Below are 144,179 nucleotides of genomic sequence, written 5' to 3' on the forward strand. Positions count from 1 at the left end.
CTGATGGTTGAGGGGTAATAACTGCTCCTGAAGCTGGTGGTGTGGGGCCTGAGGCTCCTGTACCTCCTTCCTGATGGTTGAGGGGTAATAACTGCTCCTGAAGCTGGTGGTGTGGGGCCTGAGGCTCCTGTACCTCCTTCCTGATGGTTGTGGGGTAATAACTGCTCCTGAAGCTGGTGGTGTGGGGCCTGAGGCTCCTGTACCTCCTTCCTGATGGTTGTGGGGTAATAACTGCTCCTGAAGCTGCCGGTGTGGGGCCTGAGGCTCCTGTACCTCCTTCCTGATGGTTGAGGGGTAATAACTGCTCCTGTAGCTGGTGGTGTGGGGCCTGAGGCTCCTGTACCTCCTTCCTGATGGTTGAGGGGTAATAACTGCTCCTGAACCAGCTGGTGTGGGCCCTGAGGCTCCTGTACCTCCTTCCTCATGGTTGTGGGGTAATAACTGCTCCTGAAGCTGGTGGTGTGGGGCCTGAGGCTCCTGTACCTCCTTCCTGATGGTTGAGGGGTAATAACTGCTCCTGAAGCTGGTGGTGTGGGGCCTGAGGCTCCTGTACCTCCTTCCTGATGGTTGAGGGGTAATAACTGCTCCTGGAGCTGCTGGTTTGGGCCTGAGGCTCCTGTACCACCTTCCTGATGGTTGTGGGGTAATAACTGCTCCTGAAGCTGGTGGTGTGGGGCCTGAGGCTCCTGTACCACCTTCCTGATGGTTGAGGGGTAATAACTGCTCCTGAACCAGCTGGTGTGGGCCCTGAGGCTCCTGTACCTCCTTCCTGATGGTTGAGGGGTAATAACTGCTCCTGGAGCTGCTGGTGTGGGGCCTGAGGCTCCTGTACCACCTTCCTGATGGTTGTGGGGTAATAACTGCTCCTGAAGCTGGTGGTGTGGGGCCTGAGGCTCCTGTACCACCTTCCTGATGGTTGAGGGGTAATAACTGCTCCTGAACCAGCTGGTGTGGGCCCTGAGGCTCCTGTACCTCCTTCCTGATGGTTGAGGGGTAATAACTGCTCCTGAAGCTGGTGGTGTGGGGCCTGAGGCTCCTGTACCTCCTTCCTGATGGTTGAGGGGTAATAACTGCTCCTGGAGCTGCTGGTTTGGGCCTGAGGCTCCTGTACCACCTTCCTGATGGTTGTGGGGTAATAACTGCTCCTGAAGCTGGTGGTGTGGGGCCTGAGGCTCCTGTACCACCTTCCTGATGGTTGAGGGGTAATAACTGCTCCTGAACCAGCTGGTGTGGGCCCTGAGGCTCCTGTACCTCCTTCCTGATGGTTGAGGGGTAATAACTGCTCCTGGAGCTGCTGGTGTGGGGCCTGAGGCTCCTGTACCACCTTCCTGATGGTTGTGGGGTAATAACTGCTCCTGAAGCTGGTGGTGTGGGGCCTGAGGCTCCTGTACCACCTTCCTGATGGTTGAGGGGTAATAACTGCTCCTGAACCAGCTGGTGTGGGCCCTGAGGCTCCTGTACCTCCTTCCTGATGGTTGAGGGGTAATAACTGCTCCTGAAGCTGGTGGTGTGGGGCCTGAGGCTCCTGTACCTCCTTCCTGATGGTTGAGGGGTAATAACTGCTCCTGAAGCTGGTGGTGTGGGGCCTGAGGCTCCTGTACCTCCTTCCTGATGGTTGTGGGGTAATAACTGCTCCTGAAGCTGGTGGTGTGGGGCCTGAGGCTCCTGTACCACCTTCCTGATGGTTGAGGGGTAATAACTGCTCCTGGAGCTGGTGGTGTGGGGCCTGAGGCTCCTGTACCTCCTTCCTGATGGTTGAGGGGTAATAACTGCTCCTGAAGCTGGTGGTGTGGGGCCTGAGGCTCCTGTACCTCCTTCCTGATGGTTGAGGGGTAATAACTGCTCCTGAAGCTGGTGGTGTGGGGCCTGAGGCTCCTGTACCTCCTTCCTGATGGTTGAGGGGTAATAACTGCTCCTGAAGCTGGCGGTGTGGGGCCTGAGGCTCCTGTACCACCTTCCTGATGGTTGAGGGGTAATAACTGCTCCTGAACCAGCTGGTGTGTGCCCTGAGGCTCCTGTACCTCCTTCCTCATGGTTGTGGGGTAATAACTGCTCCTGAAGCTGGTGGTGTGGGGCCTGAGGCTCCTGTACCTCCTTCCTGATGGTTGAGGGGTAATAACTGCTCCTGAAGCTGGTGGTGTGGGGCCTGAGGCTCCTGTACCTCCTTCCTGATGGTTGAGGGGTAATAACTGCTCCTGGAGCTGCTGGTTTGGGCCTGAGGCTCCTGTACCTCCTTCCTGATGGTTGTGGGGTAATAACTGCTCCTGAAGCTGGTGGTGTGGGGCCTGAGGCTCCTGTACCACCTTCCTGATGGTTGAGGGGTAATAACTGCTCCTGAACCAGCTGGTGTGGGCCCTGAGGCTCCTGTACCTCCTTCCTGATGGCTATGGGGTAATAACTGCTCCTGAAGCTGGTGGTGTGGGGCCTGAGGCTCCTGTACCACCTTCCTGATGGTTGAGGGGTAATAACTGCTCCTGGAGCTGCTGGTGTGGGGCCTGAGGCTCCTGTACCTCCTTCCTGATGGTTGTGGGGTAATAACTGCTCCTGAAGCTGCCGGTGTGGGGCCTGAGGCTCCTGTACCTCCTTCCTGATGGTTGAGGGGTAATAACTGCTCCTGTAGCTGGTGGTGTGGGGCCTGAGGCTCCTGTACCTCCTTCCTGATGGTTGAGGGGTAATAACTGCTCCTGAACCAGCTGGTGTGGGCCCTGAGGCTCCTGTACCTCCTTCCTCATGGTTGTGGGGTAATAACTGCTCCTGAAGCTGGTGGTGTGGGGCCTGAGGCTCCTGTACCTCCTTCCTGATGGTTGAGGGGTAATAACTGCTCCTGAAGCTGGTGGTGTGGGGCCTGAGGCTCCTGTACCTCCTTCCTGATGGTTGAGGGGTAATAACTGCTCCTGGAGCTGCTGGTTTGGGCCTGAGGCTCCTGTACCTCCTTCCTGATGGTTGTGGGGTAATAACTGCTCCTGAAGCTGGTGGTGTGGGGCCTGAGGCTCCTGTACCACCTTCCTGATGGTTGAGGGGTAATAACTGCTCCTGAACCAGCTGGTGTGGGCCCTGAGGCTCCTGTACCTCCTTCCTGATGGCTATGGGGTAATAACTGCTCCTGGAGCTGGTGGTGTGGGGCCTGAGGCTCCTGTACCACCTTCCTGATGGTTGAGGGGTAATAACTGCTCCTGGAGCTGCTGGTGTGGGGCCTGAGGCTCCTGTACCACCTTCCTGATGGTTGTGGGGTAATAACTGCTCCTGAAGCTGGTGGTGTGGGGCCTGAGGCTCCTGTACCACCTTCCTGATGGTTGAGGGGTAATAACTGCTCCTGAACCAGCTGGTGTGGGCCCTGAGGCTCCTGTACCTCCTTCCTGATGGTTGAGGGGTAATAACTGCTCCTGAAGCTGGTGGTGTGGGGCCTGAGGCTCCTGTACCTCCTTCCTGATGGTTGAGGGGTAATAACTGCTCCTGAAGCTGGTGGTGTGGGGCCTGAGGCTCCTGTACCTCCTTCCTGATGGTTGTGGGGTAATAACTGCTCCTGAAGCTGGTGGTGTGGGGCCTGAGGCTCCTGTACCACCTTCCTGATGGTTGAGGGGTAATAACTGCTCCTGGAGCTGGTGGTGTGGGGCCTGAGGCTCCTGTACCTCCTTCCTGATGGTTGAGGGGTAATAACTGCTCCTGAAGCTGGTGGTGTGGGGCCTGAGGCTCCTGTACCTCCTTCCTGATGGTTGAGGGGTAATAACTGCTCCTGAAGCTGGTGGTGTGGGGCCTGAGGCTCCTGTACCTCCTTCCTGATGGTTGAGGGGTAATAACTGCTCCTGAAGCTGGCGGTGTGGGGCCTGAGGCTCCTGTACCACCTTCCTGATGGTTGAGGGGTAATAACTGCTCCTGGAGCTGCTGGTTTGGGCCTGAGGCTCCTGTACCTCCTTCCTGATGGTTGTGGGGTAATAACTGCTCCTGAAGCTGGTGGTGTGGGGCCTGAGGCTCCTGTACCACCTTCCTGATGGTTGAGGGGGTAATAACTGCTCCTGAACCAGCTGGTGTGGGCCCTGAGGCTCCTGTACCTCCTTCCTGATGGCTATGGGGTAATAACTGCTCCTGGAGCTGGTGGTGTGGGGCCTGAGGCTCCTGTACCACCTTCCTGATGGTTGAGGGGTAATAACTGCTCCTGGAGCTGCTGGTGTGGGGCCTGAGGCTCCTGTACCACCTTCCTGATGGTTGTGGGGTAATAACTGCTCCTGAAGCTGGTGGTGTGGGGCCTGAGGCTCCTGTACCACCTTCCTGATGGTTGAGGGGTAATAACTGCTCCTGAACCAGCTGGTGTGGGCCCTGAGGCTCCTGTACCTCCTTCCTGATGGTTGAGGGGTAATAACTGCTCCTGAAGCTGGTGGTGTGGGGCCTGAGGCTCCTGTACCTCCTTCCTGATGGTTGAGGGGTAATAACTGCTCCTGAAGCTGGTGGTGTGGGGCCTGAGGCTCCTGTACCTCCTTCCTGATGGTTGTGGGGTAATAACTGCTCCTGAAGCTGGTGGTGTGGGGCCTGAGGCTCCTGTACCACCTTCCTGATGGTTGAGGGGTAATAACTGCTCCTGGAGCTGGTGGTGTGGGGCCTGAGGCTCCTGTACCTCCTTCCTGATGGTTGAGGGGTAATAACTGCTCCTGAAGCTGGTGGTGTGGGGCCTGAGGCTCCTGTACCTCCTTCCTGATGGTTGAGGGGTAATAACTGCTCCTGAAGCTGGTGGTGTGGGGCCTGAGGCTCCTGTACCTCCTTCCTGATGGTTGAGGGGTAATAACTGCTCCTGAAGCTGGCGGTGTGGGGCCTGAGGCTCCTGTACCACCTTCCTGATGGTTGAGGGGTAATAACTGCTCCTGGAGCTGCTGGTTTGGGCCTGAGGCTCCTGTACCTCCTTCCTGATGGTTGAGGGGTAATAACTGCTCCTGAACCAGCTGGTGTGGGCCCTGAGGCTCCTGTACCTCCTTCCTCATGGTTGTGGGGTAATAACTGCTCCTGAAGCTGGTGGTGTGGGGCCTGAGGCTCCTGTACCTCCTTCCTGATGGTTGAGGGGTAATAACTGCTCCTGAAGCTGGTGGTGTGGGGCCTGAGGCTCCTGTACCTCCTTCCTGATGGTTGAGGGGTAATAACTGCTCCTGGAGCTGCTGGTTTGGGCCTGAGGCTCCTGTACCTCCTTCCTGATGGTTGTGGGGTAATAACTGCTCCTGAAGCTGGTGGTGTGGGGCCTGAGGCTCCTGTACCACCTTCCTGATGGTTGAGGGGTAATAACTGCTCCTGAACCAGCTGGTGTGGGCCCTGAGGCTCCTGTACCTCCTTCCTGATGGCTATGGGGTAATAACTGCTCCTGGAGCTGGTGGTGTGGGGCCTGAGGCTCCTGTACCACCTTCCTGATGGTTGAGGGGTAATAACTGCTCCTGGAGCTGCTGGTGTGGGGCCTGAGGCTCCTGTACCACCTTCCTGATGGTTGTGGGGTAATAACTGCTCCTGAAGCTGGTGGTGTGGGGCCTGAGGCTCCTGTACCACCTTCCTGATGGTTGAGGGGTAATAACTGCTCCTGAACCAGCTGGTGTGGGCCCTGAGGCTCCTGTACCTCCTTCCTGATGGTTGAGGGGTAATAACTGCTCCTGAAGCTGGTGGTGTGGGGCCTGAGGCTCCTGTACCACCTTCCTGATGGTTGAGGGGTAATAACTGCTCCTGAACCAGCTGGTGTGGGCCCTGAGGCTCCTGTACCTCCTTCCTGATGGTTGAGGGGTAATAACTGCTCCTGAAGCTGGTGGTGTGGGGCCTGAGGCTCCTGTACCTCCTTCCTGATGGTTGAGGGGTAATAACTGCTCCTGAAGCTGGTGGTGTGGGGCCTGAGGCTCCTGTACCTCCTTCCTGATGGTTGTGGGGTAATAACTGCTCCTGAAGCTGGTGGTGTGGGGCCTGAGGCTCCTGTACCTCCTTCCTGATGGTTGTGGGGTAATAACTGCTCCTGAAGCTGGTGGTGTGGGGCCTGAGGCTCCTGTACCACCTTCCTGATGGTTGAGGGGTAATAACTGCTCCTGGAGCTGGTGGTGTGGGGCCTGAGGCTCCTGTACCTCCTTCCTGATGGTTGTGGGGTAATAACTGCTCCTGAAGCTGGTGGTGTGGGGCCTGAGGCTCCTGTACCTCCTTCCTGATGGTTGTGGGGTAATAACTGCTCCTGAAGCTGGTGGTGTGGGGCCTGAGGCTCCTGTACCACCTTCCTGATGGTTGAGGGGTAATAACTGCTCCTGGAGCTGGTGGTGTGGGGCCTGAGGCTCCTGTACCTCCTTCCTGATGGTTGTGGGGTAATAACTGCTCCTGAAGCTGGTGGTGTGGGGCCTGAGGCTCCTGTACCACCTTCCTGATGGTTGAGGGGTAATAACTGCTCCTGAACCAGCTGGTGTGGGCCCTGAGGCTCCTGTACCTCCTTCCTGATGGCTATGGGGTAATAACTGCTCCTGGAGCTGGTGGTGTGGGGCCTGAGGCTCCTGTACCACCTTCCTGATGGTTGAGGGGTAATAACTGCTCCTGGAGCTGCTGGTGTGGGGCCTGAGGCTCCTGTACCACCTTCCTGATGGTTGTGGGGTAATAACTGCTCCTGAAGCTGGTGGTGTGGGGCCTGAGGCTCCTGTACCACCTTCCTGATGGTTGAGGGGTAATAACTGCTCCTGAACCAGCTGGTGTGGGCCCTGAGGCTCCTGTACCTCCTTCCTGATGGTTGAGGGTAATAACTGCTCCTGAAGCTGGTGGTGTGGGGCCTGAGGCTCCTGTACCACCTTCCTGATGGTTGAGGGGTAATAACTGCTCCTGAACCAGCTGGTGTGGGCCCTGAGGCTCCTGTACCTCCTTCCTGATGGTTGAGGGGTAATAACTGCTCCTGAAGCTGGTGGTGTGGGGCCTGAGGCTCCTGTACCTCCTTCCTGATGGTTGAGGGGTAATAACTGCTCCTGAAGCTGGTGGTGTGGGGCCTGAGGCTCCTGTACCTCCTTCCTGATGGTTGAGGGGTAATAACTGCTCCTGGAGCTGCTGGTTTGGGCCTGAGGCTCCTGTACCTCCTTCCTGATGGTTGTGGGGTAATAACTGCTCCTGAAGCTGGTGGTGTGGGGCCTGAGGCTCCTGTACCACCTTCCTGATGGTTGAGGGGTAATAACTGCTCCTGAAGCCTGCTGGTGTGGGCCTGAGGCTCCTGTACCTCCTTCCTGATGGCTTGTGGGGTAATAACTGCTCCTGAGCTGGTGGTGTGGGGCCTGAGGCTCCTGTACCACCTTCCTGATGGTTGAGGGTAATAACTGCTCCTGGAGCTGCTGGTGTGGGGCCTGAGGCTCCTGTACCTCCTTCCTGATGGTTGTGGGGTAATAACTGCTCCTGAAGCTGGTGGTGTGGGGCCTGAGGCTCCTGTACCTCCTTCCTGATGGTTGTGGGGTAATAACTGCTCCTGAACCAGCTGGTGTGGGCCCTGAGGCTCCTGTACCTCCTTCCTGATGGTTGAGGGGTAATAACTGCTCCTGAAGCTGGTGGTGTGGGGCCTGAGGCTCCTGTACCACCTTCCTGATGGTTGAGGGGTAATAACTGCTCCTGAACCAGCTGGTGTGGGGCCTGAGGCTCCTGTACCTCCTTCCTGATGGTTGAGGGGTAATAACTGCTCCTGAACCAGCTGGTGTGGGCCCTGAGGCTCCTGTACCTCCTTCCTGATGGCTATGGGGTAATAACTGCTCCTGAAGCTGGTGGTGTGGGGCCTGAGGCTCCTGTACCTCCTTCCTGATGGTTGAGGGGTAATAACTGCTCCTGGAGCTGCTGGTGTGGGCCTGAGGCTCCTGTACCTCCTTCCTGATGGTTGTGGGGTAATAACTGCTCCTGAAGCTGGTGGTGTGGGGCCTGAGGCTCCTGTACCTCCTTCCTGATGGTTGTGGGGTAATAACTGCTCCTGAAGCTGGTGGTGTGGGGCCTGAGGCTCCTGTACCTCCTTCCTGATGGTTGTGGGGTAATAACTGCTCCTGAAGCTGGTGGTGTGGGGCCTGAGGCTCCTGTACCACCTTCCTGATGGTTGAGGGGTAATAACTGCTCCTGGAGCTGGTGGTGTGGGGCCTGAGGCTCCTGTACCTCCTTCCTGATGGTTGTGGGGTAATAACTGCTCCTGAAGCTGGTGGTCGGGGGCCTGAGGCTCCTGTACCACCTTCCTGATGGTTGAGGGGTAATAACTGCTCCTGAACCAGCTGGTGTGTGCCCTGAGGCTCCTGTACCTCCTTCCTGGTGGTTGAGGGGTAATGACTGCTCCTGAAGCTGGTGGTGTGGGGCCTGAGGCTCCTGTACCACCTTCCTGATGGTTATGGGGTAATAACTGCTCCTGAAGCTGGTGGTGTGGGGGCCTGAGGCTCCTGTCCCTCCTTCCTGATCGTTGAGGGGTAATAACTGCTCCTGGAGCTGGTGGTGTGGGGCCTGAGGCTCCTGTACCTCCTTCCTGATGGTTGAGGGGTAATAACTGCTCCTGAAGCTGGTGGTGTGGGGCCTGAGGCTCCTGTCCCTCCTTCCTGATGGTTGAGGGGTAATTACTGCTCCTGAAGCTGGTGGTGTGGGGCCTGAGGCTCCTGTACCTCCTTCCTGATGGTTGAGGGGTAATAACTGCTCCTGAAGCTGGTGGTGTGGGGCCTGAGGCTCCTGTACCACCTTCCTGATGGTTGAGGGGTAATAACTGCTCCTGGAGCTGCCGGTGTGGGGCCTGAGGCTCCTGTACCTCCTTCCTGATGGTTGAGGGGTAATAACTGCTCCTGGAGCTGCTGGTGTGGGGCCTGAGGCTCCTGTACCTCCTTCCTGATGGTTGAGGGGTAATAACTGCTCCTGGAGCTGCTGGTGTGGGGCCTGAGGCTCCTGTCCCTCCTTCCTGATGGTTGTGGGGTAATAACTGCTCCTGAAGCTGGTGTTGTGGGGCCTGAGGCTCCTGTACCTCCTTCCTGATGGTTGTGGAGTAATAACTGCTCCTGAAGCTGGTGGTGTGGGGCCTGAGGCTCCTGTACCATCTTCCTGATGGTTGAGGGGTAATAACTGCTCCTGAACCAGCTGGTGTGGGCCCTGAGGCTCCTGTACCTCCTTCCTGATGGTTGAGTGGTAATAACTGCTCCTGAAGCTGGTGGTGTGGGGCCTGAGGCTCCTGTACCTCCTTCCTTATGGTTATGGGGGTAATAACTGCTCCTGAAGCTGGTGGTGTGGGGCCTGAGGCTCCTGTACCTCCTTCCTGATGGTTGTGGGGTAATAACTGCTCCTGAAGCTGCCGGTGTGGGGCCTGAGGCTCCTGTACCTCCTTCCTGATGGTTGAGGGGTAATAACTGCTCCTGTAGCTGGTGGTGTGGGGCCTGAGGCTCCTGTACCTCCTTCCTGATGGTTGAGGGGTAATAACTGCTCCTGAACCAGCTGGTGTGGGCCCTGAGGCTCCTGTACCTCCTTCCTCATGGTTGTGGGGTAATAACTGCTCCTGAAGCTGGTGGTGTGGGGCCTGAGGCTCCTGTACCTCCTTCCTGATGGTTGAGGGGTAATAACTGCTCCTGAAGCTGGTGGTGTGGGGCCTGAGGCTCCTGTACCTCCTTCCTGATGGTTGAGGGGTAATAACTGCTCCTGGAGCTGCTGGTTTGGGCCTGAGGCTCCTGTACCTCCTTCCTGATGGTTGTGGGGTAATAACTGCTCCTGAAGCTGGTGGTGTGGGGCCTGAGGCTCCTGTACCACCTTCCTGATGGTTGAGGGGTAATAACTGCTCCTGAACCAGCTGGTGTGGGCCCTGAGGCTCCTGTACCTCCTTCCTGATGGCTATGGGGTAATAACTGCTCCTGGAGCTGGTGGTGTGGGGCCTGAGGCTCCTGTACCACCTTCCTGATGGTTGAGGGGTAATAACTGCTCCTGGAGCTGCTGGTGTGGGGCCTGAGGCTCCTGTACCACCTTCCTGATGGTTGTGGGGTAATAACTGCTCCTGAAGCTGGTGGTGTGGGGCCTGAGGCTCCTGTACCACCTTCCTGATGGTTGAGGGGTAATAACTGCTCCTGAACCAGCTGGTGTGGGCCCTGAGGCTCCTGTACCTCCTTCCTGATGGTTGAGGGGTAATAACTGCTCCTGAAGCTGGTGGTGTGGGGCCTGAGGCTCCTGTACCTCCTTCCTGATGGTTGAGGGGTAATAACTGCTCCTGAAGCTGGTGGTGTGGGGCCTGAGGCTCCTGTACCTCCTTCCTGATGGTTGTGGGGTAATAACTGCTCCTGAAGCTGGTGGTGTGGGGCCTGAGGCTCCTGTACCACCTTCCTGATGGTTGAGGGGTAATAACTGCTCCTGGAGCTGGTGGTGTGGGGCCTGAGGCTCCTGTACCTCCTTCCTGATGGTTGAGGGGTAATAACTGCTCCTGAAGCTGGTGGTGTGGGGCCTGAGGCTCCTGTACCTCCTTCCTGATGGTTGAGGGGTAATAACTGCTCCTGAAGCTGGTGGTGTGGGGCCTGAGGCTCCTGTACCTCCTTCCTGATGGTTGAGGGGTAATAACTGCTCCTGAAGCTGGCGGTGTGGGGCCTGAGGCTCCTGTACCACCTTCCTGATGGTTGAGGGGTAATAACTGCTCCTGGAGCTGCTGGTTTGGGCCTGAGGCTCCTGTACCTCCTTCCTGATGGTTGAGGGGTAATAACTGCTCCTGAACCAGCTGGTGTGGGCCCTGAGGCTCCTGTACCTCCTTCCTCATGGTTGTGGGGTAATAACTGCTCCTGAAGCTGGTGGTGTGGGGCCTGAGGCTCCTGTACCTCCTTCCTGATGGTTGAGGGGTAATAACTGCTCCTGAAGCTGGTGGTGTGGGGCCTGAGGCTCCTGTACCTCCTTCCTGATGGTTGAGGGGTAATAACTGCTCCTGGAGCTGCTGGTTTGGGCCTGAGGCTCCTGTACCTCCTTCCTGATGGTTGTGGGGTAATAACTGCTCCTGAAGCTGGTGGTGTGGGGCCTGAGGCTCCTGTACCACCTTCCTGATGGTTGAGGGGTAATAACTGCTCCTGAACCAGCTGGTGTGGGCCCTGAGGCTCCTGTACCTCCTTCCTGATGGCTATGGGGTAATAACTGCTCCTGGAGCTGGTGGTGTGGGGCCTGAGGCTCCTGTACCACCTTCCTGATGGTTGAGGGGTAATAACTGCTCCTGGAGCTGCTGGTGTGGGGCCTGAGGCTCCTGTACCACCTTCCTGATGGTTGTGGGGTAATAACTGCTCCTGAAGCTGGTGGTGTGGGGCCTGAGGCTCCTGTACCACCTTCCTGATGGTTGAGGGGTAATAACTGCTCCTGAACCAGCTGGTGTGGGCCCTGAGGCTCCTGTACCTCCTTCCTGATGGTTGAGGGGTAATAACTGCTCCTGAAGCTGGTGGTGTGGGGCCTGAGGCTCCTGTACCTCCTTCCTGATGGTTGAGGGGTAATAACTGCTCCTGAAGCTGGTGGTGTGGGGCCTGAGGCTCCTGTACCTCCTTCCTGATGGTTGTGGGGTAATAACTGCTCCTGAAGCTGGTGGTGTGGGGCCTGAGGCTCCTGTACCACCTTCCTGATGGTTGAGGGGTAATAACTGCTCCTGGAGCTGGTGGTGTGGGGCCTGAGGCTCCTGTACCTCCTTCCTGATGGTTGAGGGGTAATAACTGCTCCTGAAGCTGGTGGTGTGGGGCCTGAGGCTCCTGTACCTCCTTCCTGATGGTTGAGGGGTAATAACTGCTCCTGAAGCTGGTGGTGTGGGGCCTGAGGCTCCTGTACCTCCTTCCTGATGGTTGAGGGGTAATAACTGCTCCTGAAGCTGGCGGTGTGGGGCCTGAGGCTCCTGTACCACCTTCCTGATGGTTGAGGGGTAATAACTGCTCCTGGAGCTGCCGGTGTGGGGCCTGAGGCTCCTGTACCTCCTTCCTGATGGTTGAGGGGTAATAACTGCTCCTGGAGCTGCCGGTGTGGGGCATGAGGCTCCTGTACCTCCTTCCTGATGGTTGAGGGGTAATAACTGCTCCTGGAGCTGCTGGTGTGGGGCCTGAGGCTCCTGTACCTCCTTCCTGATGGTTGTGGGGTAATAACTGCTCCTGAACCAGCTGGTGTGGGCCCTGAGGCTCCTGTACCACCTTCCTGATGGTCGAGGGGTAATAACTGCTCCTGAACCAGCTGGTGTGGGCCCTGAGGCTCCTGTACCTCCTTCCTGATGGTTGAGGGGTAATGACTGCTCCTGAAGCTGGTGGTGTGGGGCCTGAGGCTCCTGTACCTCCTTCCTGATGGTTATGGGGTAATAACTGCTCCTGAAGCTGGTGGTGTGGGGCCTGAGGCTCCTGTACCTCCTTCCTGATGGTTGTGGGGTAATAACTGCTCCTGAAGCTGGTGGTGTGGGGCCTGAGGCTCCTGTACCACCTTCCTGATGGTTGAGGGGTAATAACTGCTCCTGGAGCTGGTGGTGTGGGGCCTGAGGCTCCTGTACCTCCTTCCTGATGGTTGAGGGGTAATAACTGCTCCTGAAGCTGGTGGTGTGTGGCCTGAGGCTCCTGTACCTCCTTCCTGATGGTTGAGGGGTAATAACTGCTCCTGAAGCTGGTGGTGTGGGGCCTGAGGCTCCTGTACCTCCTTCCTGATGGTTGAGGGGTAATAACTGCTCCTGAAGCTTGTGGTGTGGGGCCTGAGGCTCCTGTACCACCTTCCTGATGGTTGAGGGGTAATAACTGCTCCTGGAGCTGCCGGTGTGGGGCCTGAGGCTCCTGTACCTCCTTCCTGATGGTTGAGGGGTAATAACTGCTCCTGGAGCTGGTGGTGTGGGGCCTGAGGCTCCTGTACCTCCTTCCTGATGGTTGAGGGGTAATAACTGCTCCTGGAGCTGGTGGTGTGGGGCCTGAGGCTCCTGTACCTCCTTCCTGATGGTTGAGGGGTAATAACTGCTCCTGAAGCTGGTGGTGTGGGGCCTGAGGCTCCTGTACCTCCTTCCTGATGGTTGAGGGGTAATAACTGCTCCTGAAGCTGGTGGTGTGGGGCCTGAGGCTCCTGTACCTCCTTCCTGATGGTTGAGGGGTAATAACTGCTCCTGAAGCTGGTGGTGTGATACCTGAGGCTCCTGTACCACCTTCCTGATGGTTGAGGGGTAATAACTGCTCCTGAACCAGCTGGTGTGGGCCCTGAGGCTCCTGTACCTCCTTCCTGATGGTTGAGGGGTAATAACTGCTCCTGAAGCTGGTGGTGTGGGGCCTGAGGCTCCTGTACCTCCTTCCTGATGGTTGAGGGGTAATAACTGCTCCTGAAGCTGGTGGTGTGGGGCCTGAGGCTCCTGTACCTCCTTCCTGATGGTTGAGGGGTAATAACTGCTCCTGGAGCTGCTGGTGTGGGGCCTGAGGCTCCTGTACCACCTTCCTGATGGTTGAGGGGTAATAACTGCTCCTGAAGCTGGTGGTGTGGGACCTGAGGCTCCTGTACCTCCTTCCTGATGGTTGAGGGGTAATAACTGCTCCTGAAGCTGGTGGTGTGGGACCTGAGGCTCCTGTACCTCCTTCCTGATGGTTGAGGGGTAATAACTGCTCCTGAAGCTGGTGGTGTGGGGCCTGAGGCTCCTGTACCTCCTTCCTGATGGTTGAGGGGTAATAACTGCTCCTGGAGCTGCTGGTGTGGGGCCTGAGGCTCCTGTACCACCTTCCTGATGGTTGTGGGGTAATAACTGCTCCTGAAGCTGGTGGTGTGGGGCCTGAGGCTCCTGTACCACCTTCCTGATGGTTGAGGGGTAATAACTGCTCCTGAACCAGCTGGTGTGGGCCCTGAGGCTCCTGTACCTCCTTCCTGATGGTTGAGGGGTAATAACTGCTCCTGAAGCTGGTGGTGTGGGGCCTGAGGCTCCTGTACCTCCTTCCTGATGGTTGAGGGGTAATAACTGCTCCTGAAGCTGGTGGTGTGGGGCCTGAGGCTCCTGTACCTCCTTCCTGATGGTTGTGGGGTAATAACCGCTCCTGAAGCTGGTGGTGTGGGGCCTGAGGCTCCTGTACCACCTTCCTGATGGTTGAGGGGTAATAACTGCTCCTGGAGCTGGTGGTGTGGGGCCTGAGGCTCCTGTACCTCCTTCCTGATGGTTGAGGGGTAATAACTGCTCCTGAAGCTGGTGGTGTGGGGCCTGAGGCTCCTGTACCTCCTTCCTGATGGTTGAGGGGTAATAACTGCTCCTGAAGCTGGTGGTGTGGGGCCTGAGGCTCCTGTACCTCCTTCCTGATGGTTGAGGGGTAATAACTGCTCCTGAAGCTGGTGGTGTGGGGCCTGAGGCTCCTGTACCACCTTCCTGATGGTTGAGGGGTAATAACTGCTCCTGGAGCTGCCGGTGTGGGGCCTGAGGCTCCTGTACCTCCTTCCTGATGGTTGAGGGGTAATAACTGCTCCTGGAGCTGCCGGTGTGGGGCATGAGGCTCCTGTACCTCCTTCCTGATGGTTGAGGGGTAATAACTGCTCCTGGAGCTGCTGGTGTGGGGCCTGAGGCTCCTGTACCTCCTTCCTGATGGTTGTGGGGTAATAACTGCTCCTGAAGCTGGTGGTGTGGGGCCTGAGGCTCCTGTACCACCTTCCTGATGGTTGAGGGGTAATAACTGCTCCTGAACCAGCTGGTGTGGGCCCTGAGGCTCCTGTACCTCCTTCCTGATGGTTGAGGGGTAATGACTGCTCCTGAAGCTGGTGGTGTGGGGCCTGAGGCTCCTGTACCTCCTTCCTGATGGTTATGGGGTAATAACTGCTCCTGAAGCTGGTGGTGTGGGGCCTGAGGCTCCTGTACCTCCTTCCTGATGGTTGAGGGGTAATAACTGCTCCTGAAGCTGGTGGTGTGGGGCCTGAGGCTCCTGTACCTCCTTCCTGATGGTTGTGGGGTAATAACTGCTCCTGAAGCTGGTGGTGTGGGGCCTGAGGCTCCTGTACCACCTTCCTGATGGTTGAGGGGTAATAACTGCTCCTGGAGCTGGTGGTGTGGGGCCTGAGGCTCCTGTACCTCCTTCCTGATGGTTGAGGGGTAATAACTGCTCCTGAAGCTGGTGGTGTGGGGCCTGAGGCTCCTGTACCTCCTTCCTGATGGTTGAGGGGTAATAACTGCTCCTGAAGCTGGTGGTGTGGGGCCTGAGGCTCCTGTACCTCCTTCCTGATGGTTGAGGGGTAATAACTGCTCCTGAAGCTGGTGGTGTGGGGCCTGAGGCTCCTGTACCTCCTTCCTGATGGTTGAGGGGTAATAACTGCTCCTGAAGCTGGTGGTGTGGGGCCTGAGGCTCCTGTACCTCCTTCCTGATGGTTGAGGGGTAATAACTGCTCCTGAAGCTGGTGGTGTGGGGCCTGAGGCTCCTGTACCTCCTTCCTGATGGTTGAGGGGTAATAACTGCTCCTGGAGCTGCTGGTGTGGGGCCTGAGGCTCCTGTACCACCTTCCTGATGGTTGAGGGGTAATAACTGCTCCTGAAGCTGGTGGTGTGGGACCTGAGGCTCCTGTACCTCCTTCCTGATGGTTGAGGGGTAATAACTGCTCCTGAAGCTGGTGGTGTGGGACCTGAGGCTCCTGTACCTCCTTCCTGATGGTTGAGGGGTAATAACTGCTCCTGAAGCTGGTGGTGTGGGGCCTGAGGCTCCTGTACCTCCTTCCTGATGGTTGAGGGGTAATAACTGCTCCTGGAGCTGCTGGTGTGGGGCCTGAGGCTCCTGTACCACCTTCCTGATGGTTGTGGGGTAATAACTTCTCCTGAAGCTGGTGGTGTGGGGCCTGAGGCTCCTGTACCACCTTCCTGATGGTTGAGGGGTAATAACTGCTCCTGAACCAGCTGGTGTGGGCCCTGAGGCTCCTGTACCTCCTTCCTGATGGTTGAGGGGTAATAACTGCTCCTGAAGCTGGTGGTGTGGGGCCTGAGGCTCCTGTACCTCCTTCCTGATGGTTGAGGGGTAATAACTGCTCCTGAAGCTGGTGGTGTGGGGCCTGAGGCTCCTGTACCTCCTTCCTGATGGTTGTGGGGTAATAACTGCTCCTGAAGCTGGTGGTGTGGGGCCTGAGGCTCCTGTACCACCTTCCTGATGGTTGAGGGGTAATAACTGCTCCTGGAGCTGGTGGTGTGGGGCCTGAGGCTCCTGTACCTCCTTCCTGATGGTTGAGGGGTAATAACTGCTCCTGAAGCTGGTGGTGTGGGGCCTGAGGCTCCTGTACCTCCTTCCTGATGGTTGAGGGGTAATAACTGCTCCTGAAGCTGGTGGTGTGGGGCCTGAGGCTCCTGTACCTCCTTCCTGATGGTTGAGGGGTAATAACTGCTCCTGAAGCTGGTGGTGTGGGGCCTGAGGCTCCTGTACCACCTTCCTGATGGTTGAGGGGTAATAACTGCTCCTGGAGCTGCCGGTGTGGGGCCTGAGGCTCCTGTACCTCCTTCCTGATGGTTGAGGGGTAATAACTGCTCCTGGAGCTGCCGGTGTGGGGCATGAGGCTCCTGTACCTCCTTCCTGATGGTTGAGGGGTAATAACTGCTCCTGGAGCTGCTGGTGTGGGGCCTGAGGCTCCTGTACCTCCTTCCTGATGGTTGTGGGGTAATAACTGCTCCTGAAGCTGGTGGTGTGGGGCCTGAGGCTCCTGTACCACCTTCCTGATGGTTGAGGGGTAATAACTGCTCCTGAACCAGCTGGTGTGGGCCCTGAGGCTCCTGTACCTCCTTCCTGATGGTTGAGGGGTAATGACTGCTCCTGAAGCTGGTGGTGTGGGGCCTGAGGCTCCTGTACCTCCTTCCTGATGGTTATGGGGTAATAACTGCTCCTGAAGCTGGTGGTGTGGGGCCTGAGGCTCCTGTACCTCCTTCCTGATGGTTGTGGGGTAATAACTGCTCCTGAAGCTGGTGGTGTGGGGCCTGAGGCTCCTGTACCACCTTCCTGATGGTTGAGGGGTAATAACTGCTCCTGGAGCTGGTGGTGTGGGGCCTGAGGCTCCTGTACCTCCTTCCTGATGGTTGAGGGGTAATAACTGCTCCTGAAGCTGGTGGTGTGTGGCCTGAGGCTCCTGTACCTCCTTCCTGATGGTTGAGGGGTAATAACTGCTCCTGAAGCTGGTGGTGTGGGGCCTGAGGCTCCTGTACCTCCTTCCTGATGGTTGAGGGGTAATAACTGCTCCTGAAGCTGGTGGTGTGGGGCCTGAGGCTCCTGTACCACCTTCCTGATGGTTGAGGGGTAATAACTGCTCCTGGAGCTGCCGGTGTGGGGCCTGAGGCTCCTGTACCTCCTTCCTGATGGTTGAGGGGTAATAACTGCTCCTGGAGCTGGTGGTGTGGGGCCTGAGGCTCCTGTACCTCCTTCCTGATGGTTGAGGGGTAATAACTGCTCCTGGAGCTGCTGGTGTGGGGCCTGAGTCTCCTGTCCCTCCTTCCTGATGGTTATGGTGTAATAACTGCTCCTGAAGCTGGTGGTGTGGGGCCTGAGGCTCCTGTACCTCTTTCCTGATGGTTGAGGGGTAATAACTGCTCCTGAAGCTGGTGGTGTGGGCCCTGAGGCTCCTGTACCACCTTCCTGATGGTTGAGGGGTAATAACTGCTCCTGAAGCTGGTGGTGTGGGGCCTGAGGCTCCTGTACCTCCTTCCTGATGGTTGTGGGGTAATAACTGCTCCTGGAGCTGCTGGTGTGGGGCCTGAGGCTCCTGTACCTCCTTCCTGATGGTTGTGGAGTAATAACTGCTCCTGAAGCTGGTGGTGTGGGGCCTGAGGCTCCTGTACCACCTTCCTGATGGTTGAGGGGTAATAACTGCTCCTGAAGCTGGTGATGTGGGGCCTGAGGCTCCTGTACCACCTTCCTGATGGTTGAGGGGTAATAACTGCTCCTGTAGCTGCCGGTGTGGGGCCTGAGGCTCCTGTACCTCCTTCCTGATGGTTGAGGGGTAATAACTGCTCCTGAAGCTGGTGGTGTGGGGCCTGAGGCTCCTGTACCACCTTCCTGATGGTTGAGGGGTAATAACTGCTCCTGAAGCTGGTGGTGTGGGACCTGAGGCTCCTGTACATCCTTCCTGATGGTTGAGGGGTAATAACTGCTCCTGAAGCTGGTGGTGTGGGGCCTGAGGCTCCTGTACCACCTTCCTGATGGTTGAGGGGTAATAACTGCTCCTGGAGCTGCTGGTGTGGGGCCTGAGGCTCCTGTACCTACTTCCTGATGCTTGTGGGGTAATAACTGCTCCTGAAGCTGGTGGTCGGGGGCCTGAGGCTCCTGTACCACCTTCCTGATGGTTGAGGGGTAATAACTGCTCCTGAACCAGCTGGTGTGGGCCCTGAGGCTCCTGTACCTCCTTCCTGATGGTTGAGGGGTAATGACTGCTCCTGAAGCTGGTGGTGTGAGGCCTGAGGCTCCTGTACCACCTTCCTGATGGTTATGGGGTAATAACTGCTCCTGAAGCTGGTGGTGTGGGGCCTGAGGCTCCTGTACCACCTTCCTGATGGTTGAGGGGTAATAACTGCTCCGGAAGCTGGTGGTGTGGGGCCTGAGGCTCCTGTACCTCCTTCCTGATGGTTGAGGGGTAATAACTGCTCCTGAAGCTGGTGGTGTGGGGCCTGAGGCTCCTGTACCTCCTTCCTGATGGTTGAGGGGTAATAACTGCTCCTGGAGCTGCTGGTGTGGGGCCTGAGGCTCCTGTACCTCCTTCCTGATGGTTGTGGGGTAATAACTGCTCCTGAAGCTGGTGGTGTGGGGCCTGAGGCTCCTGTACCACCTTCCTGATGGTTGAGGGGTAATAACTGCTCCTGAACCAGCAGGTGTGGGCCCTGAGGCTCCTGTACCTCCTTCCTGATGGTTGAGGGGTAATAACTGCTCCTGAAGCTGGTGGTGTGGGGCCTGAGGCTCCTGTACCTCCTTCCTGATGGTTGAGGGGTAATAACTGCTCCTGGAGCTGCTGGTGTGGGGCCTGAGGCTCCTGTACCTCCTTCCTGATGGTTGAGGGGTAATAACTGCTCCTGAAGCTGGTGGTGTGGTCCCTGAGGCTCCTGTACCACCTTCCTGATGGTTGAGGGGTAATAACTGCTCCTGAAGCTGGTGGTGTGGGGCCTGAGGCTCCTGTACCTCCTTCCTGATGGTTGAGGGGTAATAACTGCTCCTGGAGCTGCCGTTGTGGGGCCTGAGTCTCCTGTACTTCCTTCTTATGGGCAGCAGCGAGAAGAGGTCACGGTGGGGTACCCCGATGAAGGACGCCGCTTTCTTGACACGGCTCCTGGCAGATGTTCTCAATGGTGTGGAGGCCTAGCCGTATCCATGATGGTGGTCAGTATTATGCGGTGTGGCAAGAGCTGGCAGGTGAGGGGTGGATCCGGGTGGAGGGGGAAGTGACGAAGGGCTGACGGGAACCGAATGCGTTAGGAGAGGATGATGGGGGGGTAGAACCGGTGGAGGCGAGTGCGGATAACAGGCAGACAGAGAGGGAGAGTTAGTGATGATGGAACTGGCGGATCAGCGGGACAGAAAAGAATCTGCGGGAATATTGAGGGTGGGGAAGCAGTTATGAAAAGTTAGAGAATACGGTGAAGGGTGTCGGCCTGAAACGTCGACCATTTGTCCATTTCCATAGATGCTGCCCGACCTGCTGAGTTCCTGTGGCGTTTTGTGTGCGTTTATATGATGTTTCTGTTGGGTTAGGGATCGCTCGGGCCCAGCGTGGGGTGCTATACCACTGACGTTCCCGGGCAGACGAGGGAAGTGGCATTGAAATGGCCAGCTTAATAAAAAGATTAATAAATAAATAAAGAAGGGAATGGCCAGCCGCCAGGAGCTCCTGCAACAAACGGGAGTGGGAGACCAGCAGCTCGCTGTTTCCAAATTACAATCTTCCACTTCGCTTCTCTGGCTCGAGGCCCGACACGCTTTTATTGCACATTTTCACTTCTACAGCACGATAACAAACACAGAGGCAGTGACAGTGCCTAATAGAAAGCGTTTCATCCCTCTCCGGGTGGTTCCCAGTGGACACCACGCGTTCTTTCTCCGTGTTTACCTGGACACGGACACGTGCCTGGAACATTGCCAACCAGGCACAAGATGCTGCCGGAACTCGGCAGGTCAGGCAGCATCTACGGAGGGGAATGTTTTGGGACATGACCCTTCATCAGGACTGGAAAGGAGTGGGGGAGGGGGGTGGAAATGCCAGGATAAGGAGGGAGGGGAGGAGTAGGAGTACAAGCTGGCAGGTGAGACCAGGAGAGGGGGAAGCTGGGTGGGCAGGGGGAGGGTCGATGAAGTGAGAAGCTGGGAGGTTTGATAGGTGGGAGAGGTAAAGGGCTGGAGAAGGAGGGATCTGATTGCAGAGGAGAGTGGCCCATGGGGAGAAAGGGAAGGAAGAGGGACAACAGGGGAAAGTGATGGGCAAGTGAAGAGAAGAGGTAAGAACGGAACTAGAATGGAAAAAGAGGAAGGGGGTTAATTACTTGTCAGTACCTCCAGCTGATCTGTCTTTTTGTGTGTTTCCCCCCGAGCTGTCAGTCTGTGGTGTTGTATTGTCATGTGCTCCTGTCCCCTCTCCTGCTCTGCTCCGGCCCCTGTATTCTCATTATTACCTGTACTTTTTAATTAACAAAATATACTTTATTCAAAATAAAATTATTTACAATAAACCATTCGATGACTCTTAATCCTTTACAGACATTTCCACTACGTTTTATAGATTTCCACATGTTCAGCCACCCGTGTGGCACTATGTTGGTTCACCTGTAAACTCCCCGCCACTCAACCCTTCCCACTCCTGCGGGAGAAGGACCCTAGACTGTGGTCCTTCCCCCACCGGGCCCTTGCGGTGGCTGCACCGAGTTTGAGTGCGTCCCTCAGCACGTACTCCTGCAGCCGAGAACGTGCCAGTCTTGCTGCCGCTGTATTTCTGCCACCCATGTCCCATCGTGCTCCACCGATCATCCGCCTCTCTGTTTATCGCTCAGTGTATTCAGTCCTGTGTTTTCACGTTTGTTGCCAGATTGTGCCAGTGAATTTTCCTGAGCCGTTCCACCATTCATATCCGTGTTCTGTCCGTCTGAATATCAACTCTGCCTGTTTTCTGATCCTGGTTTTTGGATTTCTCTGGATGTTTTGATCTCTGCCTGAACTTCGACACTGACTGGGTTTGCACCTCGGGGTTTGTCACTCAATTAATATCACTGTGTGCACGGTACTGGGTCTGCGATTGGATCCCTGCTCCAGTGTCCTGATGTTACTGGAAACTGGAGAAATCTATGTTCATGCCATCAGGTTGGAGGCTACCGAGGACTATGAGGTGTTGCCCCTCCAACCTGAGTTTGACCTCAACCAAACTTCTCAACCTCGACCCACTGCGATGCTCCAGAACATGAGAGGTTCCGCAGATGCTGGAAATCCAGAGTAACAGACACCTGCACATAGACACCCCTACACACACACCTATCCCTATCTACCTGCAGGAAGAAGCTAGAAAGAGGAGGGGAAGGTGATAGGTGCGACCAAGTGAGGGGGAAGGTCTCACCCCACCCACCCGAATCCAGCACCCTGGATAGCTATCTTAGCCAGCTGCAGGAGCTGGTTTACTAGGGACCCCTCCCACCTTTACAGGAGGGTAGGGCTAAAGTGAAACCAGAAATTCTGGAGCAGCCACCCCCGCAGTTAGGGGCTGCAGTCCTGCACACTCCCTGGACTTGTGACACACGGTCTCTTCCAGCCCGTGGAAATGACAAGTGGCAGGGAGAGCCATGTTCCAACTGATGGCCTTGCTCCAGGACACCTTCCTGGCAACCACTCACCCCAGTCCCTAATATAGAAGGGGAGGACACTCCGTAGCATTGTGGGCTGAAGGGCCTGTTCTGTTAGCCCGATAATGAAGCCACCTCTGCGCTCTCTGTCATTTGGACCGGTGACAGGCAGTAAGTCAGCGGGAGACGCTCCCATGAAAAAATGGGTTAATGTGCTCCGAAATTCTGGAGCAGCAAGCAAGCTGCAGGAGGAACTCGACAGGTCAGGCAACATCTATGGAGGGGAATAAACGGGGGACGCTTTTGGGCCGAGATCCTTCAGCAGGACTGGAAAGGGAGGGGAAAGAAGCCAAAGTTTAAAAAGGTGAGAGGTGAGACCGGCTGAGGGAGAAGGGGAGGAGTATGGATGGGAGAGGGGTGTGAGTAAGAAGCTGAGAAAGGTGGCGAGCTGAAGGAGAAGAAAGCGAAGAGGAGAGGAGAGTGGGCCATGGAAGGAAGAGGGAGATGGGGGCAGCTGAGGAGAAGAGAAGGGCTGAGAGGGAAACCAGAACGGGGAAATGGAAAATGAGAGAAGGGAGAGGGGACAGAGATTACTGAAGTTAGTGTTCATGCTGTGAGATTGGAGGCCACGACAGAACAAGAGGTGTTGCTCCCCTAAGCGAGGTTTAGCGGGAGAGGAGGCCATGGACCAACATGTCGGAATGGGAATGGGAAGTAGATTTAAACTGGGTGGCCACTGGGAAATCCGCTCCAGAGGTGGTCAGTGAAGTGATCCCTCACAGGTCACTGGTCAGAGGGCCAGGCAGCGTCCGTGGAGGGAAGTCGACAGCTGACGGGCTGAAAGAGTAGGGGGAGGGGGGCTGGAGCAAACTTCTTTTAAATGTTGCAGCTGGGGTGGCACGGTTCGCACGGGAATTCACAGTGCCAGTGACCATCGATTTGGGTTCAGTTCCCGTTGGAGGGTTTACCTTCTCCCCGTGACCGCGTGGGTTTCCTTCCCCATTCCAGATATGTACGTGTTAGGGTTAGTAAGTCGTGGGCACACTGTGCTGGTGCCGGGGAAGTTCAAGGCCAGGTTGACTGTACAACCAAATGAAAGAAGGTTTCTCCGGACCACAGTGCACCCATAACACACAGCACATAAACCAAAATATTGCAGGGCTCACTCAGCACAGGGAAACAGAGTGTGCGGGCAGCCCCCGGCACATCCTCAGATTGTGTTGGCGCAAAAAAAATGTATTTCGCTGTAGGTTTCGATGTTCATGAAATAAATAAACTTACAGTCTGTTACACCTGTTTAGGGCAGCAATGAAGGTCCTCCATCTCTCCGTCCTTGGCCATTCAGATGTAGGGCTCTTCATTTCCGTTTGACCGTTCGGGATTGTTAGTCCTGAGCTGGACCCCGAACCTGGAGGACAGGTGGACCACTCGTAGTCTGGCCTCTACCCTCTGACCCTACACAGATGCTGCCTCTACCCATGGGTGACCCTACCAATAGCCAAAGCACAAAGTCCTGACTCCAGGCAACACAGCCCTCCAGGTCACTGAGGCAGGCAAGCCTCCAAACCCTCCGACAGTGTTGTGGTCCTCTTGGAAGGAAATAATCTTTAAATCCGCCGCTCCCGCTGGAGCCCTTTAGGGGGCGCCATAAGCACGTTTGTTCAGCACCGGGCGTAAACTGTAACGCAAAAGATGCGAAATGTTTAAAAATCCTGGTCTCCTTTGACACAGATAATTCCGTCCTGAGCAAACAGAGTCACGCGAACAAGTGGCAAGCAATAAGACGCTCAAAAAACTGCTCCTCCCTTGTTGAAAGCATCTCCTTTGAGTTGGAATGCAGACCAAACACTGAAGAAGGCAGACGATGAACTTAAAGCTGGGATGCTGGAAAGACCCAGCAGATCGGGCTGCGTCTGTGGAGAGTGAATGAGAATTCACGAATGAGATCAAAGACCCTGCATCGGCCAGCTACTTCACGGCCCCACTACAGAGGGCATCTTCAAGAGGGGGTGACTCTTAAAGGCGGCATCCATCACCCAGGACATGCCCTCTTCTCACTGCTACCATTAGGGAATTTGTACAGGAGCCTGAAGACACACACTCAACGATTCAGAACCAGCTTCTTTCCCTCCGCCATCGGATCCCTGAATGGAAAATGAACCCATGAACGCTACCTGTCTATCTTTTTTTGCTGCAACAAAACAACAAAATTCACGACGTATGTCCAGTGATACGAAACCTGATTCTGGTTCAGTAGGGTTTCAATAGGTACAGTTAATGTTAGAGAAATGTATATAATATACATCCTGAAATTCTTTTCCCTGCAACAGCCAGCTCTGCTCCATCATGGGTACAGCCTTCCCCCTTATCAGGGACATCTTCGAAAGGCAATGCCCCAGGAAGGCAGCATCCGTCACTAATGACTCTCAGACCCAGGACATGCCCCTTCTCATTGAAACATCGTGGCGGAGGGACAGGAGCCTGAAGGCACAACACAATGATTCAGGAACAGTTTCTTCCCCTCCACCATCAGACTTCTGAACGGTCCATGAACACTACCTCATCATTCTTATTTTAATACACTATTTTTGTAACTTATAGTAATTTTAAGTCTTTGCACTATACTACTGCAGCAAAAAAAAGACAAATTTCCCACCATCTAAGTCAGTGATGTTAATTCTAACCTCGGCCTCATCCTGTCAGCGGCATCCCCCTCGCCTTCTCTGCATCTTCATCCCCGGTTCTGACCGTGGGCCTCTGAGTTTCAACGTTAACCCTGGTCCTTCCTCTCCAGCAGCTGCCTGGCATGCCGCACATTTCCAGGCACCCCCGGTTCTGTCGGTCAAGTCGAAAGACCCGTCGATGTCCAGAGGGACTGGCCCCCGCCCACAGCTTTCTGTAGGTGGCTGCTCAGGTTGACCAACGGTGTATGGCGTGCTTGCCTTTCTTTGTGGAGGAATTGTGATCGGGGTCGGGATGCTTTATAAAGCTTTCGTTAGGTCACATGTGGAGTATTGTGTACAGTTCTGTTTGCCACATCATAGGAAGGATGTTGAGGGTGCAGGAGAGGGTTACCAAGATGCTGCCTGGATTAGAAGCCATCGAGTGTAATGAGAGTTTGGACAAATCTAGGCTGCATTCCCTGGATCTTTGGAGATGGAGAGGAGACGTGACTGAAGTTTATCAGATTATGAAAGACAGATAGGGGGTCGACCGTCAACACGCAGAGCACATAAATCTTTACAAGATTTGTAAAGATGTCTTTATTTTGTCACGTCTACATCAAAATATCGAAACAGTGAGATGTGTCATTTTGCATCAACAACCATCACAGGTTAAGGATGTGCTGGGGGCAGCCCGCAGGGGTTGCCATGTTTCCGGTGCCAACGTAGTGCACAACGCTTTACAATACAGGTGACCCGGGTTCAATTCCCACCGCTGCCTGTAAGGAGTTTGTATGTTCTCCCCGTGATCGCGTGGGTTTCCTCGAGGTTTCCTTTGGACGTATCTGTCAGTAAGTTAATTGGTCATTAGGCTAGGATTAAATCGGGTGTTTGCTGGCTGGACCCCAGAGGTGCCGGGGGCAGCCAGCCAGTGTCAATCTCCACAACTAACTAACCCCAACCCATACGTCTTTGGAATGTGGGAGGAATCCAGGGCTCCCGGAAGAACCCCATGTGGACACGGAGAAAACGTGCAGGTTCCTTACAGACAGCGGTGGGGTTGAACCCCGAATGGCCGACACTAACCGCTACACTATCAAAATAACATCGACCATTTCACAAAGTTGTGTTGCGTCAGGTTTATGAGTTTTTCAGTGTTCGTAACCTACCGGCCGGAAGCTCCCGTGGCTACGAACTACACCAACACACAGGGGCAGAAGAGGGCAGTTGCCCAGGTTTCTGCACCTGGACCGCTGGACCGTGGGGATGAAGTGGCTGAATTACTGATGCTCCTCAGTGATTGATTCAGTTAAGTACAGTGTGTTCAAGTCCCACCAAGGCAGCAAAACTGAAATTCACCCAGAATCAGAGTTGTTAGCACTGACGTGAAATTACAGATGTGTGGTGGAGAGTATATTGACTGGCTGCATCACAGCCTGGTATGGAAACACCAGTGCCCTTGAATGGAAAATCCCACAAAGAGTAGTGGATACAGCCCAGCCCATCAGGGGTAAAACTCTCCCCACCATTGGGCACATCTACACAGAGCACTGTCACAGGAAAGCTACATCCGTCATCAGGGACCCCCACCACCCAGACCATGCTCTCTTCTCACTGCTGCCATCAGGAAGGAGGTACAGGAGCCTCAGGACTCACACCACCAGGATCAGGAGTAGCTACTACCCCTCAACCATCAGGATCTTGAACCAAAGGGGAAAACTTCAAATAACTTCACTTGCTTCATCACTGAACTGTCCCCGCAACCAAAGGACCCACTTTCAAGGACTCTTCATCTCATGTTCTCAATATTCATTGTTTGTTTATTTATTATTATTTATTTGTTTATATTTGCACAGTTTGTTCTGGTTAGTCTTTCATGGATCTGTGATGGCGATTATTCTATAGATTTATTGAGTACGCCCACAGGAAAATGAATCTCAGGGTTTTGACAGTAAATTTACATGGAACTTTGAAGTTTGTTTTGCAGCAGCAATACAAAGCAAAATGACTCTAATCAATAAATATATCACAAGGACTTTGGTGTTGCCCCGTACGTTTCAAAGAGTTGGGTTTATCTACAACTGGCATCTCGAGGCCCTGGAGACATCAACAATGTCTCCACTTGATTTTCCAGGCGTGCTGGAAGGCTTGGTGGATCGTGTCCTCTCGCAGGGCAGCAGTGAGGTCGGCTGTGGGTGGGATGGAGTCTGGAGAGGGCAGAGTTTGTGAGGGAGTTGAGGGTAATGCTTGAGGGAAAGTAGGTGGGGTTTGAAGAATGTCTAGGTGAGGTCTGAGAGTGGTGTGGGCGGGATCTTGAACCAAGTTGTGAGTGGGGTTTTGAGCAGGGTGTGGGAGGAGGGGGTATTTGAGACAGGTGTGGGGGAGAGGGGGTATTTGAAACAGGCATGGGTGGGGCTTTCAACAGGGTGTGGGAGGAGGGGGTGTTTGAGGCAGGTGTGGGTGGGGGTTTGAACAGGTTGTGGGAGGGAGGGGTGATTGAGACAGGTGTGGGTGGAGGGGGTGTTTGGGAGTGGTGTGGATGGGGGTTTGAACAGGTTGTGGGAGGAGGGGGTGTTTGAGACAGGTGTGGGTGGGGTTTTGAGCTGGGTATGGTCAGGGTTTTGAACAGGGTGTGGGGGTGTTTGGGAGTGGTGTGGATGGGGTTTTGATACAGGTGTGGAAGGGAGGGGGTGTTTGAGACAGGTGTGGGTGGGGTTTTGAACAGGGTGTGGGGGTGTTTGGGAGTGGTGTGGATGGGGTTTTGATACAGGTGTGGAAAGGAGGGGGTGTTTGAGACAGGTGTGGGTGGGGTTTTGAGCTGGGTATGGTCAGGGTTTTGAACAGGGTGTGGGGGTGTTTGGGAGTGGTGTGGATGGGGTTTTGATACAGGTGTGGAAGGGAGGGGGTGTTTGAGACAGGTGTGGGTGGGGTTTTGAACAGGGTGTGGGGGTGTTTGGGAGTGGTGTGGATGGGGTTTTGATACAGGTGTGGAAGGGAGGGGGTGTTTGAGACAGGTGTGGGTGGGGTTTTGAACAGGGTGTGGGGGTGTTTGGGAGTGGTGTGGATGGGGTTTTGATACAGGTGTGGAAGGGAGGGGGTGTTTGAGACAGGTGTGGGTGGGGTTTTGAACAGGGTGTGGGGGTGTTTGGGAGTGGTGTGGATGGGGTTTTGATACAGGTGTGGAAGGGAGGGGGTGTTTGAGACAGGTGTGGGTGGGGTTTTGAACAGGGTGTGGGGGTGTTTGGGAGTGGTGTGGATGGGGTTTTGATACAGGTGTGGAAGGGAGGGGGTGTTTGAGACAGGTGTGGGTGGGGTTTTGAACAGGGTGTGGGGGTGTTTGGGAGTGGTGTGGATGGGGTTTTGATACAGGTGTGGAAGGGAGGGGGTGTTTGAGATAGGCGTGGGTGGGGTTTGGAACAGGGTGTTTGAGAGCCCTGTGGAGGGGGTGTTTAAGACAGGTGTAGGCGGGGTTTTAGCAGGTGCCTGCTGATTTGATCCAGTGGTGCGCGCAGTTTGAACCAGGTTTGGGCGGGGTTCCGCCAGCTTTGGTCCCCGGTAACTGGTTTAGTTGCGACAGTGTGGTCAGGTGCCGGGCAGCGAGAGAGAACTAACTGGTCTCTTGAACCGAATTGGAATCGACTCCCGCGATGGGTCCGGTTTGCCGTGTCTTTACCCTCTTGGTGTTGGGCAACTGTTGGGCAGGTGAGTGGTCCTGGATCACAACTCAAAGCGCTGGGAATGTGTTCCCGGGATGGGGGAGGGGGCGAGAGCCGGACCCGAACTGGAGGGGGAGGTGGAAAGGAAGATCCTAGCAGGGAGCGAGCGGGGGAGGGTAAGGGCAAAGAGGAGAGGTGGTGTAGAAACCCCGGAAAGGGGTGTGGAAGAGAAGGATAAGAGGGGGATTGAGGAGGGGAATTGGGGAGGGGGGGAAGGTTCTAGAAGTGGGTGAGTGGGGGAGGGGAATGAACGGAGGGGGAGGGAAAAGTCCCAGAGGGGGAGGGGTAAAGGTTCCAGCTGTGAGGGGGGGAGAGAGAGAGGAAAGGTCCCATAAGGGAGTGAACAGTCCGCAGGGGTTGGAGGGAATCTCAGAACGGGAATGAGAAGGGAGGGCGAGTTAGCAGGGAGTCGAGAGGAGGGGAAATAAGTTCCAGTAGGGATGAGAGGCGAGATGGGGAGAGGAGTGAGGGAAAAGGTCCCAGAAGGGGGATGGGAGGGGGGGGGAGCGGAGTAGAAGTCCCAGAGGCGGGAAGAGGGGAGAGGGAGGAATGGCCCCGGAGGAAGAGGGTCCCGCCTGAAGAACGGCCCAGTGCTGTCAAAGACAAACTTGTGAAAAGCTTTTTCATGTTAAGGTGGAGTTAGAGAAATTCGACGACAATACGGGGCGAAGGGAGGGAGAGAGAGAGAGCCGTGGACGATGCATGTGTTGGGATCCCAGCTAATGAGCTGTCTCGCCCTCGTCCCTTTAAATTAAACAGCTTGTCTTTTTTTTTAAAAAGTTTTGCAGAATTTCGTTATCCCTTCCGCGCGAGTCCGGCTCCGCTATTTCTATCGGGAATGAAGGTCGAGATTCCTCTCTGGTCCAGAGGCCAGTGTAGAAGGGGCGGGAGGTGGCAGGTGACCCGGGAACTAGTGTCGCCCTCCTCCCTCTGCCAGGGCTGGGCTCCTGGGCTTGGAGAAGTTCCTGACGGAGCGGGAGTTGGGAAATTTCATCACGGGTTTGAACACACCCTTGAGCCTTTCCTCCTGTTAGCCTGCTTGGTTGTCGAGCTGTGTGCGTTAAGGCCTCGGGAGACCGCATACGTTAATTGCTACCCTTTTATTTAACGCCCTGTTGGGGCTTGGGTTCCGACAGCAGCTCACTAGACCTCTGTCCTGGGCCAATCTTTCAAGCTGTCCCCAGGTCCCCATCTCGGCGCCAGCTGCCCTTCGCCTTGGGTTGACCGGCCATTTTGGTGTCCGCGGACTGGTTGCTTTTACCACAGCTTCTGGGTGAGGAGACTTCCTCTCCCAGAGGAGCTTCTTGTGCCGTTTCTGTAGCTCTTGAGTTTTTTATGGGATGGGGTTGCTAGTCCCATGCCCGCCCACACCCCTCCTGTCGCACCTGACCCTGGTGGAGATGCCATTGCATCATGACCATGTCCTCCTCTCTCAGCCGGGTGTGGGCCCCTCCCTGGTTTATATCCTTCCTCAGATGTGTCCGTGGGTTTGAGGTGTGTGTTGTAACTAACTGAAGGTGTACAGCAAGGGATTATTACTGGGGGAACTGCCCTGGGCCAAGCAGCATCTATGGAGGCAAAAGATGAGACTAAGGAAATTCATCATGTCTCTGTGATGACCATCAGCAACCTGTACAGATCTACCACAGAAAGCATTCCATCACACAGACCAGCCTTGCCCTCCACCGACTCCCTCTACCCTTCCCGCTGCCTCGGGAACGCAGCCAGCACAATCACTCCCTCCCACCTCGATCATTCTCTCTCCCCCCACCCCTCACAAGGCAGAAAATCCAGCATTTACCTCCGGGCTCTCCAGAATGCATTCTATCCCCCTGCTCTGCCTCCTGAGCGGACCCCTTGCACTCTGAATATCTGGGATACTCCGGTCAGTTCAAGACGCCTCATCAGAAGCTGTAGCGAGGGTGCAGAGGAGGCTTACCAGGGTGCTGCCTGGATTAGAGAGCAGGACAAGCTCTTTGTAGAAAAGGAGGATGCGAGGTGAATTGATAGACTATTGATTGCATGAGCAGCCAGTTACTTTTCCCAGGGAATGGCCAATACGAGGTACCGTGGTGTAGTGGTTAGCATGGCACTGTTAGAGCACAGGGCGTTCCGGAGCTCAATCCTGGTGCAATTCTGTAAGGAGTCTCTGTACGTCTTCCCCGTGGAATGCTGAGATTTTCCCCGGTGCTCCGGTTTCCTCCCACTGTCCGAAGGTGTACCGGGCGGGTTAACTGGTGGCTGTAAACTGTCCTGTAATGGGGTTGGGGTTGTCGGGGAGGCACGGCTTGAAGCGCTGGGGGTGGGGGGGCCCTACTCTGCACTGTATCACTAAATAAACAATTTTAAGGTGTTTGGAGGAAAGTATAGAGTGGGTTTTTTACAGAGAGGTGGTTGTGTGGAATACACTGCCAGGGATGGTGGTAGAGACAGATACGTTAGACACAGTTAAGACACTCTTAGATAGACAATGGAGGTCTACATGGGAGAGAAGGGTTAGATTGGTCTTAGAGCAGGTTAAAAGGTTGGCGTAGCACTGTGGCGGAAGGACCTGTAATATTGATCTCCCAATCTACCTCGTAGCCCTTGCACCTACTTGAATGACCTACCTGTCATTCTATATTCTAAATTCTGTGTGCCTTTTTTATTACCTTGATGTACTTGATTAACCTGTCTGGGTGGCAGGCAAGCAAAGCCTTTCACTGTTGGTCCAGATATAAGCCGGTATCGATGTTTTCAGACAGGACTGTACACGCTGTTTTTGGGGCACGTCCGATGTGGGGCATCGAAGGTGCTGGTGAACGTTTCTCTTTGAGTGCTGACTGGTGGATATGGGAAGTGGTCAATGTTTCCCGCAGCCTCGCCGCCCGTGGGCCGTGGAGCATCGCGGGCTGAGAGAGCTTTGAGTAGTTGGTCAGGCCGTTTCCCAGGACCCTGTGGGTTTCCTCCCACATTCCAAAGCCAGGGTAACTGGGTTGTAGGCCTGCTATGTTGCCATTGGAAGCATGGAACAACTTGTGGGCTGCCCGGATCTGTTCTCACTGATTTGATTTGACAGGTGTTACATTTCACTATATGTTTCAATGTACGTGATAATATAAATATAAACCCTTTCTATCCGTACAGGCCGCAGCGTAGCTGTTAGCGCAAGCTATTACAGCTCAGGGGTCAGAGTTCAACTCCTCGTTCCTTCCCGTGTGTGTAGATCTCCTCCATGTGCTCGGGTTTCCTCCCACAGTCCAAGGGTTGTTAATCGGTCATTGTTAAGTTTTCCTGTCTTCAGGCTGGGGTTAAATAGGAGGGTCACTGAGCAGTGCAGCTCGAACGCTGGTAGGACCTGTTCCACGCTCTCTCTGAGTATCATTGAGGCAGTAAAAGGGTCGGGGCAAAGCATTAACACAGATTAATTTGTTATGGTTACAGAGAAAATTGCAGAAAAGGTGCAAGGTAGATAGACATCTAGAGCTTTATCATCCGTTCAATAGGATAGGAAATGTCCTTGGAGTGGGAAGTCCTGCTGGGTCTGAACAGACCAGGTGAAGGATGTTCACACCGAGAGGAGCCTGCACCAGGGTTTGGGATTTAGCAGGAGATGGGAGCAGTGGGGGGCGGGGGGGGTGGGGGGAAACATTTCAGTGGCAAACTCTGGGCTCCTCTACCACAAAAGGCATTTCAGGCCAAATTATTGAAGGAATCACAGGTTCTAATGGTTTGAGGTGAAAAGGTGTGTGAAGAAGGTGGGGACAGGCAAGCAAACCTTATCACAAAGATCAGAGCATTCTTGAAATGCCAAATAGTCTACTTTACTTTAAAAGATATCTTTGAGAGAGTGGTCCCTTTAAAAGGGGCTGGGGTAGAGGTGGTAAGCACCCGCTACCTATAATGCTCCCAATGGCGTGTGTCACAAATGGCCTCTGGCAACAGAGTCCAGCTCCTGGCCTTCACGTGTGGTTTAGCTACCAAGCCCAGCGTAGTTGTTTCTATTGACAGGAGAAGTGGGTGAAGGCAGGTTATTGGCGCCTTAAGACTAGTCGCTTTGGACAGATGGGGCTCATCAGCTGTGGTTTGCAGCTCGTATAGAAGAATGAAAACTCTGATCTCAAACCTTCAATGCCTTGCAGCTGTACCCACTCATGGGAGTAAACCTGGGGGGGGGGGGGGGGGGGGAATCTGGAGATGGAGTCCGTAAGGCAGTCCTGTATTGATTGGCAACTCCTGCAATGCCACTCGTGCCAAGCTATCGGTCTCTGCTGTCCCTTTGGATTTACCAATCACATGGAGAGGGGGAGCCCGTTGCTCTCCAAACCGTACTGTCCTGGCTTGCGTATCACGTAGACGGCTAGGACGCAGCATCCATAGTTGACCCTGACCAGCGGAAGGCCTCGAGGAACATGAAGCAGTCAGTCGTATGCTCAGCTCCACAGCGTCTTTGTTGAAGGGGTCAGCACTGGAGGGGGCAATCCTCTCTAGACACTGGTCTACCCCCCCACCCCCTCTCGCCAATTCCTTGGGTCAACAACCAGCTCCTTTGTCCTGTGGACACTCAGGACTAGGTTGTTTTAGCACCAGGTTGTAGAACAGAACTGTGCAGGCCATTCGCCCCTCAATGTCGTGCTGACCTTTTAACTCACTCCAAGATCAATCAAACCTTTCCCTCCCACATAGCCCCTCCATTTTCTCTAATCCGGACAGTGTCCTGGTGCATTGGTATCACAGTGTGTTAATACAATTTAAACTTCCCACTAGGAAACTTCCATTTTCATTTTTCCAGCAGGATATTGGATTGTGGTATCAAAGCCACGAAGCCTTTCACCATCTAAACAAATGAGACATCATAAAGACACCATCAGGAAATAACTCCTCTGCTTTCTGGGGCTCGGACAAAATTAGAATGCCGGAAGTTCTATTGGGATTCTAGGAGAACAACTTCCTAGAAAGTCACATTAGACATTCAAAGACAAACACTGAGGGCCCTTTGTATTATACACTTTACCTACACGTCCACCCTTAAGCTGGAGCCCCGTTTTACTGAGCTGCAGGACGTGACACAGCAAAATAGTTTGTGAGAGGTCAAGTCCGGGTGTCTTGTACCACAAGGCCAATCTTCAAGCTGATGCCCTTACAAGTTAGACCATGCCTATAGATGCCTCAAAGTTGCTGTGCCAGTTGGTAGGATGATCGAGAAGGTGTATGATGTGTTGGCCTTCATTAGTTGGGATCGAGTTCAAAACCTGCGAGGTAAAGTTGCAGCTCAGTGAAGCCCTGGTTAGACCACACTTGCCGTATTGTGTTCAGTTCTGGTCGCCTCAGTATGGGAAGGGTGTGGAAGCTTTCGAGGGGATGCAGGGGAGATTTACCAGGGTGCCACCGAGGTTAGAGAGTGTGTATCGTAAGGAAAGGGTGAGTGAGCAAAGGCTTTTCTCCTTGGAGTGAAGGAGGATGAGAGGCAACTGAGTGAGGTCTACAATAAATGTCTAGTACAAGAGGGCATGATTTTACTTTGGTGGAAAGTATAGGGGGATGTCAGAGGCAGGAATGGTGCGTGCATGGAATGCACTGCTGGGGTGGGGTGTGATAAAATCCAGATACATTAGGGGCATCTAAAAGAGGGTGTTTAAGGGTTGATGTTTTGTTAGTTTTTTTGTGTAAGGAGGGTTTTTTTTGGTGGGGGGAAATTGATGTTCCTGTTCCATTTTGTGTTGGGGAAGGGGGGCTTTGGGGATTGATGATCGGGATACCATTCTTTTTGTGTGTTTGGTGTTTGTTCTGTGACTGTCTGGAGAAGACAGATTTCCGAGTTGCATATCTGGGTGGCACACAGATGAAAGAAAAAATGGAGGGCTTTGTGGGAGGGAAGGGTTAGGTTGATTGTGGAGGTCAGAACAACATTGTGGGCTAAAGGGCCTTTACTCTGTACTGTTCTATGAACCGACCATTAGCTGCACTCAGAGCCCATTTACTATTAATTATTTTCACTTGATTCAGATGTAGCAACACTTGCGGGCTGCTCCCAGCACGTCCTTGGGACAGGTTGGTTGTTAACGCAAATGATGAATTTCACTGTACGTTATTTCATCATTTGAGTTAACAACCAACGTGTCCCAAGGACGTGCTGGGGGCAGCCCGCAAGTGTTGCCACACGTTCCGGCGGCAATGCGTTCTGGACGTTGTGACCATGACAACAGCAACAAAATAACAGCACGGCCAGCCTCTGTCCTCCCTCCCATCCCACTGAGGTGGCTGCGCGGGAAACTGCTTGGTCTCCATATCGTGTTGCCCTGGCTTGCGTATTGACTGGTCGTAGATAGCTAGGATGGAAATCCACGGTCGACCCTGACCAACGGAGGCCTCGAATGACAGAACAGACTGAAGGGGTCAAAGCCGGTTGGAATTTGTAAAAGGAAGCACCAGAGGTAGGGGGTGTAATGTATGGTTCACCCAGACTGTTAGTCCTCTTGTTCGAGGAACCCAATCAGTTCCACTGGCATTATTTCTGGGGAAGTGGAGGGGGGAGGAGTTGTTCTATCGGGATGGGCTTCTCCTGAACTGTGCTGGGACCTGTCGATCGGGTGAAATAGGGTTGTAGATCGGACCCTTAAGCGTAGATCGGTCCTTGTAGGACCCTTAAGCATAACGGGAGGAGGGAAGGGTCCGGGAATTTTGACAGATCCAGAGGAAGTGAAAACACGGTGGCACAGGAGAGCGTGGGGGGAAAGTTGTTGAACAGACTGCAACAGAAAACATGAACGAATATCTGCAGCACAGGGAAAATCCAAGTTGGCAAAAGCTAGATGCAGTATATATAAAAAATGAAAGCACAATCGTCTTTAATTGAGCGCTTACTGCCTGTTGTACCTCTGGCGTTTAGCTCAGTGATGGAGACCCTCCACTTGTCTGTGTAGAAAGGTTCTTCATCGCTGTTTCCGTAAGTTTTGTTTGACCAGTCACAGTTGGTAACCCTGAACTGAACCCCGAGGACCAGCGGACCACCCATAGTCCTCTAACCTTTGACCTGTTGGGCATGGGCGACCCTACCAAGAGCCAAAGCACAAAGCCCTGACTCCAGCCAACATCGCTCTCTGTGCCACCAAAGCATGCAAGCCTCCAAACCCAACGGCAAGGTCTGGTCCTCTTGCAGGTTTAATTGAACGTGTGTAGCACGTTGCAGTAAGACAGATGAACTGGTAGTGAGAAATGACTATCAATTGATGGTTTTCACGGAGACACCCTATAATGCAGATCCCAGAATCTGGCATAGAAAATCTGAAGCAGCTCGGTGTGTCGGGCAGTATCAGTGAGAGAGATGGACACTTCAAAGTAAATTTTATTAGAATAAACGTGTCACCGCGTCCAACCCTGAGATCGGCATAGTCAGCAAATCTATATAATAGTAACTATAACAGGATCATTGAAAGATCTAGTAGAGCGTAGCAGAAGGCGAACTGCAAATGCAAATATAAACAGCAATATGTAACGAGAACATGAAATAACATGTTAGAGTCCTTAACGGAAGATCATTGGTTGAGGGAACATCTCAATGGATGGGCAAGTGAGTGTGGTTCAAGAGCCTGATGGCTCTGTCCTTAAATCCGGTGGTGAGAGTCCCGAGGCTCCTATACCTGCCACCTGCTTCTGAGGCTCCTGGGCTCGATGAGGAGAGAAGGCTGGCTTACAGGGATTCAGCAAGATGAGGTGAGCGGGGTGGGAGTAGCCATGGGGGGCTGGCAATTTTGTGGGGGGGGGGGTTCTGTTAGGAGAGGAAGGTGAAGCATGGGACCAAACATGGGAGGTGCGGAGGGCAGAGGGGACACTGGGAGGAGTGTGTGGGGTAAAGAAGCAGAAGGGTGAAGGAAGGGGGGTGGTTGAAGGAGGAACTGGGTGGATCAGGAGGAGAGAGACCAGGGACAGTTCAGTTGGAGAGTTCAACATTGTCTTTTTTTTTTAAACAGTATGGCATAGGCCCTTCTGACTCTTTGAGCCACGCTGCCTAGCAACCCCCTGATTTAGCCCTAGCCCTATCACAGGGCAATTTACAATGACCAATTAACCTACCAACTGGTACATCTTCAGACTGTGGGAGGACACAATGGGATCTTTGTGGATACAATAGGGTCTTTTAAGCAACTCTTGGATGGGTATGTGGGGCTGAGAAAAGTAGAGGGCTATACAGTAGGGCAATGCTAAGCAGTTTCTAGAGTAGGTTACATGGTCAGCACAACATCGTGGGCCGAAGGGCCTGTAATGTGCTGTAGATTTCTATGGTCTGTGTAAAACAGGCAGTGGTGTGAATTGAACCTGGGCTGCCTGTGCTGTGCTGACTGCTACGCTACTGTGTCGCGTCTTAGTTTGTGGAACATGATGTACTGCTCCTGGGACGTGTTTTGAAGATGTTCTTGCAAGTTGACTGGAGAAAATCCTCAATTTTCCAGGATATAAGATGCATGTGAAGAACAGGCCACAGGGTGAAAGGGGCAGGATGGTATGGGTATCAGTGGTCATAGTGACACAGCATGGATACAGGTCCGGTGGTCGGACTAGTCCATGCTGACCCAGCTTGTCCCAGTTTCCTGCATTCGGTCCATATCCCTCTCACCCCTCCATGTGCCTGTCCACGTGCTTCCTAAATGATACCAGTGCACCTGCCTCCACCTCTTCCTCTGGCAAAATGTCCTCATCTCCCTCTGTAGGGAGAGAATTGCCCCTTCAGTTACTTTTAATTTCTCCCCTTTCACCCTAAACCTAGTTTTGGACTCCTACTGGGGGCTAAAAACCGTCACCATCTACCTGGTCTATATCTCTCCTGGTCTTAAACACTTCCATGGTCACCCACTTGATGATCTGTGTTTCAAGGCATGAAGACCTAGCCTAAACCTCTCCCCATAACTCAGGCCCTCTGGTCCTCAAATCTCTTCTAGTGTGGAGATGTGGTATGCAGGCAGTGGTTAGTGATAGAATAATGGGTGAAGTCCTTTTCGCTGATCTGCCACCGTGATGGAGGGTCCGCGGACACAAGCCGTCAAATTAGCGCGGGTTACCAAAGTTCTTGGAAGAACTGGTTCCCAGGGACAGTGTACACAGGTTCGTGTGGAATTTATGGATGACAGCAACCGATCCATCATTTGGAATGTGAAAGGGCCAGTCCGTGAGGGAGATGTGCTGACGCTTTTGGAGTCTGAGCGTGAAGCAAGAAGATTACGATAACAAGTATACCATCTGCCAACAGAAGCTCCTCATCTAAAAAACTGCTACGGATAATTGGAAACAGTACTGAACTAAATGGAATAATAAATTGTATTGGTTAATCTTTTAATTAAAAAAAATAATGGGCAAAATGGCCTTGTTCTGCTCCTATGTCTTGTGGTGTTAAGTTTAGAGTGAAATTCTAAATAGTAAGGGAAAGATGAGGTGGGTGGGCATAACTTGGGTCTCAAATGTAGCATCTCAAGACTCGTAAGAGGACAATAGCACCGAAACAGGCCCTTTGGCCCATCTAGTCTGTGCCAGACTGTTGTTCTGCCTGGTCCCATCGATCCGCACCTGGACCATGGACGTGGCAGAGAATGCATGTAGTACAGCTAATCAGATAAGTAAACTAATCTCTTCTGCCTGCACAATGGCCACATCCTTCCATTTCCCTCACACTCATGTGTCTACCTAAACATCTCTTAAAAGACTGAAGTTTCTGCCTCTACCTCCACCCCAGGCAGCACATCCCAGGCACCCACCATTGTTTTTTTTAAAGAAACTTGCCCTTCACATCTCCTTGGAAATTACCTCTTACCTTAAATGTATGAGACATTTCAACCTTTGTAAAAAGCTACTCCCTGCCTCTCATAATCTTGTAAACCTCTGTCAGATCTCCTTTCAGGTTCTGGCGCCCCAGAGAAAACAGCCCAAGTTTCTCCAGTCTGTCTTGCCTTCTAATCCTGGTAAATCTCTTCTGCTCCCTCTCCAAAGATTCACCATTCTTCTTAAAAATAGACAGGGCAACCTGGACTGCATACTGTACTCCAGATGCATCCTAACTGGAGCTTTGTAAGGCTACACCAGGACTTCCTGACTTCTGAATTGTCTTGGAAGATTTTAGTGACATAGGGCAAACTAAATTACCAAGCTTATCATGAAGGAATTTGAGGAGTGTAACTCAGTTTTCTGCCGAGATCAGTGTGTTGTGAAAGAGATGACCAATCCAAGATAATACACCTGAAGAATAAGTGAGCTCTGCTCTAGCTGGAGGATGTAACCAGTGACGTGCGCTAGGGATCGGTTCCTGGCCCTCTATTGTTTACTGTTTATATTCTGACTGAAATGGAAGGTTTCCAAATGTGATGGTAGATGAAAGGGCGAGTAGCAATGAGGGAGGGAGCTGTGAATTCTGCAGCAGCGCTGGGTGCGACGAAACCTGCCAGCTTTCTCTTTAAGAAAACGTGGAGTTCGTGTTGGCAAATGCAAGGTCATGCACTTTAGTAAAGATGAGCCTAAAAGTGGGTTACCTGGGGTGGTATGGTAGTAGATATTCTAAATGATAAATTATATAAAATATAAGCTAAGTGCAAAGAGCAAAAAACTTGAGGAAGTGTTCATGGGAAGAAGCTCTTCCTGAAACGCTGAGTGCGTCTCTTCAGGCTCCTGTCTCCCCCCCTCCCTCCCCCCAGGGAGGAGAGGGTGTGTCCTTGAGGCATCTCCTCCTGAAGATATTCTTGATGGTGGGGAGGCGAGTGCCCATGATGGGGCTGGCTCCCTGCAGCTTTTTCCGATCCTGTGCAGTGGTGCCTCAGGACCTGATGGCAATTGTGCCAGTTAGAATGCTCTCCGTGGCAGTTTGTAGAAATTTGTGAGAGTCTTTGGTGACATACCAAATTTCCCCCCAAAAAAAGCCTCTAATGAAATATAGCTGCTGTCAAGATGCCTTCTTTGTAACTGCATCATTATGTTGGACCCAGGGTAGATGTTGATGCCCAGGAGTATGAAACTGCTCGCCCTTTTCGCTGCTGATCCCTCGACTTCCCCTTCTCAGTCAGTTCCTTGGTCTTGCTGACATTGAGCACAAAGTTCATCACTTACTTTGAGGTCCCTGTAATGGCCATGCGAGCTGATAGGGTGTTAAGCAGGTAGCCCCCATTCAGCTCAAGAGCCACAAGGTAACGTTGGACCGTGCCTGTTTTCATTTCTGGTTGTCCCGTTCAAGGAAGGATGTGGAAGCTTCAGAGTCTGCAGAGATTTACCAGGATGCTGCCTGGATTAGAGAGCATGTCCTTTGGAGATAGGTTGAGCGAGCCAGGGAATTTCTCTTTGGAGAGGAGGAGGATGAGAGGTGTACAAGATGATAAGAGGCATGGACAGCCTTTTTGCCCAGGAAATAGTGAATATAAGGAGTATAATTTCAGTGATTAAAGTACAAGGGGGATTATTTTTTCAGAGGGGTGGGTGAGTGAAACACGTTAGCATTGGTAGAGGCCCATTAGGGACATTTAAGAGACCCTTAGATAGGCAGATGGCTGAAAGGAAAATGGAGGCGGATGTGATCTTGGAGCAGGTTTAAGATTTGGTACAACATTGTGGGCTGAAGGGCCTGTACTGTGCTGTTCCAGTGGTGGAAGTTTTAACCTGGACCTTCCTCTTGCTTGATGCTGACTTCAGTGTAGTTGTAAATTGGCCGCTGATGCTGCTGGCACAGGGAACCAGGATCTGCAGGTCTAAAGTACAGCCTGGGCCGGACCAGGTGTATGGAGCACCAAGAGGTTAGGTAATAATTTTCCCACCAGTCAGCAGTGGTGTGAAACAAAAACAGATACATTACTGTTCCTAATTGGCCAACATTATTGGTCTCACAGGCTTGCTATCAGAGCTACATATCCTTCCTGGGAGCCTGTCTCCGCTGCTGCTACTTGTTCCAATCATCCCTCCTACCAAACTGGGCCAGTCTTTCCGATTGTCCCAGGTGTTTCCCAGGATGGTGACTCTGGCGTTTCTGGGTTTTTAACGGGGTGGGGTTGCTAGCCCCTCTTTTCGCAGCCATCGGAAATGTCCATGGCAGAGTTGGAAATGTGTAAACTGGCCCTCAGCTGGAGCCCAAATCCAGAGTCAGTAGCTGCGGGGTGCAGGAGATTGGCCAGACTTCTGCTTGGCAAGACGAATTAGGACATTCAGCTCACCGTCTCGGCTGGTTTCATTTTCAGCCCCAATCTCCCTGTAGCCCTTGTCTCCTTGTCAATTAAAAAGCTATTAATCTCTGTCTTAAATACGTCCAAAGAATTGGAGTCCTCGGGCAATGAATTCCACAGATTCCTCGCCCTCTAAAGAAATTCCTTATCTCTGTCCTAAAGAGACATCCCTCCATTCTGAGGCTGTGCTCTGGTCCAAGACTCCCCCACCCCACAACTATAGGAAGTATGCTTTCCACACTTCCTGCCAGCTTTCAACTCAAGTTGCTACTTGAAGAATGGCTCCAGGGCATTGACACTTTGCCATTTAAAGAGATGATAAAGACTTGTTAAAATGGGGGCATGTTTTTAACGGGGTGGGGTTGCTAGCCCGATGTCCAACCCTCTTCGCAGCCATTGGAAATGGCAGAGTTGGAAATGTATATAAAGCACTAACTGGCAGAGACTGACAGTTCAGCACCAGCAGCATCACAGGAGTTGCCAGTCAGCATGACGTAGGACTGCCTTAGGGACTCCAGCTCCGTTTTCTCTCCCCCCCACCCCTCCAGCGGGGTTTACTCCCAAAGCCTTCCCCATGAGTGGGTATCGCCGCAAGGCTGCGGAGGTTTGAGATCGGAGTTTTCCTTCTCCTTTGTGTGGTGTAAGTAAGGCTTGTTAACGTCTCAGTGACACAAAACAGGGTACGAATTTAAACTGTGACGAGAGCATTAAAAGTTTTTAAATGAGTGAACAATGATCTGGCAAATGGAATATAATGTAGGCGAAGCTGTGAATCAGTTCATCTTGGAATAGTGATGATTATAGGTAGTAGTGCGATCACTCGAGTTGAATGTGATGTTCTAATGAATTGTCTATTGGTGGGTCCTCAGGAGGCTGTAGAGGCCGATCGGAGACCCACATATTCTGGTGCAGCGTGGGCAAGGGTCGGTTGTGGTTCGTGGCTCGTGGGGTCTTTTGGTTGTTCGGTCTCTTTCTCAGCTGCCACTGGGTCTCTGCGACACGGTGGAGTCGCTCTCTCGTAGCACAGCTCCCTCCAGGTGTCTCTACGGAGTGCAATGTCTTCCCAGTTTTTAGATGTCATGTTGAACTTCCTCAGGCTGATTGTGATGTTATCTTTGAAGTGTTTCCTGGCCCTTCCAGGGACTCACTGACCTTCCTTCACCTAGGAGTAAAGGATCTGGGGAAAATGTGAGTTTAGACATCCGAATGATTTCAGAGTTGCCTTGTGCTCAGGGTAGACAGCATAAATCGTGGTGATAGATAAAGATTAGCTTTAGTCCAATGCACATCAACACAAGCAGAGAAATGCATTGTTTGTCAACAACCAACGCAGTCAAAGGCTATGCCGGGGGCAGCCCGCAAGTAACCCTACAGAGGAAGGTGAAAAAACGAGAGAGTCACCGCGGTGTCTCTCCTCCCTACCAGGAATGTTGTAGAAAGAGGGCCCAAAGTATTGAGGATCCCTACCATCCAGCCCACGATCTCTTTGACCCATTATCATCAGGAAGGAGGTACAGGAGCATCAGGACTGGAACTGCCAGCCTGGGTAGCAGCTTCTCCCCTCAGGCTGTGAGACTAGTGAACATCCTGCCATCACCCAGGTCTCGTCACTGGGACAGCGAGCTGTTTACTGTTTACCTGCGCTGTGTACTTTGAATTATATTTTGTTAATTTGTAATATTTTGTTATCAAATCCTGTCCTGATGAAAGTTCCCAGCCTGATACACTGTTTATTTCTCTCCTTTGATGCTGTCTGATTTGCTGAGTTCCTCCAGCACTGTCTGCTGCCCAGCATCTTCAGACTCTGTTCATGTACTTAACCAAACTTCTCAAATATATTTGATAGTATGCTGATTCTCATTGCCCTGAACGCAATATCTGTGGAGAGCAACGCACACAAAATACTGGAGGAACTCAGCAGGCCTGGCCTCTCCTCTCCCATCAGACTCCTCCTTCAGCTCTTTACCTCTTCCACCAATCATCTCCCAGCTTCTTACTTCATCCCTCCTCCCCCACCTATCACCTCCCAGCTTCTTACTTCATCAACACATCCCCGCCTTCCCCCTCCCTTGGTCTTGCCTATCACCTGCCAGCTTGCCTTCCTTCCCCCTCCCCTACCTCCTTATTCTGGCTTCTGCCCCCTTCTTTTCCGGTCCTGATGAGGGTCCCATGGAGAGAAGAGGGGATGTGGGGAGAATGAAAAGGGATTTATGAAGGATTGGTGTGCCGAAGGACTTGCATGCTCTCTCCCTCGGTGCAGGAATCTGTTCTAAGCTATCAGTTGTGGTCTTGGTCATTTGCTTAACAGATTAATGAAAGGGTTGCTTGTTATTGGAAAACTTGGGACGTGTGTCATGCTTTCTCCTCATCTTGTCTGTACAGTGAACATGTCACTGGAAATTCGGGGAACTTTGCTTTCCTGCTGACCTCCCTACTGGCACTTGCCCCAGCGAGCGGGAGGAGTGCCAAATCTGCCCCTCGCCACCATTCCAGGCCCCAAACGGTCCCTGCACGTGAGGTGACACTTCACCTGTGAGTCATCTCTCTTTTAGAGGTGAGACCTGATGTGAGTTGATAGACAAGCACCTTTGTTCCATCAGCCACAAAATGCAGTGTCTCCTGGTGGCTACCCTTTCAGTTCAACTTCCCGTTCCCATTCTGACCCTGATGATCCAGGGTCCCCTCTAATGAAGAGGGATCTCAGCTCAAAATGTTGACAGTTCTCCTCTCTACACGGGAGATTGATTTGTTATTGTCACACGTAGCACAATACAGTAGAAAGCTGTTGTTTTCACGATATCCTGACAAATTGATCCATAAAGTCCAGTAAATTTTATTATCAAAATACTTGTCACCATATACAATCCTGCAATTCATTGCCTTACTCAATAACTCTTTGGAATAGCTAACAGAATCAATGAAACACTGCCCAACCAGGGCACAGGAGACACAAAGAAACAACAATAATATAAATTTAAAAAAGCAATGAATATAGAGAACATGAGATGAAGAGTCCTTGAAAGTGAGTCCATAGGTTGTGAGAACAGTTCAATGACGGGCCAAGTGAAGTTATCCCATTTGGTTGAGGAGCCTGATGGTTGAGGGGTAATAACTGTTCCTGAACCTGGTGGTGCAAGTCCTGAGGCTTCAGGAACAGCTTTTTCCCCTGTGCCATCCGATTCTTAAATGGACGTTGAACCCTTGGACTTGTTTTGTTTGCTTCTATATCCCCTACTATATCTATTTCCTATCTCCCTTCTATATCGTGTATTGCATTGAACTGCGGCTAAGTTAACAAGCATGCCAGTGATAATAAATCTGATTCGTGTACCACCTTCCTAATGGCAGCAAGAAGAGAGAATGACCTGGGTCATGGGGGTCCCTGATGATGGGTGCCACTTTCCTGCGACGGCTCCGTGTAGATGTGCTTAGTTGCATGGAAGGCTTTACCCGTGATGGACTGGGCCATGTCCACTACTTTGTTTTTAGCATTTTCAGTCCAAGGGCACTGGTGTTTCTGTACCAGGCTGTGATGCACCCAGTCAATATACTCTCCACAGGACATCAGTACAAGTTTGTCAAAGTTTTAGATGTCATGCTGAATCACTGCAAACTCTTAAGGAAGCAGAGAAGCTGTTGTGCTTTCTTTGCGTGCTGGGACCAAATCAGGTCCGCCGAAATGATTACACCGAGGAATTTAAAGTTGCTAACCCTCTCCACCTCTGATCCCCCGATGGTGACTGGCTCAGGGACCTCTTGGTTTCCTTCTCCTGAAGTCAGTCGGTTCCTTGGTCTTGCTGATAGGCTGTTGTTATGACACCACTCAGACAGATTTCCTATCTCCCTTCTAAATGCTGATTCATCACCACCTTTGATTTCGGCCTACAACAGTGGTGTTGTCAGCAAACTTGACTATGGCATTGGAGCTGTGCTTAGCCACACAGTCAGAAGTGTAAGCGTATGACTGAACCCTCAGCATGCGGTGCACCTGTGCTGATGGAGATTAATGTTGGTGCCGATCAGAATTGACTGCGGTCTGCAAGTGAGGTGATGAGAGATGATAGTATTCAAATCCAGCCACAACTGCCGAGCATCCTTTGTTGATTCAAGTTTGGTCCAGAAGCTCCACTTCACAGGTGAACTGGCTTTCCAGAGTTCATCCCTAGGCCTCTTCTAACTTTCCTGGTCACCAGATTTGAATGCCTCTGACCTGACCCTCAGCAGAGCCTGTGGTCCATCCAGGGCTTCTAGCTGGGGAGGACGCTGAATGATTTGCACAAATACATCAAGGAAGGCTCTACAACGGGAAGTCAAAACTGCCCAGCATGTCATCAGCACCAGCCTACCCGCCATCAAGGACGTGTATACACAAAAGGGGTGGTTACATCATGAAGGATCCCACCCACTGTTTGTCCCACTCCCATCAGGGAGGAGGCTACCTAGCATCTATGCCAGCACCGCCAGACTCAAAAACAGTTGCTTTCCCCAAGCAGTAAGGTTGGTCAACACCTCCACCCACCAACACCCCCAACCACCACCACGTTATCATCCCCTGTCAGTCACCTCCTGTCCAGACACGGCTGTGCCCAGAGTCACTTCATGGACAACACAATCTGTGAATATAACCTGTGTATTTATATTCATTGTTATTTATTTTGTTGCTGTGGATCTGGTACAGCACAACTATGTTGTCCCCATTACACTTGTGTGCCAGAAATGACATAAAAACCATCTTGAATCTTGTAGGAAAGATGGCACTGAAAGAGCAGGAAAGAAGATTCTTTCCAGTCCTGACAAAAGGTCTCAACCTGAAACATTCCCCTCCATAGATGCTGCCTGACCTGCTGAGTTCCTCCAGCATTGTGTGTGTGTGTGTGTGTCTGTGACCCTTTTAAGTTGCATTTGGCCCATGTCCCACCGGACCTTCCCCATTCTTCCCCATCAATATACCTGTGCAGGCATATTTAAATTCTGTAAGTGCACCTACCTCAATCACTTCCTCTGGCAGTTCATTCCGTACACTGACCTCTGGGTGGAAAAAGTTGCTATTCTCACAGTCAACCCGTGCCCTTTAAATTCTTGATTCTCTGACCCCGGGAAACAGACCGTGTGCATTCACCCTATCTGTACCCCTCATCATTATATACCCCTAAAGTCACCCCTCATTCTCCTGCGCTCTAAAGAATAAAGACCCAACCTCTCTATAACTTGGTCTCTTGAGTCGCAGCCATATCCTCGAAAATCTCCTCTGCCCTCTTTCCAGCTTAATGGTATCTTTCCTACCAAAGCTGAGCGTGGTGTTCCAAACGCAGCCTCACCAACGTCTTGTGAAAGGAGGAATGAGGGTGGTGCCCTGTATTTTCTCAGAATAGTCCCATCTGGTGATGACAAAGGAATTTTATTTCATTTGGAGATGCAGCATGGTAACCAAATGCCCCACTAACCCATATGCCCCTGGGGTGTGGGAGGAAAGCAGAGCACCTGGAGGAAACCCTCAAAGTTACAGGGCGAATGCCCTTGCAGAAGAGGCCTCCGTCGGTCAGGGTTGACCCTTGATATTGCGTCCTAGCTGTCTAGATGTGCGAGCCAGGGCATTACAATATGGAGAGCAAGTTGTTGCCCACGTAGCAAACTCCTCCTCTCCACGCATCCGATGAACCCAAAGGAACGGCAGAGACTGATACAGTTTGGCACCAGCAGCGTCGTAGGAGTTGCCAGTCAGCGTTGAGCTCTGTTGGACTGCCCGAGGGGTGACAACTCCAGAGTTTTCCATCGGTGTCCACTTCCGAAGCCTTTCCCATGAGTGGGTGTATCCACAAGGCAGCAGAGGTTTGCGATCAGGGCTTTCCTTTTCCATCAGCTGACAAGCCCCGCCTGCGCAAAGCGACTGTTTTTAAGGCGCGAGGAACCCACCTTTGCCCTTCTGTCAGTAGAAGCAGACAACCATGAAGCCACATGTGATGTCCAGGAGCTGGAGTTGGTTGTCAGAGGTTAAGCCGTATAGGATTGGGAGCATTTGATAGAAGGATAGGAGCTTGTCCCCTTTCCTTTCCAGTTCCATTGAAGGGTCTCGGCTCCAAACGTAGAGAGCCTACGTGACAATATAGGCCCTTCAGCCCGCAATGCTATGCTAAACATGTCCTAATTATAAAAATTACCTAGGGTGACCCATAGCCCTCTGTTTTTCTAAGCTTCGTGTACCTATCCAGGAGTCTTTTAAAAGACCCTATTGTATCTGCCTCCACCACCACTGCTGACAATCCATTCCACGCACTCACCACTCTCTGCATGGGAAAAAAACTTGCCCCTGACATCTCTGTATCTGCTTCCAAGCACCTTAAAACTCTGCCCTCTCCTGCTAGCCATTTCAGCCCTGGGAAAAAGCCTCTGACTATCCACATGATCAATGCCTCACATCATCTTATACACCTCTATCAGATCACCTCTCATTCTCCTTTGCTCCAAGGAGAAAATGCCGAGTTCACTCAACCTATTCTCATAATGCATGCTTCCCAATTCAGGCAGCATCCTTGTAAATCTCCTCTGCACTCTTACTATGGTTTCCACATCCTTCCTGTAGTGAGGCAACCAGAACTGAGCACAGTACTTGAAGTGGGGTCTGACCAGGATCCTATTTAGCTGCAACGTTACCTCTCGGCTCTTAAACTCAATCCCATGGTTGATGAAGGCCAATACACCGTATGCTGCCTTAACCACACAGTCAACCTGCACAGCAGCTTTGAGCATCCCATGGACTCAGACCCCCAAGATCCCTCTGATCCTCCACACTGCTAAGAGTCTTACCATTAATACTATATTCTGCCATCATATTTGACCTACCAAAATGAACCACCTCACACTTATCTGGGTTGAACTCTATCTGCCACTTCTCAACAGAGTTTTTCATCCTATCGATGTCCCGTTGTAACCTCTGACAGCCCTCCACACTATCCACAACACCCCCAACTTTTGTGTCATCAGCAAATTTACTAAGAATAGTGGTCCCAGAACAGATCCCTGAGGCACACCACTGGTCACTGACGTCCATGCAGAATATGACCTGTCTACAACCATTCTTTGCCTTCTGTGAGCAAGCCAGTTCTGGATCCACAAAGCAATGTCCCCTTGGATCCCATGCCTCCTTACTTTCTCAATAAGCCTTGCATGTGGGTATCTTGTCAAATGCCTTGCTAAAATCCATATACACTACATTTACTGCTGTACCATCATCAATGTGTTTAGTCACATCCTCAAAAAATTCAATCAGGTTTGTAAGGCATGACCTGTCTTTGACAAAGCCATGCTGACTATTCCTAATCATATTACACCTCTCCAAATGTTCATAAATCCTGCCTCTCAGGATCTTCTCCATCAATTTACCAACCACTAAAGTAAGAGTCACTGGTCTATAATTTCCTGGGCTATCTCTCCTTCCTTTCTTGAATAAGGGAACAACATCCACAACCCTCCAATCCTCCGGAACCTCTCCCATCCCCATTGATGATGCAAAGATCATTGCCAGAGGCTCTGCAATCTCCTCCCTTGCTTCCCACAGTACCCTGGGGTACATCTTGTCCAGTCCTGGTGACTTATCCAACTTCATGCTTTCAAAAGCTTCAGCCCATCCTCTTCCTTAATATCTATATGCTGAAGCTTTTCAATCCGCTGTAAATCATCCCTACAATTGCCAAGGTCCTTTTCCGTAGTGAATATATAACCATAACCATATAACAATTACAGCACGGAAACAGGCCATCTCGGCCCTTCTAGTCCGTGCGGAACGCTTACTCTCACCTATCCAATTTTTTTAAAAAAATATTAAAGCAAAGTACTCATTAAGTACCTCTGCTATCTACTCTGGTTCCATACACACTTTCCCACTGTCACACTCAGTTGGTCCTATTCTCTCGTGTCTTATCCTTTTGCTCTTCACATACTTGTAAAATGCCTTGGGGTTTTCCTTAATCCTGTCTGCCAAGACCTTCTCATGGCCCCTTCTGGCTCTCCTAATTTCATTCTTGAGCTCTTTCCTGCTAGCCTTATAATCTTCAAGATCTCTGTCATTACCTAGTTTTTTGAACCTTTCATAAGCTTTTCTTCTTGACTAGATTTGCAACAGCCTCTGTACACCATGGTTCCTGTACCCTGTCTCATTGGAACATTCCTATGCAGAACCCCACGCAAATATTCCCTGAACATTTGCAACATTTCTTCCGTACATTTTCCAGAACATTTGTTCCCAATTTATGCTTCCAAGTTCCTGCCTGATAGCCTCATATTTCCCCTTACTCCAATTAAACGCTTTCCTAATTTGTCTGCTCCTATCCCTCTTCAATGCTATGGTAAAGGAGATAGAATTGTGATCACTATCTCCAAAATGCTCTCCCACTGAGAGATCTGACACCTGACCAGCATTTTGTGTGCTGCTAGGGATTTGGCGTGGACTTTTGCTGTGTTTGGGTGTGAAGTGATCTAGAGAAACTCAGCAACTGTAGGGGGAACTGGTCGGTGTTTCCGTTTGAGACTCCTCTCTCTGAGTCCATTTCCTTCCATCGAAGGAGAGTTGTCTCAGCTGTCCTGCCGTGGAGGTGAAGAGAGTTTGGAGATTTGCGACTAGTAGTCAATTCCAATGTCCTTTGCCTCTACATTCTGCTTGTGGGTTTCTCCCACAGTCCAAAGACCTACCTGTTAGTAGGTTAATTGGTCACTGTTTCGTGTTTAGGCTAGAGTTAGAGAGGTGGGTCAGTGCCTGGTGTGGCTTGTTGGTGCAGAAGGGCAGGTTCTATGCTTTGTCAATAAGTAGGTAACCCTCTCGGAGTATCTGGCCCCAAACACTGATCCCATTCCTGGCACAGTGGCCATCAGTCTGGGCATGAGCACTTCCTGTTCCTTTTTTTTCTGGGAGCCTTCCCTTGCTGAAGATAGAATTACTCCTGAGGGATTCCAAGCCCTGCAGCTAACACTTGTGTTGATCCAAGTGCTTTTGTTTTCTGTATTTTTCAGTGTTGGTTGTGCATTCAACCACAACTACCAGATCTTCCTCGGAAATCTCCGCCACAAGAGCTACAAGTACGGCTGTCGATGGCTCCCTCTCCGCAAGTGCTGCATCAGAGAATGCGACTGTCTCATCTGTAATGTCATCACCCTTGCAGAATACTACAGTGGCCTTGGAGAACCCCATTTCTTCATCCTCAGAAAATGCAACAACTATCTCTGCAGCACCATCCTCAGCAATGTCGCTCACAATGGTGAATGCAATGAGTTCCCCTACGACGACGCCCACAGCAGAGAGTGTGTCTGTTACCTCAGAGAATGCAATGAATCGCTCTACAACATCGTCTGCAGTGGAAAGTATGACTGTTGCCTCAGGTAATGCGACGAGTCCCACAACGACACCGTCTGCAATGGGGAACGTGACTGTTACTTCTGAGAATACGAGTCCCATTACAACACCGTCTGCAATGGAGAATGGGACTGTTACTTCTGAGAATACGAGTCCCATTACAACACCGTCTGCAATGGGGAATGGGACTGTTACTTCTGAGAATACGAGTCCCATTACAACACCGTCTGCAATGGGGAATGGGACTGTTACTTCTGAGAATACGACTCCCATTACAACACCGTCTGCAATGGGGAACGTGACTGTTACTTCTGCGAATACGAGTCCCATTACAACACCGTCTGCAATGGGGAACGTGACTGTTACTTCTGAGAATACGAGTCCCATTACAACACCATCTGCAATGGGGAACGTGACTGTTACTTCTGAGAATACGAATCGCACTACAACACCGTCTGCAATGGGGAACGTGACTGTTACTTCTGAGAATACGAGTCCCATGACGACGCTGTCTGCAATGGGGAATGGGACTGTTACTTCTGAGAATACGAGTCCCACAACAACACCGTCTGCAATGGGGAACAGGACTGTTACTTCTGAGAATACGAGTCCCATTACAACACCGTCTGCAATGGGGAATGGGACTGTTACTTCTGAGAATACGAGTCCCATTACAACACCGTCTGCAATGGGGAACGTGACTGTTGCTTCTGAGAATACGAGTCCCATTACAACACCGTCTGCAATGGGGAACGTGACTGTTGCTTCTGAGAATACGAGTCCCATTACAACACCGTCTGCAATGGGGAACGTGACTGTTACTTCTGAGAATACGAGTCCCATTACAACACCGTCTGCAATGGGGAATGGGACTGTTACTTCTGAGAATACGAGTCCCACAACAACACCGTCTGCAATGGGGAACGTGACTGTTACTTCTGAGAATACGAATCGCACTACAACACCGTCTGCAATGGGGAATGGGACTGTTACTTCTGCGAATACGAGTCCCACTACAACACCGTCTGCAATGGGGAATGGGACTGTTGCTTCTGAGAATACGAGTCCCACAAAGACACCGTCTGCAGTGGGGAATGGGACTGTTACTTCTGAGAATACGAGTCCCATTACAACACCGTCTGCAATGGGGAATGGGACTGTTACTTCTGAGAATACGAGTCCCATTACAACACCGTCTGCAATGGGGAATGGGACTGTTACTTCTGAGAATACGAGTCCCACAACGACACCGTCTGCAATGGGGAATGGGACTGTTACTTCTGAGAATACGAGTCCCATTACAACACCGTCTGCAATGGGGAATGGGACTGTTACTTCTGCGAATACGAGTCCCACAACGACACCGTCTGCAATGGGGAATGGGACTGTTACTTCTGAGAATACGAGTCCCATTACAACACCGTCTGCAATGGGGAATGGGACTGTTACTTCTGAGAATACGAGTCCCATTACAACACCGTCTGCAATGGGGAATGGGACTGTTACTTCTGAGAATACGAGTCCCATTACAACACCGTCTGCAATGGGGAATGGGACTGTTACTTCTGAGAATACGAGTCCCATTACAACACCATCTGCAATGGGGAATGGGACTGTTACTTCTGAGAATACGAGTCCCACAACGACACCGTCTGCAATGGGGAATGGGACTGTTACTTCTGCGAATACGAGTCCCACAACGACACCGTCTGCAATGGGGAATGGGACTGTTACTTCTGAGAATACGAGTCCCACTACGACACCGTCTGCAATGGGGAACGTGACTGCTACTTCTGAGAATACGAGTCCCATTACAACACCGTCTGCAATGGGGAACGTGACTGCTACTTCTGCGAATACGAGTCCCACAACAACACCGTCTGCAATGGGGAATGGGACTGTTACTTCTGAGAATACGAGTCCCATTACAACACCGTCTGCAATGGGGAACAGGACTGTTACTTCTGAGAATACAAGTCCCACTACGACGCCGTCTGCAATGGGGAACGTGACTGCTACTTCTGAGAATACGAGTCCCACAACGACGCCGTCTGCAATGGGGAACGTGACTGCTACTTCTGAGAATACGAGTCCCACAACGACACCGTCTGCAATGGGGAATGGGACTGTTACTTCTGAGAATACGAGTCCCATTACAACACCGTCTGCAATGGGGAACGTGACTGTTACTTCTGCGAATACGAGTCCCACAACGACACCGTCTGCAATGGGGAACGTGACTGTTACTTCTGAGAATACGAGTCCCACTACAACACCGTCTGCAATGGGGAACGTGACTGTTACTTCTGCGAATACGAGTCCCACAACGACGCCGTCTGCAATGGGGAACGTGACTGCTACTTCTGAGAATACGAGTCCCACAACGACACCGTCTGCAATGGGGAATGGGACTGTTACTTCTGAGAATACGAATCGCACTACAACACCGTCTGTGACATTTCAGTCTCCCAGCAGCCCAGTGCCAACCACCATGGCCGGCAATGTCACAGGGACCACTCTGAAAACAACCCCCACAGTGCCAACATCTAGCTTCAATGTCTCCTTCAGAATTTTGAACAAGGGATTCAACGATAGCCTGAATGATCTAAATTCCGAATATTCCAAGAGCTTGATCAAACAAATAGAAAAAGCGGTAAGTCTAAATTGTATGGATTGAGAAATGTGTTACCTAGCTCCCCCCTCCCCTTTAGAGAATCTGCATTACTTGTTAGTCAAATTTAAAGTAAATTTATTATCACACGATGTATATATTCCCATAGACTACATACATTACCATAAACTACCATGAGATTCCCGGCACTTGAAGGTGCGGTGACACTTGTGGCTGCCCTCAGCGCGTCTTTAGGTGTGTTGTTTGTTAATGCAAGCAACACTTGGTAAATAAGCTTGGGATTCATTTCCTTGCAGGCATTTACAGTAAAATAAAGAGACGCAATAGAATTTTCAACAAAAGCTACATAAGCCAAGAGCGACAAAGTGCAAGAGAAGACGAGCTCTGCAAGTGAAAATAGTACTGAGAACATGAGTGGGGAAGGGTCCTTGAAAGTGGGTCTGTCTGTCGGTGGTGGGCTCGGTTTGGGATGGTGGTGAGAGGGGTTATTGATACTGGCTCGGGCCTGATGGTTAAAGGGTAATAACGGTTCCTGAACCTGGTGAGTCTTCGCTAGCTCCTGCCCGGTGGGTAGTAGTGAGAGGAGAGCACGGTGGGGATCTTTGATACAGGGTGCTGGTAGTTCTCCATGTAAATGTACTTCATGACGGGGAGGGCTTTTCCGGTGACAGGCTGGGCTGTATCCACCACTTGTCTGCTCAGGGCATCAGTGATTCCATACCAGACCGTGAAGCGACTAGTTAAGATCCTCTCCTTTGTATCTGCTGAAGTCTATTAAGGTTTTAATGACATGCAAGCCCTTAAACCCAGGCAAACGCTGTTGTAGGACAGTTTCAGATTCCTGCCTTGGCCACTCTTCCTGTACCTTTTAGAATTTAAAGCTCGTCTCAAAAGGTGGAAGGTCGGACTCCGAGCTGTGATCGCTAAATCCCCAGATCAATAGCGGAGCGTGCTAAAGATGAGCAGCAAATGTGAAGCTGCCTATTTGTAGGGAAGATTGGAGAGGGCGGCTGTTATCTTGAGAGCGATAGATTGGGAAGGGTCGCCACACCAACGTTTGTGTATTTTCAGTGACCCTCAGGTGAAATCAGGTTAAGAATGCACTCGATGTGTTGAATTTCCCCAAGTTGGTTTACTAATCTCGCGTGCAATGGGGGTGGGGGGGGAAGAGGAGGAATTCTTGAGTGTGTTGTCCATAAACAGATCACTTCAACACAGTGGATTGAGGTGGTGCGAGGGAGAACATCAGAATGGGGTGGCAGGGTAGCGTAGTGGTTAGCACAAGGGTTTACAGTGTAGGCAACCCAGGCTCAATTCCCGCTGTTCCCTATAAGGAGCTTGTGCGGTCTTCCTGTGACCGCGTGGATCTCCCTCCCACCGTCAGTAAATCGTTCTGTGATTAGGCTAGGGGGTCGCTGGGCAGCGTGACTCGAAGGGCCTGTTCACTGTATCTCAATAAATAGTGTTAGTTACAGAGCGCTTTGCAGGCAGAAACCGTGACGGAGATTCTGAGGTTAAGAGTCTTTTTTTTAGTGTACTAGACTGTTCAATAACAGCTGGGTAGGAGCCAAGTTCATTCATTGTCTCAATCCACGTCCCATATCCCGCCTGGAGATTCGTCCCCTTGCAGGCAGCCACAACGCACAGAAACACAATAGAATCCACGGCAAAAGAGCCCACACAACACAGATGTTTAAACGTCCAATGTGTGAACAAAGAACAAATGATACATCCACAGAACTTGAACTGCAGAGGACCTGAAAATTTGTCCACGGCCCCCGTGCAGATAGGTGCGGAGTTGGTTCAGGGCCAAGTCGAGTGTCGATGGGCACAGAGTTAGGTTTATTAATTTAAAAAGAGTAAAGCCTCATGCAGCAGTGAGCTAAGCACTGGTTCATCCTTTGACGCCTCCGTCTTTTCAATGCATCTTGTCATTTAACTAGGCCAAGCATCGATTTGCTTTTGGGCTCTCGGGGGCCCAGGCTCCTGCCTCCGAGCCTCGTGTACATGTTTTCAGTACAGCAGGTGGCATGGCCACATTTCAAGTGCTACGTACCAGCTTGCCATCTCTACCTAAGTAAGGCTGTGTAGAGACAAGAGTGTGGTTGCTGGAATCTGGACGGCGTGCAAAACACTGGAGGGACTCGGCGGTCAGGCGTCCCGTGTGGACGGACGTATTGTCCATGTGACCTCCTGCAGATGCTGGAAGCTTTGAGCAGCGCGTGCAAAATGCTGGAGGGACTCGGCGGTCAGGCGCCATCTATGGAGGGGAGTAAACTGCCGACATTTTGGGACAAGACGGAAAGGAAGGGGGCAGACGGGGTGGGTGTGGGGGGAAGGAGTACAAGCTGACACAGGTGGTGGGTGAAACCAGGTGGCTTTACTCTGGCTTCCGCACCCTTCCTGTCCAGTGCTGGTGAAGGGTCTCGGGCTGAAGTATCGACTGCTTATTCCCTGCCTGACCTGCTGAGTTCCTCCAGCATTTTGCGCCTTCGATAAGGACGTGTTTGCCGCAGAGTGAAAGCAGGAAAGGCTCACTAAAGTCTTTCCTGGAAAAAGGCAGCTGATGTTTGAGAAGAAACTGAGTCCACTATGTATTCTCTCGAGCTTAGAAGAAATGTGGTGGGGTGGGCGTGTGGGCATTCCCAATTAAAACTACCATGTTCTGATTAAGCTGGTGACTGGATGTGGGAAGATGTTTCCCCTATTGATGGTGGATGCTTGAACCAGGAGTCCCAACGGCAAGAGAATTACAGCTGAGAGGCAGTGAAATGCTTCCATTTGCTGTGAAATCTGTTGTCTTGCTGCAGCAGTACAGTGCAAAGATTTAAAAACTTTTACTTATGTACATTTAAACATAATGGATTGTGTCATCTCAAACCAGTGAGATTTTATACAGAGGGCAGCCCCAAAACCTCTTGACCACGACTGCATGCTTTTCATGCATTGAGTTTCTGCCGCATGATTGGCTGATTAAATATTTGCATTAATGAGTAGGTGTATTTAATAAACCGGTCACTGAATGTGTCAATGATTCTGGGGAGAAGGCAAGAGAATGGGTTTGAGGGTGAAATAAATCAGCCGTGATCAAATGGTGGAGCAGACTCGATGGGCCAAACGGCCTAATTTTGCTCCTATGTATTATGGTCTTAAGTTTTCTTTTAAAAGTTGTTAGACCATATATGCCTGGTGTACACCCACGGGCATACCTTTCCAAAGCCTAATTTCCAGGCATATTAGTGTAAAAGGTCCTGCTTCACAAAGATGAAACAAATTTGCCAGGCCTAGGCCAGCACAAAGACTCCAGCAAACCTCCGTGGATGCACTGTGGAGAGCATTGAAGCCGGTTGCATCATGGCCTCTTCTGGAGGCTCCAGTGCACAAGATCAGGGGCAGAAAAAACTACAGAGGGTTGCAAACACGGCCAGTTCCATCATGGGCACCCCACCATTGAGAACATCTTCAAATGGTGCTGCATTGTCACGAAGGACACGGCATTCCCTCTTCTGATTGTGAGGAGGTACTCCCCCCTCCACCATCCGATTTCTGAACAGGTACTCCCCCCTCCGCCATCCGATTTCTGAACAGGTGCTCCCCCCTCCGCCATCCGATTTCTGAACAGGTGCTCCCCCCTCCGCCATCCGATTTCTGAACAGTAATGTAATTGGGAGAAGTGAACATAATTCACAACCACCGACACTGAGTTGAGGTTCACGTTAAGAGGCTGTGACGTGATGCTCGGTTATCACACTTCCTGGACTTCAATAAATCAGTTATGAACACTACCTTGCTACTTTACTCTTTTTGCACCATTTATTCACCGGCTGGTGGCGCAGTGACATCAGTGCCGGACTCCGGAGCGAAGGTTCCCGAGTTCGAGTCCAGTCAGGCCGCTCCCGGACACACTTTCCATCCGTGCCGGGTCGAGTGTCGAGCTTGCAACTCGGCCTCGTAAAACAACAAAAACTGCGCTGTGAGAAGGATGTGGGGGACCACTCGCAGACTCTTTCCTCCAAGACAACCACTTGGGGAAAATAAAAGTGTTTGCCGAGGCTGTGGCAGAGTATGGCACCCAAGAAAAGAATTTAATTTTTGTATATTTAATTTAATAGGATTCTTTGTGTACTTCACTGTACTCCTACAAAACGTCAGATTTCACGAAATGCTTCAGCACTAATGAGCTCGATTCTGATCACCTCTGGCAGTCACTGATTTTTGGCTCCTTGAGTAGCAATAGAGTTGGGCTGTTGCCAACGCAATGATAGCTCGAGCCCACCTTCATTCTTGTCATGGGAGAGCTGCTGCTGCTGCGGGATCTCTGAAAGCAGTGACAAATTGGAGTGGTGAGCAGGGGCACTGGGAATTTTCCCAGCAGGCTCCGAGTCCTGTGGGGCTAACTTCACTCCCAACAATGCTGAAACTGTTCCACAACTTATGGACTCGCTTTTAAGGACTCTTCAACTCGTGTTCTCTATATTTTTTGCTCATTTATTATTATTTTGTTTTAGAACTGGCTGTTTTTTTTTTGTACATTGCTCATTTGTCCATTTTGCTTGTGGCTTTTCACTGATTCTTGTTTCTCTGTATTTACCGTGAATGCCTGCGAGAAATGAATCTGAGGATTGGTAATATATTGGTAAATACATCACCAATATATCTGGTGATGTATTTACTTTAACTTGGAGGTCAGTTTCCCCGAGTATCTTGGGGCTGCCTCTTTCAAGTCAGAAGTCACAAAGACTTTCGCTCGTCTGGACGCTGAGCCCGGAGGGTGTTGACTTGCGTGGAGCACAGAACGGGTGCGAGGCCTGGTTGTCGCTCTCTAAGCTGTGTTTGATGCCAAACACCGATATGCTCTCTGTCCATCGTGTGCACATTAACACTTTTGGGGGGGGGGGGGGGGGGAAGAATTAAAAAATTTTTAAACTAACCCTGGTGCAGCAGTTATCTTCTCAAGCTTTTTGTTACTTTATTAATTTAGCTACACAACTGGAACTTGACCTTTTGAGCCACACTGCCCAGTAACCCCCAACAACCCCTGACCTAAATTTGGGACAATTTACAATGACCAATTAACCTTCTTACGGGTACCGTGGGAGGAAACCCACACATCCCACGGTACACCTGTACCTGGCTGGAAGCCCAAAAAGAGGTTATTGGTCTAAATTCTTTCACAACAGAGGTCGCAATTCACAGACCCAGACAGTGGGACAAGGCCCTGTAGTTCTGGGTAGGGGTCAGGGTTCATAGTCTGAGTGGGGGTCAAAGTCCCATGTCAGGGCTGGGGCGTGAGGTCTGCTGAATGGTGAAAAGCCCGAAGAGCGTAGCGTGTATGTGCTGAGGCTGTTTACATTAGTGGGAGTGTCGAGCACTAGAGGGCACAGCATCAGATTAGGGCATCCCTTCAGAACAGATGAGGAATTTTCATTACTCAGAAGTTGGTGAATCTGTGGAATTCACTGCCACAGATAACTGGAGACCAAGTCAATGAGTGTATTTAAAGCAGGGGTTTATAGATCCCTGATTAGTCAGAACCAAACGGCCTAATTCTGTTCCTGTTAGTTTCCCATTGTAAAATACCTATGGTATAAGTGACCAGCAGGAGTTTGTGGCCACGTGAGAGCAAGTAGGTCACTGAGAAAATAGTTTCTTTCCCCAAGCAGTAAGGCTGATTAACACCTCCACCCACTAGCCCACCCCTCCAAACCCCCCCCCCACCACTATATTATCATTTCCTGTCGGTCATTTTATGCCTAGCGTAACTTTATGGACACACAATCAATCTATGTACAAAAGCTATCTTGTGTATTTATATTTAATGTGAATACCAATATTGACTGTCGTCCTAAATATTTAATGGTGTTTTGTGTTTTTATTTGTGCCGTATCAGACCCGGAGTAACAATAATTTTTTCTCCTTTACACTTGCGTGCATCAGACAATCTTGAGCAGTATTTGGGGTTTGTGTTGATGCAGCCCCTCCGACTTGTTGAAATGAATGGCCTACTATTAAACTTTCTGTTCCAGATGACTGACGTGTATGGCTGTGCCAGGTGCCCACTCCGCGAGCAGTACGAGCGCTCGCAAGTTTTGAAGTTCAGGTAAGCTGTCCCCTTTCCAACCTTCAGCAGCCGTGATGAGCACCAAGATGGCCAAAGCTCAGGGCCGCACAAATGTGATTGATTGTGGCATGATCTCAGACTTGTGCCAGGCAACTGCTTCAGGTCGGGCTTCAGTAAAAAGCTTTCCAGCTGGCAAGGCATCTGACGGATTGTGAGGACTGGTGAGGGGATCGTCAGGGCCACCCTCCCAGGATTGCTCCATACACAGGGCCCTTAGTGATCCCTCCTATCTGCACAACAATCTCTTTGAATTCTCCCCCCCACCCACCACCAGGCTGGAGGCACCGTAGCATTAGGGCAAAAACTTAGGATGTTGATGCACCATCAATAACTCTCGGAGATGGGAGGCGACTGATAGGCTTTTATTAGCAGCAAGAGACCACGACATCTTGGAGACAGAGGGAGGAGCAGTGCCTCCAACCGCCTTTATACAGGGGTCTGTGGGAGGAGGCACAGGAGCAGACAGCAGAGGGGCATGTCCAGACAGGTATATGTAGTTCACTACAGATGTGGAACAACTTCTTCCCCCAGGCCATAAGACTACTGAACTCACTGGTCCCCCGCAAATAAAGCTCTAGTGGTGTTGTACTGTTTACTTTTTAACTTGTGTTGTAAACGTGCCTTGTCGTTCCTGTAGCTTTGGTCATATTACCTTGTGAGTTATACGTACTGTGTTGTGTACCTTGGTCCTGCTTAAGGAACGATGTTTCGTTTGGCGATAGGGATGTGTACAATGGCTATGAAGTTGAAGCTGAACTCTGGGTGTGTCACCAAACCTGCGCGGGATGCTCTCAAGGAAACGCAGTGGGATGGGAGGGAGGTCCGAGGCTCGTTTTGCTGCTGTTCTTCTGGACGTTGTGGCCGTGACGTGTTAGCGCTGGAACGTGCAGTGACACTTGAGCGTCCTTGGGACGTGCTGGTTATTAACGCAAATGGTGAATTTCACTGTACGTTTTGACGTACATGTGATAAATCTGAATCAAATGGGAATATTTAATAGTAAATGGCCTCTGTACACAGCTGATGGTCAGTTCATAGAACACAGAACAGCGCAGGCCCTTCAGCCCACAATGTTGTGCTAACCTTTTAACCTACTGCACAGTCAGTCAATCCCTCCCACACAGCCCTCCACGCTTCTTTAATCCACGTGCCTATATGAGACTCTTACTATAAATGTCCCTAAAGTATCTGGATCTACCACTACCCCTAGCAATGATTTCCATACACCCTCCATTCTGTGGAAAAATAACTACCTCCAATACCCCCTTCTAATTCCCTTCAATCACCTTAAAATTATGCACTTTTATATTAGTCATGTTTGCCATGGGGAAAAGTCTCTCAGTTGCCTCTCATTCTCCTTTGTTCCAAGGAGAAAAGCCCTTGCTCACTCACCCTTTCCTCGTAATACACGCTGTCTAACCTCGGTGGCACCCTGGTAAATCTCCCCTGCATCCTGTCCAAAGCTTCCACACCCTTCCACAACCAGAACTGAACACTCAAGCCGAGAGTGATCTAACCAGTTCAGAGCTTCCACGTTACCTCTTGAGCTCTGACTAATGAAGACAACACACCATGTGCAGCCTGAACTACTCTGTCAACTGGCACAGCAACTTTGAGGCATCTATAGGCATGGTCTAACTTGTAAGGGCATCAGCTTGAAGATTGGCCTTGTGGTACAAGACACCCGGACTTGACCTCTCACAAACTATTTTGCTGTGTCACGTCCTGCAGCTCAGTAAAACGGGGCTCCAGCTTAAGGGTGGACGTGTAGGTAAAGTGTATAATACAAAGGGCCCTCAGTGTTTGTCTTTGAATGTCTAATGTGACTTTCTAGGAAGTTGTTCTCCTAGAATCCCAATAGAACTTCCGGCATTCTAATTTTGTCCGAGCCCCAGAAAGCAGAGGAGTTATTTCCTGATGGTGTCTTTATGATGTCTCATTTGTTTAGATGGTGAAAGGCTTCGTGGCTTTGATGCCACAATCCGATATCCTGCTGGAAAAATGAAAATGGAAGTTTCCTAGTGGGAAGTTTAAATTGTATTAACACACTGTGATACCAATGCACCAGGACACTGTCCGGATTAGAGAAAATGGAGGGGCTATGTGGGAGGGAAAGGTTTGATTGATCTTGGAGTGAGTTAAAAGGTCAGCACGACATTGAGGGGCGAATGGCCTGCACAGTTCTGTTCTACAACCTGGTGCTAAAACAACCTAGTCCTGAGTGCCCACAGGACAAAGGAGCTGGTTGTTGACCCAAGGAATTGGCGAGTGGGGGTGGGGGGGGTAGACCAGTGTCTAGAGAGGATTGCCCCCTCCAGTGCTGACCCCTTCAACAAAGACGCTGTGGAGCCCAGTTTGTGACGCCTGCTTGTACCACTGGACCGGGACCTCCACGGCCGAGAGTGGTTCTGCCCCCTCTGTAATGGCTTTTCCACTTTTTAACTCTCTGCACAGATCTTCTGTCGTTGACGGGGACGATGGACAACCAACCAACAGTGTAATCATCTCTGATCTTTTCAATAGACTGGGTTATTAGTGAAGTTACTAAGTTTGGATCTGCGGCAAAATAGTGATTGCTGTGCTTAAGAATCTAGTCCTTAAGAACTTCTGCTTGGGTTGTCCTCTGGGCAAAGCTTAGCAGGTACTTCCTGAAGAATGATTTTGGTGTTTTATAATGAATAATATTGTGTCTTTTCCATTAAAGCCAAGGGTCGGTTGTTGCTGATGTAAAATCTACCTTCAAGAAAAACAACAACATAAACAGCGGATTACTTGAGGAGAATTTTAAAAATGCACTGACCAATGGCACCATCAACTCTTTGAGGATTGAAGATATAAAAGGTAATTAATTTCCCCCCCCCCCCCCATTCTTGCCTCTTCTCACCTGCCTATCACCTTACTCTGGTGCCCCTCCTCCATCTCTTTCTCCCTTGCTCCACTCTCCCCTCCTATCAAATTTAATCTTCAGCCCTTTACCTCTTCCTCCTCTCACCTCCCAGCCTTTCTTCGCCCCCCCCCCCCCAAAACCTGGTTTCACCTATCACTTTCTAGCTAGTCCTCGTTCCCAACCCCTCTCGTTTATTTCCGCTGTTCTTTCCTGCCCGAGCAGGGACAATGTGTTTGCTGCCTCCCTGGCTGTTGTCCCGAGGTTGTGAGGTCGCTGTCTTTCCCTCGCACTCTCCCTCTCCTTACTCATTAGTGAAGTGAGTGGCTGGCTAAGGCACTGAGGTAATTTCCTGTAGAACCATGATGTTTATTTAGTTTTAAGATGAGTTTGTTTAATCTTTGTCGGCATCTAAACGCACAGTGAAACATGTCTTTTGCAGCGACAGCCGGCACAACCGAAGGAGGTAGTGGGGGCAGCCTGCAAGTGTCACTCTATATTCTGGCACTGACAGCAACTTTCACCCCTCGCTTTAAACACAGGCTGTCTGGTTTTAGTCTCTCCTGCCCCAGGAGAAAGGCAGCCCCTTTTAATATATCCCACTCCGAGGAAATATTCCAAGCCTGTCCAATCTCTCCTCGTACCTCAAACCCTCTGGTCCCGGTAACTTCCATGGGACACTTTGCTGTGTCCTCACTTGCTCCCTGGAGCAAGGCGGCCGGAACTGCGTGCAATACGCCAGCGTTATTTGTCACACGTAAACGCGCCCTTGGTGTGACTCCGCTCCCGGCACCAGCAAAGCATGCCCGCAGCTTCTTAACCCCGACTCGAGCACGCTCGGAATGCGGGAGGGATCCCCTGCGTTCGCGGAAAGACCGTACGAACTCCTTACGGACAGCGGCGGAAATTGACCCCTGGTCACTGGAGCTGTGAAGCATTAGACTAACCACTACACCGCCGTGCTTTTGGAGCGAGGGAGCGTGGAGGTGATTGGTAGATGATGCGATTGCAGTGCAATCACCATTTCCTTCCGTCCGGTCTGCTTCACGGAGCGTCAGGACACAGAGCAGCACAACACTGGGCCAAGCCCCCCAGCCCGTGATGTTCGGAACCAATTAATGACGCCCTAATCCCTCCTAGTCTGCACGTGGTCCGTGCTTCCAGAAGGCTAACGGTGTGGCCGAAGATGCCCGCCACCATGGGCTGCCCCTTTTCCATCTTCTCCCTTCAGGGTGAGTGTTTCGAGCCCCAACTCGAACAACTTCTTCCCCACACTTAGCAGAACCAGTCATCTCTCTCATATCCCCTTCCTGGCAGTGCTGCCACATTCTACACCCCCATCGTGCTGGGGTGGGGGCTGAGGCTCTCCGCTGGAACCAGTGTGGGGGGGGGGGGTTGATTGCTGCAGCTTGTGCGTGCGCGGGAGGTCGGCTCCGGGGGTCAAACGTTTTTCCTGTCACTCTGGGGGTTTTCTTCTGCTTGTGGATGTCCGCAGAGAGAGAGAGAGAGAGTTTCAGGCTGTATATCGTCTATGTTCTCCGATGTTAAACAGAGCCGTTGAGATCGGCATGGTAACAGGACCCTCTGGCCCAGTGCGCCTGCACTCCTCCCCAGTCACACCCACGTGACCAATTAACAGTCGCCCGTCGTCTTTGGAACCCGGAGGAAGGTCACACAGGCACAGGGAAGAATATGCTAACTTGTTACAGCCAGCAGCGGGAATTGAGCCCGGGTTGCTAACGCTGTAACATCATTAAGCTGACCCTAGGATACATGCCCCCTCCCCCCACAAATCTGTACTTGGCTCATAACTGTATTTATTGACTGAGTGTTTGCAGGCAAGGAATTTGATTGCACTCTGATCTACGTGACAATAAACTAACTTGAAGGGTACAGTAGGGTGGCAGGGTGTTGAAACATTTCTACCAAAGGTGAAGGGTGGGGCTCCTTCCCTCCGCTGGGCTGCAGGTCACCCTTGAGCAAGGGGTAGCCCCTGGTCATATGAGTCGCTGGTGCCCATCATAAATCCTGGTTATGTGACCACTGATGCCAGGCAGGCAATCTCTGAAGGTATTGATAATGGCTGGGGTCACCCGTCTTGTAAAGACTCTGCCCAGAGGAAGGCAATGGCAAACCATTCCTGTAGGTTTGCCAAGAACAGTCATGGTCATGGAAAGACCATGATCTCCCACATAATGATGCTGCTGATGAAGGAAACGATGGGGCTGTGGAAGGATTGATCCAGCAAGAAGCAGCTGGTTCACAGGCGTGTGGTGTAACATCCGGTACAGATGTTTTATTGTGTACAGTTCTGGTCACCAAATTATGGGAAAGATGTCAACAAACTAGAGAGAGTACAGAGAAGATTTACTAGAATGTTACCTGGATTTCAGCACCTAAGTTACAGGGAAAGGTTGAACAAGTTAGGTCTTTATTCTTTGGAGCGTAGAAGGTTGAGGGGGGACTTGATAGAGGTATTTAAAATTAGGGGGATAGATAGAGTTGACGCTTTTTCCATTGAGAGTAGGGGAGATTCAAACAAGAGGACATGATTTGAGAGTTAGGGGGCAAAAGTTTAAGGGTAACACGAGGGGGAATTTCTTTACTCAGAGAGTGGCAGCTGTTTGGAATGTGCTTCCAGTAGAAGTGGTAGAGGCAGGTTCGGTATTGTCATTTAAAGTAAAATTGGATGGGTGTATGGACAGGAAGGGAATGGAGGGTTATGGGCCAGTGGGACTAGGTGAGAGTAAGCGTTCGGCACGGGCTAGAAGGGCCGAGATGGCCTGTTTCCGTGCTGTAATTGCTATGTGTCTCAACTCTGTTACCCGGGCTCAGTTCTGAGCTCAGTACTGCCAGTACTTTATTCACATTCTTCCAGTGGCCATGAAACACAAGCATTCCAGCACAGCACAGGCCCTTCAGCCCACAGTCTTTTACTGACCTTTTAACCTACTCTAACATCAATCTAACCCTCTCCTTCCAATTGCCCTCCATATCATCCATGTGCCTATCTGAAAGACTCGAATGTCCCTAGTGTATCAGCCTCTATCACCCGCTACCGGCAGCACGCTCCATACACCCACCACTCTGCTAATAGTAAAAAGACCCTCTGACATTTACACCCCCCCAAACTTTCCTCCAACCCTCAAGTTGCCGTAATGTTACGCCCCTCAGATTAGCGATTTCTGCCCCGGAGAAGTGCCTCTGGCTGTCCACTCTATCTATGCCTCTTGTCGTCTTGTACACCTCTATCAAGTCGCCTCTCATCCTCCCTCGCTCCAAGGAGAAAATCCCTAGCTCACTCAACCTATCCTCACAGGGCATGCTCTCTAATCCAGGCAGCAATCTGTTAAATTTCCTCTGCACCCTCTCTAAAGCTTCCTATAATGAGGCAACCAGAGCTGAACACGGTATCCAAGAGAGGTCTAATCAGGGTTTTGCAGAGCTGCAGTATTATCTCACGTCTCTTGAATACATTCCTTGAGTCCCAATGTGAACCTTATGAACAATCTCATCAATTTGTGGGAACTATGGACCCCGTCCTCCCTTTGGTGGCTGCTGAGTGTCTTCTAATGAAGGGGCGCGTACTGTAGAGGGGGATAGTGATTTAATGCCAAGCACATGAAATTCTGAGGGAACTCAGCAGGTTAGGCAGCATCTATGGAGAGGACAAACAGTTTTGGGCCCTGTAATTTAATGAACGTGTTGCGGAATGATTGCAAGGAAATGCAAGGGGGAGGGTGATCGTTCAGAGTGAGTACAGACTCTGGGCCAAATGGGCTCTTTCTCCATCATGCGGGTGTTACCGGCTGCCTGTTTCAGTGTCAGTTCCGCTTGTGTTGTCCAGAGGAAAGGTGCATTCGGTAATTATTTTTAATTTTGTTGTTCAGTGACGGAGATCAGCCCCACAAGAGAGCCAACCGTAGAGCAGCCGCCCTTGGTGCCCGGATGGGGTATCGCTCTCCTGGTCCTCGTTTGCATTATCCTCTTCATCATCCTGCTTGCCCTCTTCTTCTTGGTAAGGTCATCGTCCTTTGGTAAGCGTCCGTGCTCTTTGCTTGGCCCTCCCCTCACCACAAAGTCACACAGCGTAACCGCCTGCCAAACAAATCTTTCCAAGGGCAACTGGTGAAACTATGTTAAATTCAGAGGTGACCAGAAGGTGATGTGTTTTTTTTTGTGAAGTATCAGTCCTGAAGGAAAAGCAGGAGATGTTGGAAGCTCTACAGTTCAGAAAGTTCATTCACAAAATGCTGGAGGAGCTCAGCAAGTCGGGCAGCATCTATGGAGAGGGGTTAAACAGTGTCTGCCCAAACAGCGATTGTTTATTCCTCTCCACAGACGCTGCCTGACCCACTGAGATTTATCTAGAGATGCATCACAGAGTCGGCCTTTTGATCAATGCAGCCCAACAACCCCGATTAACCCTGACCTAATCCTGGGACAGTTTACAACGACCAGTTAACGGGCCTGGTACGTCTTTGGGCTGTGGGAGGAAACTAGATCACTTGGGGGGGGGGGGGGGGGAACCCATGCATTTATGGCTCTGAAAGTGAAGCTGCTTAACAAGATAAGAGCCCATGGTATTCCAGGAAAGCTACTAGCGTGTTTAAAAAGCAAACACGAGGAAATCTGCAGATGCTGGAAATTCAAGCAACGCACACAAAATGCTGGTGGAACACAGCAGGGCCAGGCAGCATCTACAGGAAGAAGCACTGTCGATGTTTCGGGCTTCTCTAACTTCCGTTAATGCCCCTGCTCCCTTTCTTACCCCATCCCTGATTTATTTATTTCCCCCTCCCCTTTTTGTTCTCTCTCTGCCCTTCACTCTTTACCTGTTCTCCATCTCCCTGTGGTGCTCCCCTCTCCCTTTCTTTCTCCTGAGGCCTCCCGTCCCATGATCCTTTCCCTTCTCCAGCTCGGTATCACTTTTGCCAATCACCTTTCAAGTTCTTAGCTTCATCCCACCCCCTCCGGTCTTCTATCATTTCGCATTTCCCCCTCCCCCCACTACTTTCAAATCTCTTAGTATCTTTCCTTTCAGTTAGTCCTGACGAAGGGTCTCGGCCCGAAACATCGACAGTGCTTCTCCTTATAGATGCTGCCTGGCCTGCTGCGTTCCACCAGCATTTTGTGTGTGAAGGTACTAGCATGGGTGATTGGCTGGAGGTAGAGTGGGAATAAAGGGAGCCTCTTTGGGTTGGCTCCTGGTGACTGGTGGTCCACGGGGGTCTGTGTTGGGACTGAGACTGCTGCTTCTCGTGTCATTTTTTAAATTGCCACATGTACCTAGATACCCGGGTGACGGGGTGGAGATACCTCTCTACCAGAGGTGTAAAACTCTCCCTCCCTCTGCTAGTCTGCAGGTCACCCTTGGGCGAGGTGTAGCACTTGCTTAGCCACCCCACCCCTGATCAAGGCCCAATGAGGCCATGGGAGTAGGTGGTGGATGCTGGTGGCCGTATGAGCAGCTGGTGTACTAGTTAGCTGCCCATGACTAGTGGGTGATCCACGGGAGTTGCTGCTGGGGCCACTGCTTCTCCCATTCCACGTCAATGAGTTGGACAAATGAATTGATGGCTTTGTGACCAAGTTTGGGGACGGTATGAAGATGGGTGGAGGGGCAGGTAAAGGATTTGGACTGGCGAGGAGAGCGGGCAAAGAAGTGGTGGAAGTGTATGGTCGTGCACTTTGGTACGAGGAATAAAAGCACAGAGTAATTTCTAAATGAGGAGGAATTGAAAGCATCTGCAAAGGGACTTGTGCAGGATTCCCTCAGGGTTAATTTGCAGGTTCAGTCTGTGGTGAGGAAGGCAAATGCAATGTTGGCGTTCATTCATTTCGAGAGGGCTAGAACGCAAGAGCCAGGATGTAATGTTGAGGCTTTATAAGGCAGCAGTGAGTCCTCACTTGGAATGTTTTGGGGCCCCTTATCTAAGAAATGTTATGGTGATGTTGGAGAGGGTTCAGAACAACGATTCTGGGAATGAAAGGGTTATCGTATCTGGATTGATTGATGGCTCTGGATCTGTACTTGCTGGAATTGATAAGAATGAGGGGGGACCTCATTTAAACCCTATCTCCTAAGTTTTATTCAGTGGAGACTGGGATCGTTTGTCGTATCTGGGTCCACTTTCTCCCTCCAGAAATGCTGCCTGAACTACTAAGGCTTTCCGGCATTTCCTGTTTTACAGATCTCTACAAGCTTTTTGTTTGGTTTATTATATAAATTCCAAGCTTTAACAAAGTTTGAGGCTTCTGCCAAGTTACAACAATCCTGTAACTTTATCCTTCTTTAAAATTCTGGAATCTGAAACTGAAACGTGGATATTTGGTGACATAAGTCACACAATTGTCCTTTGAAATCCTGGAGCTGCGGTAATATCTGCATTTTTTTTAGATTGAGGGCACTCGGTCCTTGTTTATTGTCATTTAGAAATGCATGCATGCGTTAAGAAATGATACAATGTTCCTCCGGAGTGATATCACAAAAAAAAGGACAAACCAAAGACTCACACTGACAAAACCACATAATTACAGCATATAGTTACAGCAGTGCAAAGCAATACCATAATTTGATAAAAGCAGACCATAGGCACGGTTTACAAAAAAAGTCTCAAGTCCCGATCGACTCCAATAGTTCCCCGATATCAAGTAGCAAAAGGGAGAAACTCTCCCTGCCATAAACTTCCAGGCACCGACAAACTGATACCTTGGAAGCAGCCGATGACAACAGACTCTTAGTCCGTCTGAAAACTTCGAGCCTCCGACCAGCCCCTCTGATACAGTCTCCCGAGCGCCATCCTCTGCCGAGCGCCTTCGACCTCGTCCCGGCCGCTGAAACAAGCAAAGCCGAGGTCTCGGAGGCCTTCTCCTCCGGAGATTCCGGACCGCACAGTAGCAGCGGCAGTGAAGCGGGCATTTCAGATGTTCCTCCAGATGTTCCTCCACGCTCTCACGTCTGTCTCCATCAAATCAGGATTGTGCACCGATCCCTACTTAACAAGTAACAGATATCATTCTCCAGAGAGGCCGCGCGAGCTGTGTCACGCCACCATCTTCTCCTCCTCCACTGTTTGATTAAACAGTATCCCAATGTCAGACATGAGCACATGGGATTCTGCAGATGTTGGAAGTTTTGTACAACACACAAAATGCTGGCAGAACACAGCAGGTCGGGCAGCATCTACGGAGGAGAATAAATAGTTGCTGTTTTGGGATAAGACTTTTCATCAGGACTGGAAAGGAAAGGGCCTGAAGCCAGAATTAAAAAGGTAGGGGACAGGAAGGAGTACAAGGTGACAGGTGAGACCAGGTGAAGGGGAAGTGATGCAAGTGAAGAGAGGAGGTAAGAGGGGAACTAGAATGGGGAAAGAGAGGAGGAGGAAAGTGGGGAGTAATTACTGGAAATTGGAGAAATCTATGTTTGTGCTATCGGGTTGGAGCTTACCCGGAAGGATGTTGGTGTGTGGCCAAGTGGTTAAGGTGTTCGTCTAGTGATCTGAAGGTCGCTAGTTCGAGCCTTGGCTGAGGCTGCGTGTGTGTCCTTGAGCAAGGCACTTAACCACACATTGCTCTGCGACGACACCGGTGCCAAGCTGTACGGGTCCTAATGCCCTTCCTTTGGACAACATCAGTGGCGTGGAGAGGGGAGACCTGCAGCTTGGGCAACTGCCGGTCTTCCGTTTATTAAAAAAAAAACTTGCCCAGGCCTGCGCCCTGGAAACTTTCCAAGGTGCAAATCCATGGTCTATCGAGACTAACAGAGGCCTACACTACACACCCGGAAGGAACAGGTGTTGCTCTTCCAATGTGAGTTTGACCTCAAGGTGGAAGTTTCTCAACCTTGACCCACCACGTCAGGTTCTGTAGATGGTGGAAATCCAGAGCAACACACACAGTGCTGGAGGAACTCAGCAGCAATAAGCAATGAGGACCTTCATCGGCACTGAAGAGGAAAGGGGGGGAAGAAGCCGGAACATGGTGGGCTGAGGGGAAGGAGTGAAAACTGGCAGGTGACAGGCGAGGCCCTGTGAGGGGGGAATGTGGGTGTGTGGTGGGCTGGGGTTTGAAACCAATTCAGCAAGAACCAAAATGAGGAGAGGCTGAGCGAACTCGGGCTTTTCTCTTTGGAGCAAATGAAGATGGGAGTGTACAAGATAATGAGTGGCTTAGCCAGAGCTTTCCCCGGGATGGAAATGGCTGATACGGTGCATAACTGAAGTGTCTGGAGGGGGTGGGGTCGTCAGAGGTGGGTGCATGGAATGCCCTCTCTGGGCTGGTGGTAGAGACGGGTACATTAGGGAAGTTTAAGGGTTTTCTAGATAGGCCTGTGGCAGAATGAGAAGTGGAGGGGAGGGTTAGGTTGATCTTGGACTTAGGTTAAAGGGTCAGTACAATATTGTGGGCCAAAGCTCCTTAACTGTGCCGTTCTGTTGCATGTAATTCCACTGCGAGCTCTGTAATGGGGAAATTACCGTATTCACAACTGAAAACCAGTTACACGAGTGTCCCACACAAGCATCTATTTACTTAGAAATCCGGTGCAGAGTAGGCCGTTCCAACACCCCGATTTAACCCGAACCCAATCACAGGGCAATTTACACTGACCAATGAACTGTCCAATACCTGTTTGGACTGCGGGAAAACCCTCACATTCCACGGGAGGACGTACAGAGACACCTCGTGCAGGGTGAAGGGATTGAACGCCACCCTGAGCTGTAATGGTGCCACACCTAGCGCTACTCTACCATGGTGGTGTTCTTCAAGGCATAAACCGTGTAAAGAGAGTTGGTTGGCAAGCTGGGGCTCCACGTGACTGAACAATCTCACACCACCAATAATTACGAGCTGTTTAATTCGGTGAGTGGCACAATAATGAGATGCATTGGTGTAATGAGACAGTCCTGGTGAATGGTCTCCGCCCAAAATGTCAACTCTTCATTCCTTCCGTAGATGCTGCCTGACCTGCCGAGTTCCCTCAGCATTGTGTGTGTTAGAGACGCCGAGTTCCCTCAGCATTGTGTGTGTTAGAGACGCCGAGTTCCCTCAGCATTGTGTGTGTTAGAGACGCCGAGTTCCCGCAGCATTTTGTGTGTGTTGGAGACGCCGAGTTCCCTCAGCATTTTGTGTGTGTTAGAGACGCCGAGTTCCCTCAGCATTGTGTGTGTTAGAGACGCTGAGTTCCCTCAGCATTGTGTGTGTTAGAGACGCCGAGTTCCCTCAGCATTGTGTGTGTTAGAGACGCTGAGTTCCCTCAGCATTGTGTGTGTTAGAGACGCCGAGTTCCCGCAGCATTTTGTGTGTGTTGGAGACGCCGAGTTCCCTCAGCATTTTGTGTGTGTTAGAGACGCCGAGTTCCCTCAGCATTTTGTGTGTTGGAGACGCCGAGTTCCCTCAGCATTTTGTGTGTTGGAGACGCCGAGTTCCCTCAGTATTTTGTGTGTTGGAGACGCCGAGTTCCCTCAGTATTTTGTGTGTTAGAGACGCCGAGTTCCCTCAGCATTGTGTGAGTTAGAGACGCCGAGTTCCCTCAGCATTGTGTGAGTTAGAGACGCCGAGTTCCCTCAGCATTGTGTGTGTTAGAGACGCCGAGTTCCCTCAGCATTGTGTGTGTTAGAGACGCCGAGTTCCCTCAGCATTGTGTGTGTTAGAGACGCCGAGTTCCCTCAGTATTTTGTGTGTTGGAGACGCCGAGTTCCCTCAGTATTTTGTGTGTTAGAGACGCCGAGTTCCCTCAGCATTGTGTGAGTTAGAGACGCCGAGTTCCCTCAGCATTGTGTGAGTTAGAGACGCCGAGTTCCCTCAGCATTGTGTGTGTTAGAGACGCCGAGTTCCCTCAGCATTGTGTGTGTTAGAGACGCCGAGTTCCCTCAGCATTGTGTGTGTTAGAGACGCCGAGTTCCCTCAGCATTTTGTGTGTGTTGGAGACGCCGAGTTCCCTCAGCATTTTGTGTGTTGGAGACGCCGAGTTCCCTCAGCATTTTGTGTGTTGGAGACGCCGAGTTCCCTCAGCATTTTGTGTGTTGGAGACGCCGAGTTCCCTCAGTATTTTGTGTGTTAGAGACGCCGAGTTCCCTCAGCATTTTCTGTGTTGGAGACGCCGAGTTCCCTCAGCATTTTGTGTGTTGGAGACGCCGAGTTCCCTCAGCATTTTGTGTGTTGGAGACGCCGAGTTCCCTCAGCATTTTGTGTGTTGGAGACGCCGAGTTCCCTCAGTATTTTGTGTGTTAGAGACGCCGAGTTCCCTCAGCATTTTGTGTGTTAGAGACGCCGAGTTCCCTCAGCATTGTGTATGTTAGAGACGCCGAGTTCCCTCAGCATTGTGTGAGTTAGAGACACCGAGTTCCCTCAGCATTGTGTGAGTTAGAGACACCGAGTTCCCTCAGCATTGTGTGAGTTAGAGACGCCGAGTTCCCTCAGCATTTTGTGTGTTGGAGACGCCGAGTTCCCTCAGCATTTTGTGTGTTGGAGACGCCGAGTTCCCTCAGCATTTTGTGTGTTGGAGACGCCGAGTTCCCTCAGTATTTTGTGTGTTAGAGACGCCGAGTTCCCTCAGCATTTTGTGTGTTAGAGACGCCGAGTTCCCTCAGCATTGTGTATGTTAGAGACGCCGAGTTCCCTCAGCATTGTGTGAGTTAGAGACACCGAGTTCCCTCAGCATTGTGTGAGTTAGAGACACCGAGTTCCCTCAGCATTGTGTGAGTTAGAGACGCCGAGTTCCCTCAGCATTTTGTGTGTGTTGCCCTGGATTTTCAGCATCTGCAGAATCTCTTGTGTTTTTCTGCGTTGATCAGAACTGTCTCAAGTATTGAATACAGGATCTCTTGGAGGGGAAGACCGGTTATATCTGTGTTCCTCTCTAAGTAGTTTAGAAGCAGGGACAGTATGATGAGGAGTGAAATGAGAGAGTTCTTCAATTGGGTTGTGAAATTTTGGAATTCTCTACACTGATCATTATCATTCAAAATGGAGATAAATGGGTTTTTTTTGGCCTTCACGGGAGCAAGTTATGTGGGAAGGTCATTCCATCTGGTTAGCCTCCAATCTGACGGCACGAATATTGCTTTCTCCAACACCCAGTGATTTGTTCCCCCCTTCCCCTCCCACCCTCTCTTTCAATTCCTCATTCTGCCTCTTCTTTTGGCCCTTCCCTTCCCCTCACCTGTCCATCACCTCGCGCTGGTGCCCCGTCCTCCATTGCTCTTCTATCAGATCTCTCCTTCAGCCCCGTACCTCCCCCACCTAATTCCACCCAGCTTCTTACTTCATCCCTCTTCCCCCACCTATCACCACCCAACTTCTTACTTCATCCCTCCTCCCCCCCCACCTATCACCTCCCAGCTTCTTACTTCATCCCTCCTCCCCCCCCCCCACCACCTATCACCTCCCAGTTCTTACTTCACACCCCCAACCTTTCACCTCTCCTCGTCGTACCTATCACCTGCCAGCTTGTACTCCTTCCCCTCAGCCACCTTCTTATTCCGAGCTGGCCCCTCCTTTTCATTCCTACTGAAGGGTCTTTGCCTGAAACATTGATGTTTGTTTATTCCCATAGATGGCTGCCTGGCCAGCTGAGTTCCTCCAGCGTTTTTGTGTGTGTGTGTGTGTGTGTTGCTCTGGATTTCCAGAATCTCCGGTGTTCGTGAGGGTATCATCCTGGGAGGTGGTGCTGAGCTCAAAGCTCAGCCAGAAGCTTCAACGCCGAGCGGGTTGAAGGGCGACTCCTCCTCACGTCTGCCTGTTCTTCTTTCAGATCTTCTGCTTGCGTCGACACAGGACGCAGAGGCAGTTTGAATTGCTTGGTTCCAGAGGGTCGTACGTCCCAATGGCGGAGCGAAACGACTACCCGCAGTACATGTCGCACAGCCGGTTCACGGCGCCATCTAATGCTGACAAGGACGTCTACGGACAGGTAAGGCCATCTGTGTGAGGGGATCCAAGTGCTTAGTTAGTGGTGAGGATGAAAATCCACGAGCTGGCCGAGGAACCAAGAACTGCGAGAAAGCAGACTGGCTGTAACTGAATTCCTTTACGCTGGGAGATTTACACTTTGGCACTCGGGCGACACAGTGGTGTGGTTAGTATCGAGCACCCGTTGTAAGATAGGGTTGCAATTTCTCCCACTATCAGTCAAAAGGTTTGTGCGTTCTCTCTTTGACCGCGTGGGTTTCCTCCGGATGCTCCAGTTTCCGCCCACAGTCCAAAGTCGTACGTTTAGGTTGCGGGCTTGCTATGGAAGAGCGGCGACACTTGCCTGTGACGCAGGTGATGCGTTTCACTGTTTGTTTCGATGTTACATGTAACCAGTAAATCTTTTAAATTGACTTGGAGATCATTTAGAAATTAATGACGCATTTAAAAAATTTTATTCTCGGCTTTATTCCTCTGAATCTCTGAATGACAATATCTCTGTGGATCAATTTTTACAGAATCTGAATATCCCCTCACTTTCATCTGATTTCAAAGCCAAACTCAATGCGCCTATATCACCAGAAGAAATATCTTTTGCAATTTCTGCACTGTCCTCAGGGAAATCTCCTGGACCTGATGGGTTCCCTGTGGAATTTTATAAATCATTCTCTTCACTTCTTTCTCCTCAGTTACTTTCAGTATTATCTGACTCGTTTAATTACGGCAAATTGCCACCCTCTTTCAATGAGGCATCTATTATTCTTCTTTTAAAAAAGGGCAAAGACCCAACAGAGTGTTCCTCGTACAGGCCGATCTCTCTGCTCAATGTTGATGTAAAGATCTTAACTAAAGTTTTGGCTCATAGATTAGAAACCGTTATTCCCTCCATTATCTCTGATGACCAAACAGGCTTTATTAAAAACCGTCTCCCTTTTTTTAACATTCGGCGTCTATTTAATATATTATACTCAGTTCCAACTGGGACTCCTGAATGTGTTATCTCCCTTGATGCAGAGAAAGCATTTGATCGTATAGAGTGGAACTACCTTTTTGCAGTCTTAGAAAAATTTGACCTTGGCCAAAGTTTCATCTCTTGGATCCAATTGCTGTACCTGTGTCCTACTGCTTCTGTCCTAACTAATTTTCAGAAATCCCAAGTATTTAATCTCAAACGTGGCACCCGTCAGGGATGCCCCTTAAGTCTCTTTCTCTTTGATTTGGCTATAGAGCCTCTGGCGATAGCATTTTGAAATTGTCCTGAAGTGACCGGGATTTGGAAAGGGGGTGTTGAGCATAAAGTTTCTCTCTATGCTGATGACTTATTACTCTTTCTCTCAAATCCGTCTACATCCTTACCTCTAATGTTTTCACTTCTTGACCAGTTTAGCCAGATCTCTGGCTATAAACTCAACTTACATAAGAGTGAACTTTTCCCAATTAATAAAGAAGCTCAAGAACTAATATTTCGTGATCTCCCTTTTAAAGTAGTCCATAATCAATTTACTTATCTTGGAATTACAGTCACAAGGAAGTTTAAAGATCTCTTTTGTGAAAACTTTGTCAATCTTTCATATGCTATAAAACAGAGTCTGGTACAATGGTCACCTCTATCTATGTCTTTGGTAGGTCGTATTAATGTTGTTAAAATGTATGTTCTCCCCAAATTTTTATACTTATTTCAATCTATCCCAATTTTTATTCCTAAATCTTTTTTTGATTCCTTAGACTCTATTATTTTGTCATATCTGTGGCAGAAGAAGCGCTCTAGAATTAATAAAATCCACCTCCAAAAATCTAAAAAAGAGGGTGGCATGGCTTTACCTAACTTTCGCTTATATTACTGGGCAGCTAATATACGTTGTGCTACCTTCTGGTCTTTCTTCCACGGTCAACCCGAGTGCCCTAACTGGGTGGGAATGGAGTTGAGCTCCACTAAAGAATTATCTATATCTGCACTTCTTGGCTCTGCACTCCCTAGCAGTCTGCCCAGATCAATAGCTAATCCTCTGGTTAGACACACTTTGCGTATATGGGCTCAGTTCAGGAAATGCTATGGTTTCCAGGGGTTTTCCATTTCTAGCCCTGTCACACATAATCACCTTTTTTTGCCTACTACGTACGATTCAGCATTCCATGTTTGGTACAGGAAGGGCATTAGACATTTTGAAGATCTTTTCATTGATAATCGCTTCGCTTCTTTTCAGCAGCTCTCTGTTAAGTTCAACCTGCCTAACGCTCACTTTTTCAGATATCTCCAAATCCGACACTTTACTGCTCCTTTAATTCCTAACTTTCCTGAAATGCCTGCGAAAAATGCTATGGACCTATTTCTTTCCATTAATCCACTAGGTAAAGGTTTAATTTCAATTATCCGAGATAAACTAGCAGCCTTACGATGGGCCCCTGTGGATAAAATTAAAATGGCCTGGGAGCAGGATTTAAATATCTCCTTATCCGAGGAGAGCTGGGACTCAGTTCTCAAATCGGTTAACTCAACCTCTCTTTGTGCTTGCCATTGCCTTTTACAGTTTAAGATTGTTCATAGAGCCCATATGTCTAAATCTAAACGATCTCGATTCTACCCTGGCATTAATTAGTCCGCTCTGTGATAAATGCAAGAGGGGCATGGCCTCTCTCATCCATATGTACTGGCTCTGTCCTAGCTTGGAGAAATTCTGGAAAGATGTCTTCACTACATTATCGGGTATTCTGAATCAGCACCTAGAACCTAAACCCTTAATTGCTCTGTTCAGTTTTTGGGGCAAGACAGATTTATGTCTGGGTCTGACCCAATGCCGAATACTATCCTTTGCCTCTCTCCTGGCGAGACGCTTGATCCTCCTTAGATGGAGAGATGTTGCCCCGCCCACTCATGCGCAATGGCTTAACGACATTATGGCCTGCTTGGACCTCAAAAAAATTAATTATTCAGTTCTCAATTCGGATCTAAAGTTCCATAAGGTCTGGGGACCTTTTATCGAGTACTTTCATAACCTTCCTCTTGACTAGGGTTTTTTTTGTTTTTTTTTCTCTTTTTTTCAGTCCCTTGCTTTCAGCTCCCTTTTTTTTCTGGTAGTAGGCATTATTATCCTCTGTTGCTAAGTGTATTCACAGTCTGGGAGTTTGCTGTCCGGACTTATACTCTTTATACTGTGTGGTGGTTGGTCTGGAATTGTTGTTTTTTTTCTTGTGTTGTGGGGTTTGGGGAGGACACTAAGCTCACTTGTCTTTAATTTAGGTGCTTTTTTGTTAAATTTTCTTCCTTTGTAGCATATTGTTATTGTATGCTTAATCTTGCACTGTATTAATGCTCCCCACTGGGATTTGGGGTTTTTAATTTTGAAAAATGTTTTGAAAAACTAATTAAAAAATTAAATTTAAAAAAAAATTGACTTAGAGAGACAGCCCAGAATAGGCCCTTCGAGCCACACCACCCAGCGACCCACCGGTTTAGCCTGAACCTAATCACAGGACAATTTACAATGACCAGTTGACCTTTGGACCGTGGGAGGAAACCAGAGCCCCTGGAGGAAACTCTCAGTCACGGGAAGGAGGTACACACTCCCTCGCTGTGAGAGCACGGCGGTGTAGTGGTCAGCATTCAGGGGCGGGAGTTCAGCACCAGCGGTCAGGGCTGAACTCCCGCCCCTGTCCGTAAGGTGTTTGAATGCCCTCCATGTGACCACGCGGGTTCCCTCCAGGTCCTGTGGTTTCCTCCCACTTTCCGTTTGTGGGTTAAATTGCTCAGATGGGTGTAATAGGGACCAGCAGAACCTGTTACCATGGTGTATCACTTAAAAATAAAAATAAATAGTTTTTGTGGCAGAATTACAAAGGCATATAATTGCCATGAGTTATCAAACTAAGTTTTTAAAGAAAAATAGAGGTAGTGTTCCTGGACCATTCAGAAATTGATGGTAGAGGAGAAGAAGCTGCTTAAACAGTTTTCTCTATAGCTGTCATATGACATCATCATCATGTGCCAAGTTGTATGACATAATTGCGTGCCATGTCATTTGACGTGGGCAGCCATGGTAAAATGACCATAGAACCATAGAACATTACAGCACAGAAATAGGCCTTTTGGCCCTTCTTGGCTGTGCCGAACCATTTTTCTGCCTAGTCCCACTGACCTGCACCTGGACCATATCCCTCCATACACCTCTCATCCATGTACCTGTCCAAGTTTTTCTTAAATGTTGAAAGTGAGCCCGCATTTACCACTTCATCTGGCAGCTCATTCCACACTCCCACCACTCTCTGTGTGAAGAAGCCCCCCTAATGTTCCCTTAAACTTTTCCCCCTTCACCCTTCACCCATGTCCTTTTTTTTTCTCCTCCCCTAGCCTCTGGAAAAAGCCTGCTTGAATTCAGTCTATCTATACCCATCATAATTTTATATAACTCTATCAAGTCTCCCTTCATTCTTCTACGCTCCAGGGAATAAAATCCTAACCTATTCAACCTTTCTTGGTAACTCAGTTTCTCAAGTCCTGGCACGTTTGTTCTTAGCAAATTTTTCTAAGACGCAGTTTGCCTTCACCTGGGCAGTGTCTTTACAAGATGAGTAACCCCAGCCATTATCAATACTCTTCTGATATTGTTTGCTGGTGTCAGTGACAAGGGACTTGGGAGTCCTCGCACAGGGTTCCCTAAGGGTTGGTTAAACTTGCAGGTAGAGTCTGTGGTGAGGAAGGCAAATGCAATGTTTGATGCACCATCAATAACTCACTCTGAGATGTAAAAGCGAGATATCGGCTTTTATTGACTGGAAGAAGGAACGAGCAGTGGTTGACCACCATACTACATCCTGGAGACTGAGAGGCCGGGCTCAGACCTCCATCACCTTTATACAGGGGTCTGTGGGAGGAGCCACAGGAGCAGTCAGCAGGGGGCGTGTCCAGACAGGTATATGTAGTTCACCACAATGTTAGCATTCATTTCAAGAGGACGAGAATATTAAAAGCTAAGGCTTTATAAGGCACTGGGTTAAAGCGGGTGTGCCGGCATTGAAGAGGGTCCAGAGGAAGTTTGAGAAGGAGCGTGGAAACGAGGGATTGCTTCTATACTTGCTGGAAGTTAGATGAAGGGGGATCTCGTTGAAACCTATGGAATATTGAAAGGCCTAGATAGAGTGGAAGTGGAGAGGGCGGGGAAGTCCAGGGCCAGAGGGCACAGCCTCCAAGTGCAATTGATTAGTAAGGGGAGAAGGCAGGAATATGGGGTTTAGAGGGACAGTAAATTGGCCATGATGGAATGGCAGAGCAGACTCGATGAGCCAAATGTCTTGGGGTCTTAATACGAACTGTAGTATGTCACACTCATCAGGATTGGACAAGCTGTTCAGAGGACGATATTGGAGGTATGGGGGAGAACCAGGGGAACACACAGGGTGTAGTGCTTTGCCTGACAGTTGTGGGGGTGCAGGCCAGCGAGCTCCTTGTCACCCACGCCAATTTATATTGTCTGTGAGGAGTGTGCATGTCCTCCTCCCACAGGCCAAAGATGTACCACCGGTTAATCAGTCATTGTAAACCGTCCTGTGATTAGGCTGGGGTTAAATTGGTGGGTTGCTGGAGCCTGTTCTGTGTTGTATCTCTAAATAAATATGGTGCTGCTTTGATTTCTCAGCCTGGCTTCTATTTATACAGCAGACTCCCTGCATTGTTCGTGCTATTCCCCATTTCTGTTTACAGTCACAGACTCACTCAGGGCACATTTGGAACCGCTTCCATTTGCTCATTGTTAAGCAAGATGTCCCTGCTGCAACAGATTTAGATTGGAATCTAATTCATTGTCTGTTGGTGAGACGCCCCCCCCACCCCCGCCCCAGATCTGGTTTCTTACCCTGAGGGTTGAATTTCTGTTTCAGTCCGAACTGGAGCAGCTGTCAGCTGTGCTGTTCAGTTGAACCTGCCATTCGGTAAGGACACAGCTCTGACCTCTGCCTTTTCCTGCATCTTCTTCCTGACTGTGTGCACAGGTCTCCGCTGGGCTCTCCGGTTTCCTCCCACAGTCAGAGGTCTGCCAGTTAGTGGGATGCTTCATTGATCCCAAAGGAAATCGGTGTCGCAGTCGCAGCACGTGCACAGATAGGCAAATATTAGAAGAGAAGAAAGAATAAATAACCTCAAACAGCCTAACAGGAGGAGGGTAGGGTGGTCACTTCCCCAGCTATAGGGTGACTCATTATAGGGCCTAATGGCCGAGGGCAAGAATGATCTCACATAGCGCTCTTTGGAGCAGCACAGTTATATTACTGAAAGTGCTCCTCTGTTCAGCCAAGGTGGCGTGCAGAGGGTGAGAAACATTGTCCAGAATTGCCAGGATTTTCCGTAGGGTCCTTTGTCCTACCACAGCCTCCAGTGTGTCCAGTTTGACTCCTATAACAGAGCCAGCCTTTCTAATCAGTTTATTGAGCCTGTTGGCATCACTCGTGTTGATACCATTGCCCCAGCACACACCGCATAGCAGATTGTACTGGTGACAACAGGCTGGTAGAACACGTGAAGGAGAGGCCTACATATCTCCTCAGGAAGTCGAGGTGACTCTGGTCCTCCTCGGGCACAGCCTCTGTGCAGTTGCTCCGCTTCAAAACTGTCATCCATGTACTTGTAGGTCCTCATCAATAGTAACCAGGAGCAGTGCGCAGTGCAGATTTAGTCTTCCTAAAGTCCATCACCGTCTCTGAATCATCTGCAGCTCAACATCAGTAAGACAAAGTCCTTCACCAGGACCTTATTCATCCTCCCGTCCTCTCTCTATACACCCAACTATTATTGAATCAGAGAATTTCTACAGGTGCCATGACTCAGTGCGCAAAGTAATGCCAATACAGTCCCCTGTGGGGCCCAGTTCTGCTGACACAGCTCTGAAGCCGTGCATTAGTAGGTTAATTACTCATTGTAAATTATCCTCTGATTAGGCTAGGGTTAAATCGGTGGGTTGTTGGGCCTTTTCTTTGCTGTATCTCTAAAACAAACTCTCCAACCTCTTGCAGCTGAGACTTCAATGTCTTTCAGCCTCGAGTACAGATCAATAAATGAGCACAGTAGCCAAGCAGTTAGCATAACACTATGGCACCAGAGCCCTGGGTTCAACTCGTGCTGCTGTTTGTGAGGAGTCTGCATTCTCTCCGTGACCACGTGTTTCTCTGGTGCTCTGCTTTCCTTCCACATTACAAAGATGTACCAGTTAGTTGGCTAACTGGGCCAGAAAGGCCAGTTACTCTAAATTTAACAAGATCTCCAACCTTTGTCCAGGGTCCACATTTCTGACAATGTAGGAGGAAGAAATTTTGTCCCATCTGCTAGTTTACAGATCAATCCAATTCCCTGCTAATCTGTTCCCCTCTGGAAACTACTTTCCCCACATTCTGATCAGCTTTCTCTCACTCAGTCCGACCCCTTTCCAGTAGACTAGGGGCAACTTGCAGAAGCCAGCTGTGAACTCGCAAACTAGCACGTCTTTTGCACATGGGGTCACGGGAGAACGCGTGCGCGCACACCCCAGCGCACGTATGCATGCATGCCTTGGGACTAAAACGAGTTGAAAGTCAGCAGGTCAGCTAGATGTGCTGTCAGTGGGTCGATCCTTATCTTGAGTCGTAGCAGACTGCATCACCGTCTGGTGTGGAGGGGCCACCTGCACAGGATCAGAAAGTTGTAAACTCTGCCAGCTCCATCAGCGGAACTAGCCTCCCCAGCATCGAGGACATCTTCAACAGGCGATGCCTCAAAAAGGCAGCGTCCATCCTCCCTACCTGGGACGTGCCCTTTCTCATTGCTACCATCAGGAGCCTGGAGACTCTCTCACCTTCTTCCCCTCCACCATCAGATTTCTGAGTGAGCGGTGAATCCGTGAACACTACCTCATTTTTTCCTCTTTTTTTTTGCACTTTTTATTTATACATATTTTTAAAATGTATTGTTTTTGTTATTTTTATTACTATGTTCTGCCACAAAGACAACATTTCACTACTTATGCTGCTGGTATTAACCTGATGCTGACTCAGACACACTCCTCTAGTTTGAGGCTCCTCCTCCCAAGCTATGGAAGTAATGGTGTTGGGCAATTTGGCTAAACGGACATTTCTGTGATCCTAGCTCTCCAGGACAGAGCAGCAGATATTTCCCATGCTCAGCAAGTAGCAGTGCTTGTGCACCGCCGTTTTAAATTCCCTCGTCTCCTTACCTTGTTACCGTGTTCCCCATTTGGCTTTCTTCCAATCGTTTGAACACCTGGACATCTACCCTGTCCAGTTCACCCTCTGGAGCCTGCATGCAGTGAGGTCCCAGCTGGCTTGACCACTTCCCGGTTTTAACGCTCGGCTTCCCAGAGCCTGAGAGCTGACTGGTTCTTGTGAGTGTCCTCTGGTTAGAAGCGTCGCATCAGGGCCGCTCGCTGGTTTAGAATCCTCTGGATGTTGCACAGCTGAGGAGAAAGCCTGAAAATGGTTCGATTTAATATCAGAGGATGCGTACAGCCTGAAATTCTTGCTCTTCACGGAGATGTCCATGAGACAAGAAGCCCGAAAGAATGAATGATAGAAATATCAGAACCACAACGGACCCCCTTTCCCCTCCATTCACAACCAGGAGCAGAAGCATCGACCCTCCCCCCTCAACGCACCTAAACCCCCCCCCCCAACCACATGAGTAAAAGTCCCCAAGAAGACCTTCATCCAGAGTCCCATCCCAATCTGGAGTCCATCCCAGCACTTTAGTATCACAGACAGGCTCCCTCTCTCCATCGAGTGAGAGAGGTCGCTCCTGGAAATTAAGAGAGCAGAGCCCAGCAGCTCGCTGTTCCGATATTACAATTTTCTGTGACACTTCTCCAAGCCCCCCCCCCCACCCCCCGACTCTGACCCTCCATTGAGAGACAGAACTATTGTGTGAGTGCTGGGCCCTCCTTCTGACAGCAGCTCCCTCTGCCTCCTGTCTTGATGTTCCAGTCACCTATGACGTTCTAGTCGCTGAAGTTGCCAAGGGACCGGGTTATCTGCAGGGCCGTCACCCAGCCTGAAGGCAAACACCTTCCAGGCTGCTCCTGGAGATATCGAAGTGCCGGGCAGCTTGGTTGGTGCAAAACCCCACTGCTTGCGGAGAACCGTAGTTTGACTGTAGATCACGACTCCAACAGAACCCCGGCCACCTAGGAAAATAAGCTTTTTTCATGAAAGATCTGGAAGAAATTCCTGGGTCTACAAAACTTCTGGGGCCATCTTTCCAAGCTCCAAATACCAAAAATTTAGGATGGGCAGGCTTTCACTATGCACCTCCCAAAATGCTCTCCAATCACTGTTATGTTCCTTCGTTTCCCGCCCGTAGGAGGTTCTGTCTCGCAGGTCTTTGTAAACTGCCCCGAGATTAGGTTCGGGTTATTGGTCATCGAATTACAGGAAGGATATTAATAAGATTGAAAGAGTGCAGAGAAGGTTTACAAGTATGTTGCCGGGATTTGAGAAACTGAGTTACAGAGAAAAGTTGAATAGGTTAGGACTTTATTCCCTGGAGCATAGAAGAATAAGGGGTGATTTGATAGAGGTATATAAAATTTATGATGGGTATAGATAGAGTGAATGCAAGCAGGCTTTTTCCACTGAGGCTAGGGGAGGAAAAAACCAGAGGACGTGGGTTAAGGGTGAAGGGGGAAAAGTTTAAACGGAACATTAGGGGAGGCTTCTTCACGCAGAGAGTGGTGGGAGTGTGGAATGAGCTGCCAGATGAAGTGGTAAATGTGGGCTCACTTTTAACATTAAAGGAAAACTTGGACAGGTACATGGATGAGAGGTGTATGGAGGGATATGGTCCAGGTGCAGGTCAGTGGGACTAGGCAGAAAAATGGTTCAGCACAGCCAAGAAGGGCCAAAAGGCCTGTTTCTGTGCTGTCATGTTCTATGGTTCTACATTATACAAAATCATGATACAGTTCTTTTTCTAGGAAAGCACCACTCCTGGAATGCTGGAGTCATAAACACAAGGGGAACCCCAGCTTTAACCCTTGCTGTATACCTCCTAGTTTCAGAAACTCTGAGAACTGACGATGGTGCTGATGTGGTCCCCAAGCAGTATAATATCAGAAGATGGACTATCCTGGAGTTGGAGGGTTTCCTGTGTGGGTAGGAGGGAGGGTGTTTTAATTTTATTTAAAGATACAGCACGGAATCATCTCTTCTGGCCCTTTGAGCTGCACCGCCACTGATTTAACTTGGCCTAGACGCGGGACATTTTTACGATAACCGATTTATGGCTTAATTGGCCTTTGTAAGTTGTCTGGTAAGTAGGCTAGGTTAAATTGGAGATTGCTGGGTGGTGTAGCTCGAAAGAAAGAGAACGGCCTATTCCGCGCAGTATCGCTAAATAAAATTACTTACTGTGGGAGGAAACCAGAGTGCCAGGAGTAAACCCGCGTATTCGCGGGGAGGAGCGTTTGAATTCCGAACCCCAAAGCCCAGAATGGTTAGCGTGCCACTGCCTTAGCTGTGCTGCTGTCTGTTTCAATGTACCTGTGGTACATAGATTTGAATTCGGGCTCACTCGAGAGATTTTTTTTTTGCTTGTCTGGATTAGCTGGCACCTTTAGTAGATAGTCAGGAGGAAAACAAGGGCAGTATTCAGTATTCTGGAGTGGGATAGGTCCTGTTAAACCTGCTAAGCAGGAAGGGTTTCTGGGAGCTGTTGGTGCCTGGTTTGAAATCGACAGTTTTGATGAGGTTAGAGAGTGAGACTCCCAGCCAAGATAATTTTGGAAGCGGCGTGAGTTCTCAGGTTTCCTTCTCGTGTCACTTTACGAGTAGGCATCCACGACTCCACATTCAGCCGCAAGCAACGTGCCTGGTAATGAATAATGGTATTTTCCCTCTGTTTTTTGTTCTCCTAGAAACAGGCCCTTCTCCCCCCCCCAAATCTAGCCCATCCCAATTTAGTAATCTCCCTAGTCCCATTGATCTGCACCCGGCCCATGGTCTTTCATTCCCCTCCCATCCATGTTGAAATCAAACCCGCATGCATCACCTCCACTGGTAGCTCTTTCCACACTCACCACCAGCCGGGTGAAGACGTTCCCCTTTCACCCTTAACCCATGACCTCCAGTCCTAGTCTCACCCAACCTCAGTGCAAAAAGCCTGCTGGCATTTACCTTATCTATACCCCTCATAATTTTGCCTTACCCCTGTTCCCTGGAGCATAGGAGAATGAGGGGAGATTTGATAGGGTCCTAACCTATTCAACCTTTCCCTATAGCTCTGGTATTCAAATCCCTCGTTCCTGTTCTCCATTTCACTTTGCCTAATCTTGCTTGGGTTCCTCCACTGCCTCCTGCAGTTCCCCATTCTGAACATAAGGGGCCCCTTAGAAATTCCCCATTGGCTGCCTCTCGAGTGTGACGCACTTGGTACTGACTGTGTGGTGTTATCCAGCTTGTATTTCTGGAAAAGCTGGTGCTGTAGTTTTGTCCCAGCACTCCTGATGTGTCCTCTACATTGGTGAGAGTTTTGCATTGTAGGGGGGAAAAAGCAGGTAGGTGGAGATGAGTCCATGGTCAGATCAGCCAAGATCTTATTGAATGGCGGAGCAGGCTCGATGGGCCAGATGGCCGACTCCTGCTTCTATTCCTTGTTACGTGAGACCTGTCTGTCGAGCACCCCAGCTGTATCCACAAAAGCGGTATTACCTGGTGGCCAATCATTTCAATTCCCATCCCTGTTCCCGTTTCAATATGTCGTTCCACATCTTCGGCCATGATGAGTCCGCTCGTATTCCACCGAGGTAGCCTCCAAGCTGATGGCAAGAACATCCATTTCTCCAACTTCTGGTTATTTTATTCCCTCACCTTTCCTCCTCCTATTCCCCACTCTGGCCTCTTGCCTCTTCTCCTCACCTGCCTATCAACCCACACTGGTGCCCCTCCTTCCCTTTCTCCCATAGTTCACTCTCCTCTCCTATCAGATTCCTTCTCCGGCCCTTTGAATTTCTACTTTCCACCTCCCAGCTTCCTACTTCATCTCCCCTTCACCCACCCACCAGGCCTCCTCCATCTCCTTCCAGCTTGTCCTCCTCTGTCTCCCCACCACCTTATTCTGGCATCTTTCCCCTTTCCTTCTCAGTCCTGATGGAGGGTTTTGGCCTGAAACATCAACCTTTTATTAATTTCCATGGATGCTGTCTGACCTGCTGAGTTCCTCCAGCATGTTGTGTGTTGCTATTCTCTTGGTCCTGGTTGCTAAACCCATCTCCCTCCTCTAGTTTGACCCTGCCTCATTGTCAGTTGTGCGATAGACGAGCCATCCGCTATTACTCCTGTAGTAGTGCCCTGCTGCTTTCTCACCTTGGGGCAGCACAGTAGCGTGGTGGTTAGTGTAAACACTATTCCGCACCAGTTGTGCAATCGGGGCTCAATTCCAGCCGCTGTGTGTAAGATGTTCTGATCTCCCGGTGACTGCGAGTTTCCTCCGGGTGCTCCGGTTTCCTCCCACATTCCAAAGGCAACAGGTTAGGTTTGGTAGGTTGTGGACATGCTGTGTTGGTGCCAGGAGCATAGTGACAGAGAGGGCTGCACCCCTGCCCCAGGACAGCCTTGGACTCCGATCTATGACGCATTCACTGGGGATGTATGTACTGTTGTAGTGTGAGTTGAGGCTTGTAGATGTGGAGCTTTCTTTTGCTCAACAAAATCAGACACAGCCAGCATCATAATGAGACCCTTTCAGAGGAAGAGGCCTGTTGGACCCAGTAGTGCATGACATTGTGTATGCTAAAGATCAAAGGACAATTCTGTATTTACAATTTATCTACAATGCTTCCTGCGAGTTGCATATAACTTCCAAACCACCTCCTTCGCCACCACACTCTAGAATGTTAATCGGCATTGTCTGATTTTTCAATTAACTGCCGTATTCACGGTTCCAGGAATCCAGAGCTGAATTTCAAATTTAATCTACAGTCCCTACTCAGATCTGAAGGTTGGTGGTTGAAGTTATTTCCTGTATGTCCTAACCCCAGAACACCTAACAGTACAAGTGACAGCACTCTGATTCACTCAATTTGAAGTCATAATTAACAACCTTGCATGGAGTAGGTCCTTCCAGCCCTTCAAGACAAGCCACCCTGGTAACCTCACACCCCTGATTAACCCAAGCTTGTCACGGGACAATTTACAATGACCAGTTAGCCTCCACAGTGCATCTTTGGGGAAAATCCACGGGATGGACATTCAGAGACTCCTTAGAACAGCGCTGGAATTGAACTACGGACCGCCCTGAGCTGTAGTGTTACCACAAGGCCCGTAACAACCGGTGTCTTTGGGAATTGGGAAGAATCTGGAGCAACCCTGGGAAACTCACTCAGCTGAGGGGTGGATGGACCCTGTACACAGACATCACTGGATGTCACGATTGTACCCAGCTCTCTGCTACTGTGTCACCATTTTCTTCATAATCATACCCTATAACAATTATTCCTGATGTTGTCTTCAGAAAATGAGTCATCCTGAGAGAAATTCAACAATATGTGGTGCGGAGGGACTTGGGGTTCCCTCGGGGCTAATTTGCAGGTTGAGTCAGTGGTGAGGAAGGCAAATGTCATGTCAGCATTCATTCTGAGAGGACTAGAAAGTACAAGCAAGGATGTGACATTGAGGCATTATAAGGGCACTGGTGAGGCCTCACTGGGGTATTGTGAGGGGTTTTGGGCCCCTTATCTAAGAAAGGAAGTACTGACATTGGAGATGGTCTGAAGGAGGTTTACAAGAATGATCCCTGAATGAAAGGATTAACACATGAGGAGTGTTCGATGTCTCTGGGCCTGCACTCACTGGAATTCAGAAAAATGAGGGGGGACTCTCATTGAAACCTATCGAATGTCGAAGGGCCCTGGTAGAGAGGATGTTTCCTGTGGTGGGGGAGGGTTGTGAATCTGTGGAATAAGCCGGGGGCTGACAGATTCTTGATTGGACAGGGCATGAAGGGATACAGGGTGAAGGCAGGAGACTGGGGCTGAGGAGGAAATGGATCGGCCATGTTGAAATGGTGGAGACTGGACAGGCCAAATGGCCTAGTTCTGCTCCTATATCTTATGGACTTGAGATCTGACCAGACACATTTCACGCAAGATGAGAGTAAGCGGTGATCAGGCTTGTGCGGCTGTGCCTGAAACGTTCCTTTTGCTACATCCCGCCAGACAGCAACTGGCCTGGAACGCACTGCCTTGATTGCCTGGGCTTTTCTAAAGACTGGGATTAAATCACCATGCATCATCATTACGTGCTGTGTTGTATGACACGGACGATCATGATCTATTGACCGTGATGGTTCTCGGCAAGTTTTTCCACAAAAGTGGTTTGCCATTGCCCCCTTCAGGGTCGTGTCTTTACACGATGGGTGACCCCAGCCATTATCAATACTCTTCAGAGATTTTCTGGCAACCAGGATTTGTGATAGGCACCGGCTGCTCATACGACCTGCCCCCATGGCTTCCCGTGGCCCTGATCAGGTGCTCCACCTTGCCTAAGAGTGACCTGCAGACCAGCGGAGGGAAGGAATGCTGTACACCTCCTTTGGTAGAGAAACATCTCCATCCTGAAACCCATTATCTCTGTACACAGGCTCTTTCTTATTGTAAGTTATTTTGAGAAGTTGTTGTACGCATTGTTTTCCTTTTATTTTCTGACCGTTTCCATGAACGGAAAGGGTGAGTGGTGTGAGATGGAATGTAAACTTATTGCAGCAATAGCAGTCACAAAGACAAAGTGGGGCTCGTCTGGAATCTGAATGCCTTAGAGGTGGAGGTCTGTGTGCCAGTGATGGCACGATTGCAGATTCTGTTGACTGTGGAAGAGGGAAGGCTGCAGGACCAGGGCCAATGGCAGGATTGAAGCACATGATCACTGGCGCTGTAAAGTGTTATTCTAACCACTATACTATACTAACCTTCCGAGAATGGCAGAGTCAGATTCCTCTGTTTTATTGTCACTCAAGGTAGTTAGTGGGCAAGGGAAAAGGCCCATTATTTCCAGACAGAGTGACGTTCCCTCCACACCGTCCCATCACACACTCCCGGGGTCAGACACAGAGTGAATCTCCCTCCACACCATCCCATCACACACTCCCGGGGTCAGACACAGAGTGAAGCTCCCTCCACACTGTCCCATCACACACTCCCGGGGTCAGACACAGAGTGAAACTCCCTCCACACCGTCCCATCACACACTCCCAGGGTCAGATACAGAGTGAAGCTCCCTCCACACCGTCCCATCACACACTCCCAGGGTCAGACACAGAGTGAATCTCCCTCCACACTGTCCCATCACACACTCCCGGGGTCAGACACAGAGTGAAGCTCCCTCCACACCGTCTCATCACACACTCCCGGGGTCAGACACAGAGTGAAACTCCCTCTACATCGTCCCATCACACATTCCCGGGGTAAGACACAGAGTGAAACTCCCTCCACACTGTCCCATCACACATTCCCGGGGTCAGACACAGAGTGAAACTCCCTGCACACTGTCCCGTCACACACAATGCCTGGTGATAATATCTGCCTGGCTGTAATTTGACATCTCCACCTACTTGGCCCAGAGTTCACATTCAAACTTGTTTATCACACACTTGTTGAAATGGTGAAATGGCCATTATATCAAACGAGACAGCATGCCCAGGAATGTACTGGGGGCAGCCTGGTTCACCCTTTGAAGAGTGGGGAAGGGGTGGAGTGATGCTGGAACGTTAGAAGCTGTACTCGGTGGTGTCGAGTCTCTCTTTAAAAAAAAACACGAGTGGATCTTTATCATGCACCTTTATCACTTGTAAGGAGAAAGTTTGTGATGTTTTCTGACCTTTAGCTTCGTACTCAACACCGACTTGTGTCTCTGCACAGCTACGTGTATGTTAAATAAAAGCACGCACGTGAGAGATGGCTTCAACAATGCAGCAGGGGGAGGCAAGAACAACGTGCATATGTGGGCAACACAATAATGTATAGTGTTAAGCAGGGGGCTGTCATTGTTCTTACAAAAAAAAGAGATCCTGGCATTACACTAAGCACATTTCTTGTAGCCACGTAGATGTATTACAACATATTAGTTTAGCTCTCTCAGCACCTTAGGATTGTCTACTCCATTTTGTTACATCAAGTGGTTACAAAAACTACATATTTCCACAGTGGCCACTTTATTAGGTACCCCCTGTATCTCAAAGTGCTCACTGATTGTATGTTCATGGCCCTCTGCTGTTGCAGCAAATCCACTTCAAGGTTCGATGATTTATGGGTTCAGAGATGCTCTTCTGCACACCACTGTTGTAACGGCTGGTTATCTGAGTTCCTGTCAGCGCGAACCTGTCTGGCCATTCTCCTCTGACCTCTCTCGTTAACAAGGTGCTTTCACTGACAGAACTGCCTCTCGCCACTGTTTTTCACACTGTTCTCTGCAAACTATAGAGGTGTGTGTGTGTGTGTGTCTCTCTCTCTCTCGATATAGATTATAGATATGGAGATAGAGATATATATATCTCTCTAGATATATAGATATATGTATATATATCTCTAGAGATATATAGATAGATATATAGATACAGTATATATACAGTTTCTCAGATACTTAAAGCACCAGCCATCATTCCACAGTCAGTCACTTACTTTCCCCATTCTGATGTTTGGTCTGAACAACAACTGAGCCTCTTGGCCATGTCTGCATGCTTTGATGCAGTGAGTTGCTGCCACATGATATTTGAATGCGGGTGTAATAGAGTACCTGTTGAGTGTACTTTTAATTTAAAAAGCCTTGGCTATTCAGATCCATAGAGAGAGCCTCCAATGCCTAAGCCGTTCCTTCGAGGGACCTGCTGTCACCGTCTTTATGCCCACTCTCCATTTTAGCTATTATTTTGAGATTCAGTGTAGAATAGATCCTTCCGGCCCTTTGAGTCTCACTGCTCAGCAACCCCCAATGTAACCCTAACCTAATTGTGGGACAATTTACAATGACCAATTAACCTATCAGCCTTTGGACTCTCGGAGGAAAACAGAGCACCAAGAGGAAACCCACACGGCCACAGGGAGAGCATGCAAACTCCTTCCAGTTATTGTTATTTTCCGTGGCTTGTGGTGCCTCGAGGAGACCTTGCCGTTTCTTAAGCACTTCTGTCGTGTTTTTTTTTGTAATGAGGCTGAGATCAACCTGACATTAACCCAGCACGGATGGGAATGTGCAAGGAGCTGGCCGGATTCGAATCCGGGACCGCTGCCCTTGAAGCCACACCACCACTGGCTGGTGTAAGCTCCTTACAGGCAGCAGCAGGAATTCAACCCTGGTCGCCTGTAGTGCTAACTGATGCAACACCGTGCCGCCCTGTTCTTAGGAAGTATTAACTTCTGCTCAATACGAGCATTCTTTTTTTTTGGGGGGGGGGGGGATGGTATTAAAGCATCTTGGGTATAAAGTTAGCTGCATTTCAAATCAGGTACCCTCAGGTGAGGTGAGAATCTGATGTCCTGCTTAAGTTCTCTCTGGCGTTTCCCCCTGGGGGATCAACCTTACTCTGTCACGGGAGCCCGAGGCTGTGTGCAGTAACAACACGCTGGTTTGCGAATGTGTTTTGGTGTAAAACAAGATGTGAAGAATGTGAGAAAACAGGAGCTGTGGTCGGTCATTTTTCCCTTCAAGCCCCCTCTGCTTGTCGAGCTGACAGTTGCTGATCTGGCCCGCCCCCTCATACTTGGCAATTTCCTGATCTTTCTGAGAACTACCTCTAGAAATCCCACAGTGATTTACAACTGGCGGAGTGATTATTCTAGTTGAGTGTGACGTTCTCCCAAGGGGTTGTCTGTTGGTGGGTCCTCGAGTGGCTGTAGAGACCGATCGGGGACCCACATATTCTGGTGGAGTGTGGGCAAGGGTAAGAGGTGGGTCTTTTGGTGGTTCACTCTCTTGTTCTCTGCGACACAAGCGGGGGTCGGTCTTGTAGCACAGCTCCCTCTTCAACAGCCTTCCTCCAGGTGTCTATTGAGTGCAACGTCTTCCCAGTTCTTCGATGTCATCTTCAATTTCTTCCGGCTACTTTTTTGATGTTTATCTTTGAAGTGCTTCCTTTGCCCACTGACCTTCTATCACCTGGGGGTAAAGGAGGCGGAGTTCGGGGAGGTGTGAGTTGGGTATCCAGATGCCTTGACCTTCCATGGTGTTAGTGTTGCTTTATCGTGGTGGAGGAGCTGTTAATGTTCCCTTCCAGTTCTGGTGCATCTGTCAAATAATCCCTACTCGCTGTCCGTAACGCCTGCTGGTATTTGGGGCAGCAGTGAAGGTCTTTCATCTGTTTGTCCGTGGTCGTTTGTATATTCCAGAAACCAGTTCTGATTCTTGGTCTTGGTGGAGTTCAGTGCTTCTTTCATGTCAGGAGCTTCCTCTCAGTTTTCACCACTGTCAGACATACAAGTCCCGGGTGGAGACTCGTGAATACCGTCACACTCAGATGTAGAAGGCCTCTTTGTTTCTGTAACAGTTTTGTTTGACCAATCAGGGTTGTTCGCTCCGAGCAGACCCCCCCCCCCAAAAAAACCTGGAGATGGGGAGTAATGGTGGAGGGCTATGTTCCCTCTAAGCTGTGCGTGTATGCGCACAAATGGTTAGTTACCTAAAACATAGTAATTAATAATTATACTTAGTGAAAATAATCTTTTAGCTAAATGTTTCTGTTAACTAGTTAACAGAGTATGTATGTTGTTATTCTGTGCAGATTTATGTCAAATATTTTGTAAACCTACATAAACTGTGCCATGTGTGCATCCAGTGCACACATACTTTTGTCACAGGAAAAAAAATTTTGCACAACATAAAAGATTTTTGCGCACACTGACTACTGAGAATTAGAGGGAACTGGTGGAGGGGTGCTTTTCTGACGAGAAACCTGTAGTGTGGCGTTCCGCAAAGATCGATGCTGGATATTGCGTCTGTAATTGAAGCGACTAGGATGAGAATTTAGAGGGTACGATTAGGAAGATCGCAGGCAACCTGATTCAGACCTTGCGGAGCAACTGTAGTGCATCCGTCTCCAAATCAAAAGGCTGCGTGCTGGGGTCACAAATGATGCGCTGGATTTTTTATGGGTGGGGGGAGTATAGAGGGCTAAGTTCCAGTGGCACTGGGTAGAATACTAGTGTTCTAAAGGGCCTGTTTCTGTTCTGCGGTGTCCCACTGTCACTCTTGGCTCTCTTGCCATCGGGCTCCTGGACTTTGCATGATCTGCTCCATATCTGTGGCCTGCAGCCAATGGGATCCTGGGCCATTTTCACTCGCCTCCACACTGAACAGGGCTCTGCGGCTTTGCAATCACTCTCCGGGACTCTGCAGTTCGTGTTCAGAGTGTTATCTGTTTATCTTTTTAGCAGAAGCTGTGACTTGTTCCTTTATTTTTCTGCACATTGTCGGCCCTTGTGGAGTTTACCATGAACTACTGTGTTTGTTTTGTGGCGAGGAGATGAATCTCAAGGTGGTAAATAGTATACGTACTGAAATGTACTTCGAGGCCTGTGACCATTGTCAGCTAAGGGTGAACGTCAGCTGGAAATCTGGGCGGAGCACAGGCAGATGGAATGCTCTCCAGAAAAATGCGAAGTCATGTACTTCAGGAAGTCATGTTCTTGTTGGACACGTCAATTAGCTGTCAGGAACGTACAGAAAGATCCTGAAAATAATAACACGGGTGGTGAGAGTAGTTGAAAGGGCCACACACACACACACACACACACAGAGACACAGACACCTGGAGGAACTCGGCAGGTCAGGAAACCTCTATGGAGGGGAATAAACAGTCGACGTTTCATGATGAAGGGTCAGGATGGATGTGGAAGCCATAGAAAGGGTGCAGAGGAGATTCACAAGGACGTTGCCTAGATTGGGGAGCATGCCTTATGAGAATAGGTTGAGTGAACTCGGCCTTTTCTCCTCGGAGCGACGGAGGATGAGAGGTGACCTGATAGAGGCGTACAGGATAAATGAGAGGCATTGATCGCGTGGATAGTCAGAGGCTTTTTCCCAGGGCTGGAATGGCTAACATGAGAGGGCATAGTTTTAAGGTGCTGGGGAGTAGTTGCAGAGGAGATGTTAGGGGTAAGTTTTTTTTTTACAGAGTGGTGAGTGCGTGGAATGGGCTGCCGGCAATGGTGGTGGAGGCGGATACGATAGGGTCTTTTAAGAGACTCCTGGACAGGTACATGGAGCTTAGAAAAATAGAGGGCTATGGGTAAGCCTAGGTAGTTCTAAGGTAAGGACATGTTCGGCACAGCTTTGTGGGCCGAAGGGCCTGTATTGCGCTGTAGGTTTTCTATGTCTCTGCCCAAAATGCCAGCTTATTCTAATTTTGCGGACGCGGCTGAGGTGCTCGATAAAGTGCCCCCCTCCCCCCAGTCTACGTCGGGCCTCACCGATGTGGAGGTGGCTGCATCAGGAGCACTGGATGACCCCAGCAGGTGAAATGCTGCCTCGCTTGGTGCCTCCTACTGTGTGTTTTTTCTCATACCAGAGCAGGTCACAAGAGATGCCAAATGACTGTTTGTGTAGAAAACGCACTTTTGAAATAGGTGATGAGGAAGGCTGTGGGGAAGTTGTTCCACTGTGATACAAATTGGTCATTGTCTCAAGTGCTTCTCCATGGAAACTGCTGAACACGTCAACTCTTTCTAGCATGGTTAATGTTCAAGTATAGTATTGTAAAAACACAAAATGCTGGCAGAACTCAGCAGGCCAGACAGCATCTATGGGAGGAGGTAGTGACGACGTTTTGGGGCGAAACCCTTCATCAGGAGTGAATTGTGCAGTTCTGATCGTCCCGCTGTTGAAAGGATGTCCAGGGTGCAGAAGTGGTTTGTTTGCCAGGAAGCTGTCTGGTTTGGAGGGCATGCACTATCACAAGAGGCTGGATAAACTGGGGATGTTTTCTCTGGAGTGCCGGATCCGGGCTGAGTGGAGATCTGATAGAGGTTTACAAGATTGAGAGCACAGATAGAGTGAACAGGGAGTATCTGTTTCCCAGGGTAGAAATGTCTAATACCAGAGGGCATACATTGAAGGTGAGAGGGGGTAGGTTCAATGTGAATGCGAGGGGACAAGTTTTTTTTAAACCCAGAATGGTGGATGTGTGGAATGCACTGCCCGATATGGTGTAGAGGTAAATACATTAGAGGCTTTTAGATAGCACATGGATGCTAGGTAGATAGAGGGATATGGACGTGGTGTAGGTGGGAGGGATTAGTGTTTTTGATTTGGTTTTAGCTGGTTTGCCGCAACATTGTGGGCCGAATGGCCTGTTCCTATGCCATACTCTTCTATTAATCTATTAATATGCGTCACAAGTGTTGCCGTGCTTCCAGTGCCAACACGGCACGCACGTCCGCCTGCAACTCACCAACCCTAACCGTACATCTATTGGAATGTGGGAGGGAACCGGAGGGAGCCCCCCCGGGAGAACTCCTCACAGACAGTGGCGGGCATCGGGCTGCGGTCACTGGCGAGAGCGGAGTGTCTGATGGTGACCAAAGGTGGACGAGCCACCCCTCCCTGTCCACCCCACACGCCCCAGTCTTGCTGTCACCTAAAGGTTGATGTTTTAAGTCTGGTTTGCGGTACACTGTGCTAACATGTTGCTATTCTCTTTAGGTACACAAGAATGGTAAGAAAACATACTCGTACACCAATCACGCCGTGGAGTCTGACAACTTGTGAGCAAACGGGATGTGGAAAGCTGCCTCCGGCTCGTACCCGAAGTGGGCGGCTATGAAGCTTAATTTTATATCCATTATATTATATTAGCTTTATATTTAAAAAAAACTTTCTAAAATTTCTTTGCAAAAGAATGTTGGATTTGCTCCACTGTCAATAGTAATGTTTGAGTTGCCTAGACCATGACTATTATGGATGCTCGATATTACACATTCTTATTTCTTAAATGTGATTTTTAGGGGAAGGTTTGGGCTCTGCTGGCTGGAAGTGGTGGGCTAGCAGGCTCCAAGAGTGTATATCCACTGGGAGGGGAGGGGGTCAGGAATATTCAAAGTCTGATGCTCTGATACTATGTCCATCTGCCAGATGGTGAGGTGGGAGAGCAGTGTCTGTAAGGAGACCAGATGGTAATGGTCAACCGTGTATTTTCATCACCCAGGTCCACATTAACTGCAATACCCCCACAAGAGGGTGAGTTGTCTGTTCAGGGGCATTGCTAAGGATTTGCTGGGTTCTGTGCAGAGCGCCGTCCTATCTACACCTCTCAGAAACGGCTTCCAGGATAAGTGTTGGATTGTGTTTCTCCAGCGGGGGGGGGGGGTGAGGGCCACAGTCCCAGACTGATGCCTCACCTCTGCCATTCTCTATTGGAGATATGGCAGGGTAGCTTTGTCACTTTGTCAGCAAGGGGCCACTCGGAGTGCGGTGTGGATTCTAACCGGAAGTACCATCACACCAACTCTCCTGTACCTTTTCAATCTTTCTGAAGGAGTTGTTGGCGCATCTGCAGTCTGCTGACACTGCTTGAGAATATCCAACACCCAGACTGGGTTTCTTTTTGACTTTGAGAATTATTCCTGTTCTCCTTTGAGGTTGTGTGTAGAAGACTTGCAAACAAACGGGGGAAGGGCAAAAAGTTATATTCTATGTAAATTTATCTGTGAATAGTGATTCCATCCACAACATATCAGGTCACATGTAAATAGTTAAACAAATGTTCTAAAAGCACATTTGCATTGATGCTTGCTGGTTTTTCTAGCACTTCCTTAAGCCTCTTTTTGAATAATGTGCTTGTTTGTGTCCTGGGTTCCATTGGACTCCTGCAAACAATGGAAAAGTGATTATCCCTGCCCCCCTTTTTTAAAAAAAACACCATTCGAAAGGAATGTTCCCATTGAATGGATGTATAAGACAAGGTAGACATTTTGGAAAAGTTCTCCCAATTTTGCTCTTGGTTCTCAACCAAGGTCAGGAAAATTGGCCAAGAAAACTGACCAAAAGGAAGAAATGTGAATTAACCCTGTCTCCCCTGTGAGCCCCAAAACTTGGATGCCAGGCGCCAAGTTTTAACCACCTTGCCCAATTAAATCTTTTTATTTGAAGCCTCAAGGTTCTTTGAGCTCTGGACCAATTGGTGTTTTCTTCTATGGGCTACAAAACCAGATGCATGAAGGAGCTTTTCAAAGGTTGATGGCTAGTAATACCCAATTTTGTGTGTTTGCTTGAGGACGTCTTTGTTACTTGTTATTTTTGAACACACCTGTATAATTTTCATCTAAGCTGTATATATGTAAAGGCTAGGATTCTATTAATGAGAATGCTTTTTTAAAAGTATGATTGTGGGATTGTGTAGGACTAGCTTTGACTACTTTGCGAACTCAGCCCAGTGTCTCTTGTGGGATTAAACACTGTCAGGCTATAGTTCTTCATCAGGATTGCTTTCTTTTCCTTTGGGGATTATCAATGTCTGATTAAGATGGAGAATATTTTCTAGGGCAGCTGACAATGAAGGAACTATTCTGGAAGACAAAGCTCCCATGATGTAAAAAAGATACTTTTCACATTTTAATTGGAGTAGCACAGATTTTTCCAATGCCTGCGTTAGGCATTTTCAGGTGTGCACTCGATTTTTCAGTTGAATTTTCCTCAGAATTACAGTGGCAGGTACAGCAATCCAAGACAAACCAGTTCATGAACGTGCTGGTGAGGCATAAGCCCAAGATGCTGAGAAGGAAGTGGCATTAATCATTTGATTTCAGGGCTGGGATATAAACTATTATTTTTTGTTTTGAATTCCTCATGTTATTAGTAATCATGAAACCACTGCTGCAATCAGAACCCTATTTATTGCATCACCCTTGGTATCTCAAATAATTTGATTCGCTGCTAATTATATTTATAAACAGGCTGATTTCAACTCCACTCCCTTTTGAGGACAGCAGACGAAAGCAAGTGGACTGATTTTTTTTTTTGAAATTTGCCAAATGTATAACCACTAAGGAGTAATTGTAAAATGTTATTGATGTAAACTGTAATTGAAAAGGAAATAAAAATAATAAATTATTTTGTTTACTTTGATTATTAATTGGTCCCATGGTCACGGAAAAACTGCTTTAGGCTCATTTGCTTAAGATTCAAGATCGTTTAAGATCACTCCTAAGTGAAATGGAACAGGGCAGCTCGGGCAGGTCTTTTGACCCACAATGTTGTGCCAAACCAGCTTAAAAGTAGATCAAAAAACACCCAAACATCACGGCCTCCTCACCTACACAATGTCTATCTAAATCTTTAAAACCTCTAATGTATTTGCCTCTACCAGCATGCCGGGCAGTGCATTCCAGGCCAAAAAAAACTTGCCCCCTCACATTGGCCTTTGAACCTACCCCCCTCACCAGATGCCCTCTGGTATTTGACATTTCAACCCTGGGAAACGGATGCCTCTCATGATCTTAAACCTCGATCAGATCTCCCCTTAGCCCCTCGTGATAGCCCATGCCCTGTAAACCAGGCAGCATCCTGCGAAACCTCTTCTACACCCACTCTGAAGCCTCAACACCCTCCCTACAGTGGAGCGACCAGACCTGTATGCAGTACTCCAGATGTGAGTGTTGGCACGTGGTTAAGGTGTTCGTCTAGTGATCTGAAGGTCGCTAGTTCGAGCCTTGGCTGAGGCTGCGTGTGTGTCCTTGAGCAAGGCACGTAACCACACATTGCTCTGCGACGACACCGGTACCAGGCTGTACATTGGTGGCGTGGAGAGGGAGACTTGCAGCTCGGGCAACTGCCTGTCTTCCACAAATAAAACCTCGCCCTGGAAACTTTCCAAGGTGCAAATCCATGGTCCGTGGAGACTAACGGAGGCCTACACACTCCAGATGTGAGCACTATTTACTTCCCCAAGCCTGATCAACACTAACTCCACCACTACTTTATTATTTCCCATCGGCCATCGTGTGTACAGTGTAGTGTCACTTTATTGACATGGAGTCGATGTAAAAAAGCTATTTTATGTGTAATATTTGTTTTTTATTAACATTTTTAATCCTGTGGGTTTTTTTGTGACAAACCTGATTTGGAGGATGATTATTTCATTCCTTTGCCACTATATCTGGAGTATCGTTTTTCAGTCTGATGGTCCTCCAAGGGATGCTATGTAGCCTCCTCCCTGATGCGAGAGGGGCAAACCCTCCATAAGCACAGTGAGTAGGGTCCTTTATGATTTTTCTGGCCCTTTCTGTATATACATTAATAGGTGTGCTGGTGATGTTGGGCATTATTGTGGTGAACCATGTGTTATATAGTAGCAAGTATTTACAACAACAGGCTGCACTTGTATACCATCAGTTAACAGCCAAACTACCTCAAAGTATCAAAAATTTCATTTTTGTCTCTCTCCCAAAGCTTGTCATTTGTAATGTCAGGAACTTCAGAAGTCCCTCTGTTTGCCGGGGCCAACCATCCCAGCTCTTCTGCATAGCTGTGCTGTGAGGATTACATTCCTTGACTTCTCTAGTGCCTTTAACACCATCCAGCCCAAGATCTTAAGGCACAAACTAACGGAGATGGGAGTAGACTCTCACATGGTGGATTGGATAGTGGACTACTTCACAGATAGACCTCAGTATGTGCGGTTGGGAGACTGTAGGTCTGACACGGTGGTCAGCAGCACAGGGGCGCCGTAGGGAACCGTACTCTCTCCGGTCCTGTTCACCCTGTACACATCAGACTTCCAATATAACTCAGAGTCCTGCCATGTGCAGAAGTTCGCTGATGACACGGCCATAGTGGGGTGTGTCAGGAATGGACAGGAGGAGGAGTATAGGAAACTGATACAGGACTTTGTGATATGGTGCAACTCAAACTACCTGCGTCTCAATATCACCAAGACCAAGGAGATGGTGGTGGACTTTAGAAGATCTAGGCCCCATATGGAGCCAGTGATCATTAATGGAGAACTTGTGGAGCAGGTTAAGACCTACAAGTATCTGGGAGTACAGTTAGACGAGAAGCTTGACTGGACTGCCAACACAGATGCCTTGTGCAGGAAGGCACAGAGTCGAATGTACTTCCTAAGAAGGTTGGCGTCATTCAATGTCTGTAGTGAGATGCTGAAGATGTTCTATAGGTCAGTTGTGGAGAGCGCCCTCTTCTTTGTGGTGGCGTGTTGGGGAGGAAGCATTAAGAAGAGGGACGCCTCACGTCTTAATAAGCTGGTAAGGAAGGCGGGCTCTGTCGTGGGCAAAGTACTGGAGAGTTTAACATCGGTAGCTGAGCGAAGGGCGCTGAGTAGGCTACGGTCAATTATGGATAACTCTGAACATCCTCTACATAGCACCATCCAGAGACAGAGAAGCAGTTTCAGTGACAGGTTACTATCGATGCAATGCTCCTCAGACAGGATGAAGAGGTCAATACTCCCCAATGCCATTAGGCTTTACAATTCAACCGCCAGGACTTAAGAACTTTTTAAAAGCTATTATTAATGCTTTTTGAGATGGTGATTTAGATGCATATCATTTTTTTTTACTGAGTTAAGTATTGTATGTAATTAGTTTTGCTACAACAAGTGTATGGGACATTGGAAAAAAAATTGAATTTCCCCATGGGGATGAATAAAGTATCTATCTATCTATCTATCTTTCTATCTAGCTACATCGCACCTCTACATAGCACCATCCAGAGACAGAGAAGCAGTTTCAGCGACAGGTTACTATCGATGCAATGCTCCTCAGACAGGATGAAGAGGTCAATACTCCCCAATGCCATTAGGCTTTACAATTCAACCGCCAGGACTTAAGAACTTTTTAAAAGCTATTATTAATGCTTTTTGAGATAGTGATTTAGATGCATATCATATTTTTTACTGAGTTAAGTATTGTATGTAATTAGTTTTGCTACAACAAGTGTATGGGACATTGGAAAAAAAAGTTGAATTTCCCCATGGGGATGAATAAAGTATCTATCTATCTATCTATCTATCAGTCGATGTGCGAGCCAGGGCAGATCAGGGAGAGCCAGTGTGTGTGGTGTAGTTGTCCATGGGGCTTTTGTGGCAGGATACGGAAGTGGATATAGCCAGGCCTTTCTTCCACACAGATATCGACCGCTGCCCAGGTTGGGACCCAGCTGGATTTGAACTCGGGACTGTCCACTGCACAAACAGCCGGCCAACCTGTAGTCATCTAAAGGTCCCTTAAGGTTGTTACAGCTGTGGCGGGATAAGCTCCCACTGTCTATTAAGTATTCCCAATGGCGTGCGTCTCAGATAGCCTCCGACAACCAAGTCCAGCTCCTGGCCTTCACGTGTGGCTTAGCTACTAATCCCAGAGGAACCGTTTCCATTGAGAAGGGAAGGGGCAAATGCGGGTTACTGGCGCCAGTCACTCCAGTTGGCAGATGTGGTTGGCAGCTCGCCTGGGAGAAGGCAAACTCTGATCTCAAACTGCCACTGCCTTGTGGCTGTACCCGCTCACGGGAAAGGCTTCGACAGTAAACCTTGAGAGAGTGTGTGTGAATAGAGCTACCTTTTCAACCAAGATTCAAAAGGCAGAGCTATGCAGCGGTTTCCCAGAGATGGGCTGCAACCAATCAATGAGAGATTTATTAGTAAGGGCAAATAAAAGTAGCACAAATGCAGGCGGAGCGGCAACCTTTTGAGTGAGCCGGTGTTTAGAGTGGCTTTGGCTCATCGGGCTCGGGTGAGGTAAAGTATCCGGTAACACGAGTGAATCTGCAGAAGCTGGAAATAAATAAAAACACAAATTGCTGGCAGAACTCAGCAGGCCAGACAGCATCTATGGGAGGAGGTAGTGACGACGTTTCAGGCCGAAACCCTTCACCAGGAGGGTTCGGCCAGCATTTTGCGTTTTTAAGGTATCCGGTAAGTTACTCTTTCTGCTCTTATTTGTTCATTCCACTTCTGATAGAGCGTAGTGTAGTGAGAATGGCTCCAGGGCAATGTTTTGTACAGTGTGTGGGATGTGGGAAGTCTGGGAGACCTCCCATCTTCTGGATAAACACATCTGCACCAGGTGCACCGACCTACAGCTCCTGAGAGAAAGCATTGAGGAGCCGGGAGCTGCAGCTCGATGACCTTCAATTCATACGAGAGAATGAGGAGGGGCCAAGGGGAGTTAATCACCCCGAGGCTACAGGAGACAGATCTTATTTATTGGGAGACACAGAGCGGAACAGGCCATCTGGCCCTTTGAGACCCAGTGCCCAGCAACCCAAGGCCATTGATGGGACAGTATACGATGACCAATTAGCCTACTGTGGGAGGAAACCGGAGCACCCAGGGGAAAACTGTACGCACACGGGAAGGAACGTACCAGGATGGAACTCGGAGCCCCGCCAGCCCAAGCATCACGCCAACTGCTTCACTACTGCTGCTGCCCTTAAAATTTTACAGTTTTAAATTTCAAAACCACTGTATTGTACCAAGAACTCCCCTTCCTCTAGCAGTGGGGCATTGGAACATTCTGGAATGTTTTACAAATGTTAGTTTGTTAATTTGTTGCTGCTTCATAAACGTGCAATTTCCATCAATCACGCTAATTACAATTGATTTTTCAGTCTCACAAAATCCGCATGTTTCAGTATTATGATTAACTCCCTTTTTAAGCCAATAGAGCATTTGCTTGTCTGTTGCTGTCTGAAAGGAATCACTACAAGTCGAGCCTGCTCTCTTCAATCTGAACAGGTGTTACAAGGGAAAGACTGCTGCCTCATATTCTACTTGTCCACACTGCACCAACCACCGCCACTGGGCTACAAACGTGCAGGAGCAACGTGTGGTTAAGGGCCTTGCTCAAGGACACACACACACTGCCTTGGTTGAGGCTCGAACTCACAACCTTCAGATCGCCAGCCCAAAGCCTTAACCGCTGGGCCACGCACAACACTTTTACTATAGGTGTTGCACTTTGGGAGAACAAAACAGGGGTCTTACACGGCGAGGGTACTAAGGAGAATGAAACGATCAGGGAATGCAGATCCATAATTCCTTGCAAGTGGGGTCACAGATCATGAAGAGAGTTTTTGGCACATTGGCTTTCATATATCAGTGCATTGAGTACAGGAGTTGGAGTTTATACTTGAGGCTGTATAAGACTATGAGGCCTAATTTGGAGTACTGTGTGCAGTTTTGGTCACCGACCTACAGGAAAGATGTCAATAAGATTGAAAGAGAAAATTTACAAGGACGTTGCTGAGGCTTAAGGACCTGAGTTCTATGGAAAGTTGAGCAGGTTAGGACTTTATTCCCTGGACTGTAGGAAATTAGAGAGAGATTTGATAGAGACATACAAAGTTACGAGGGGTTTAGATAGAGAAATGCGAACGGACTTTTTCCACTGAGGTTGGGCGAGACTAGAACCAGAGGTCATGTAAAGGGTGAAAGGTGCAATAGTCTTCACTCAGAGGGTGGTACGAGTGTGGATTGAGCTGCCAGTGGAAGTGATAGATGTGGGTTTAACTGTAACATTTAAAATAGGTATATGGGTGGGGAACACTGTGATGTGGGTGCAGGTAGAGGGGACAAGGCTGAATATCAACTCAGCATGGACTGGACGGCCCCTATGTTTCTGTGCTCGGACTGGTCATAACTCCAGAATGATCTCTAATGGTAAGGTTACAAACCTCCATAAGGAGGCTGTGGATACTCGAGCACTGAATAAATTACGTATGAACAGATACTAATGGGATTAAGAGATTGGCTGTGAAAGTGTATTTGAGCTACGGGTTCAGCAACTATCGTAGTAGATAGCAGAGCAATCCTTAGGGCCCATGCGCTTATTCCACCTCCAACCGCTGATATTTTTATGAAATGTCAGGAGTCCCCAGCTGCAGCAATGTGTTCGATTTGTGTACTGATTTAAAGAAGGATATCGAGATGGTGAGGAAGGTGAAGTTTTGGTAGTCTTCCTCGCTGTCCGCTACTCTACTCCCCCAGTTTGGTGTCAACTAGAAATCTGCTGATCCGATTAACCGCATTATCATCCAGATCGTTGATATAGACAACAAACAACAGCAGCACCAAACCCTGAGGCACAGCACTAGTCACAGGCCTCCAGTCAGATAAGCGACCCTCTACTACCACTCTCTGGCTTCACCCAATGTCGAATGCAATTACGGTAATTACTTCCTGAATGCCAAGTGAACGAACCTCCATTGCCAGATGCCTTGCTAAAGATTCAAGATTCAAAAACTTTGTCATTCTAACCCTACATCAGCTCTGCAGGGCAGAATGAGACAACGTTTCCCAGGAGCAGTGCAATCATAACATAACAAACGCAACAATAAATAGTAAACACAACAATAAATAGTAAACACAACAATAAATAGTAAAACACAACAGCCACATGTCGGTTAAAAACAAGTTATAAGTGTCCAGTGCAAGTTCAAAGTGTCCAATACAGAGTCAGGTAGAGCAGCTATTTAGCAGTCTGACTGCCTGTGGGAGGAAGCTGTTTAGTAGCCTTGTGGTTTTTGTTTTGACGCTCCTGTAACGTTTACCTGATGGCAGAAGAACAAACAGTTCATGGAGAGGGTGTGAGGGGTCTTTAATGATGTACTGTGTCTTCTGGAGGCATCGATTCTGAAAGAGGTCTTGGACAGAAGGTAGGGAGACCCTAATAACCTTCTCTGCTCCCCTAACCACCCTCTGCAAGGCTTTTTTGTCAGCAGCACTGCAGCTGGTTGTGATGCAAAAGGTCAGCACACTCTCAACCACGCCTCTGTAGAATGTAGTTAAGATGTTAGTGGGGAGTGATGCTTACTTAAGCTTCCATGTAGACAAAATCCCCTGCCTCGCCTTCGTCAGCTTTCCTGGTAAAGTCCTTGAGAAACTCTGAAGGACATGACCGAGCATGCAGAAAAACCATGTTGTCTACTCTCAATCAGTCCCAAACACGATCCAAAACCTTTACTACACACTACTGACATCAGACTTGTCAGCCTATAATTACCCAGTTTATTTTTAGAGCCTTTCGTGAAAAACATTAGCTATCTTCTGGTCTTCAGGAAATAGAAACAGCACCTCCCAGCTTCTTACTTCATCCCACCTCTCCCACTCACCTTCTAGCTGGTAATCCTTCCCCCTCCCAAATTTCTTATTCTGGCATCTGCCCCGGTCCTTTTAAGTCCTGATGACGTGCCCTGGCTCAAAACATCGACTGTACTCTTTTCTATGGATGCTGCCTGGCCTGCTGAGTTCCACCGGCACTCTCCGTGTGTTCCCTTGGATTTCCAGCATCCGCAGATCTTCCAATTCCCAATCCAACTCCCAAGCTGATACTTTGTGGCTTGTGAAGCCAACCATTGTGACTCTGTCCCATTGAAACTACAGAGGGGAAGGCAAATGATGAACTTGTAATCGATGAATCTTCCTGCTGTGGGCACTTTGTTGAAGGTCTATCTCTGTCACTGAAAGCACATTTCAGCACCGAGCTGTTTAGTCACTTCTGGTCAATTGTATATTTATGGAGACATCCTTCAACACGGTAACAACAGGAGTATATTCTGTCTGTACTCAGAGGCTTTTGGAACCAGTATTGAATATTTAAATGGGTTTTGCTAGTTGGGACCTGTTGCCATTGTAAATATGTAATTCTGTCAGTTTATGTGACTATATTCCAAATACTAAGGTTAAGTAGGTGATCACAGCAATTGAAACAGTATTTATTTATTTATTTATTTTCAATGTAGCGGCACAGCGAGGAGCAGGCCCGAAGAGCCACGTTGCCTAGCAACCCACCTGTTTTAACCCCAGTCTAATCACAGGGCATCCTACTAACCGGTAGGTCTTTGGTCTGTGGAGGAAACCCATGTGTTCTAAGGGGAGAACGTACAAACTGGCTTACAGACGACTCCGGAATTGATCTCTGAATCCCAACGCCCCCGAGCTGTAATAGCATCGCCCTAACTACTAACCTACCATGGTGCTTTGTGTCGAAGTATAAAACGTCGTGTGGGGAGAGTGAGATCGTCTCCTCTCTCTCTTTCCTGAAGGATTGCTTGTGAATAATGACTTTTATATTGCTTCTGTGCGTCTCAGTTTTAGTCAGTCACAAAACCTATTAGTGAGGAATTTCCTTCCAGTATTTTTCCTAAATGGCCAACACCTTGATACTCACACACCTTGATACTCAACCATGAACTTCCTGTGACCTCACTTCATGGACCATAGGGTTCTCATGGCAAGATACAGAAGTAGATTTGTTCTGCACAGATACTGCTGCTGCCCAGGTTGGGACTCGGCTGGGTTTGAACTCAGGACCATCTGCCTTGAAGTCCAGTGCTGATGCCACTACACCACCAGCTGGCAACCATGAACGTATTGGAAGATGATTCAGGCTCAAGAATCCTCCTCTTCTGCTTCTTATGTCTTTGTGTTTAGACAATGTAAGGCATTCCGCATTATAACAATATAGCAGATTCCAGAGAGTAATAGGTGCCAAATGCAGGTACAATCAAGTACTTACAATGATAGGTGCCCTATATATAACCTCAGAATAGAAGGAGGTCCCTTTAGGTAGAGAGGAAGAGGAACTTTCTTTAGCCAGAGGGAGCTGAATCTGTGGGGATTTATTGCCATTACAGATCAAAGGGAATATTTAAAGTGGAGGTTGATATGCATTTGCTCAGTAAGGGTGTCAAAAGCTAGGGGGAGAAGGGATGAGAATGGGGTTGAGGGGGAAAACAAATCAGCCATAATCAAATGGTGGAGCAGATTCATTGGGCTGAATGGACTAATTCTGCTCCTATATCTTATCATCAGTCGCGGGCGTTGACCTCACCGGGACTGAGAACTTCTTCAAAAGGCGATGCCTCAACAAACTGGCATCCATCATTAAAGACCCCCATCGCCTAGGACATACCCTCACTAATTGCTACCACCAGAGAGGAGGTACACTCTCAACAGTTCAGGAACAGCTTAGAAACATAGAAAACCTACAGCACAATACAGGCTCTTCAGCCCACAAAGCTGTGCTGAACATGTGCTTACTTTAGAAATTACCTTGGCTATTTTTCTAAGCTCCATGTACGTACCCAGGAGTCTCTTAAAAGACCCTATTGTATCCACCTCCACCACCATTGCTGGCAGACCATTCCACGCACTCACCACTCTCTGCGTAAAAAAAACTTACCCCTGACATCTCCTCTGTACCTACTTCAAAATAAGTTAAACCTGTGTCCTTTTGTGCCAGCCATTTCAGCCTCTGACTATCCACACGATTAATGCCTCTCATCATCTTATACACCGCTACAGGTCACCTCTCATCCTCTGTTGCTCCGAGGAGAAAAGGCCGAGTTCACTCAACCTATTCTTATAAGGCATGCTCCCCAATCCAGGCAACATCCTTGTAAATCTCCTCTACACACTTTCTATGGTTTCCACATCCTTCCTGTAGTGAGGCGACCAGAACTGAGCACAGTACTCCAAGTGGGGTCTGACCAGGGTCCTATATACCTGTAACATTACTTCTTGGCTCTTAAACGCAATTCCACGATCGATGAAGGCCAATACACCGTATGCCTTCTTAACCACAGAGTCAACCTGCACAGCAGCTTTGAGTGTCCTATGGACTCGGACCCCAAGATCCCTCTGATCCTCCACACTGCCAAGAACCTTACCATTAATACTATATTCTGCCATCATATTTGACCTACCAAAATGAACCACTTCACACTTACCTGAGTTGAACTTTATCTGCCACTTCTCAGCCCAGTTTTGCATCCTATTGATGTCCTGTTGTAACTTCTGACAGCCCTCCACACTACCCACAACAACCCCCAACCTTTGTGTCATCAGCAAACTTACTAACCCATTCCTCCACTTCCTCATCCAGGTCAGTATAAAAATCACAAAGTGTAAAGGTCCCAGAACAGATCCCTGAGACACTCCACTGGTCACTGACCTCCATGCAGAATATAACCTGTCTACAACCACTCTTTGCCCTCTGTGGGCAAGCCAGTTCTGGATCCACAAAGCAGTGTCCCCTTGGATCCCATGCCTCCTTACTTTCTCAATAAGCCTTGCATGGGGTACCTTATCAAATGCCTTACTGAAATCCATATACACTGCATCTACCCCTCTACTTTCATCAATGTGTTTAGTCACATCCTCAAAAAATTCAATCAGGCTCATAAGGCATGACCTGCTCTTGACAAAGCCATGCTGACTATTCTTAATCATATTATCCCTCAACAAATGTTCATAAATCCTGCCTCTCAGGATCTTCTCCATCAACTTACCAACCACTGAAGTAAGACTCACTGGTCTATAATTTCCTGGGCTATCTCTACTCCCTTTCTTGAAGAAAGGAACAACATCTGCAACCCTCTAATCCTCGGGAACTTCTCCCGTCCCTATTGATGATGCAAAGATCATCGCCAGAGGCTCAGCAATCTCCTCCCTTACCTCCCACAGTAGCCTGGGGTTTATCTCATGCATTCCGGTGACTTATCCAACTTGATGCTTTGCAAAAGTTCCAGCACATCCTCTTTCTTAATATCTACATGTTCAAGCTTTTCAGTCTGCTGAAAGTCATCCCTACAATCACCAAGATCTTTTTCCACAGTGAATACTGAAGCAAAGTACTCATTAAGTACCTCTGCTATCTCCTCCAGTTCCATACACACTTTTCCACTGTCACACTTGATTGGTCCTATTCTCTCACATCTTATCCTCTTTCTCTTCACATACTTGTAGAATGCCTTGGGGTTTTCCTTAATCCTGTCCGCCAAGACCTTCTCATGGCCCCTTCTGGCTCTCCTAATTTCATTCTTAAGCTCCTTCCTGCTAGCCTTATAATCTTCTAGATCTCTATCATTACCTACTTTTTGAAACCTTTCGTAAGCTTTTCTTTTCTTCTTGACTAGATTTACAACAGCCTTTGTACAGCACGGTTCCTGTACCCTACCATAACTTCCCTGTCTCATTGGAATGTACCTATACAGAACTCCACGCAAATATCCCCTGAACAATTGTCATATTTCTGCCGTACATCTCCCTGAGAAAGTCTGTTTCCAATTTATGCTTCCAAGTTCCTGACTGATAGCTTTATATTTCCCCTTACTCCAATTAAATGCTTTCCTAACTTGTCTGTTCCTATCCCTCTCCAATGCTATGGTAAAGGAGATAGAATTGTGATCACTATCTCCAAAATGCTCTCCCACTGAGAGATCTGACACTTGACCAGGTTCATTTCCCAATACCTGATCAAGTACAGCTTCTCCTCTTGCAGGCTTATCTACATATTGTGTCAAGAAACCTTCCTGAACACACCTAACAAACTTCACCCTATCTACACCATTCTGGAATCTGTCTCCCTATCTGCTCCTCGATGTCCCTGTTACTATTGGGTGGTCTATTAATACACCCAGTAGAGCGATTAACCCCTTCCTGTCCCTAACTTCCACCCACAGACACTCCGTAGGGAACCCCTCCATGACTTTCTCCTTTTCTGCAGCCGTGACACTATCTCAGATCAACAGTGCCACACCCCCACCTCTTTTGCCTCCCTCCCTGTCCTTTCTGAAACATCTAAAGCCTGGCACTTGAAGTAACCATTCCTGTCCCTGAGCCATCCAAGTCTCTGTAATGGCCACAACATCACAGCTCCAAGTACTGATCCACGCTCTAAGCTCGTCCGTTTTGTTCACAATACTCCTTGCATTAAAATAGACACATCTCAATCCATCGGTCTGAGCACATCCCTTCTCTATCACCTGTGACTACCTGCTTATAGCTCCTTTCTATTGCCTCCTCACTCTCCCTGACCAGACGAAGGTCATCGAGCTGCATCTCCAGTTCCCTAACACGGTCTCTAAGGAGCTGCAGCTCGACGCACCTGGTGCAGATGTGGCCGTCTGGGAGGCCGGTAGTCTCCAGGACCTCCCACATCTGACACCGAGCTCAGAATACAGGCCTCACACACATTCTTCCTGTCTGTATTCTACACAGATAACCTACCTCGCCTTGACCCGTTATCACCAAAGCACAGTTGAGACAAAGCCTTCCTACTCTGTCTCCCGCTCCTCTGATGCCTGCTCTATAAAGCTGTCTCCTCTTAAACTCTTCTCGCTTTTCTCACTAGCTAACATCCAAGCGCTTGCTCAGTCGTGCCCCAATCAAACCGCTGATGAAATAACCATCTCCTTTTTAAACTCTTCTCACTTTTAATGGCTACAACATCATAGCTCCAAGTACTGATCCACGCTCTGAGCTCATCTGCTTTGTTCATGATGCTTCTTGCATTAAAATGGACACATCTCAAGCCTTCGGTCTGAGTGCGTCCCTTCTCTATCACCTGCCTATTCTCCCTCTCACACTGCCTACAAGCTTTCTCTATTGGTGAGCCAACCGCCCCTTCCCCCGTCTCTTCAGTTCGGTTCCCACCCCCCCGGCAATTCTAGTTTAAACTCTCCCCAATAGCCTTAGCAAACTTCCCTGCCAGGATATTGGTCCCCCTGCGATTCAAGTGCAACCTGTCATTTTTGTACAGGTCACGTCTGCCCCAAAAGAGGTCCCAATGATCCAGAAATCTGAATCCCTGCCTCCTGTACCAATCCCTCAGCCACAAATTTATCCTCCACCTCACTCTATTCCTGTACTCACTGTCACGTGTCACAGGCAGTAATCCCAGGATGACTACCTTTGTGGTCCTGCTTCTCAGCTTCCTTCCTAACTCCCTGGAGTCTGTTTTCAGGGCCTCCTCCCTTTTCCTACCTATGTCGTTGGTGCCAATGTGTACCATGACCTCTGGCTGTTCTCATTCCCACTTCAGGAAATTAGAAACATCCTGGACCCTGGCATCTGGGAGGCAAACTGAGTTTCTTTCCTGTGTCCACAGAATCACCTGTCTGCCCCCCTAACTATAGAGTCCCCTCTCACTACTGCCTCCCTCTTCCTTTCCCTACCCTTCTGAGCTACAGGGCCAGACTCTGTGCCAGAGGCACGGCCACTGTCGCTTCCCCCAGGTAGACTGTCCCCCCAACAGTACTCAAACAGGAGTACTTATTGTCAAGGGGTACAGTCACAGGGGTACTCTCTAGTATCTGACTCTTGCCCTTCCCTCTCCTCTCCTGACTGTGACCCACTTGTCTGTCTCCCGAGGCCCTGGTGTGATAACTAAGCTTCTTCCCCTCTGCCATTGGATTTCTGAATGGACAATGAATCCATGATCACTTACTCATTTTTATTTACATTTTATTTTCTTGGATCTCTTTTTGCACTATTTACTTATTTTAAAATATATTTCCATTGTAATTTATAGCTTTTATGTTACTATGTTATTATTTTTATTTTTACCTTATTATGTATTTCAATGTACTGCTGCTACAAAACAACAAATTTCAGTACAAGTGTCCAGTGACCTTGACCCTGATTCTGACGATCGACATTTCACTTCAGGAGCTGGCGTTGGGTCTGAGAGTGAAGAGGGAAGATAGACAGCACCATAAAGTAGTGAGAGACCTGAGGGGAAGCTAGACAGGGGCTGGCTTGTGATTGGTGGAATCAGGTGAGATGAGAGGTGATGGGCAGGTAGAGCTGTGGGGTGGGGGGGAAGACGGGGGGGGGGGGGGATGGTAGACAGGAGCTGGCTTGTGATTGGGGAAGATAGACAGGAGCTGGCTTGTGATTGGGGAAGATAGACAGGAGGTGGCTTGTGATTGGTGGAATCAGGTGAGATGAGAGGTGATGGGCAGATGGAGCTGTGGGAAGAGAGGGGAGGGGAAGGTGGACAGGAGGTGGCTTGTGATTGGTGGAATCAGGTGAGATGAGAGGTGATGGGCAGATGGAGCTGTGGGAAGAGAGGGGAGGGGAAGGTGGACAGGAGGTGGCTTGTGATTGGTGGAATCAGGTGAGATGAGAGGTGATGGGCAGGTAGAGCTGTGGGAGGGGGGAAGAGGGGAGGGGAAGGTGGACAGGAGGTGGCTTGTGATTGGTAGAATCAGGTGAGATGAGAGGTGATGGGCAGGTAGAGCTGTGGGGGGGAAGACGGGGGGGGGCGGGGAAGGTAGACAGGAGCTGGCTTGTGATTGGGGAAGATAGACAGGAGCTGGCTTGTGATTGGGGAAGATAGACAGGAGGTGGCTTGTGATTGGTGGAATCAGGTGAGATGAGAGGTGATGGGCAGATGGAGCTGTGGGAAGAGAGGGGAGGGGAAGGTGGACAGGAGGTGGCTTGTGATTGGTGGAATCAGGTGAGATGAGAGGTGATGGGCAGGTAGAGCTGTGGGAGGGGGGAAGAGGGGAGGGGAAGGTGGACAGGAGGTGGCTTGTGATTGGTGGAATCAGGTGAGATGAGAGGTGATGGGCAGATGGAGCTGTGGGGGGAGAGGGGAGGGGAGTGAAGGTAGAGATGGAGGCTGAAAAGTGATGTGGAACTTCCCTTAAGGGAGGGACGATGAGTGGATGAAACCAGGTGTGGAAGAGGAGACTCACAGGTGAAGTGTCGCCTCACCTGGAAGAACTGTCTGGGGCCCTGAATGGTGGTGAGGGAGGAAGTGTAAGGGCAGGTGTAGCACTTGTTCCGCTTACAAGGATAAGTTCCAGGAGGGAGATCAGTGGGAAGGGATATGGGGGATGAATGGACAAGGGAGTCGCGTAGGGAGCGATCCCTGCGGAAAGCAGAAAGGGGGGGGAGGGAAAGATGTGCTTGGTGGTAGGATCCCGTTGGAGGTGGCGGAAGTTACAGAGAATTATACGTTGGATCTGAAGGCTGGTGGGGTGGTAGGTGACACAAGGGGAACCCTATCCCGAGTGGGGTGGCGGGCAGATGGAGTGAGGGCAGATGTGCGGGAAATGGGAGAGATGCGTTTGAGAGCAGAGTTGATGGTGGAGGAAGGGAAGCCCCTTTGTTTAAAAAAGGAAGACATCTCCTTCATCCTGGAATGAAAAGCCTCATCCTGAGAGCAGATGCGGTGGAGACGGAGGAATTGTGAGAAGGGGATGGCATTTTTACAAGAGACAGGGTGGGAAGAGGAATAGTTCAGGTAGCTGTGAGAGTCTGTAGGCTTATAGTAGATATCAGTAGATAAGCCGTTTCCAGAGATGGAGACAGAAAGATCAAGAAAGGGGAGGGAGGTGTCGGAAATGGACCAGGTAAATTTGAGGGCAGGGTGAAAGTTGGAGGCAAAGTTAATGAAGTCAACGAGCTCAGCATGCGTGCAGGAGGCAACGCCAATGCAGTCGTCGATGTAGTGAAGGAAAAGAGGGGGACGGATACCCGTATAGACTTGGAACATGGACTGTTCCACAAAGCCAACAAAAAGGCAGGCATAACTGGGACCCATGCGGTTTGGTTTGGTTTGGTCTGGGACCCTTTGGTTTGGAGGAAGTGGGTGGACCCAAAGGAAAAATTATTGAGAGTAAGAACTAATTCCGCTAGACGGAGGAGAGTGGTGGTAGAGGGGAATTGGTTAGGTCTGGAATCCAAAAAGAAGCAGAGAGCTTTGAGACCTTCCTGGTGGGTGATGGAGGTATATAGGGACTGGACGTCCATGGTGAAAATAAGACGGTGGGGGCCAGGGAACTTAAAAACATTGGAAAAATTTCAAAGCATGAGAAGTGTCACGAACATAGGTGGGAAGAGATTGAACAGGCGGGGGGATAAGACAGTGTCAAGGTATGCAGAAATGAGTTCAGTGGGGCAGGAGCAAGCTGAGACAATGGGTCTACCTGGACAGGCAGGTTTGTGGATCTTGGGTAGGAGGTAGAAACGGGAAGTGCGGGGTGGGGAACTATGAGGTTGGTGGCAGTGGATGGGAGATCCCCAGAGCTGATAAGCTTGGTGATGTGGCCTGGTGCTCCTAAGTGGGGTGATGATCAAGGGGTAAATAAGAGGAGGTATCAGAGAGTTGTGCCTCGGCCAGGTAGCGGTCAGCAGAAGGGGAGAGTTTGAAGACTGGTGAGTGATAGGTGGAGACCAATAACGAAAAAGGAATAGTAAACGGGGTCATGTACTCGGAGGGGAGCTGGAAGGCAGAGATTGAGGTTAGAAGACGATAAGTGGAGCAACACAAGCAAGATGCTGGAGGAACTCGGCAGGTCAGGCAACATCTATGGAAATGGATATTTTCAACATTTTGAGCCATGATTCTTCATCAGGACAGGAATGAAAGGGGGCAGATGCCAGAATAAGATTTTGGGGGGGGAGGGGAAGGAGTTCAAGCCAGGTGAAGCCAGGTGGGGGGAGGACGGGGGATGAAGTAAGGAGCTGGGAAGTGTAAAGGGCTGGAGCTGATTGGAGATGAGAGTGGACCACGGGAGAAAGGGAAGGTGGAGGAGACCCAGAGGGAGGAGAAGGAGTAAGAGGCCAGAGGAATCGAAGAAGAGGGAAGGGGACAAAAACTACTGGAAGGAGAAATCGATAATCGTACGCCAGTTTGGAGCCGGCCTAGACAGATATGAGGTGTGGCTCCTCCAACCCAAGAGTGGCCTCATTGTGGCAAAAAAGGAGGCCATGGACCAACTTGTCAGAACAGGAATGGGGAGGGGAATTAAGATGGTTGGCCATCTGGAAATTCCACTTTCAGCGGATGGAGAGGAGGTGATCGACAATGTGATCCCCCAATTTACCTCAGGTCTCACCGGTGTAGTGGAGGCCGCACCGGGGGGGTGGGGGGGTCACTGGACACGGTGGACGACCCCCAACAGATTTGCGGGTGAAGTGTTGCCTCACCTGGAAGGACTGTTTGGGGCCCTGAGATATCAACTTCCATAACTGGTACATTGTGGCTTTGTGAAACCAACGACTGGGTGTGGGGCAATCTGATTCTGTTCCAGTGAAGCTACGCAGGGGAGGACGATCGATGAACGTGCCCGTTATTTGCACTTTGTAAAGCTCTATCTCTGCCAGTTCAGGACACAGCTCTTTTGTTACTTAAACTTCTGATTAGCAGCTGTATATTTGAGGCTCCATCTTTCAACACTATCAACAAGGGTATGTTTTGGGGGTCTGGCTTTTGGAACAGACACCAGTATTGAATATTCAAATGGATTTTGCTAGTTGGGATCTGCTGCCATTGTAAATATGTCATTCTGTCGATTTACCTGACTACATTGAAGGTGTTAAAGTCAGGTAGGCGATCATAGCAATTGAAACTGTAGTTAATCGTCTATTGTTACCTTTGTGTTGAAGTATAAAATATCATTGAACACACACACACACACACAGAGTACCGGAGAAACTCAGCAGGCCAGGCAGCGTCTATGGAAAAGAGTACAGTCGACGTTTCGGGCTGAGACCCTTCAGCAGGATTTTCTCTTGTTTATAACATAGCATGTCAGGAGAGGGAGATTCTCTTCGATTCGCCCTCTCCTGGAAGTTTGTCGTGTGAATAAAGTCTTTTATTTTTTCTCCCGGCCGGTTACACCTTCCACATGCTCAGTTTTAGTCAGTCACAACAGAGATGGGGAAGGCAAGCCTCGGCAAAAGAAATCCAGATGGATAGGTGTGTGGGTGTTGGCCAGGAGGAACCGGATCGGGAAGGTGACAATCACAAACAAGAGAAGATCTGTAGATGCCTGCAATCCAAGCAACACACACAAAATGCTGGAGGAACTCGGCAGGCCAGGCAGCATCTACGGAAAAGAGTACAGTCGATGTTTCAGGCCGAGACCCTTCATCAGGAGGGTGATAAATCTAGGTAACGGAGGAGGTAGTGGAGGAGGGGGGTGTGAGATAGAAAGAGTGAACAAACAGAGAGAACTAAGGTGGACTGGTAAGTCTTGGAAAGTAATACTGCAGGGTGTGAGTTACCTCACAGATTTCTACAGATATACTGCGGAGGGCTTCAGCCCTCTGCTCATTTGTATCATCAAGGAGGGGGTCCATGAGCCCGAGGACACACACTCGGCGTTTTAGGAACAGCCTCTCTCCTCTGCCATCAGATTTCTGAATGGACAATGAACCCACCAACACTTTCTCAGTATTTTTCCCCACTCTTTTTACCCTACTTATTTAATTTAATATTTTAGGTATATACTTCTACTGTAATTTATAGCTTTCTTATTAGTGTAATACCCTGGGGAAGATTTATGCTTCTATGCTATGGAGTATTTTTATTTCAGCAGTTTTCTCTAAGAGCTGCGTGTCCTGCTAGTAAGACTGTTTTGGCTTCGGCCAAACATAAGGAGTCATGTTGTCCAACTTAGGAATGTGGTATCAGCCAATCCGGATTGTCTTGGTATATGTAACTTTCTGCCCAGTGGAACTTCAGGGAGTGCTGGGCGGGAACAGATTTCTGAAGGGCAGTAGTCTGGTTTGGGGTCTTTTAGATGGGAGCTGCAGGGCGAGGGACGAGGGAAGATGTTGTCTGAAGGAGAGCCCCCTTTGTAAGAAGTGCTTTGTGCAGATGAATGTCTCCAATGAGGAAGGGCCAATAAGGGTAATTTAAGATGGTCTTCAAGGGAGGTTCAAACTGTGGTAGGTGTCTTCATGCAGACCATGGGGTAGGCACATGAGTAAAGAGATAAACCCAACTACTCCAGAAACGAGCTCCAATGTTTATGTGCACATTTAGACTGGTTTAACAGTAACGGGCCCTTTTCTTTTCTTTTTCTTTTCTATTAATTGTTTAATAAAGTTGAAAATTGGTAAATATACTCTTTATAATTTAATGCTGGTATATGATCTGTCATTTCTTGCTGACCAATGATTGTGCGTGAGCCATATTTACACAGCATTTGTTACAATCTATATTCCTTATTCAGAACGTCCCAACTTTCTTCCAGCATTTTGTGTGTGTTGCTTGGATTTCCAGCATCTATAGATTTTCTCTTGTCAGTAATCCCAATTTTCCTGTTTGGTGGAACCCAAATCATACTGACGCTAGACGTATATTGTTTGTGAAAGGTGGCCTTCTGACTGCTGAGTCCTGTGGCTGTTAGCAGAGTTGGCTGACGGGCCTAGTTTGTATTCGAGCCCAGTGAGAGGACTGCATTTGTATATATTGAAATGTACTGCTGCTGCAATACAATAGAGTTTATGATATATACTGATGATATTGAACCTGATTCTGATTCCGAAAGGGTTTAATTACTGGTTAAGTTTTGCACAGCATCGTACACTGAGTGACTGTTCCTGTGCTGCACTCTTCTATGTTCACGGTGGTGTAGCGGTTAGCAAAACGCCTTACAGCCCGGGCGACCCGGGTTCGATTCCCACCGCTGCCTGTAAGGAGTTTGTACGTTCTCCCTGTGACCGCGTGGGTTTTCTCCGGGTGCTCCGGTTCCAAAGACGTACCGGTGGGTAGGTTAATTGTCCCATGATTAAGCTGGGGTTAAATTGGGCGACTGGTGGGCAGTGGGGCTCGAAGACCTGGAGGGGCCTATTCTGCGCTGCATCTCAATAAATAAACGATTGATTCCAGCTTGATGGAGGAATTTACAAGCTAAAGACCCGACAGCTAACCAGACAGCTAAAGACAACCCCTTAGGAGAACATCACATCGACTCGAGTGATTGCATTTCCAAGTCAGGGCGCATTTGTTATCCTTGCCTTTCTCATGGGTAACTTCATCCATAAAGAAATCTTCACTTGTGAAGAGTTTATTGGCTGTTAAACTATTGGAGCCAGATCGAGATATGAAAGGCAGTCCACAATACAGTCCTTTCCATATTTCCACATGGCGTCGGGCCACAGACGATGGGCTTTGTTTTGCTTCAAGTGCCTGGCAGGAAAAAGCGTTCTGATGCAGAGTTCCAGCTCGAATCATCAACAATTCCATTCCCTCAGACACGGACGCTGCTCGATCGGTCGAGTTCCAGTGGCAGAGGCTGGTGCTGCCGGTCTTGGCATCGGCCACCCCCGGTGTCACTCAGTCAGTCACAAGATTTTATGCCCCAAAGGTAGCTCTTGGAAACTGCCCCGAGGCTTTGTTGCACACTCTGTTCTTTTTCTGAAGCCTAACTCCAATTCCTTCCTAAAATTATTCCTGCGATCACCTGCAAGATTCATTAAAGCAACACACAAAATGCTGGTGGAACGCAGCATCTATAAGAAGAAAGACTGTTGACGTTTTGGGCCGAGACCCTTCGTCAGGACTAACTGAAAGGAAAGATAGTAAGCGATTTGAAAGTAGTGGGGGGAGGGGGAAATGTGAAATGATAGGAGAAGACCAGAGGGGGTGGGATGAAGCTAAGAGCTGGAAAGGTGATTGGCAAAAGGGATACAGAGCTGGAGAAGGGAAAGGATCATGGGACGGGAGGCCTCGGGAGAAAGAAAGTGGGAGGGGAGCACCAGAGGGAGATGGAGAACAGGCAGAGTGATGGGCAGAGAGAGAGAAAAAAGGGGAGGGGAATATAAATAAATCAGGGATAGGGTAAGAAGGGGAGGAGGGGCATTAACGGAAGTTGGAGAAGTCAATGTTCATGCCATCAGGTTGGAGGCTACCAACCTGTTAGAAGAAGTTGCTTCTCTAACTTCCATTAATGCCCCTCCTCCCCTTCTTACCCCATCCCTGATTTATTTATTTCCCCTCTCCCCTTTTTTCTCTCTCTCTGCCCATCACTCTGCCTGTTCTCCATCTCCCTCTGGTGCTCCCCTCCCACTTTCTTTCTCCCTAGGCCTCCCGTCCCATGATCCTTTCCCTTCTCCAGCTCTGTATCACTTTTGCCAATCACCTTTCCGGCTCTCAGCTTCATCCCACCCCCTCCGGTCTTCTCCTATCATTTCGGATTTCCCCCTTCCCCCACTACTTTCAAATCTCTTACTATCTCTTCTTTCAGTTTGTCCTGACGAAGGGTCTCAGCCTGAAACGTCGACAGCACTTCTCCCTATAGATGCTGCCTGGCCTGCTGCGTTCCACCAGCATTTTGTGTGTGTTGTTTGAATTTCCAGCATCTGCAGATTTCCTCGTGTTTGCTTTTTAAGATTCACTAAATATGTTTTTCTCTTCTAATCCTGTCTATTCCCGTGTTTAATATCAGATCCCTGCCTTTGTACTTGCTTACTGCCCGTTATGCTGCTGGTGTTTAGGGCAGCAATGAAGGTCCTCTATCCCTGCTGGTGTTCAGGGCTTCTGTCATCATGTCAGTAGCTTCCTCTCGGTTTTCACTACAGTCGGTCACGCAAGTCCCACAGGGAGACTCAGGAATACCATCACACTCGGATGTAGAAGGATTCTTCATTGCTGCTTCCGTAACAATTTTGTTTGACCAGTCGGGGTTGTCAGCCCTGAGATGAACCCAAACCTGGAGGACCGGTGGACCACTCTTAGTCTGGCCTCTAACCTTTGACCTGTCTGCCATGGGTGACCCTACCAAGAGCCGAAGCACAAGGCCCTGACTCCAGCCCACGTAGCTCTGTGGGTCATTGAGGCAGGCGAGCCTCCAAACCCAACGACGAGGGTGTGGCCCTCAGCTTTTCTCTGCGCGAGAGCCTCGTCAGTGCCTCGCGCTATCTGCAGATATTGATGGGGGATCTCATTATAACCCACCCAATATTGAAAGGCCTGCTTAGAGTGCACGTGGAGAGTCTGGCTTTCAGGAATTGCAGAGGAGGTTTGCCCCAAAAAGGAGCAGTGGAGGTGATTTAGTGGTGCGCGATAACTTTAATCATAGACCACAAAACAGCAAGCCGTGAGGAGCCAGAGAAAGGAGATTTCAGAAACGGAACACAAAGGGAAGCAAGGTAAACTTTAGGCAGGGAGATTGAAAGTGAGGAGCAACTGACTGAGGCCGGCTGGTTCGATGAGTGAACAAGGACTGTGGGTGAGGACTGGGGTTAAATAGGTTGCAGGTGATGAGCGGCAGGTGAATCCTGTTAGCTGGGAGGTGTCAATGAGAGCAGGCCTGACACCAGGACCAGAGGACACAGATTCACCGTACAAGGATGTCTCTTTAGAACAGAGGTGAGGAGGAATTTCGTCAGCCAGACTGCGGTGGATCTGTGGAATTCATTGCCACAGACAGCTGTGGAGGCCAAGTCATTGGGTTCATTTAAAGTGGAGGTAGATAGGTTTTTACTTCTGTTGAGAAGTTTCTTCTGGTCTTTCGAACTGCGCTGCCCAACAACCTCTGATTTTAACCCCGGCCTAATCACAGGACAACTTACAATGACCAATTAACCTACCAACCAGTGCACCTTAGGACTTGGACTTTAGGAGGAAATCAGAGCACCCAGAGGAAACCCGTGCGGTCACGGGGACAACGTGAAAACTCTTCACTGGCAGCGGCGGGAATTGAACCCAGGTTGCCTGTACTATAAGCCATGGTGCTACCATGCTGCCCATTAGTAGGGGTATGAAAGGTTACAGGAAGAAGGCAGAAGAGTGGGGTTAAGTGGGAAAATAAACCAGCATTTGTGGGATAGCAGAGCAGGCTTGATGGACTGAATGGTCTAATTCTGCTTCAGTGGGAACGGAACATTTTAAACTCTCCTTCAATGAGCAGAATATCTATTAAAATAAGACCTCACCTTAGCGTTTATGTCACAACATGTCATGGCTTTAGTGAAAAATTGTTGTTAACCGTGAAGTTGTTTAATTTTTAGATTCCCATGAAGTGACCTGATATAATGTGATGTATTGATGGGAGTGTAACCAGGTGAACTGGTTTACAGCTGAGCTGGCTGTGATGTAGAAATTAATCAAACATGATTTTATTGCTCCTGGGATTTAAATGGCTGTGGTTCAGTGTATCACTGCCTGGCACAGTCATTCTCAGGAAAGAGGAACTAAATTCCTCACTACCACAGCTCCTGACTCCCACATGCTGCCGAGTGAGGAGTGAATGTATTTCCTGTCACACAATCCAGCGTCAGAGTCAGGAGGTTTAATATCAGTGACGTATGTCAGAACATTTATTACTTTGTGGCAACACATAATAATTCTAAAAGCTATAAATTACAGAAAGAAAAAATATATAAAATAAGTAGTGCAAAAAGAAAGGAAAAAATAAGAAGACTGAGGTGGTGTACATGGGCTCGTAGTCCATTCAGAAAATCTGATGGCAGAGGGGAAGAAGCTGTTCCTGGATCGTTGAGTGTGTGTCTTCAGGCTCCTGTCCCTCCTCCCTGATGAGAAGAGGGCACGTCCTGGGTGATGGGGATCCTTACTGATAGATGTGGCCTTTTTGAGGCATTGCCTGTTGAAGGTGCCCTCGATGCTCGGGAGGCTAGTTCCCAAAATGGAGCTGGCAGAGTTTACAACTTTCAGCAGCCTTCTCTGATCCAGACGGTGTTGCAGCCAGTTAGAGTGCTCCCCACGGTACATATGTAGAAACTTGCGAGTGTCTTTGGTGACATGCCAAGCCTGCACAACGTTCCGTATCCCTCCATTCTCTCCACACTAAATGCCTCTATCATATTTGCCTCCAACCCTGTCCCTGGAAGAGCAGTCCAGGCACCCACAACTCTTTGCATAAGAAAAAGCTTGCCCCACTCGCTTTATTGCAAACCCTGGAACTCTCTTCCCAACAGCACGTTGAGATAGACTGCACTGGTTAAACAAAAGGGAAAGGAATGATTAAAGACTAGAGATTAGCTGTATTTGTCATACGTACATCGAAACGTCAAAGCACGTAATGAGACGCACCGTTTGCGTCTACGACCTACACAGTCTGAGAATGCTGGTGTCAGCTAGGCGTGTCACCGCACTTCCGTTACCAACAGAGCCTACCTGCAGCTTACTGGCCCTAACCTTCACAGACAGTGGCGGGAGTTAGACCCGGCTTGCCGACACTCATGGATGCCGCAGCAGCGAAGCGGTTAGCGCAACACTATTACAGCTCGGGGCATTGGAGTTTGGGGTTCAAGTCCGGCGTCCTCCGTTAAGAGTCTGAATGCTCCTCCCCGGGAAGCGTATGGGTTTCCTCCCACATATGGGTCAGTAGGTTGATTGGCCGTTGTAAATTGTCTAGGCGAGGGTTAAATTTGCATTGGTGGCGGTGTGGCTTGAAGAACCAGAAAGGCCTATTCTGCGGAGATAAATAAAAGCCTTTACTTTACCGGCCTGCGTGATAACTGCTTGCCCTTCCAGCGATACACAAACCCTATAACTTTAAAAAGAACCTCTAAGAGGACCACAAACTTTGCCGTGGTCTGGAGGCTCGCGTGCTTCAATGACCCGGAGAGTTATGTCGGCTGGAGTCAGGGCTTTGTGCCTTGGCTCTTGCTAGGGTCACCCATGCCAAATAGGTCAAAGGGTAGAGGCCAGAGTGGCTCACCGGTCCTCCAGGTTCAGGGGTAAAAGCAACGAAGATTCCTTCTACATCTGGGCACAATGTATTCCCGAGTCTCCATGGCTGACGGTAGTGAAAACCAAGAGGCAGCTCCTGACATGACGAACACTGCTGGAGATGGAGGACCTTCACTGCTGCCCTAAACACCAGCAGCGTAACAGGCAGGAAGCAAATGAGTTAACAAGGAAGCTGGAAAAGCTGGAAGTATCTGTTGAAGGAACTCAACGTGGACAATTCCTGTCTTCCTCAGATGCTGCTCGACCTGCTGAGCTCCTCCAGCAGATTGCTGTTTGCTTCTGGTGTCTCTTGTGTCTCCAGAAGGAAACTCTGAACGTGCAGAGTGGGTTTCAATATGCTGCAATAAACTGCAGTGAGGTTTATTGTGGAGTAAATATTGACCAATACAAGGAAATACACCTTCTCTTTGAAGCAGTCCAGTGGCATTATTTGCATGCATAAGCCAGCAAGATCGTGGCAAAAATTCAAAGCAGGGCTTGCTATTCACGTCAGAGTCATGCTCGGAGTCTGCCCGAGTTCTCACCAAGTTTAATGTCAAGGCAACAATGTTTACCAAAGGAGTTGACAATGTTGAAGATAAAATGGTAGAGCAACTATATTTACCTCAGTCTCACAATCGCAACTCGTAAATATTGTTGCTATCACAATGATGTCAACGGTGGTTGTTGCCGTTCTCATATCATTGAGTATAGTCCCTATTCAAATTATGGTTTTATTGCCCTGATACCAGCAGAGTTCCGGTTCTATTAATAGCTTAATGTTCTTTCCATTTGGTTCAGCAAAAACTTCCTTTTGCGCGTCTTTCTACAAATGTGCCGTACATGGAGGCTGCATCAAAGTCTGCTGTGGGGAGATGGGGGTACCACTGGATCAGAGAAAGTTGCAGGAAGTTAAAAAATTAGTCAGCCCCATCATGGTACCGGCCTCCAAAGAATCCCAGATAACTTCAAGGAGTGATGCCTCAGGAAGGACCCCCACCACCCAGGACTTGCCCTCTTCTCATTGCTACCATCAGGAGCCTGAAGGCACACACTCAGCGATTCAGGAACAGCTTCTTCCCCTCTGCCATCCGATTCCTAAATGTACATTGAACCCGTGAAAACTACCTCACTACTTTAAAAAAAAATTATTTCTGTTTTTTTGCACTACTTATTTTAACTTAACTATTTAACATACACACATATATATTTACTGTGATTCGGTTTTTTTCTATATTTATCAGGTACTTACTCCCACCATAAGGTTAACAAATTTCACGACGTATGTCGGTGATACTATAGCCCCTGGTTCTGACTCTGATGATCAATCTTTGCATATAGGCTATCCTATACATTTATATTTTTCTGTGTGTTTTTTTGTGCTAGTTCGGATTTGGAGTAACAATTATTTTATTCTCCTTTACAGCTGAGTACTGGAAATGACTTTAAACAATGCTGAATCTTGAAATTAAAATTCTTTCCATTAAAGCTACCTACTCTTTTCCAGATGCTAATTTTTCCTTCGACATACGTAGGTACTGTTTATAGTCTAGGAACACCTTGAGTATGTGCTTAATTGGCTACTGGAATTGCTTGTTCTTATTAACCAGTCCCAGTGTCTCCTAGTGCTGTCTCTTCATTGGCACTAATTATGGCGAATGCCAGGTAGACATAATACATTTAATTAATAACTTTATTTATTTAAGAAACAAAACAGTAACAGGCCCTCTGACACAATAAGTCTGCGCCACCCAATTACACCTATGTGACCAATTAACCTCCTGACCCGTACAGCTTTGGACTGTGGGAGGAAACCGGAGCACCCGGAGGAAACCCACACGGTCACGGGGAGAATGCTGGCAATTGAACCTGGGTCGCTTGTGCGGCGATAGTGTTACGCTAATATTATGTAGGGCTGGAATTACAGTGGAATCAAGTTATCTGGACCACCGGTTAATCAGGTCAGCCCCCTTAATTGAGACAACTCTCAAAGAACAAATCAAGAAAGTAGCCAGGATTCTCTCGGTTAACTTGGGACACCGTGCTGCTTAATTGGGACAGGAAGCTATTGCCAAACAGTTGCCGACTAGCCTCAGTCACGTGCAATTGTGTAACCATTTGACATTACGCTGTGCTTAGAGCGAGCAGGTTTCAAATACCATCAGTTGTGTGTGCTTGTGTTACGTCATTCATCTGGGTCGATGGAGGCTGATTCAAAAAGCGGTGATTTTTAATAACTGTTCTTTATTTTGACTTTAAAAAATTTCAGACCCTTGCCAAGATGCAGAAAATCAGTGAAGGTAATCCATTATCTGCATGAGGTGTCTGCCTTGATTTTGCTCCCTCACAGTCAATCACAACTACACGGCAGATGAATTCCTCTATCAATAATATTAATACACAGTTTTATAGTACTGCAGTGTTCTAACTTGTTCCATATTTCATTTAAATATATGATTGGTTGCTCAGTTTAATAGATTTTATTTTGTCTTTTTTATACTTTTTTAACAATTTCTGTAACACTTCGACTGATCAGGGCAGCCTGTTAATTGGGCCAAAATGTTCTGGTCCTGATGTGTCCCAATTAACCGGAATCCTGTATCTATACTGTTGTGGCAGCAGGTGAAATCAATGTTGCTTCATGTTTTTTTTGTAGATACCACAGTAAGTATCTGCCTTTACTTTGCTATAAACCAAAGTAGGTTCTCTTTCAAAGAGTTCCCTTCCTCCACCATCAATGCTGCCCTCAATCACATCTCTTCCATTTCACACACGTCTGTTCCTACTCCATCCTCCCACCACACTACCTGGGATAGGGTTCCTCTTGTCCTCATCTACCACCCTACCAGCCTTCGCATCCAGCACATAATTCTCCGAAACTTCCGCCATCACCAACGGGATCCCACCACCAAACACATCTTCCCCCTCCTCCCCCCACCTTCTGCTTTCCACAGGGATCGCTCCCTACCCAACTCCCTCGTCCATTTGTCCCTCCCCACTGATCTCCCTCCTGGCACTTATCCTTGCAAGGGGAACGAGCCCCTGCCCCTACACCTCCTCCTTCACTACCATTCAGGTCCCTAAACAGTCCTTCCATGTGAGGCGACATTTCAAATGTGAGTCTGTTCAAGATTCAAGATTCAAAAACTTTATTGTCATTCAGCTCTGCAGGGCAAAAATGAGACAGCGTTTCCCAGGAGCAGTGCAATCATAACGTAACAAACACAACAATAAATAGTAAACACAACAATAAACAGTAAAACACAACAGCCACATGTTGGTTAAAATCAAGTTATAAGTGTCCAGTGCAAGTTCAAAGTGTCCAAAGCAGAGTCAGGTAGAGCAGCTATTTAGCAGTCTGACTGCCTGTGGGAGGAAGCTGTTTAGTAGCCTTGTGGTTTTTGTTTTGACGCTCCTGTAACGTTTACCTGATGGCAGAAGAACAAACAGTTCATGGAGAGGGTGTGAGGGGTCTTTAATGATGTACTGTGTCTTCTGGAGGCATTGACTCTGAAAGAGATCTTGGACAGAAGGTAGGGAGACCCCAATAACCTTCTCTGCTCCCCTAACCACCCTCTGCTAGGCTTTTTTGTCGGCAGCACTGCAGCTGGAGTACCAGGTTGTGATGCAAAAGGTCAGCACACTCTCAACCACGCCTCTGTAGAATGTAGTTAAGATGTTAGTGGGGAGTGATGCTTGTTTAAATTTCCTCAGAAAGTGCAATCTCTGCTGGGCTCGTTTCACAATCCCAGTGGTGTTCCTGGACCAGGTGAGATCGTCCGAGATCTGCACCCCAAGGAACTTGATGTTTTCCACTCTTTCCACTGTGGAGCCGCTGATGCTGAGGGGTGTGACCGTCTGAAATCGACGATCACCTCCTTGGTTTTGGTGACATTAAGCATCAATTTGTTGTCACTGCACCAGCTCTCTAGGTGTTTGACCTCCTCCCTGTACATAACCATATACCAATTACAGCATGGAAACAGGCCATCTCGGCCCTTCTCGTCCGTGCCGAACGCTTACTCTCACCTAGTCCCACTGACCCGCACTCAGCCCATAACCCTCCATTCCTTTCCTGTCCATATACCTATCCAATTTTACTTTAAATGACAATACTGAACCTGCCTCTACAACTTCTACTGGAAGCTCATTCCACACAGCTACCACTCTCTGAGTAAAGAAATTCCCCCTCGTGTTACCCTTAAACTTTTGCCCCCAAGTCTCAACTCATGTCCTCTTGTTTGAATCTACCCTACTCTCAATGGAAAAAGCGTCAACTCTATCTATCCCCCTCATAATTTTAAATACCTCTATCAAGTCCCCCCTCAACCTTCTACACTCCAAAGAATAAAGACCTAACTTGTTCAATCTTTCCCTATAACTTACCGGTAGGTGCTGAAACCCAGGTAACATTCTAGTAAATCTTCTCTGTACTCTTTCTATTTTGTTGACATCTTTCCTATAATTTGGTGACCAGAACTGTACACAATACTCCAAATTATTGTACCAATGCCTTGTACAATTTCAACATTACATCCCAACTCCTATACTCAATGCTCTGATTTAGATTGTTTCATCATTTTTGCTGATGAACCCCGCCACTGTGGTATCATCAGTAAATTTAAAGATCAGGTTCTCCTTGAATCTGGCTGCACAGTCATGTGTTAGCACTGTAAACAGCAGTGGGCTAAACACACAGCCTTGTGGGGATCCAGTGCTGAGTGTGATGGAGTCAGAGATGTTCCTGCCAACACGGACTGACTGTGGTCTCTCTGTCAAGAAATCCAGAATCCAGCGACACATGGCAGTGTTAAGGCCAAGCAGCGACAGTTTCTCCACTAGTCTCTGCGGGATGATGGTATTGAACACTGAACTGAAATCAATGTACAGGATTCTGGCATAAGTGTCTTTGTTGTCCAAGTGAGAGAGAACTGTGTGCAGTGTGGTGGATATTGCGTTCTCCGTAGAGCGATTTGGACGATAAGCAAACTGTAGAGGATCCAGCGATGAGGGGAGGCTGGCTGTGATATGAGGCTTGACAAGCTGTACAAAATATTTCATCACTATGGGGGTCAGGGCGACAGGACAGTAATCATTCAGACAGGCTACAACTGATTTCTTTGCTACAGGGATGATTGTGGAGGTTTTGAAGCATCTGGGGACAATGGCTTGACTAAGGGAGATGTTGAAATTGTCTGTCAGGACATCTGCTAATACATCAGCACATTCCTTGAGCAGATGTCCAAGGATGTTGTTGGGTCCTCCCGCTTTTCGTGGGTTGACCCTGGCAAGGGTCCTCCGTGTGTGCTCTGAATCAAGGATTGGAGCCGGCTGGTCAGATGTTAAGAAGGGACTGGCTCTCCCCCTTGCTGTAGTGTTTGTTGCTTCGAAGCATGCAAAGAAATTGTTCAGCCTGTCTGGAAGAGAGGCGTCGCTGTCATCAGTTTTCTGCCTGATCTTGTAACTGTCAGAGCTTGAATTCCCTGCCACATCCGTCTGGTGTCACCTGTGTCACAGAAGTGAAGTATTTTGAAGTAAGTGAAGAAGTATTTTGCCTGCGTAGGCCCTTTTCCCTTTCCTGATCCCTAGTGAAAGCGCAGACCTGGCTGAGCGAAGTGCACTCCTGTCCCCCGATCTGTAGGCTGTGTCACGGGCCTTCAGTAGCGAACGCACCTCTGTTGTCATCCATGTCTTTTGATTACTACGTGCGGTGAAGGTTTTCATCACGGTGACATCCTCCGTGCATTTGGCTATGTAGTTGATTACTGCCTCAGCATACTCCTCAATGTCTGTATGGTCATCATAGGAGGCCGCTGTCTTGAATTGAGGTAATTTACTGTGTCCGGTGCTTCTGGTGTGGCCTCCTGTATATTGGTGAGACCTGACATAGACTGAGAGACCGCTTCGCCCAGCACCTACGTTCTTTCCGCCAGAGCAGGTGGGATCTCCCAGTGACCACCCATTTTAATTCCGTTTCCCTTTCCGATATGTCCATCCATGGCCTCCTCCACTATCGGGATAAGGTCACACTTAGGTTGGAGGAACAACACCTTGTATGCCGTTTGGGTAGCCTCCAACGTGATGGCATGAGCATCAATTTCTCAAACTTCCAGTAATGCTTCAACCCCCCCTCCCCCTCAGTATTTCCCACCCCTTGTCCCTCTCTCATGTTAACTCCTTCCCCATCCATCGCCTCCCACTGGTGCTCCTCCCCACCCCGATTTTTCTTTCTTCCATGGCCTTCCATCTCTTACACCAATCAACTTCCCAGCTCTTTACTTCATCCCTCCTCCTCCTCCAAGTTTCACCTATCACCTGGCATTTCTTTATCCCTCTCCCCACAGTTTAAATCTACTCCTCAGCTTTTCTTCTCCAGTTCTGCCAAAGAGTTTTGGCCTGAAACATCGACTGTACTTTTTCCATAGATGCTGCCTGGCCTGCTGAGTTCCTCCAGCATTTTGTGTGCGTCAATAGGTACCTTTTCAGTTTGGAGACATTGGGTTTGTCTGAGTGGATCATTTTCTACGGGTTCCTGGAAACCCATATCCCAGATTTAACTTCAGCAGAGTTTCTGTCATCCCGTTGTCACCATTTGGAGCCAGGATGATGGAGAACGCAGAACGTGGTAAAGCAGCAAAAAACTGCAGATGCTATAAATCTGAGATAAAGCCAGAAAAAACATAGAGATGCTTAGCAGGTCTCCCGACATCTCAGTTTCAATTTCCCCTTTTGGTATTTTCCCCCCATCCCCTTTCCCTCTTCTGTTCCCCATTCTGGTCTCTTACCTCTTCACCTCTCCCTGATGCCTTTCCTCCTCCCTGTCTCCCACGGTCCACTTTCTTATCCGATTCCTTCTTCTCCAGCCCTTTGCCTTTTCAAACTATCACCTCCCAGCTTGTCCTCCTCCTTCCCCCTCCCCCCTCCCACTTTCTCATTCTGACATCTTCCCCCCTTCCTTTCCAGTCCTGAAGAAGGGTCTCGGCCCAAAACATTGACTGTTTATTCCCTTTCATAGATGTTGCCTGACTTGCTGAGTTCCTCCAGCATTTTGGGTGTGTTGCTAAAGACGGTTAATGTTTCTGATTGATCTTTCTATAAATTGCCATCACTGTCTTTCTCCACAGGTGCTCCCATGCCTGCTAAGTAATTCCAGTATTTTGGTCTAGCAGTTTACAGTTTTCTTCTCCAGTTCCACCAAAGGGTTTTGGCGTGAAACGTCAACCGTACTTTTTTTTCACTTTTTTCACTTTTTTAAAAAACTTTTTTCCATAGATGCTGCCTGGCCTGCTGAGTTCCTCCAGCATTTTGTGTGTGTCAATAGGTACCTTTTCAGTTTTACATAGGACTGTGAACGTTCCCTCTGAAACTTAGTGTACAAAAGGTGTGACATCGAGAGTTGTCTGACATTCATTATTGTTCCACGTTTACTGTTTAATATGTAAGCCATCGTGCTAGCTAACATACCCGTCACAGGCCCAACCCAGTGCATAATAGGGCCAGGCAAGGTTGTATTTTTACACCAACCTGCTTCCCAATATTGCTCGCTGCAAAAAGGCAGGTCACCTCCGACAATCTCTGCTCTAAAAGAGGAATGAATCTACAGTGCCCACGGGAAACTGCGCGGCCTTCGCCTGCTTGTAGACTCAGCCCGCTCCATCACAGGCGCCAGCCTCCCTGCCATCGAGGGCACTTTCAAAAGGTGGCATCCATCATTAAGTACCCTTACCACCCAGGACATGCCCTCTTCTCAATACCACCATTAGGAAGGAGGTACAGGAGCCTGAAGATGCACATTTGAGGTTTTCAGACCAACTCCTCCACCCAACCATCAGGTTTCTGAATGGCCCACAGACCCATGACTGCTAACTCTCTACTTAGCTCTGTTTTTGTATATTTTAACTATTTACTGTGTTGTACTGCTCCTTCTCCAAGGCTGATGAAACCAGCCTGTCCGCCCGGTTATACCGCTGGACTGTGGGTCGTGCCATGACATTGCAAGCTCAGTAAGGAGAGGGACTCCAGGTGAAGGCGTTGCTATGGGCACAGTGGTGTAGGAGAGGCCACATACGAGTGAGCTTCTACAAGACGAGGCAAGCAAAGGTCCTGCGGTGATCCCGGAAAGGAGACGCTATGGGAGACGCTTCACCTTCCTTAAGTGAGCAGGACGACCCGTCCAGGACTCACCCAATCCTCACACATAATAATACAAAAGTGAACCACACTAAGTATGTACAGTATATTAAAAAAGTTAAATGAAATAAATAGTGCAAAATAGAAATTAAAAAGTAGTGAGGTAGTGTTCACGGGATCAATGCCCACTTAGGAATCGGATGGCAGAGGGGAAGAAGCTGTTCTTGAATTACTGAGTGTGTGTCTTTACACTTACTAGCTGAAATGGTTGTGATCCGTTTGGAACCCAATGGTACTGTACAGGCCCTTCGGCCCATCATGTTGTGCTGACCTTGTAACCTACCCTAAGTGTTGTAATGTGAACAAAGTCAGCGGAGGGTCACTGAGGCTAGCGGATATGGAAGTTTTGCTGTTCAGCAAAACGAGCAGCAAGTCAAGTCACTCTTTATTGTCATTTTGACCATAAACTGCTGGTACAGTACACAGTAAAAACGAAACAACGTTCCTCCAGTACCCTGGTGCTACATGAAACAACACAAAACTACACTGGACTATGTGAGACAACTCAAGGCTACATTAGACTACGTAAAACAACACAAAACTACACTAGACTACAGATCTACACAGGACTACATAAAGTGCACAGAACAGTGCAGGGCAGTACAATAATTAATAAATAAATAATCAACAAGACAATAGGCACAGTAGAGGACAAATATAATAATAAATGATGTAGATGTCAGTCTAGACTCTGGGTATTGAGGACTCTGATGGCTTGGGGGAAGAAACAGCAGGCTTCATATTGAGAAGCTCTTGGAAGAAGAAGCCCCTAATGCCCCTATTGTAGGCTAACATCTCCAGTATCTGATCACAGCTGTGGCGGGAGAGACGCGCGGCCTGCAAACCTGACACCAGATTAAAAGTAGACTACTGCAAGCTCTTACCATTAGAGGTTTCTGGAATAAATTCACTTCAGGTTAAATTTTCTTTTTTCTTTTTTAAATCTTTTTTATTAATTTTAAACAAACACAAATGAAACATGAATACAGAGAGCTTGAGAGTACATAATTAATAGGTTAAGGTATAAATACAAATAGATGATAATCCATATATAATAACCTCCCAAACTCATAGTGATTACGAAAAATGGAGTAAATAAGAAACCTCCCCCCCAAAAAAAAGAAACAAAAACCTAACCAACATGGGCCATTGCATTATCTCAAATATACACAGTAGCGTCAGTAACTCCACACCTCCATCCGAATAATTAAGGATAATAAGAGTAAGGTTTAGGAAAAGTCAGTTTAGCTCATATGAAAATGTTGAATAAATGGTCTCCAAGTTTCATCAAATTTAACTGAAGGGTCAAAAACAACACTTCTAATTTTTTCTAAACTCAGACAAGAAATAGTTTGAGAAAACCACTGAAATATGGTTGGAGGATTAATTTCTTTCCAGTTCAATAGGATAGATCTCCTAGCCATTAATGTAACAAATGCAATCATCCGCTGGGCTGAGGGGGATAAATAACTATTATCCACCATTGGTAAACCGAAAATTGCAGTAATAGGATGTGGTTGCAATTTGATATTCAGAACTGTTGAAATAATACCGAAAATATCTTTCCAATAATTTTGCAAACAGGGGCAAGACCAAAACATGTGGGTCAATGAAGCGACTTCAGAATGACATCTGTCACAGGTTGGATTAACATGAGAATAAAATCGAGCAAGTTTATCCTTGGACATGTGAGCCCTATGTACAACCTTAAATTGTATTAGGGCATGTTTAGCACAAATAGAAGAAGAATTGACTAATTTTTAAATTTTCTCCCACTGCTCAGTGGGTATAAGACAATGAAGTTCTTTTTCCCATTCCTTAATTTTTTCTGATACTTCTGGCTGTATTTTCATGATCATATTATAAATGGTAGCTACTAAACCCTTCTGGCAAGGATTCAGAGCTAAAAAAATTTCCGTAATGTCCATTGGACATAATTTTGGAAAAGACTGTAACATATTATTCAAGAAATTTCTAACTTGCAAGTATCTAAAAAAATGTGTTTTAGGCAAATTATATTTATTGGATAGCTGTTCAAAGGGCATAAAACTGTTATCTAAAAATAGATCACGAAAACATGTTACACCTTTTGTTTTCCATAATACAAGGGCGTGGTCCATAAAAGAGAGCTGAAAAAAAAATCGGATATAATAGGGCTTGATAAGATAAACTTATTCAAGCCTCTATGAAATTGAAACCATATTCGTAAAGTATGTTTAACTATAGGATTGGTTATTTGTTTATTCAATTTAGATAAAGCAAAAGGAAGCGAAGATCCTAAAATAGAAAACAATGAAAAGTCTTGTACAGATTTACATTCCAAATTTACCCATTGTGGGCAAGGTGCTATAATCGATTCTTGTGTCCAAAATATTAAATATCGAATATTAACTGCCCAATAGTAAAATCTCAGGTTTGGCAAAGCCAAACTACCCTCCTTCTTAGGCTTCTGTAAATATTTTTTACTTAATCTAGGATTTTTATTCTGCCACACATACGAGGATATTTTGGAGTCAATAATATCAAAAAAAGATTTAGGAATAAAAATTGGTAATGCTTGGAATAGATATAAAAATTTGGGTAATACTATCATCTTAATAGCATTAATTCGACCAACCAATGACAAAGATAATGGAGACTACCTGGTAACAAGTTGCTGGATTTGGTCAATTAAAGATAAAAAATTAACTTTAAATAAATCCTTATGTTTCTTGGTAATTTTAATACCCAAATAAGTAAAATGATCTGTGACAACTTTAAATGATAAGTGTTTATAGATTGAGACTTGAATATTTAATGGAAATAGTTCACTCTTATTAAATAAAAACACAAAATGCTGCAGAACTCAGCAGGCCAGTAGATACTGTCTGGCCTGCTGAGTTCTGCAGCATTTTGTGTTTTCACTCTTATTAAAATTCAGTTTGTAGCCAGAAAAGTTACTAAACTGAGCAAGCAAGGATAAAATAACAGGAATAGATCTCTCAGGGTCAGATATGTATAGTAACAAATCATCAGCATATAATGATAACTTATAAGTTCCTTCCCCACGGGTAATACCAAAACTATTAGGTGATTCACGAATGACAATGGCTAAAGGTTCCAAAGCAATGTCAAATAATAGAGGACTTAAAGGACAGCCTTGCCTCGTATCACGGGACAACTGAAAAAAAGATCTCTGATTATTGGTAAGAACCGAAGCCAAAGGTTTATAATATATTAATTTAATCCATGATATAAATTTCAAGCTAAAATTAAAATTCTGCAACGTATTAAATAAATATGGCCATTCAACTCTATCGAATGCTTTTTCAGCATCTAAGGAAATGACACATTTTGGTATTTTAGATGAAGGAGTATAAATTATATTAATTAATTTTCTGATTTTAAAAGATGAATAACAGTTTTTAATAAATCCGGTCTGATCTTCAGAGATAATTTGAGGTAATATATTTTCTAATCTAGTGGCCAAGATTTTAGTAAAAATCTTAGAATCCATATTCAGCAAGGATATAGGATGCACATTCAGTGGGGTCTTTATCTTTTTTAGGAATTAGAGAAATGGAGGCATCATAAAAAGATTGTGGTAATTTACCTACAGTTAACGCATCTTTAAAAATTTTACAAAGCCAAGGAGAGAGTATAGAAGAAAAGGATTTTAAAAATTCCGCAGTATATCCATCTGGACCAGAGGCTTTACCTGAACTCATTGAAAAAATAGCCTCTTTTATTTCAGTTTCCGTAATAGGTGCGTCTAGAAGTACACAATCTTCTGCGGTTAATTTCGGGATATTCAATTTTCTTAAAAATTCATCCATTATGGAAGAATCCTCAACAAATTCTGATTGTTATAAAGAATTAGGTTAAATTTTAAAGTCTCCTTCAGTATAACGTCAGTATGGGTAGAGCTGCTCATTAATGCAAATAACTAATCAGCCAATCATGTGGCACCAACTCAATGCATGAAAGCATGTGGACATGGTCAAGAGGTCCAGTTCAAACGTCAGAGTGGGGAAGAAGTGTGACGTTGGTGCCAGACAGGGTATCTCAGAAGATTCTGATCTCCTGGGATTTTCACACATAACATTCTCTAGAGTTACAAAGAATGGTGTGAAAACTAAAAAAACATCCAGTGAGCAGCAGTTCTGTGGGTGAAAACGCCTTGTTCAGAGGAGAGTGGCCAGACTGGTTCAAGCTGACAGGAAGGCGGAGGTGACAGTAACTCAAAAGGCCATGCGTTGCGACAGTGGGGCAGAGGAGCAACTCTGATGCGCCAGTCCCACTTCAAGGTGGGTGGGCTCCAGTGGCAGAAGACCATGAACATCCTCTTTGTTAGGCACAGGAGGTGGTGGGGCCACTGAGCACATTACATCCTCACCAACATAAATCAGCCAGGGTCGAAGGGGAAAGCAGAATCGATGGGCTGAATGGCCTTATTCTGCTCCTATGGCTTATGGTCTTAACCCATTGGAGTTCCTGGTGTGTGATTGCTTGAAGCAGAGGAGCACCAGGAAGGCATTACACACCGTGAGTTTCTGTGACAGGGACAACTCGAGGCTAAGCGCAATCAGTAGAAAGGGTATATAACATTGCAAGCAGTGTTGACGCATGGGCCAAGTGGTTAAGGCGTTCGTCTAGTGATCTGAAGGTCGCTAGTTCGAGCCTTGGCTGAGGCTGTGTGTGTGTCCTTGAGCAAGGCACTTAACCACACATTGCTCTGCGACGACACCGGTGCCAAGCTGCATGGGTCCTAATACCCTTCCCTTGGACAACATCGGTGGCGTAGAGAGGGGAGACCTGCAGCTCGGGCAACTGCTGGTCTTCCATTAAAAAAACCTTGCCCAGGCTTACGCCCTGGACACTTTCCAAGGTCTATCGAGACTAATGGAGGCCTACATATATAATCAGCAGAAAGGACATAGAACTCTGCAAGAGTATAATCCCTGCACCCTTCCACGCAACACCTGGGGAGCCCACAAAACCAGAACGGAAGCGAGACATCCTCAACTACCCCAGAAGAGGGGACTAAAGAGAGATGAGAGATGAATCTTTCCTGACCGATGTGAGGCAAATTAGTACCAAGAACTGTTGTCAGAATTTAAACTAATCAGTTATTCCTTCCTTAGAGAAACCGATAGCCCGGTTTTTAGGCTTTAAAACCAAAGATAGGATCACAATATTCTATCTGATAACACCATTCACTCAATGGCCACTTTATTAGGTACAGGAGTGGAACCCGGTGCTGTTGTAGCCCGTCCAGTTCATGGTTCGACACGTTGTGCATTCAGAGATGCTCTTCTGCACACCACCGTTGTTATTTGAGTTACTGTTGTCTTCCTGTCAGCTTGAACCGGCGAGCTCTCTTTTTATTATTTTATTTATTTATTAAATTTTAGAAATTACAAAGAATAAATGTGATATAACATAGTAAGAAAAATAATATTAACCCTCCCCCTCCCCTTAACCCTCCCCCCCCTTAACTCTTGTCTAAAGAAAGAAAAGAAAAGGAAAGAAGAGAAAGATTGCCTGGATATCGGAGGATCCCCACATGCTCCATGAAGTTCAAAATAATTTTAATATTTATTTTTATTTTCCCCCATTACTTTATAATTTTATCTTCAAAGGACCTATGTATTTAATCCTATCTTTTGTAAGTATGGGAACCAAATTTTCAAAAATATATCATATTCATTTCTTAGATTGTACGTAATTTTTTCAAGTGGAATACAACTATGTATTTCATTATTCCAACGATCCATAGTTAAATATAAATCAGATTTCCAAGTAACTGCGATAACTTTTTTGGCTACTGCCAGTGCAATTTTTATAAATTTTTTCTGATACTTATTCAATTTAAGTTTCGGTATTGTCCCTTCAATGTCTCCTAATAAAAATAATAGTGGACTATGTGGGAGTTGTACTCCAGTAATTTGTTCCAATAAAAGTCTTAAATTTATCCAAAATGGTTGAATTTTAAAACAAGACCAAGTAGAACGTAAAAAAGTACCAATTTCTGGATTACATCGAAAACATTGGTCAGGCATATTTGAATTTAATCTATTTATTTTCTGTGGTGTTATATATAATTGATGTAAAAAATTATATTGTATTAATCTAAGTCGAACATTTATTGTATTTCTCATACTATCTGAACATAATCTTGACCAATTTTTTCCATCAATTTTAACATTCAGATCAGATTCCCATTTTTGTCTTGATTTATGAATTCCTGATTTAATTGTCTGTTTTTGAATCAAATTATACATACAAGATGTAAATTTTTTAATTTTTCCCTTCTGAATTAATATTTCTATTTCACTAGGTTTTGGTATCAACATTGTTTGACCCAGCTTTTTCCCCTGAGCTCTCTCATCAACAAGTTGTTTTTAATCACAGAGCTGCCGCTCTCTAGATCTTTTTTTGTTTCTCGCACCATTCTCTGAAAACTCTAGAGACTGTTGTGCGTGAAAATCCCAGGAGATCAGCAGTTTCTGAGATACTCAAACCACCCCACCATTCCACAGTCTAAGTCACTTAGATCACATTCCTTCCCCATTCTGATGTTTGGTCCGAACGACAACTGAACCTCTTGACCATGTCTGCGTGCTTTTATGCATTGAGTTGCTGCCACACGATTGGCTGATTAGATATTTGCATTAACGAGCAGGTGTACCTAATAAAGTGGCCACTGAGTGTAGGGTTATCGGCTAACATCTGGCTCAGAATTTCATGTGATCATCTGTATCGAACCCAACCCAGTAGGTGTTGTAACAATGGCTGCTATGTCACAGGTCAGTGCAGGCGCATTTTCACTTTATTACCTGCAGGGGGCACCACGCTGGCGCACTTTTCTTTACAGCGACCATCGATCGGGAATCACTCCCCACTACTGCCTGAACGTTCCCCCCAAAACCTCACGGGTTTCTTCTGGGTGCCCCTGTTCCCTCCCACGTTCCAGAGCTGGCATGGTCGGGGTTCATGAGTTGTGGGCATGCTACGTTGGCACCGGAAGCACGGTCCAGCACAATCCAGGCTGAATTGGTTTGGCACAAGTGACACATTTCACTGTATGTTTCAATGTACAGTACTGTGCAAAAGTCTTACGTATATATAGCGAGGATGCCCGAGAACTTTGCACAGTACTGAAGTAATTTTATGTATTGCACTGTGCTGCTGCCGCAAAAAAAATCTCATGACATATGTGAGTGATGATAAACCTAATTCTGATATGGGTCTCTCTTGCGGGCTGAGAGTGGGAAGAGGACAGAGAGAGGGGAATCACGGTTGGGAGAAGGGGAAGGGAGCAGGAAGCACCAGAGAGACATTCTACAATGAGCAATAAACCAATTGCTTGGAATCTAATGACCTTGCCTGGTGTCTCAGAGCTGGGTGTGTCTGCACCCCATGCCACCCCCTGCCCCTGGCACTCCTTCTCTGCCACCTGTCCCACACCCCTCCCGCAGTGCTTCACCCTCGCCAGGTTTACAAAATCCCTCTCTGCTCCACATTGACAAACACAGCTAATCTTTCTTTCTTTATCCACAAGTATGTCAGGGGATGACAAATGTCTAGAAGGCAGCTGCACTACCTTAGGTGTACTGACATGACCCTTAATCACGCGGTTCTAATCTCTCTTTCACTGGGTTCCAAGATCACCTCTATCACAGCAGATAATGCTGTATTTTTTGTTTACACAGAAGAAAAAATGTCACGTAAGTTGTAAAGAGAGCAGTGGAAGGGATTTAAGGTGAGTTTCAAGTTCCTGGGTGTCAACATCTCTGAAGATCTATCCTGGTCCCAACGTATTGATGCAGCTACAAAGCAGGCAGGACAGCAGCTATGGGAGTTGTGGAGAATTGGTTTGAGGCGAATTCCCTGTGAATGCAGAGCAGCGTATATCAACCAGACGGGATGCACGGCGGAAACACGCATCAAGGAGCACAGGAGATGTATCAGTTTGGGTTACCTGGAGAAATCGGCCATAGCAGAACATTGCATTTGCAAGGACCATAGGATTGACTTCAACAGCACAAAACTACTGTGCCATGCCAGCACCACCGGTGACCCCTGTTTCCATCCAAGGGGTTGGTGTGGACATGGTGGAGGATTACAAATACCTGGGGATACGAATGGACAATAAACTGGACTGGTCAAAGAACACTGAGGCTGTCTACAAGGAGGGTCAGAGCCGTCTCTATTTCCTGAGGAGATTGAGGTCCTTTAACATCTTCCGGATGATGCTCAGGATGTTCTACGAGTCTGTGGTGGCCAGTGCTATCATGTTTGCTGTTGTGTGCTGGGGCAGCAGGCTGAGGGTAGCAGACACCAACAGAATCAACAAACTCATTCATAAGGCCAGTGATGTTGTGGGGGTGGAACCGGACTCTCTGACGGTGGTGTCTGAAAAGAGGATTCTGTCCAAGTTGCATGCCATCTTGGACAATGTCTCCCATCCACTCCATAATGTACTGGTTAGGCACAGGAGTACATTCAGCCAGAGACTCATTCCACCAAGATGCAACACTGAGCGTCATAGGAAGTCATTCCTGCCTGTGGCCATCAAACTTTACAACTCCTCCCTTGGAGTGTCAGACACCCTGAGCCAATAGGCTGGTCCTGGACTTACTTCCACTTGGCATGATTAACTTATTATTATTTAATTATTTATGGTTTATATTGCTGTATTTCTTCACTATTCTTGGTTGGTGCGGCTGTAATGAAACCCAATTTCCCTCGGGATCAATAAAGTATGTCTGTCTGTCTGTCTGTCTGTCTGTCTGTCTGTCTGACTGTCTGTCTGTCTGTCTGTCTGTCTGTCTGTCTGTCTGACTGTCTGTCTGTCTGACTGTCTGACTGCCTGGTGAAGGGTGCCGTTGAAATAAAACTACAGAATAAGAATATCAAGAATGACGAAGGTCTCTGTCTAAGTAAGAACTGGAATTTGATTGTTAACAAGTTTGGACAAAGGAAATCTGATTAGATGATGATTAACCAATTGGGGGACAGATGACACGGGTATATATACCACCAGACTAGATGTATATAGGCATTATCCCCGACGAAGATGGCAGAGTTTGTTATTAAAAACTCAGTTAAAATGAAACCTGTACCCCAGTTGGAAGCCCGAGAAGAGTTTACATGAGAGTTGGTTTGTCACCAAACACACTCACAACTACAGATGTACCGTGGAGAGCATTCTAACAGGATGCATCTGTCTGGTTTGGGTGGGGGGTTTCTGCACAGGATCGGGAAAAGCCACAGAAAGCTGTAAACTCAGCCAGCTCCATCACGGGCACCGGCCTCGCCGGTATCAAGGGCGACGGCTCAGAAAAGGCGACATGCATCGTTCAGGACTCCCAACACCTGGGACGTGCTTGACGGAGAGCGCACTCCAACGGAAGCTCGGCCTTCAGGAACAGCTTCTTCTCCTCCAGTCACATTTCTGAGTAGACAATGAACCCAAGAACACTGCCTCCACTTGTAGTTTTTATTACCGCGTGTAGCACTGTACCGCTGCCACAGAACGACAAATTTCACAGCACGTGCCGGTGAAACGAAACCCGATGCTGGCTGTAGCAATGGAACATGGAAATGGACTGAGATTATAATCAGTCAGTAGTTAAACTACAAAGGCAAACATCCGAGATGACGATCGTATCCAGGGAGACATTTCAAAATGCAGAGCCCTACCCCTTCACCGCTGTTGACCTGACCGTGACCTTGTTCAGCCTCCGCGTCTCCTCTCTTTGCTCTCACCTGTTCCCATTCTGAAGCATCTCTTGCGGATGTGACCTGGAGGAGGTGGTGGAGGACACTTGAGCAGGGCACACAGGATTTAATGCCAACAACTGGGATTAGTAAAGGTCTTTGGCATAGACATGGTGGCTTCAAGAGCCCATTTCCATGTTGTACACCTGAACGAGTCTAAAGTTAAGACTTTTTCTTTACCCCAGTAAAGCCAATTATGTTCTTTACCCTCTATACACCCCCCTAGTCCTTTCACTCCTTTGGCAGGCACTCTTCCAGAAACCGTCTACTCTTTGTTTTCCCCTCCTCCTCATCAGCATCATTATGTGCCGTGTCACATGACATGAGCCATCATGGTCTCTTGGCAAATTTTTCTACAGAAGTGGTTTGTCATTGCCTTCTTCTGGGCAGAGTCTTTACGAGATGGGTGACCCCAGCCATTATCAATACTCTTCAGAGATGGTCTGTCTGGTGTCAGTGGTCACAGAACCAGGACTTGTGATATGCACCGGCTGCTCGTATGACCATCCACCACCCTGTTCCCATGGCTTCCCTTGACCTTGATCGGGGGGCCAGCAGGTGCTACACCTTGCCCAAGGGCGACCTGCAGACTAGAGGAGGGAAGGAGCTCCTTACATCTCCTTCGGTAGAGACGTGTCTGCACCCTGCACCCTATACCCTCAACCCTCTCTCTCCCACATTAAACTTTGCCCTCTAGTCTTGAAAACAGCCCGCGGCTTTCTACCCAATTGATGTTCCTCATAATTTTAGATGCCTCTGTCATGTTACCTCCCAGTAGTGCTTTCACAGTGAGACGAGTGTGATGGTCTCCTAATGAATTGTCTATTGGTGGGTCCTCAGGAGACTGTAGAGGCCGATCGGGGACCCACATATTCTGGTGCAGTGTGGTCGAGGGTCGGTGGAGGCCGATCGGGGACCCACATATTCTGGTGCAGTGTGGGAAGGGTCGGTGGAGGCCGATCGGGGACCCACATATTCTGGTGCAGTGTGGGCGAGGGTCGGTGGAGGCCGATCGGAGACCCACATATTCTGGTGCAGCGTGGGCGAGGGTCGGTGGAGGCCGATCGGGGACCCACATATTCTGGTGCGGTGTGGGCAAGGGTCGGTGGAGGCCGATCGGGGACCCACATATTCTGGTGCGGTGTGGGCAAGGGTCGGTGGAGGCCGATCGGGGACCCACATATTCTGGTGCAGTGTGGGCAAGGGTCGGTGGAGGCCAATCGGGGACCCACATATTCTGGTGCAGTGTGGACGAGGGTCGGTGGAGGCCGATCGGGGACCCACATATTCTGGTGCAGTGTGGACGAGGGTCGGTGGAGGCCGATCGGGGACCCACATATTCTGGTGCAGTGTGGGTGAGGGTCGGTGAAGGCCGATCGGAGACCCACATATTCTGGTGCAGTGTGGGCGAGGGTCGGTGGAGGTTGTAGAGGCTGACCGGGGACCCACATATTCTGGTGCAGTGTGGGCGAGGGTCGGTGGAGGTTGTAGAGGCCGATCAGGGACCCAGATATTCTGGTGCAGCGTGGGCAAGGGTCGGTGACAATAGACAATAGACAATAGGTGCAGAAGTAGACCATTTGGCCCTTCGAGCCTGCACCGCCATTTTGAGATCATGGCTGATCAACTACTATCAATACCCGGTTCCTGCCTTGTCCCCATATCCCTTGATTCCCCTATCCATAAGATACCTATCTAGCTCCTTCTTGAAAGCATCCAGAGAATTGGCCTCCACTGCCTTCTGAGGCAGTGCATTCCAGACCCCCACAACTCTCTGGGAGAAGAAGTTTTTCCTTAACTCTGTCCTAAATGACCTACCCCTTATTCTCAAACTGGTACTGGACTCTCCCAGCATCTGGAACATATTTCCTGCCTCTATCTTGTCCAATCCCTTAATAATCTTATATGTTGCAATCAGATCCCCTCTCAATCTCCTTAATTCCAGAGTGTACAAGCCCAGTCTCTCTAACCTCTCTGCGTAAGACAGTCCTGACATCCCAGGAATTAACCTCGTGAATCTACGCTGCACTTCCTCTACAGCCAGGATGTCCTTCCTTAACCCTGGAGACCAAAACTGTACACAATACTCCAGGTGTGGTCTCACCAGGGCTCTGTACAAATGCAAGAGGATTTCCTTGTTCTTGTACTCAATTCCCTTTGTAATAAAGGCCAACATTCCATTAGCCTTCTTCACTGCCTGCTGCACTTGCTCATTCACCTTCAGTGACTGATGAACAAGGACTCCTAGATCTCTTTGTATTTCTCCCTTACCTAACTTTACACCGTTCAGATAATAATCTGCCTTCCTGTTCTTACTCCCAAAGTGAATAACCTCACACTTATTCACATTAAACGTCATCTGCCAAGTATCTGCCCACTCACCCAGCCTATCCAAGTCACCCTGAATTCTCCTAACATCCTCATCACATGTCACACTGCCACCCAGCTTAGTATCATCAGCAAACTTGCTGATGTTATTCTCAATGCCTTCATCTAAATCATTGACGTAAATTGTAAACAGCTGTGGTCCCAATACCGAGCCCTGTGGCACCCCACTAGTCACCACCTGCCATTCCGAGAAACACCCATTCACCACCACCCTTTGCTTTCTATCTGCCAACCAGTTTTCTATCCATGTCAATGTCTTCCCCCCAATGCCATGAGCTCTGATTTTACCCACCAATCTCCTATGTGGGACCTTATCAAATGCCTTCTGAAAATCGAGGTACACTACATCCACTGGATCTCCCCCATCTAACTTCCTGGTTACATCCTCGAAAAACTCCAGTAGATTAGTCAAGCATGATTTGCCCTTGGTAAATCCATGCTGGCTCGGCCCAATCCTATCACTGCTATCTAGATATGCCACTATTTCATCTTTAATAATGGACTCTAGCATCTTCCCCACTACTGATGTTAGGCTGACAGGTCGATAGTTCTCTGTTTTCTCCCTCCCTCCTTTCTTAAAAAGTGGGATAACATTAGCCATTCTCCAATCCTCAGGAACTGATCCTGAATCTAAGGAACATTGGAAAATGATTACCAATGCATCCGCAATTTCCAGGGCCACCTCCTTTAGTACCCTAGGATGCAGACCATCTGGACCTGGGGATTTGTCAGCCTTCAGTCCCCCATCAGTCTTCTCATCACCGTTTCCTTCCGAATGCCAATCTGTTTCATTTCTTCTGTTACCCTATGTCCTTGGCCCATCCATACATCTGGGAGATTGCTTGTGTCTTCCTTAGTGAAGACAGATCTAAAGTACTTATTAAATTCTTCTGCCATTTCTCTGTTTCCCATAACAATTTCACCCAATTCATTCTTCAAGGGCCCAACATTGTTCTTAACTATCTTCTTTCTCTTCACATACCTAAAAAAGCTTTTGCTATCTTCCTTTATATTCCTGGCTAGCTTGCGTTTGTACCTCATTTTTCTCCCCATATTGCCTTTTTAGTTAAGTTCTGTTGTTCCTTAAAAATTTCCCAATCATCTGTCCTCCCACTCACCTTAGCTCTGTCATACTTCCTTTTTTTTAATGCTATGCAATCTCTGACTTCCTTTGTCAACCACTGTGGCCCTTTTCCCCCCTTTGAATCCTTCCTTCTCCAGGGGATGAACTGATTTTGCACCTTGTGCATTATTCCCAAGAATACCTGCCATTGCTGTTCCACTGTCTTTTCTGCTAGGCTATCCGTCCAGTCAACTTTGGCCAGCTCCTCCCTCATGGCTCCATAGTTGCCCCTGTTCATCTGCAACACTGACACCTCCGAGCTGCCCTTATCCTTCTCAAATTGCAGATAAAAACTTATCATATTATGATCACTACCTCCTAATGGCTCCTTTACTTCAAGATCGCTTATCAAATCCTGTTCATTACACAACACTAAATCCAGAATAGCCTTGTCCCTGGTCGGCTCTGGTACAAGCTGTTCCAAGAATGCATCCCTTAGACACTTTACAAACTCCCTATCCTGGGGCCCAGCACCAACCTGACTCTCTCAGTTCACCTGCATGTTGAAATCCCCCATAACTACTGCGACATTACCTTTGCCACATGCCAATGTTAACTCCCTATTCAACTTGCACCCAATCTCCATGCTACTGTTTGGTGGCCTGTTGACAACACCCATTAGGGTCCTTTTGCCCTTACTGTTCCTCAGTTCTATCCACACAGACTCCACTTCTCCTGATCCTATGTCCCCCCTTGCAAAGAAGGAGGGTAGAGTCCGATCGGGGACCCACATATTCTGGTGCAGTGTGGGCAAGGGTTGTGGGGGCTGTGGAGGCCGATCGGGGACCCACATATTCTGGTGCAGTGTGGGCGAGGGTCGGTGGAGGCTGTAGAGGCCGATCGGGGACCCACATATTCTGGTGCAGTGTGGGCGAGGGTCGGTGGAGGCTGTAGAGGCCGATCGGGGACCCACATATTCTGGTGCGGTGTGGGCAAGGGTCGGTGGAGGCCGATCGGGGACCCACATATTCTGGTGCAGTGTGGGCAAGGGTCGGTGGAGGCTGTAGAGGCCGATCAGAGACCCACATATTCTGGTGCAGTGTGGGCGAGGGTCGGTAGAGGCCGATCAGAGACCCACATATTCTGGTGCAGTGTGGGCGAGGGTCGGTGGAGGCTGTAGAGGCCGATCGGGGACCCACATATTCTGGTGCAGTGTGGGCGAGGGTTGGTGGAGGCCGATCGGGGACCCACATATTCTGGTGCAGTGTGGGCGAGGGTCGGTGAAGGCCGATCGGGGACCCACATATTCTGGTGCAGTGTGGGCGAGGGTCGGTGGAGGCCGATCGGGGACCCACATATTCTGGTGCAGTGTGGGCGAGGGTTGGTGGAGGCCGATCGGGGACCCACATATTCTGGTGCAGTGTGGGCGAGGGTCGGTGGAGGTTGTAGAGGCCGATCGGGGACCCACATAGTCTGGTGCAGTGTGGGCGAGGG

General features: G+C 48.8%; 1 protein-coding gene and 1 pseudogene across 1 annotated transcript; both read left to right on the plus strand.

Annotated features, from left to right (window-relative positions):
• Positions 1-27,866: 27,866 nt before the first annotated feature.
• Positions 27,867-97,155, plus strand: LOC140735724 (uncharacterized). Its single transcript, XM_073061145.1, has 7 exons — positions 27,867-28,026; positions 49,208-52,200; positions 58,206-58,279; positions 61,005-61,141; positions 65,075-65,202; positions 72,940-73,098; positions 94,749-97,155. Exons 1-7 carry the CDS (start codon positions 27,972-27,974, stop codon positions 94,812-94,814), a joined length of 3,612 nt encoding a protein of 1,203 aa, XP_072917246.1. The 5' UTR covers positions 27,867-27,971; the 3' UTR covers positions 94,815-97,155.
• On the plus strand, positions 36,984-37,300 carry LOC140735120 (small ribosomal subunit protein eS28 pseudogene; annotated as a pseudogene).
• Positions 97,156-144,179: the final 47,024 nt, after the last annotated feature.

Source organism: Hemitrygon akajei, chromosome 11 (assembly GCF_048418815.1).
Source record: "Hemitrygon akajei chromosome 11, sHemAka1.3, whole genome shotgun sequence".
Classification (NCBI taxonomy): domain Eukaryota; kingdom Metazoa; phylum Chordata; class Chondrichthyes; order Myliobatiformes; family Dasyatidae; genus Hemitrygon; species Hemitrygon akajei.

Excerpts from the sequence above, each read along its gene's own strand:
- LOC140735724 (XM_073061145.1), top strand. The coding sequence starts at position 27,972 with ATGGGTCCGGTTTGCCGTGTCTTTACCCTCTTGGTGTTGGGCAACTGT. Across the intron at positions 61,142-65,074 it reads GAGGATTGAAGATATAAAAG|TGACGGAGATCAGCCCCACA; the intron begins GTAATTAATTTC and ends TTTGTTGTTCAG. Across the intron at positions 65,203-72,939 it reads TGCTTGCCCTCTTCTTCTTG|ATCTTCTGCTTGCGTCGACA; the intron begins GTAAGGTCATCG and ends TTCTTCTTTCAG.